Below are 144179 nucleotides of genomic sequence, written 5' to 3'. Positions count from 1 at the left end.
AACTTTTTGTGATGTGAGTTATATCACAGTATTAGTTTCATTTAAATAACAGTAACTCTGAATTTTTATGTTTTTACAGCAATTTTGTCCCCTTTATGAATTACGTGTTTTTTTCTATTTTCCTATTTGACCTTTGTTACTTTGTCTCTCATTTTTTTCTTTTGTAATATTTAACTGAACCACAAAACATAAGCTTTGTGCATATTAATGGAGTAATATAGAATGTTTAATACATGTATATAGAGTAATGTTTAAATCACTTTAAACATTCATATCTTCAAATATTCATCATTTTTGTAATGAAAACATTTAAAATACTTTCTTGCAAGCTATTTAAAATGTACATTACTGTTATCTATGGTCACAATATTGTGTAATAGTAACTCAGAGTATCTTGCCCTTAACTATAACTAAGAATCCACTGATAAACTTTTCCCTATCCCCACCCAAGTTGTTACAGTTCCCCGCCACCAAAAACCAATTGTACTCTCAACTTCTAAGAGATCAAAATTTTTGCATTCCATGAGTCAGATTACTTATTTTTCTGTGCCTGACTTAACCTAATAATCTCTAGTTCCATCCATTTTGTTGCAAATGACAAAATTTTATCCATTTTAAGATTGAATGCTATTCTATTCTATCATTACAATTAGCAGAAATAAAGACCTAGAGAGGAAGATTCTCTTGCCTGAGATCACACAACAAGTCCATAGTGGAAGTGGGGTGTGTATTTATGCCAATCTCCAAAGAATTATTTTGAGAACAGAATAAAAAGCATACTAGATAAAGCAGATTTACTCCACTGCCATCCCCAGCACTCTTGTGAATGAGGGCCAGGGGGCCAGGTGGTACCTGCATGATAATGAACAATGCCAGGGAGTAGGCCCAAATCCCAGCTTGCTGAAGGGCAGAGGTATGACTGGAGCAGGGAAGGCTGGACATAAGGATGCACTTTTTCCCCAGCACAAAAAGCTGTGAGCTTCCTCCTCCCCAAATAGGTACCTATGCTGTTGGTACTTGAAACAATTTATTCTTCTTCCTCTTTAAGAATTTGGATATTGACTAACCACTTTTGAATAGTATCATTGCTTTCCTCTGGAAATTCCTATCTTCCACAGACCTATCCATATTACACTTGATCTTAGCCAAAAGGCCGAGAAGCAATAGACCTATCCATATTAAATATTGAATTGTAGATGTTATAGTTTACAATTCTTGTATTTGCATTTATTTCCTGTATGTTTCCAAGTCTCTCTGGAAACAACTGATATTTCCACATATTATATCTGGATTAACCTTAACATCCTGGTAATAGTTGCTATAAGGTAAAATTATCTTCTACTTCCAACATGTGGAACATCAGTGCATTTGCCTAAAATTTTGACTCTAGGACATGATTCTGACTTGTAACACAAATCTTATATAATTACTTATATGACACTGCATGAACTACAGAGAAGACTGAAGCATAATTTTACATAATTTTTTCAAAGAAAGTACAAGCCATTTTCAACCTTAATTATGGAGGATGAAGGCTAATCATGCAGCCTCTTCATGGAGGGGAGTCCAGCTCAGGCTCTGCCTCTGTCTCAGATTCAATCTGTCTGTGATTCCTTCAATTCCCACTTGAGCTCTGCCTATACTTCTTTTAAAATTCACTTTCAAATTTTACTCACAATTTGCATCCTGAAACTGAGAGTTTGAAATCATGGCATACAAAACCAATACTACCCAGGAATCATGTGCTCCATATGACAACATATCTAGGGAAGAGAGAGCTTGTCATAGCCACTGGGAATTAACAGAAGGTTCCAAGACCGTCTTAGCCCAGGAAAGAGTCATTCAGTATGAAATTTTGGACTAGTTTGATCTTAGGACCAAAATGTGATGACTTGGGATTATCTACATTTGGAACTCTTGGGATTCCTTCATGCAGATGTGTCAAAGAAACTTAAGAAAAATTTTGAGTATTTCCTAGATTGCTATTACCCCACAGAGAGTAAACTAGAATTAAGACAGAAAATATTCCATAGGGGACTTCATGTTTCTGGCCTCCTAGAAGGATATTGTCACCTTTTTACAAACACTAAAACTACAGATCTGCAGAGAGATGGTTTAAGACACCCATTTCTTAAACTCGTGTAGGATCTTCTCAGGCATAATGAGCACCCTCCCACCATGTCTATCTCGTAAGTGCCTATGTATCCACAGGTGCACAATCAATGGCCAGGTTAAGGCACTTTGTAGCTTCAGAAGGAACTTCAGCTCTAACAGTCCTACTCAGCCTAGAAGATTATTCTGTCTATATTGCAATGGTAATTTTTCTTTGTAAATACAGTTGTGTAATTTTCTGAGCCATAAGATGAATCAATATTTTTGGTAAAGTTTGTTGGAACATTTTAGGTATACAATATGATGACATTTATCATTGGGAATTTGTACTTTTACATGATGTATCTTGGTTCTTAATTTTCCCCATTCCCCTGCCCTCCCTTCAAATCTTCCACTCTCCCCTATTTTACAAAGACTTTGTTTCTGGTTTTTTCCTTATCACATATTTATTTCTTTCCCTTTTTTCCTTTCCCCTACTCCTCCCACTTTCCTTTACCTTGTGGACCTTTTCTATTAAATGAATCAATATTGTGTAAGGAAATAACCAATTAATTTTAATTTTGGATTTGTTCATGTAAATTCATTGAAGTTCACAGACTAGCTGCATCAGTACTCAGGTTACATACCGAATGTTATCTAGAGATTTAAACATTTCTTATTCCTAAATATATGAGAATTGATCATTTTTATCTTTACAGTCTTTTAAAAAATTAATTTCATTTGTACATTTTAGGTATAAAATATGATGACATTCATCATTGGAAATTTGTAACTACATAATCTATCTTCGTTCTTATTTTTTTGCCCATTCCCCTGTCCTCACTTCAATCCCACCACACCTCGCTATTTATAAAGATTTTTTTTCCATTTTTTTCATTTTCTCGTATTAATTTCATTTGCTTCTTTTCTTTTCCCAATCCATCCCAATTCCCCATCCCCTTTGGACCTTTTCTTCTTATTTCATAATATCTATTATGCCTTTTGATCCTTATTTACTCTTTCAGTTTCTCATATCTGAGAAAGTATTCGGTATTTACACATGTGTGCCCTATTTATTTCACTTAAGATTAGGGCCTCAATGTGTATCCACTTAGCTATAAATATGTTTAATTTCTCATTCTTTATGGCTGAGTAGTACTCCATTTACCAAAAAAGAAACCCACATTTTCTTGATCCAGTCTCCATTTGATGGGAAATAGGGCTGTTTTCAAGTTTTAGCTACTACAAACTGCCACTATGAACATGGGTGAATATATATTGATGTAGTATGATTCTTATAATTTGTTTTTTTACCATTAAGTTTATTGGTATATTTTAGGTATAAAATACAGCTACATTCATCATTGGGAACTTGTACCCTTACATGACTTATCTTGGTTCTTATTTTTTCCCCCATTCCTCTGCCCTCCCTTCACTCTCTCCACCCTTCCCTAGTTGCAAAGACTTTGTTTCCATTTTTTTCCCTTTTCTCGTATTTTTCCTTTCCTTTCTTTCCTTTCCCCTACCCCTCCCACTTCCCCTACTCCTTTAGACCTTTTCTTCCTGTTACATGATATCAATTATAGATTTTTTAAAAATTACAATATCAATAATTGGAGGACATTACCACAGGTTTTATAGAATTTAAAAGGGATAGAGAAAGCATATTACAAAAATCTTTTATGAAACAAATTTGACAACTTCTATGAAGTGCCTTGGAAAAGAAATTAATGTAACTGACTCTGGAAGAAATATAAAATTTGAATAGCACCTATGAAAGAAAGTGTATTGCTAGCTTGAAAACTTACATATATGACAACAACAGTTTCATATACATTTTTAATGAAATTCTTTTATTGGTACACTGTAGGTATACAACACAATTACATTTCTCATTGGGAATTGTACCTTTACATAATGCATCTTGGTTCTTATTTTTTCCCCATTCGTATCCCTCCCTTCACCCCCTCCACCCTTCCCTATTTACAAAGACTTTATTTCCATTTTTTCCATTTCTTATCAATTTTCCTTTCCCTTCTTTCCTTTCCTCTGCCCCTCCCACTACCCCTACCACTTTGGACCTTTTCTTCCTATTTTGCATTATTGATTATTCATTCTAATCATTGGTACATTTTAGGTATACAATATAATGACATTCATCATTGGAAATTTGCACCTTTACATAGTCTCTCTTGGTTCTTATTTTTCACTCTTGCCCAGCCCTCCCTTCAACCCCTCCATTCCTCCCTATTTACAAAGATTTTGTTCCTATTTTACCATTTTCTCATATTAATTCCATATCCTTCTTTCCTTTCTCCTAGCCCTCCCACTTCCTTCCCCTTTGCCCCTTTGCTTCCTATTTCACATTACCTATTATACATTTTAGTTTTTATTTACACTTTCAGTTTCTCACACCAGAGAAACTATTCGGTATTTATACATGTGTGTCCTATTTATTTCACTTAAGTGTATTGCCTCAATGTGCATCCACTTAGCTATAAATGGCTCTAATTTCTCATTTTTTATGGCTGAGTAGTACTCCATTTTATAAAAAAAACAAAACCCACATTTTCTTGATCCAGTCCCCAGTTGATGGGCATTTGGGCTGTTTCCAAGTTTTAGCTATCATAAACTGTGCTGCTATGAACATGGACTCACATATATCACTGTGCTATGATTCTTTTAATTCTTCGGGGAAGATCGCCAGCAGTGAAATAGTGGGGTCAAATGAGACTTACAGTCCTAGTTCTTTGAGGTATCTCCATACTGATTTCCACAGTGGTTGCACCAGTCTACATTCCCACCAGCAATGGAGCAGGGTTCCTCTTTCCCCACAGCCCCGCCTGCATTTGTTATTGGTTGATTTCATGATAGCAGCCATTCTTTCTGGAGTTGTTCAGGCATTCTTCTAACACTAGCTATCCCTTGAAAGTCTTTGGAAGGTTATGATATGAAGTGCAGTTCCTTCTCAAAGAAAGCAGCTAGAGCTCTGTCACTGTGGCAGAGGACTCCACATCTGGAGGTACATATGATTCCACTCACATCACAATCTGGCTCTCTGAATTGCTGTTTTCTGTAGCATATCTCTATGAGGTCTATACCACAAATAGCGCTTTGGCCTCGAAATTGCATTGAGGTTCTGCTGAAAAACAGGTCCTGGAAAGTCATCAACTTCTCCTAAAGAGAACTTGATGATAGAAAACAAACATACTCTTTCAGTTGTTGTGGCAGTTTGCACTTCAGTTTTCTTTCCATCATTCTTCTAGAGCCAGCTCTATGATGCAAATAATTGAAAGCTTTTGATAAAAAGTGCTGTTCCTTATCACAGATAGCAGCTAGAGCACTGACACTGTAGCAGTGGACTCCACTCTTGGCATTACGTATGATGCCATTCACATCACAATCTGGTTCTCCGCATTGCTCTTTCCTGTAGCACATCTCCATGTGACCACTACTGTGAATTCCACTTTGGCCTAGAAAGTGCAGTGAAGTTTGGCTAAAATAGAGGTCCTGGAAAGTCCTTAACATTTTCCTTAGGAGAACATGATGTTAGAATCCATACACATTCTTCAGAATTGTGCCACAGTTTGCACTTCAGTTTTCATTCAAGCATACTTCTAGAGCCAGCTCTCCCATGCAAGTCACTGGAAGGTTATGACATAAAATGCAGTTCCTTCTCAGAGAAAGCTGCTAGAGCTCTGTCACTGTGGCAGTGCACTTCATTGTTGGAGTTACATCCAATACCATTCACAAAACAATCTGGCTGTCTGCATTGCTCATTTCTGTAGCACATCTCCATAAGGCCTTCCAAGAATAGCACTTTGGCCTAGAGAGTCCATTGACATTGTGCTGAAACACGGGTCCTGGTGAATCCTTAACATCCTCCTAAGGAGAACATGTTGGTAGAAGCCATACACACTCTTTAGAATTGTGTGGTAGTTTGCATTTCAGTTTTAATTCAAGCATTCTTCTAGCACCAGTTCTCCCTTACAAGTCGATGGAAGGTTATGATATAAAAGGCAGTTCCTTCTCAGAGAAAGCAGCTAGAGCTCTGTCACTGTGGCAGTGCACTACACTGTTGAAGTTACATCCAATAGCATTCACATCACAATCTGGCTCTCTACATTGCTGATTTCTATAGCGCATCTCTATGAGGTCTGTACCAGGAATAACACTTTGGCATAGAAAGTTGACGGAGCCCGCCATCACTTGTCAAACAGCACCTGAATGGGGGAGTGAGGATGAAGAAAAAGAAAGACACAGAGATAGAGTTGGGAGGGCTCCCAGAGAGACTGACAGCCCAAGTTTACTTTTTCTGGATCTTTTATACACTGAACAGGCTGTGGCTATTTTTAGTCCTGGCCTTGATACAGAAACATCCACTTCTCTTTTCTTTGGAATTTCCCCATTCTCTAGAATTTCCCTGTTCTTTTAGTTCTTTATATCTCTGGGTAAAAGAACATTCATCATGGCACAGGACAATCTTTAAAGATAAGCATTTGGCTTGGCAGGGACAGAGTATTCCCAGAGCTGATATCTTGTCCTTTACGGTGGAGGGCAAAGTTAAAATGGAATCTTCATAGCTAACACCGCCTTCCACAGAAAGTGCATTGATGTTCTGCTAAAAGACAGGTCCTGGAAAGTCTTCAACTTTTTCCTAAGGAGAAATTGATGTTAGAAGCCAAAATCACTCTTCAGAATGGTGTGGTAGTCTGCACTTCAATTTTCATTCAAGCATTCTTCTAGTGCCAGCTATAACATGCAAATCAATTGAAGGTTATGGTATAAACTGCAGTTCCTACTCAGAGAATGCAGGTAGAGCCCTGTCACTGTGGCAGTGCACTCCACTCTGAGAGTAATATCCAATACCACTCACATCACAATCTGGCTCTCTGCATTGCTGATTTCTGTAGCACTTCTCTATGAGGCCTGTACTGTGAATAACCCTTTGGGCTAGAAAGTGCATTGAGGTCTTGCTGAAAGACAGGTCCTGGAAAGTCCTCAAATTTGTCTTAAGGAGAACTTGATGTTAGAATCCAAACACACTCTTCACAACGGTGCAGCAGATTGCACTTCAGTTTTTATTCAAGCATTCTTCTAGTTCTAGCTCTCCCATGCAAGTCAAAGCAGATTATCATATAAAGTGCAGTTCAGTCTCACAGAAAGCAGCTAGAGCTCTATCACTCTGGCAGTGGACTCCACTCTTGGAGTTACATATGATACCACTCACATCACAATCTGGCTCTCTGCATTGCTGTTTTCTGTAGCACATCTCTATGAGGTCTGTAGCACAAATAGCACTTTGGCCTTGAAATTGCATTGAGGTTCTGCTGAAAGACAGGTCCTGGAAAGTGTTCAACTTTTTCCTAAGGAGAACTTGATTTTAGAAGCCAAACACATTCTTCAGAATGGTGGGGCAGGCAGGGGTGTGGAGAGAAAGGAACCCTTTTCCATTGTTGGTGGAAATGCAGATTGGTGAAACCACTGTCGAAATCAGTAAGGAGATACCTCAAAGAACTAGGACTACAGTTCCCATTTGATCCAGTTATTCCTCTACTGGGAATCTTCCCTAAAGAATTAAAAGAATCATACCACAGTGATATATGTGCACCTATGTTTATAGCGGCACAGTTTGTAATAACTAAAGCTTAGAAACAGCCCAAGTTCCCATCGACTGGAAACTGGATAAAGAAGATGTGTTTTTTTTATGAAATGGAGTACTACTCAGCCATAAAGAATGAGAAACTAGAGACATTTATAGCTAAATGGATGGATATTGAGGCCATGCTCTTAAGTGAAATAAATAGGACACACATATATAAATACCAAATTGTTTCTCATGTGTGAGAAATTGAAAGTGTAAATAAGGATGAAAATGATTAAAATGAATAACTGATAATTTGAATAAAAAGGTCCAAGGGTTTGGGGATGGTGGTGGGTAAGGGGAAAGGGAAGAAGGGAAAGGAAAAACTATGAGGAAAAAAAAATGGAATCAAACTTGTGTAAATGGGGAAGGATGGAGGGCGTGAAGGGTGCACAGGTAACAGGAGAAAAAATAAGAACTAAGATACATCATGTTCTGGTACAAACACCCAATGATAAATGTAAATGTATTTTATACCTAAAATGTACCAATAAATACAAATATAAATAAAAAAATAAACGGTGTTGGAAAAATTAGGTTTCAACTTGCCAAATATTAAAACTAGACCTATATCTCTCACCATGCACTAAACTAAAATTGAAATGGATTAAGTTCTAAATATTAAAATAGAAACCCTGTACCAGCTGGAACAGAGATTAGGTAGAAATCTTGAAGACATTGGTGTAGGAAAAGTTTTTATGAACAAAAAGTCAGTTGCCCATGAACTAGCACAAACAACAAGTGGGATCTCTTCTTATTAAAAAGTTTCTGCACAGCAAGAGAAACCACCAGCAGTGTGAAGAGACAGCCCACAATGTTGGAAAAAATTTTCACCTGCTGTTCCTCAGACAAAGTCTACTATCTCAAATCTATAAAGCACTTAAAAATATCAGACCTCCCAAATTTAAAGACCCAATCTGAAAATGGGCATCTGAAATGAACAGACATTTCTCAGACAAAGAAGTAGAAATAGCAATTAAATACATGAAAAAATGTTCCACATCACTGGTCATTTGAAAGATGCAAATGAAAACAATTCTGAGATTCCACCTCACATTAGAAAGAATGGCTGCTATCATGATATCAACAAATAACAAATGCTGGCAGGGCTGTGGGGAAAGAGGAACCCTGGTCCACTGCTGGTGGGAGTGTAGACTGGTGCAACCACTGTGGAAATCAGTATGAAGATACCTCAAAGAACTAGGACTGGAAGTCCCATTTGACACAGCTATTCCCCTGCTGGGTATCTTCCCCAAAGAATTAAAAAGAAGCATACTACAGTGATATATGTGCACTCATGTTCATAGCAACACAATTTTTAATAGCTAAAACTTTGAAGCAGCCCAAGTGCCTCTCAACTGGAGACTGGATAAAGAAAATATGGCTTTTTTATAAAATGGCATACTACTGAGCCATAAAAAATGAGAAATTAGAGACATTTATAAATGGATGCACATTGAGGTGATATTCTTAAGTGAAATAAATAGGACACACTTGTGTAGTTTACACTATTTACCAAATAGTTTTCTATTTTACCAAATAGTTTCTCTAGTGTGAGAAACTGAAGGTGTGAATAATGACTAAAAGGTATAACAGATAATGTGAAATAGGAAGAAAAGTGTCAAAGGGGAAGGAATTGTGAGGGGTAGGGGATAGAAAAGAAGGAAATGGAAGTAATATGGGAAAATGAAAAAAATAGAAATGAAGTCTTTGTAAATAGGGAGGGATGGAGAAGTTGAAGGGAGGGCAGGGGAAGGGGGAAAAATAAGAACCAAGAGAGATTTTGTAAAAGTGCAAAACTTCCAATGATGAATTTCATTATATTGTATATGTAAATTGTACAAATAAAATAAAAATTTTTAAAAAAGAAAGCATATAGAGTTGCCATTGTATGGCAATCAAGTCACTGGTAGCATTTTTTAAAAATCGCAATCACTGGAGTATCTATCTGCTTGGCAGATGTTGAAAGTGCATTTCTATGAGGCTTATAGAGAGAATGGCAGTTTGGACTAGAAAGTGCCATACAGCTCTACGGCAAAGAAAAGGATGTTCTAAATGTTATTCTTAGAACTTTCTTTCCAAACTGACATTTCATGTTAGTTCTATGGTTTGAACTGAAATTTTCACTCTAAGATATTCTGTGGTGTGTTCTGCTCCATGTAAATGAATTGAAGTAGATGGCATGAAGGGGAGTTGTTTCTAAGAGCAATCAGCAAGAATTGCCAATTTCTGGCCATCACTCCATGGGAGATATGAAGTCAAACAGTAATCACTGGAGTATCTGCCTATCTGCATTTCAGATTTATAGTGTGCACTTCTTTGAAGCTTCTATTGTGAATGGCAGTTTCCCCTAGAAAATGCCATACTGCTCTGCTGCAAGTAAAAGTCTTGGAGAGTTCTAAATATTTTCATAAGAATAATTTTATTTTAACAGCCAAACTGACTTTTTAGAATGGTTCTTCCCTTTGGACTGAAGTGTTTACACTAAAATCTTCTGTGGTTTATTTTGTTCCATCAAAGTCAATGGAAGTGGGTGATCAGAAGTGCAGTTGTTTTTAAGAGCAAGAAGGTAGCGTCACGTGGAAAACACCGAATCAGCCCGCTGCAGACAGGCATGTCAGTGGACTCGGTCCTGAGGTCCCCAGTCCTGGGGAAAACACTGAAACACCCCGCTGCAGACAGGCAGGTCTGCGGACACAGTCCCAAGGTCGCCAGTCACGCGGAAAACACCGAATCAACACAGTGCGTACAGGCAGGTCTGCAGATGCAGTCCCGAGGTCACCAGTCATGCTGAAAATCGCGAGTCAGCCCGCTGCAGACAGGCAGGTCTGCAGACGCTGTCCTGAGGTCCCCAGTCACAAGGAAAACACTGAATCAGGCCACTGCAGACAGGCAGGTCTGCGGACGCAGTCCCAAGGTCGCCAGTCACGCGGAAAACACTGAATCAGCCCACTGCAGACAGGCAGATCTGCAGATGCTGTCCCGAGGTTACCAGTCACGTGGAAAACAATGAATAAGCCTGCTAGAGACAAGCAGGTCTGCAGATGCAGTCCCAAGGTCGCCAGTCATGCAGAAAACACTGAAACAGCCCAGTGCAGACAGGCAGGTCTGTGGATGCGGTCCCGAGGTCGCCAGTTCCACAGAAAACACCGAATCAGCCTGCTGCAGACAGGCAGGTCTGCAGAAGCTGTCCCGAGGTGGCCAGTCACAGGGAAAACACTGAAGCAGCCCACTGCAGACAGGCAGGTCTACAGATGCTGTCCCAATGTCACGGGTCATGCTGAAAACACTGAATCAATGCCCTATAGGCAGGCAGGACTGCGGATGCAGTCCCGAGGTCGCCAGTCACGTGGAAAACAGCGAATCAGCCTGTTGCAGACAGGCAGGTCTATGGACGTAGTCCCGAGGTCGCCAGTCATGCTGAAAATACCAAATCAGCCCTCTGCAGACAGGCAGGTCTGCGAAGGCGGTCATGAGGTCGCCAGTCACGCGAAAAACACCAAATCAGCCCGCTGAAGACAGGCAGGTCTGCGGATGTGGTACCAAGGTCGCCAGTCGTGCTGAAAACAACGTATCAGCCCGATGAAGACAGGCAGGTCTGCAGAGGCAGCCAGGAGGTCACCAGTCCCACAGAACACCAAATCAGCCCACTCCAGACAGGCAGGTCTGCAGATGTGGTCCCAAAGTCACCAGTCATGCTGAAAACACCGAATCAGCCCGCTGCAGACAGGCGTGTCTGCGGACGCTGTCCCAAGGATGCCAGTCATGCAGAAAACACTGAATCAGCCCGCTGCAGAAGGCAGGTCTGCGAGTGTGGTACCGAGGTCATAAGTTGTGCGGAAAACACCAAATCAGTCCACTGCAGACAGGCTGGTCTGCAGACCCAGTCCCGAGGTCGCCAGTCATGCAGAAAACACTGAATCAGCCTGCTGTAGACAGGTAGGTCTGCGGACGCAGTCCTGAGGTCACCAGTCATGAGGAAAACACCAAATCAGCCTGCTGCAGACAGGCATGTCTGCGCACGAGGTCCTGAGGTCACCAGTCATGTGGAAAACACCAAATCAGACTGCAGAAAATGCAGGTCTGCAGATGCTGTCCCGAGGTCGCCAGTCACGTGGAAAACAACAAACAAGCCTGCTAGAGACAAGCAGGTCTGCGGACACAGTCCCAAGGTCGCCAGCCAGGCAGAAAACACCAAATCAGCCCACTGCAGAAAGGCAGATCTGCACACACTGTCCCGAGGTGGCCAGTCACAGGGAAAACACTGAAGCAGCCCGCTGCAGACAGGCATGTCTGCGGACACAGTCTGGAGCTCAGCAATTGCATTGAAAACACCAAATCGGCCTGCTGCAGACAGGCATGTCTGTGGACACTGTCCCGAGGTTGCCAGTCATGGGGAAAACACTGAATCAGCCTGCTGCAGACAGGCAGGTCTGCAGATGCTGTCCTGAGGTCCCCAGTCACAAGGAAAACACCAAATCAGGCTGCTAAAGACAGGCAGACCTGTGGATGTGGTTCTGAGGTTGCCAGTCATGTGGAAAACACTGAATCAGCCTACTGCAGAAGGCAGATCTGCAGATGCTGTCCCGAGGTCGCCAGAAACTCAGAAAACACCAAATCAGGCCTTGGCAGACAGGCACATGAGTGAACACAGTTCCAAGGTCTCCAGTCATGTGGAAAACACTGAATCATCCTGCTGCAGACAGACAGGCCTATGGATGTGGTCCCGAGGTCACCTGTCACACGGAAAACACTGAGTCAGCCCATGCCCCAGCAGCAATCCACTGGACCCCCTCCCTGCTCCTTTGGCCTCTTCTCTGTATAGCCACCTGGTTCCACATTACAAAGATGCAGAGGAAACCAGACCAACAGTCCACTGTACTGGAACTAATCCAGTGCTCAGCATATAAAAAATTCCTGCCCCGAAGTAGGTGCTTCTGAGCCACCATCCCACTTCTCCTGGTCCAGAGGAAGGGGCTGCCTGGCCACCATCCCTCCTGCTGTTCCCAGCCCAGTGGAAAGGGTTTTGGGGCTGCCATCCATCCTGCCACTCCTGGCCCAGAGGTAGGGGCTTCGGAGCCGCTGTCCCACTTCTCCTAGTGCAGAGGAAGGGGCGGGCTTCCTGGCAGCCAACTGTAACACCACTCCTGGCCCAGAGGAAGGGGCTTTTGGGCAACCATCTCCACTGCTACTCCCGACCCCTGGCCCACCTCTCCCAGCTCAGAGGATGTGAGCTACATGGATGCCAACAGCACCCCTCTGAACCCCCCCAATCAAAATGAGAAAACATGTAAATAAGTCTCAAAACCAGACTTCCAGATCACCTACAGCAACCCCAAAGGAAAATGAGATGGAACACTCTGATAACCACCTGGACCCACTGAACTGGCAACGAAAGGGGATCTGGAAAAAATGAAATCAGAAATAATTTCTCAGATAACAGGAGAAATTGTGCTCCTAGTGCAAGACATGATTAATAAATCTAGAGAGGAGCTCAGGAACATGATGGAATCCCAACATAGGAAACAAATGGAATCCATAAAACAGATGCAAATAGATTTCCAGGACATGAAAAACTCCATTGAAAGTCTACACAGCAGAATGAGCCAATGTGAGGACAGAATTTCAGATATAGAAGATAAGATTGCAATTAATGACCAGGAAAAGAAAATTTGTTTCAAAATTATAAGGGAACATGAGAAATCAATTCAGAAACTGCTAGATGATGCAAAGAAGAGTAACATAAGACTGACTGGAGTCAATGAAGAAACAGGAGAGAGTGCAGATGACATAAAAAACTCTTCACAGAAGTAATGGGAGAAAACTTCCCAAGCAGGGGAAAAGACCTTGACATACAGATAAGCGAGGCATATAGGACTCCAAATACCTTTGATCAAAAAAATCTACACATAGGCATATAATTGTTAAGATTCCAGAAACTCAACAGAAGAAAAAATTCTACAAGCAGCTAGAGAAAAGAAACAAATCACATATACAGGAAAGCCCATCAGAATCACAGCAGACTTCTCAACACAAACCATCAAGGCAAGAAGAGCTTGGAGTGACATATTCCAAGCCTTAAAAGAAAACAGCCTTCAACCCAGATTGATGTACCCTGCAAAACTATCTTTCAAAATGGATGGAGAAATAAGATACTTTCATGACAAAGAGCACCTTAGGAACTTCGTGAATACCAAACCAGCACTCCAAAGAATTTTACACAATATCCTAGGAACAGACATTGAGGATCACAACCCCAGGAAGCAAAGCAGAATGAACCCATCTGGCATGACAAGAAATTAAATGGAAAGGGGGAGAACCCAACAAAAAGAAAAACTCATGGCAATGAAAAGTCAGTTTCAGTTATAACCATCAATGTTAATGGTCTCAATTCACCAATCAAAAGAAATAGACTGGCAGAATGGGTCAAGAAGCAAAATCCAACAATATGCTGCATACAAGAAACACACTTAATTCAAAAGGAAACTCATAGAATGAAAGTTAAAGGGGGGTAAACAATACTCCATGTGACAGAAACCCAAAAAAAAGCAGGAGTAGCTATCCTCTTTGCAGATCAAGTAGATTTCAAACCAACACTGATGAAGAGAGACGAAGAAGGACACTACATCCTTGTAAAGGGAAGAATCCAAGAGGAAGAGATGACAATCATAAATATCTATGCACCAAACACTAGTGCACAAAACTATATAAAACAAATACTAACAGACATGAAAAGTCATATAAGCACTAATACAATTGTAGTGGGGGACCTCAACACCCCACTGTCACAAACAGATAGATCAACTAGAAAAAAAATAAGTAATGAAATACCAGAACTCAATCAAACTCTTGAACAAATGAACTTAACAGATGTTTACAGAGTCTTCCACCCCACAAAATCAGAATACCCATTCTTCTCAGCTGCACATGGGTCATTCTCCAAAATAGACCACATACTCACACATAGAACATGTTCAAGTAAGTGCAAAGGAACTGAAGTTATCCCTGTATATTATCAGACCATAGTGCAATGAAATTGGAGATCCATAACAAAAGAAACTCAAAAAATTTCATAAACACGTGGAACTTGCACAACATACTTCTGAATAACCAATGGGTCACAGAGGAAATTAAAGAAGAAGTCAGACAGTTCCTTCAATTAAATGACAATGACAATACAACATATTGGAATCTATGGGACACAATGAAAGCAGTCTTACGAGGGAAATTCATAGCAGTGAATACGCATATTAGGAAAACAGAATGAGCCCAATTAGACAACCTGTTGCTGCACCTCAAGCTTCTAGAAAAGAAGAACAGGACAACCCCAGAGCTCGTACAAGGGAGGAAATTATAAAGATCAGAGGAGAAATCAATGCAATGGAGACTAAGAGAATGATACAAAAAAATCAATGAAGCCAAGAGGTGGTTCTTCGAAAGAATCAACAAAATTGACAAACCCTTAGCCAACCTTATCAGAAAAAGGAAAGAAAAGGCGCAAATCCATGCAATTAGGAATGAAAAGGGTGAAATGACAACAGACCCAGCAGAAATCCAGAGGATCATCAACACCTACTTCCAGAACCTATACGCCAATAAGATGGACAACACAGAAGAAATGGACAGATTCCTAGATACAGATGAATTACCAAAGTTGAATGAAGAAGACCTAAAAATTCTGAACAACCCAATATCAACCAATGAAATTGAAAATGTAATTATTATCAACTAAGAAAAGCCCGGGCCCTGATGGCTTCACTGCTGAATTCTACAAGACATTTAGAGAGGAACTGCTGCCACTACTGTTTAAACTCTTCAATGAAATTGAAAGGGAAGCAATACTCCCAAATTCATTCTGGAAGCAAGCATCATCTTGATCCCCAAAGCAGAGAAAGACCCAACCGAAAAGGAGAACTATAGGCCAATCTCACTAATGAACACAGATGCAAAAATCCTTAATAAGATAATGGCAAACAGAATGCAGAAGACCATCAAGAAGATCATACACCCTGATCAAGTGGGATTCATCCCAGGGATGCAGGGATGGTTCAATATACGAAAATCAATCAATGTAATACACTATATCAATAGAGCCAAGGACAAAAACCATATGATTATCTCCATAGATGCAGAAAAAGCATTTGAGGAAATCCAACATGCATTTATGATAAAAACCCTACAAAAAATTGGAACAGATGGTCTCTACCTCAAACTGATAGAAGCCATCTATGAAAAACCAACAGCCAATAGCATACTAAATGGTCAAAAACTGAAATTCTTCACATTAAAATCAGGAACAAGAGAAGAATGCCCACTATCACCATTCTTGTTCAATACAGTTTTGGAAACATTAGCCACAGCAATTAGAGAAGAGAAAGAAATAAAAGGAATAAAGATAGGAAATGAAGAAGTCAAATTGTCATTATTTGAAGATGACATGATACTGTATGTAGAAGACCCAAAGAACTCCACCAAAAGTCTTCGAGTCTTAATAACCAAATTCAGTCAAGTAGCTGGATACAAGGTCAACACCCAAAAATCAAGAGCTTTCATCTACATGAATAAGAGACACACTGAGAGAGATAGAGCAAATAATTCCTTTCACAATAGCATCCCAAAAAATTGAAATACCTAGGAATCAATCTAACAAAAGAAATCAAACACCTCTTCTCTGAAAACTATAGCAATTTGAAAAGAGAGATGGAAGATGATATCAGAAAACGAACAGACATCCCCTGCTCTTGGGTAGGAAGGATTAATATAGTGAAAATGGCCATACTTCCAAACCTTTGTATAGATTCAATGCAATTCTTACTGAGATCCCAGCAGCATACTTCATGGACCTTGAGAAAACAATCCAAAAATTCATTTCGAACAAGAAGAGACCCAGAATAGCAAAAGCAATTCTAGGTAACAGAGACATGGCAGGGGGTATCACAATCCCCAACTTGCAACTATACCACAAAGCTACTGTGATAAAAACAGCATGGTACTGGCAAAGAAACAGACCTGAGGACCAATGGAACAGATTAGGGCATGCAGAAACAACCCCAGACACACTCAGCCATCTCATCTTTGATAAAGGAGCCAAACATCCTCACTGGAGGGAAGATAATCTCTTAAAGAAATGGTGCTGGAAAAATTGGATTTCAACTTGCCAAACATTAAAACTAGACCTGTATCTCTCACCATGCACTAAACTAAAATTGAAATGAATTAAACATCTAAATATTAAAATAGAAACGCTGAACCAGTTGGAACAGATGTGAGGTAGAACTCTTGAAGACATTGCTGTAGGAAAAGATTTTATGAACAAAACCTCAGTTGCCCATGAACTAGCACAAACAACAAGTGAGATCTCTTCTTATTAAAAAGCTTCTGCATAGCAAGAGAAACCACCAGCAGTGTGAAGAGACAACCCACAATGTGGGAAAAAAATCTTCACCTGCTACTAACTTGAAACTATAAGAACTCAAAAAGATCACACCTCCCAAATTTAAAGACCCAATCTGAAAATGGGCATCTGAAATGAAAAGACATTTCTCAGACAAAAAAGTAGAAATAGCAAATAAATACATGAAAAAATGTTCAACATCACTGGTCACTTGAGAGATGCAAATGAAAACAATGCTGAGATTCCACCTCACACTAGAAAGAATGGCTGCTATCATGAAATCAACCAATAACAAATGCTGGCAGGGCTGTGGGGAAAGAGGAACCCTGCTCCACTGCTGGTGGGAATGTAGACTGGTGCAAGCACTGTGGAAATCAGTATGGAGATACCTCAAAGAACTAGGACTAGAAGTCCCATTTGACCCCACTATTCCCCTACTGGGGACCTTCCCCAAAGAATTAAAAGAATCATACCACAGTGATATATGTGCACCCATGTTCATAGCAACACAGTTTGTGATAGTTAAAACTTTGAAACAGCCCAAATGCCCATCAAGTGGAGACTGGATCAAGAAAATGTGGTTTTTTTAATAAAATGGAGTACTACTCAGCCATAAAAAATGAGAAATTAGAGACATTTATAGCTAAATGGATGCACATTGAGGTGATACTCTTAAGTGAAATAAATAGGACACACATGTATAAATACCGAATAGTTTCTCTGGTGTGAGAAACAAAGTGTAAATAAAGACTAAAATGTATAATAGGTAATGTGAAATAGGAAGCAAAGGGGCAAAGGGGAAGGAAGTGGGAGGGCTAGGAGAAAGGAAAGAAGGATATGGAATTAATATGAGAAAATGGTAAAATAGGAACAAAATCTTTGTAAATAGGGAGGAATGGAGGGGTTGAAGGGAGGGCTGGGCAAGAGTGAAAAATAAGAACCAAGAGAGATTATGTAAAGGTGCAAATTTCCAATGATGAATGTCATTATATTGTATACCTAAAATGTACCAATGATTAGAATGAAAAATCGATAATGTAAAATAGGAAGAAAAGGTGTAAAGGGGTAGGGTTAGTGGGAGGGGCAGGGGAAAGGAAAGAAGGGAAAGGAAAATGCTGAGAAATGGAAAAAATGGAAATAAAGTCTTTGTAAATAGGGAAGGGTGGAGAGAGTGAAGAGAGGGCTAGGAATGGGGAAAAAATAAGAACCAAGATGCATCATGTAAAGGTACAAGTTCCCAATGAGAAATGTAAATGTGTTGTATACCTAAAATGTACCTATAAAAGAATTTAAGAAAAGAATAAGAGGCACACTACACTAGCTCCCCAAAAGCCCCTCTCTTCCCTCTCTCCGACCCTATACCTTAATCATTAATCCCAGGGCTAACACTTCACGGACTTCTAATATCAACACAGAATGAATTTTGAAACTTTTCAAAAAGGGACCCCCTTCAGATCTTAAAATGCTTCTTCCATTTGGTTTTTTATTCAATGGTGAATGAGAGTGTTAGGATGAGAATATGAAAAATTCCATAATGCACGGACCCCTCAGTTACCTGCATATTATTAGGGTGTCTCCTAGTCACTACTTCATACTCACTATAATTAGCATCTGGAAGTTTCTGAGCTCAGCACATTATGGAGCAGCACAGAGAGAGGCAGAGTGGTACTCCAGGAAAGGAGATGGAGCAGAAGAAGCTCTTTTCCCCTGGTGAAGCCCAGACTCACGATGTTGACATTTTGACAACAGTGGGAGTTGACCATGAGCTGTGGAGAGGGAGTTTAGTCAGATGCCATTTTAGGAAGGGGCTGAAGGAACCCGTGACTCAGAGTAGGGGTTAAGTTGGTTTCATCTCAAGGGCCCCACTGACTGGGTGAGGAACAACCGCGGGAGATATCCAGAGTCAGTCAGGGAGCTGAGTTGAAGCAAGAGACACCCAGAGTGTTGTAGGCTGAACAACTCAGGCCCAACCCCACAATGATAGGCCAGGATCTCCCTGAACTTTTGTGGAGTTTAAAGCAACAGAATTGCCACTCCACCCTATTCCTACTGTAGGCTTGCAGTGATTATCCAGTACTCCTCCCTAATCCTACTGCAGGCTTGCTGGAATCATCCAGAACAGATTGAGGCTCTGTCTGCCTCCTTTGCCTACCAGAGACAATGGAGACACACACTGAATTGGATACTACCACAAAACTGTACACTCTAGAAGATAACAACGTGCTTAAAATCACAGAGAAATCTTTGTTTTTCCTCTTGCTTCTTGGATTTTTCTTTTTTCTTCATTGTTTTTGTTTTTTCATGAGTGTGAACATTGTTTTTAGGTTTTTTTGTTATATATAGTTCTTATTTTTGCCTTTCCCCTTCTTTCTTTCCCTCCAGTCTTTTTCACCAGTTTCTCAAAGCTTGGGAATCTTCCTTTGTCTTTCAGGCTTGTTTCTAAATGTCTTTCTCTTCTATTGTTTCTTTATTTTTTCCTCTTAAACCTTTTAAATCTTCTCACCCGATGGTAAAACTGCTCCATTGAGGGCATATTTACTGTATATAATTTTGTAAATTGTTTTAGATTTTGTTACATAACTATAAATCTTGAACCAATGGTAAGGTGCAAATTTAACAGTTGCTATGGTATGTCATCTTCTAGACTCTACTTGATACTATTATTATTACTGTTTGTATTACTTTAGCCAAGGTGAAAATAGTTGCTGTGATCAGTTGTTTTTCCTTATATAGCAATTCTGAGATCATCTGGGCATCATAAACAATATCATTGTTGGCTGGCTATGCCCACTTGGTGACCAAGAGCTTGTAAGGACCCCCGGGCACACCCCTGAGCTGCCTGTGGAGTTGTGTAGGTTGAGGTGTGCAGGGAGCAGAGCTCTGCCTGGCTGGCTAGCCCCACTTGGTGACCAAGAGCTTGTAAGGACCCCCCAAGCATGACCCCTAGCCTCCTGTGGAGCCACTTGGGCACCTAGAACAACAGTGCCAGCTGCCCCCCCAACCCCTTCCTCTGGCCTCTTGGCTGTGAAGCTACCTCATTCCATGCTACAGAGGCACAGGGGGGCATAAAAACCATTGTCCTGAACTGCAGAAGTGAACAAGAGAGAGAGGGCCTCTCTTGGGCTCACTGATGATAACTGAAGCCCACTGGAAAAGTGAAGAGAATCTCTGCAATAAAGGCACACCACACCACTGTAATTGGTAAGTTAGAAGGATCATCACCTCCCATCAGAACCTGGACTATCTCCAGGGGAAAGGCAGCTGGAACCTGAAATAGAACCTTCTACAGTTCAACCCTGCAGGAGGACAGGTAGCTCAACTTGGTACTTGCAGCCAGAAATCTGCCTGAATCTCATGGGTCTGTGACTGGCTTGCTGAGACTCATTGACTTATAATTGCACACTTCTGCCCACATTGTCTATTTTGTCAGAAGAGACATACCCTGAAGGAGTCCCATCATTTTTATCTTTTGTTATTTTCAAACTTACCACTTTTTTTTGCTCTTATTTTTAATTTTTTCCTTCTTTATCTACTCTTTCAAAAAAATTTCTTTTTTCTTTCTTTTTTCTTCTCTCTCTCTCTCTCCCCCTTGCTCCCTTGCTGTCCCACATTGTTCTTCATCTCCCTTTGTGTTCTTATTCTGGCCCTAATTCATATTTCTTCTTTATTCTTCTTTTCTTCTCTTTCCTTCTCTCATCTGTGTCCTCTGGCCTCACTGCTAACCTTCCCCTATCCTTCTACCTAGCGATCCCTCCCTCCCCAACTCCTTCTAACTCCCCATTCTGAAGGGTAAAGTTGCCATATTGAAGAGTTCATTCACTATAAACATATGTTGTGTTGGTCCTTGATTTTGATTTAATTCACACAGTTAAAAGTGATAGATTAATAACTACCACATATTGTCATTTTCTAAGAGGTACTCGATGCTGTTGTGTTGCTAATTGTATCAGTTGGGCTAAGGTATTGTGATTGATCTAATCAGTTGTCCTTCCTGGTACAATGAAAATGAGACAGGCTCAGTGCCATTAGAGACTCAAAACCTAAAGGCTAGCTATATCTGGAAGACACCACTGAGAAGCAATCATTCCATAAGGGTTCTAAACACATCAACAAAAATACTTCCAAGTATTGACTCAGGAACTAAACCAAGAACAGTAACAAAAACAAAAATGAGAAGACATTTAAGTAAGGCCACTTACACCCCACAAAAGGCAAATTCTGTGGGAAACGAGGTGGAAAAGTCTGATAATCAACCACCTGGACACCCTGAACTGATAGCACAGGAAATAACAAAACAGATGAATGAGGCTCTAGAAAAATACAAAACAGAAATAATCTCCCAGATAACTACAGAGATGGTGAGTAGAGTGAAAGACATGGTAAGAGGCTCTAGAACAGAAAGATAAAAAAAAGATGACCTCAGAAATATGTTGGAACCCATGAATGGCCAGGATAAGAAAGAAATGGAAACCATGATTGCCAAACATAAGAAAGAAATGGACTCAATGAAACAGATTCACACACATACTCAGGAAATTAAAAATTCCATCAAAAGCATACAAAACAGATTAAGGGAATCTGAAGATAAAATATCGGATATAGAAGACAGGATTGCAGTGAAGGACCATGAAAACAGAGATTTCTTAAAAATAGTAAGGGACCACGAGAAATCAATCCAGCAGCTGGTAGATGATGCAAAGAAGAACAACATAAGACTGATAGGTATCCATGAAAAAACATGAGAAAGTACAATTGACATAAAAAACAACTGTTCACAGAATAATAGAAAACTTCCCAGACAGACGTAGAGAATTGGACATACAGATAAGTGAGGCATAAAAAACTCCAACTAGCCATGATAAAAAAACTCTACACCTAGACATACAATAGTCAAGATTCCAGTAACCCAACAAAATAGCAAATTTCTGCAGGCAGTTAGAGAAAAGAAACAAGTCACCTACAAAGAAAAGCCCATCAGAATCACAGCAGACCTCTCAACACAAACCCTCAAATCAAAGAGAGCCTGGAGTGAAGTATTTCAAGCCCTAAAAGAAAATAACTTCCAAACTAGACTGTTGTATCTGGCAAAATTATCTTTCAAAATTGATGGCGAAATTAGATACTTCCACGACAAAGAACACCTGAGAAATTTCATGAACACCAAACCAACACTCCAAAGAATTCTAAGCAATATCCTAGAAAAAGACAATGAAGATCACAACTCTATGAGACCCAACAGAGGGAAGCCACTAGGCAAGGTAAGACACTAAAGGGAAAGGGGGGAAAATATGAAGCAAAAGAGCCAACAGTAGTAAAACATCATGACAAGGATGAGTCAATATCTATCAATTATAAATGGCAATATTAATGACCTCAATTAACCAATCAAAAGAAATAGACTGACAGAGTGGATTAAGACGCAAAATCCAGAAATATACTGTATACAAGAAACACACCTAACTCAAAAGGAAATTCATAGGCTAAAAGTAAAATGATGGAAAACAGTTCTCCACATGACAGGAACCCAGAAGAAAGCAGGGGTAGCAATCTTATTTGCAGACAAAGTAGATTTCAAACCAAAACTAATTAAGAGAGACAAATATGGTCATTACATCCTTGTGAAGGGAACAATGCAAGAGGAAGAGATGACAATCCTAAATATATATGCACCAGGTACAAATGCCCCCAGCTATACAAAACAAATATTAATAGACATGGAAAACCAAATAAGCACTAATACAATTATAGTGGGGGACCTCAATACCCCACTATCACAAATAGACAGATCATCTAAAAAAATTAACAATTAAATTCTAGAACTGAACCAAGCTACTGAACAAATGGACTTAGTAGATATTTACTGAGTGATCCACCCCCACAAAATCAGAATACACATTCTTTTCAGCTGCACACGGGTCATTCTCCAAAATAGACCACATGCTAGCTCATAGACCATGGCTAAGTAAATGTAAAAGAATTGAAGTTGTCCCCTGTATATTGTCAGACCATAGTGCAATAAAACTGGAAGCCACATAAGAAATCGCAAAACTCCCACAAACACATGGAAATTGAATAACACCCTCCTAAACAACCAATGGGTCACAGAGGAAATTAAAGAAGAAATTAGACAGTTTCTACAAGTAAATGATAATGCTAGTACAACATACAGGAGTCTGTGGGACACAATGAAAGCAGTTCTACTAGGTAAATTAATAGTAGTTAATGCCCATATTAGGATAACAGAGAGAACTCAGTTAAACAACATAATGAAGAACCTCAATCTCCTTGAAAAAGAAGAGCATAACAAACCCAAAGCTTGTACAAGAAAGGAAATTATACAGATCCGAGCAGCAATCAATGCAATGGAGACTAAGAAAATGATACCAAATATTAATGAATCAAAGAGTTGGTTTTTTGAAAGAATAAATAAAATTGATAAACTTTTAGCCAAGCTTATTAAAGAAAGGAAAGAAAAGGCTCAAATCCATGCAATTAAGAAGGAAAAAAGGTGAAGTCACAATAGACCTAGCAGAAATCCAGAGGATCATCAATACCTACTTTGAGAACCTGTACTCTAATAAATTGGAAAACACAGAAAAAATGGACAGATTCCTAACTACATATGAATTACCAAAGTTAAATGAAGAAGATATAGAAATTCTAAACACCCCAATTAAAATGAATGAAATTGAAAATGTAATAAAATATTTACCAACAAAGAAAAGCCCAGGTCCTGATGGCTTTACTGCTGAATTCTACAAGACATTTAAAGAAGAACTATCACCATTACTCTTTAAACTCATCAAGGAAATTGAAAGGGAAGCAATACTTCCAAATTCATTCATGGAAGCAAGTGTTACTTTGATTCCAAAACCAGGGAAAGACCCAACCCAAAAAAAGAACTACAGACCAATCTCCCTAATGAACATAGATGCAAAAATCCTCAACAAGATACTGGCCAACAGAATACAGAGGGTCATCAAGAAGATCATACACCCTGACCAAGTTGGATTTATCCCAGGGATGCAAGGATGGGTCAACATCCATAAATCAATAAATGTAATACACTATGTTAACAGAGTCAAGGACAAAAACCATATGATTGTCTCAATAGATGCAGAAAAGGCATTTGACAAAATCCAACACCCATTCATGATAAAAATGCTACAGGAAATTGGAACAGAAGATCTTTATCTCAACTTGATTAAGGCTATTTATGTAAAACCAACAGCCAACATCATACTAAATGGTCAAAACTGAAAAGTTTCACTCTAAAATCAGGAACAAGACAACGATGCACACTATCACTACTCCTGTTCAATATTGTTCTGGAAACATTAGCCACAGCAATTAGAAAAGAGAAAGAAATAAAAGGAATAAATATAGGAAAGGAAGAAGTGAAACTGTCATTATTTGCTGATGATATGATACTTTACATAGAAGACCTAAAAAAACTCAGTCAAAAGTCTTCTAGACCTAATTGACAGATTCAGTAGAGTATCTGGATATAAGGTCAACACTCAAAAAACAATAGCCTTCTTATACACAAATAGCAGACTCATTGAGAGAGCAATTCGGGAAACAATTCCTTTTACAATAGCATCCAAAAAAAGAAATATCTAGGAATCAACCTAACAAAGGAAGCAAAAGACCTCTACACTGAAAATTACAGCACTCTGAAAAGGGAGATTGAGGAGGATATAAGAAAATGGAACAACATTCCTTGTTCCTGGGTAGGAAGACCCAATATAGTGAAAATGGCCATACTTCCTAAACTAGTATATAGATTTAATGCAATGCTGATTGAAATTCCAACAATGTACTTCACAGAACTAGAGAAAACAATCCAAAAATTCATTTGGAAGCAGAAGAGACCTAGAATAGCAAAAGCAATTCTAGGCAACAGAGACATGGCAGGGGGTATCACAATCCCCAACTTGAAACTGTACTACAAAGCTACAGTGATAAAAACAGTGTGGTACTGGCAAACAGACCCAAGGATAAGTGGAATAGATTAGAAGATGTAGAAACAACTCCAGACATACTCATCCACCTCATTTTGACAAAGAAGCCCACCACCCTCACTGGAGGAAAGATAGCCTAGTTAATAAATGGTGTTGGAAAAACTGGATTTCAAACTGCCAAGACTAAAACTAGACCCATATCTATCACCATGCACTAAACTAAGATCAAAGTTGATTGAAGATCTAATTATTAAAACAGAAACACTAAACTTGAAGACATTGGCATAGGAAAAGATTTTATGAACAAAACCTCAGTAGTATGGGAACTAGCACAAAGACTCAACAACTGGGATCTCATCTTATTAAAAAGCATCTGCACAGCAAGAGAAACCACCAACAGAGCTAAGAGACAACCAACAATGTGGGAAAAAATTTTTAGCAGCTGTAACTCAGACAAAGGTCTACTATCTAGAATATGTAAGGAATTGAAAAAAATCAGACCCCCAAATTCAGAGACCCAATTAAAAAACGGGCATCTGAAATGAACAGACATTTCTCAGACAAAGAAGGGAAAGCAGCAAATAAACATTAAAAAAATGTTCAATATCACTGGTCATTCAAGAGATGCAAATGAAAACAACACTGAGATTCCACCTCACCCCACAAAGAATGGCTGCTATCAAAAAATCAAAGAATAACAAATGCTGGCAGGGGTGTGTGGAGAAAGAAACCCTTCTCCGTTGTTGGTGAGAGTGCAGACTGATGCAACCACTGTGGAAATCAGTATGGAGATACCTCAAAGAACTAGAACTGGAAGTCCCATTTGACCCAGCTATTCCCCTGCTGGGTATCTTCCCCAAAGAATTAAAAGAATCATACCACAGCAATATATGTGCACCCATTTTATAGCAGCACAGTTTGTAATAGCTAAAACTTCAAAATAGCCCAAGTGCCCATCAACTGAAAACTGGATAAAGAAGATGTGTTATTTTTAATAAAATGGAGTACTACTCAGCCATAAAGAATGAGAACTAGAGACCTTTATAGCTTAAATGGATGCATATTGAGGCCATACTCTTCAGTGCAATAAATAGGACACATATGTGTAAATACCAAATAGTTTCTCTAGTGTGAGAAACTGAAAGTGTAAATGAGGATTAAAATGAGTAAGTCATAATTTAAAATAGGAAAATGTGCAAAGGTGTAGGGTTGTTGGGAAGGGAAGGGGAAAGGGAAGAATGGAAAAGAAAAATTATGAGAAAAGAAAAAAATGGATATGAAATTTTTGTAAACAGGGAAGGGTGGAGAGGGTGAAGGGTGCGGAGGCAATGGGGAAAAAATGAGAACAAAGATACACCATGTACAGGTACAAGCACCCAATGATAAATGTAAATGTATTGTATACCTAAAATGTACCAATAAAAGAATAAAAAAATATATCACTGTCCAACACAAAAGTACTGGGAGCTAGGCCAAATATGCAGTAATTTCTCATCCCTAATAAATTTAGGAGGCCAGATCTTGGGACAGGCTCCAAAGCCAGAAGCCAGCTACACCTAGAAGACATCTCTGTCATTTCCTAAGGTGATCTCAGTAGTAACAAAGTTACCCACCATTAGCAATTTACAAATATCAATACAGAAAACATATTTTAAAAACTAGAAAATGAGAAGACAAGGAAGCAAGTTGCAGCCCCTGACCTCCAGCTCATGCAAGGCAAATCCAGGGTGCATTGAGGTAAAGAAATCAAAAGCCACCCAACTGAACTTTCTGAAATGGTAGCTGCGGCAGTAACAAAGCAGATAAATGAGGCTTGAGAAAAACCAAATTAGAAATAATTTCACAGATAACCAAAGAGTTAATGACCATAATGAAAGACATGATTAGTGAATCTAAAGTAGATACAGATAAAAAAATTTAGAGGGGCTTAAGAAAGTGATGGAAACCATGAATGCCCAACAAATAAAAGAACTGGATTCCATGAAACAGATTCAAACAGATATACAGGAACTTAAAAATTTTATTGAAAGTATATGCAACAGAATCAACCAAGGTGAGGACAGATGTGAGACCTAGAAGACAGGGTTGCAGTTAGTGATCCTCACATGAAAGACTTCTTAAACATAGCAAAGGACCACAAAAAAATCAACTGAGAAGCTGCTAGATGATGCAAAGAAGAATAACATAATATTGATGGGAGTCAATGAAAAAGCTGGAGATAGTGCAAATGACATTTTTAAAAACCTGTTCACAAAAGTAATGGCAGAAAACTTCCCAAGCATGGAAAAAGAATTTGACATACAGATAAATGAGGCATATAGAACTCCAAATTAGACATGATGAGAAAACCTATACCAGAGCAAATAATAGTCAAGATTCTAGAAATTCAACACAAGAACAGAATATTAAAAGCTATTAGAGAAAAGAAACAAATAACTCATAAAGGAGAATCCATCAGAATCACAGCAGACAACCCAAACCCTTAAGTTAGGGAGAGTTTGGAGGAAAGTATTTTAAGCTCTAAAACAACCTCCAACTCAAATTGTTGTATCCCACAAAATTATCTTTCAAAATCAATGGAGAAATAAGATATTTCCATGAGAAAAACACCTGAAGAAATTCATGACCACCAAACCAGCACTCCAAAAAGTTCTGAAGGATATTCTCAAAAAGGACAATGAAGACAATTCCATGATACCTAATAAAATGAATCTACTAGGTAAGGAAAGAAATTAACAGAGAGGCCAGAAAGGCAACAAAATTAATGTCATAGAGACAATAAAGAAAAATATTGTGTATGAATTTATTAATTAGAATCATAAATGCACTTTGAAAATAAGACTTCTCAAGCACCTGTGGTAGACAAAATTTTCATGATTTGATAAATATTAACTACAGAAAAACTAAAAATAAATAACATCATATTCAGTGCTGACATACTAAACATTTACCTTTGAGATTAAAAGTGAGAAAAGGATTTTAATTATCAATATTTCTTTTTAGTATTCTTTTGGAAATTCTACCCAGTGTGAGAAAGTAAGCAAGGAATGAAAGAAGTAAGCTATTGTCTATTCACAATTAACATGATTGTGTTGGAAGAAAAACTGAGAATGAAAAATAAATACAATGTATCAATTAAAATTCACCAGACCCAAAGTCAGACTAAAATGATTGCATTATATAATAACATTAATTGATTAAAACATTCATAATTATTATAGGTAAATACCAAATAGTTTCTCTGGTGTGAGAAACTGAAAGTGTAAATAAGTATCCAAATGCATAATTGATAATGTGAAATAGGAAGCAAATGTCCAAAGGGGAAGCGGAAGTGGAAGGGGTAGGGGAAAGAAAGGAAGGGAAAGGAATAAAGATGAGAAAAAGTAAAAACAGAAACGAAGTCATTGTAAAGAGGGAGGGGTGGAGGGGGTGAAGGAGGGTAGGGGAATGGGGAAAAAAATAAGAACCAAGATATATTATGTAAAGGTACAAATTCCCAATGATGCATATCATCATATTGTATACCTAAAATGTACCAATAAACTAAATGGAAAAAATATGAAACATATAGTAGATAAATAAAATACTTGCAACATACCTCTAGTGATGATTATAAGATAAAGAGCTATAGTAAAGCAATGTAAATGAAAAGAATGTCATTTTCAGGGAAAAGACATTTCAATATATTCAAGGAATTTTTTTCTCCTGAAATAAAAAGAAATTTTGAGATCCTGTTGATGAAAACAGGAGAAATCCTCAGCTAACAACACTGTGCAGATCTGCAAGGAGAAGAGTTTTGTTGTTGTTATTGATTGTACTTCAAGTATGATGGCTACTGAGGTCCTCCTGATCTTTATTTATTTCCCACGGGGAAGTTGTAGCTGAGGGCATTGTGTGGTTAAACTTGATTGTACCAACTTGATTGCCTTGGAGGCCCACCAGGAGATTGCTGAGGTAGATTTCTGGATGCTTTCAGACTTCTGGGCAGCCATGACCTGAGGGTTTATATCTGTTTCCTCTCCCCTTCTTCTCTGGCACTCTCCCTCTGCTCTATTTCCTGAACACTATGAATTGAACATCAATCCTCTGCCAAGCTCTTTCACCATGACATTTCTGTCTTGGACCCTACTGATTATAGACTAAATCTATTAAAACCATAAGCAAAATTACACCTCTCTTCCCTTAAGTTGTGGGTGTTGGGTATTATGTTCCAGGGATAGGAAAGCTGACTAATACAGAAAATTTATATCAGAAGTGAGGTCAATATTATCACTGTACCTAACAAAGTGAATTAGAAGCCTTTGCAACTACTATTTGGTTGTTTGAAAAGGGCTAGAGATGCAAGCTAGAGAGGCTATAGGAAGACCATAATGGGTAATTCTGGTGAGAAATCAGAAGACCAATGTGTTAGTTACTTTTCTCTCACTGCTGAGACAAAACACCCAACATGTAAAGTTAAAGGGGTAAAGATTTATTTGGCTTACAGTTTGTACAGGTTTCAGTCCATAATTGCCTAGCTCCACGGCAGCATGGGAGAGGGGCAAAAGTTCATGGTGAAAGCAACAAGAGACCTTAACAGCATCTTTCTGTTCCTTTTATCCCATCCAGACTACTGGGATTAGGGCAGTGCCAAAGCAATCACTCATGTGTAGTGGTTTAGTAATCACATGGCCTTAATCCCAGCATCACATATTCCAGATTCAGCCACCTCTGAAAAAGAAATCCCCACCTCATTTGGATGAGACTTTGGAAGAACATCTAAACACAAGCCATAACAACCAGAATACTTATAGAAATGAGAACAGTAAAGGCCAGGTTCAGGAGATTTTAGTTGGGAGCAAGGGCTCCATTGGCCATTGTCATAACTATCCTAGATACAATCACAAAAGCAACAATTTATTCCCCAATGTCTCAACAGTTCCAGTATTTTTAAAAACTCCAAGTCAAAGTCTCTCTAAAACTTAAGGCAAACTCCTAGCTAAGAACATCTGTAGCCTTTGTTACACTCTGGCAGAAAATTTGCCTGGGTTTTGCCCATAATCTGAGACTAAGATAATACACCCTGATCAAGTGGGATGCATCCCAGAGATGTAGGGATGGTTCAACATACGCAAATCAATCAATGTAGTACACTACATCAACAGAGCCAAGGACAAAAACCATATGATTATCTCCATAGATGCAGAAAAAGCATTTGACAAAATCCAACACCCATTCATGATAAAAACTTTAGAAAAAATAGGAATAGATGGTCGGTACCTCAATCTGATTAAAGCCATCTATGAAAAACCAACAGCCAATATCATACTAAATGGTCAAAAACTGAAATCCTTCACACTAAAATCAGGAACAAGACAAGGATATCAACTATCACCACTCCTGTTCAATATAGTTTTGGAAACATTAGCCATTGCAATTAGACAAGAGAAAGAAATGAAAGGAATAAAGTTAGGAAATGAAGAAGTCAAATTGTCATTATTTGCAGATGACATGATACTCTTCATAGAAGATCCCAAGAACTCCACCAAAAGTCTTCTAGACTTAATAACCAAATTCAGTAGAGTATCTGGATACAAGGTCAACACACAAAAATCAATAGCTTTCCTCTACCCAAACAAGAGAATCACTGAGAGAGAAATAGGGCAAACAATAAAAGCCATGCTCAAGAAGTTTCAGTAGGGAAAAGGAACTCCATTTGCATTTGGACATCAGGCAACATGTGCTACACTCTAGCAGAAAGTTTGTCTACATTTTGCTTACATCCTGAGACTTTTCAGGGGACTGAGACTAAAGTCAGTGAACTAAATGATCTGGTGAAGGAAATTCAAAGGCAGTCTAATATTCAAGCTGTGGCTTTTTTTAAAGCCATATTTACAGTGAGAAATGGAGGCAAAATGCAGAGAAAAAAAATTGAAAAACTTACCAGAAGGAACCATGTATAAATTTGGGGCCAAATGAAGTTTGGTTGCTAAAGAGATTATTGCCATTAAAAAGAAACTGAGTTATTTCTACAGAAATAAGAAGAAAATGTCTGGAGGCACCTCAGAAATCAGCAATACTTCATCCATCACAGCCTTAAGGATGCAAAAATTGAGACCTTTTATTTGAGAAAACAGTCCCTGAGAACATTGGATAAGAAGAAACTCTGAGGGACTTGGTTCCCCGGGATTCATTTCACAGTGCTTAACCTCCCAGGCACTTTGAACCTGCTATAGGCATGGTACAAGACAGAACTGTTATTGTTCCCACTGACTGAAGATCTCGGCATTGTCCATTTGATGCTAGTTTTACTGGTGTGCAAAATTCAAAGTTGTGGGGTCAAGAAGGCATCCATTCAGATTCCAAGGGAATATCTGTGAGACCAGGCAAGGGACTTCTGAGGGACAGTGCATGAAGCTGTGCAAATGGAGCCCAAGGTGCAATGGTGACCCCAGGAAGCTGGAAATGCCAGGAAGTTGGAACATTCACTGATACAAGTTGCAGGCAATGGGTAAAGTCAGTACAAGAGAGAGGCCATCTGGCTACATCCAGCAAGGTAATAAGGGTGGCACTGGAACCCATATCTCATAACCAAGTGCCCTGGATGCCAGCTATGGAGCTACAGGACTTAATGCTTGCCCTGCTAAGTTACAGTGTTGTTGGTCTTATTCTTTTCTATCCCCCTATTCCTCTCATTTGAAATAAGTTTAGCCTGTGCCATTGTAGCTTGTGATTCTATAATTTCTTTTTATTGATACAGAAGTTTACAGCTACAAATTTGCCTTGCATCTCAGAAGAGACTAGGCCTTGGATTTTGGAAAAATGCTGAAATTGTTGAGACAGTGTTATGGTTTAGAACTAGAATGTTCCCCAAAAGCTTCATCCTCTCAGGGCTTAAGGAATGTGACTGGCCTTTGGCAGTTCTGGACACATCAGTGGATTTATCCCCTGGTGTGTTCAGCAGCTGAGTGTGCTGCTGGGAGGTGGCACCTACTCAAAAGAGGCGGGTTACTGGGTCCTTGATCTGGAAGGCTATATCTCTTTGGCTTCTCCCTTTTTTCTGTGCTCTGACCACCATAATGTGAGCAGATACCCTTCACTATGCCATTTCTGACATAAAGGCAGCCAACCATGGACTGAAGATGAGAGCCCAAGATGAGATAAATCTCTCCTCTTTTAATTTGTAAGTGTTGTGTATTTTGTCCCAAGAATGAGGAAAAGACAAATTTGTTATTTATATATTAATCAGTACATTTTAGGTATACAATACATTTACACTTATCATTGGGTGTTTGTACCTGAACATGATGTATCTTAGTTCTTATTTTTTTCCCCCATTGCCTATGCACCCTTCACCCCCTCCACCCTTCCCTATTTACATAGTCTTTCTTTCCATTTTTTTCTTTCTCATAATTTTTCCTTTCCCTTCTTCCCTTTCCCCTTCCCCTCCCACCACCCGTATACCATTGGACCTTTTCCTATTTTAAATTTATCAATTATTCATTTTAATCATTTTCATCCTTGTTTACACTTTCAGTTTCTCACACTAGAAAAACTATTCGGTATTTACACATGTGTGTCCTATTTATTTCACTTAAGAGTATGGCCTCAACATGCTTCCATTTAGCTATAAATGACTCTAGGTTCTCATTCTTTATGGCTGAGTAGTACCCCATTTTATTAAAAAAGCCACATCTTCTATATCCAGTTTCCAGTCTATGGGCACTTGGGCTGTTTCCAAGCTTTAGCTATTACAAACTGTGCAGCTATAAACATAGGTGCACATATATCACTGTGGTACAATTCTTTCAATTCTTTGGGGAAGATACCCAGTAGGGGAATACCTCGGTCAAATGGGACCTCTAGCCCTAGTTCTTTGAGGTATCTCCAAAAGGATTTCTACAGTGGTTGCACCAATCTACACTCCCACCAACAATGGAGAAGGGTTCCTTTCTCTCCACACCCCCACCAGCATTTGTTATTGGTTGATTTCTTGTTAGTAGCCATTCTTTGTGGGGTGAGGTAGAATCTCAGCGTTGTTTTCATCTGCAGCTCTCGAATGACCAGTGATGTTGAACATTTATTCATATATTTATTTGCTGTTTTTACTTCTTTGTCTGAGAAATGTCTGTTCATTTCAGATGCCCATTTTTGAATTGGGTCTTTGAATTTGGGGGATCTGATTTTTTTCAATTCTTTTTATATTCTCGATAGTAGACCTTCGTCTGAGGTACAGCTGCTAAAAATTTCTTCCCATATTGTAGGTTGTCTCTTAGCTCTGTTGGTAGTTTCTCTTGCAGTGCAGAAGCTTTTTGATAAGATGAGATCCCAGTTGTTGATCCTTTGTGTTAGTGCCTGTGCTACTGAAGATTTATTTGTTCGTAAAGTCTTTTCCTATGCCAATGTCATCAAGAGTTCTACCTAACTTATCTTCTAGCAAGTTTAGTGTTTCTGTCTTAATATTTAGCTCTTTAATCCACTTCGATCTTAGTTTAGTGCACAGTGATAGGTATGGGTCTACTTTTAATCTTTGGCAGGTTGAAATACAGTTTTTCCAACACCATTTATTGAACAGGCTATCTTTCCTCCAATGATGGTGGTTTTCTCCTTTGTCAAAGATGAGGTGGCTGAGTATGTCTGGAGTTGTTTCTACATCTTCTAATCTATTCCACTGATCTTCAGGTATGTTTCTTTGCCAGTACCATGCTGTTTTATCACAGTAGCATTGTAGTATAGTTTCAAGTTGGGGATTGTGATACTCCCAGCCATGTCTCTCTTGTCTAGAATTACTTTTGCTATTCTAGGTTTCTTCTGTTTCCAAATGAATTTTTGGATTGTTTTCTCTAGTTCTGTGAAGTACATTTTTGGAATTTCAATTAGCATTGCATTGAATCTGTATAGTAGTTTTGGAAGTATGGCCATTTCCACTATATTGGTTCTTCCTACCCAGGAGCAAGGGATGTCTTTCCATTTTCATATATTCTCTTCGATCTCCTTCAGAGTGCTGTAGTTATCAGTGTAGAGTTTTTTTGCTTCCTTTGTTAGGTTGATTCCTAGATATTTCATTTTTTTAGATGCTATTGTAAAAGGAATTATTTCCCTAATTTCTCTCTCACTGGGTCTGCTATTTGCATATAAGAAGGCTATTGTTTTTTGAGTGTTGACCTTGTATCCAGCTACTCTACTGAATCTGTCACTTAGGTCTAGAAGACTTTTGGCCAGAGTTTTTTGGGTCTTCTATGTAAAGTATCATATCATCAGCAAATAACGACAGTTTAACTTCTTCCTTTCCTATCTTTATTCCTTTTATTTCTTTCTCTTTTCTAATTGCTATGGCTGTTTCCAGAACAATATTGAACAGGAGTGGTGATAGTGGGCATCCTTGTCCTGTTCCTGATTTTAGTGTGAAAGTTTTCAGTTTTTGACCACTTAGTATGATGTTGGCTGTTGGTTTTTCATAGATAGCCTTAATCAGGTTGAGATAAAGACCTTCTATTCCAATTTTCTGTAGTGTTTTTATCATGAATAGGTGCTGGATTTTCTCAAATGCCTTTTCTGCATCTATTGAGATGAACATATGGTTTTTGTCCTTGACTCTGTTAATATAGTGTATTACTTTTTGTTCCCTCAGCACAAGATATATACTTTATTAAGGTGAGACCAATGTAAATGTAAAGAATTAAGCAGCTCGCTCAAGGTCACCCAGTCAGTAAGTGGTAGTGCTCAGATTGAAAGCCACTGTAACCACTTTCATAGATGGCTACCAGCCCCCTGAGGTTTACATCATCCTGTGAACAAGTAAACCATCCTCCACAATGACATGCAGCATGACTGTACATGTCCCCCAGCACAGCCCTGCCTGGCCCTGTCTGCTCATTGCCCATCCATGAACCAGTCAGCTGGCACATGTGATGGGCCACTTCTATTGCCCTGGCTGAGCCTTTCCCACATCTGTGGTAGCAGAGAGAGATTAGGAAGTGGGACCAGGCAGGAACCAGCAGTGAGGGACAGGTGTTTACTATAAGCTTTTTGCTTCTCTGAGCTCAGGGAAGCTGTCAAGCATGGCTCCACCCACTCTCATGCTCAATGGCAGTGAAATAGCCCCAACTCCTGATCACAGGGAGATCTGTGAGGACTCAGTGGTACTGATGCCAGCGCTGTGAGCCAGCACCTGCACAGAGTGAAGGGCATCCCAAGATGGGTCAGAAGTTCCTGCCCTCAGGGTACTCTTGGCTGGGGTGGGAGGCCCAGAAATGGAAAGACAGCACATAATGCGGGGCAGTATATGAAATATGATCAAAATATAGGGGGGAATGTTTAAATATTTAAAAATTATTGTAGTAAAACATACATTGTTAATCCCTCTCAAAATACTCTCCTTCACACTGAATACACTCATTCCACCATTCTTACTGCTTTCTGAAGCAGTTTTGGTATAAAATACATTTACGTACATCATTGGGATCTTGTACCATTACATGAGTATCTTGGTTCTTACTTTTTCCCCTTCCCCTGCCCTACCTTCACCCCTTCCACTCTTCCCTATTTGCAAAGACCTTGTTTCCATTTTTTTCCTTTTCTCATATTTTTCCCCTTCTTTCCTTTCCCCTACCTCTCCCACTTCCCCTGCTCCTTTAGACCTTTACATCCTATTACACAATATCAATTATACATTTTAAGGATTAAAATATCAAGACCTAGGAGACATTACCACAGATTTTACACAATTTAAAAGGATATAGAAAGCATATTACAAAAATCTGTTTTGAAATAAATTTGACAACTTCTAAGAAGTACCTTGGAAGACAAATTAATGAAACTAACTCTGGAAGAAATATAAAATTTGAATAGCACCTATTAAAGAAAGTATATTCCTAGCTGGAAAATCTACCTATATGACAAAAACAGGCTCATATACATTTTAACTGATAAATTATATCAAACAATTAAAGCAGAAAAAAGAAGGAACATTTCTCCCCTCATATTAGGAACTGAACATTGTGCTAATCCTAAAACTGGATAAAGATAATAGAAGAAAAAAGAATGAACATAGATAGAAATTTGACAAAACAAAGTATTAGAAGTCAGTTCTGGCAGTATGTAGAAAGTAGCTTTGTTATAAGGATGGCAGTGTTGGTTCAGCATTGGAAGATCCACCCCCAAAAGTCATCATTTTAACAGAGGAAAGGAAAAAGCCATATGATCCTGCCACTAGTTGGAGAAAAAGTATTGGACTAAATTCTACAGCTGTTCATGGTAAAAGTATCAGGAGCCTAGAAGTAGAACAGAACTTTCTCAACATATTAAAGACATGTACTCCATACTTCCAGTGAGAATGCCTTATATGAATGGAGAAGATACAGTGCTTTCTCCTTAAGGTGGGGAACAAGGGCAGATATGCTTACTCTTTATCTGTCCATTAAACTTTGAAACCTAGGCCTAAACCAAAATAGTCTGGCAATAAAATGACACAATTAGGATAGGATTGGCAAGGTAGAAGCAAAATCTTTATATGTAGATGAAATGGTCATCTACAGAGAAAATACTAAGAAATCTCTAGGAGCCCCTAGAACTTGTATTTGAATTTAGCAGGATTAGAAAACACAAGCTATATATAAAAATTCAGGTCTGTGTATACTTGCTATAAATGAAGAATTGGATATTGAAATTTAAAATTTATGTAGGAGTAAAAAGGACCTAGAAAAGTTAAAAAAAAACAAAACAGTGTTGGAAGATGTTTAGTACCTAATTTTAAGACTTCTTCTAAAGCTACAGTAATCAAGGCAGTGTTCGTGTAAGGAAAGACATATAGATCATTGCAACAAAACAGAGAATCTAGAAATAGAACCACACATACATGGTCCACTGAGTTTTGAAAGATTATTTAACATTAGCATTTTATAGAACATAAACTCAATTTAAGAGCCAAGGAAAAGATAGTGTTTTCAGCAAACAGCACTAGAACACCTGGTATCCGTATAAAAAAAAATTAACCTCAACCCTTTATTTCCATACATAAAAATAACTTGAAGGGATCTATGAACCTAAATATGAAAGCCTAAAAGTGTAAAACTTTAAGAAGAAATTATATCGGAAAATGTTTATGAATTTAGGGTAGACAAGAACTACCTAGGATACAAAAAAATGATGTATAAAAAAAATTGATAAATGAGATTCCAACAAAATTTAGAACTTTAAATGACATCATTAAAATGAAAAGTAGTCCTGAAACAAACCATATTTACAATGCATATAACCTATGACCAGAATATATAAAGAACTCTCACAGCTCATTAATAGACAACCCAACTAAAAAGTAGACATAACTACTATCTCGAATCTATAAAGAATTTAAAAAGATCAGACCTAGGAAGCTGGGGAAGAAGCCCAGGAAGTGACGCCCCCAGCTCGGCTGCTGAGGTCTTCTGCTCCAGCGGCTGAAGTTGGAGACCTGCAGTCTGGCCTGCGGTTTTCTCGTCCCTAGGCGATGGAGAACAGAGCGGTGTACAGCCCCACCACGGAGGAGGACCCTGGCCTCACTAGAGGCGCCCGGACTGGACTCGCCTCGCACTTCTCTCTGGGCTGGCTGCCGCTGCATCAGCGTGTCCTCAAGGGCTTGCAGCTGCTGCTGTCTCTGCTCGCCTTTATCTGTGAAGAAGTTGTATCACAGTGTACTTTGTGTGGAGGACTGTACTTTTTTGAATTTGTAAGCTGCAGTGCCTTTCTTCTGAGTCTCCTTTTCCTAATTGTGTATTGTACTTCCGTGTACGACAGAGTTGATGCCATAAAAGTAAAATCATCGGAATTTTACATTAAGCTGGGAACAGGATGTGTGTTTTTGTTGGCATCTATCATTTTTATCTTCACCCATGACAGAACCTCTGTTGAAATTACTGCAATTGTGTTTGGGTTTATAGCAAGTTTTATGTTCCTCTTTGACTTTGGTGCTATGTTCTATGAAAAGTGACAGGAGTCCCAGCTGAGAAAGCCCGAGGCCCCTCCAGTGGAAGCCCTCACGAACGACTGAATGTGTACTCTGGGAGCAGGTGTCACAGAAGAGAGCGACTGTTCTTCATGATGCCTGAGCTCTGTCAGGAGGTCTTGCAGAATGTGTGCAATCGTGTAAACCACTTCTTTTGGAGAGCCGGGGGAAGGACAGGAAGCATTTTATCAATGTTGAGCTGTGTGTCAGTCACTACAAATTAAGCCAGAGGGTATTTTTTAAAAATTGTTTTTAAAAATAACTATTGAAACTTGTCTCAAATGCAGGTTTTTAAGGTGGAGAGGAAGACAATTCTTTCTTTAAATCACATAGCTCAAATGATTATAAATCTATTACTGGGCATTCTCTTTCTAGGCATAGCTTCTAAATTATGCTTTATAGCTGTATAAACAGCTTGATTGTATTCATCCTTTTAGAAATTGTTTCTTTCCTTTTTTTTTTTCCAGTACCAGGGATCAAACTCAGGACCTTGTGCCTCCAGGCACGGTGCCACTGAGCTAAATCCTTGGCCCAGAAATTGTTTCATTTTAAAATTAATTTGCATCAATATTAGCTTGTTGGTGATTATATTATGTTAATGGAGATTTAATGTATATTTAAGAAACCAATATTTAAAATTTTGGTCCAGTTTTTTTCCTTAATATATAATATTTGACTTTACTGCATCTCACTCAGCCTTAAAATTATATGATAATATTTTTAAATAATTATTATTAACACTTTCTGAGAACTTTGTGTAGCGTAATGTAAAATGTATGGGAAATGTTGGTATTTTTTGTGTATAAAGGCAACATGAGCAACCTCATGTTTATATTGCACTTTGGTTGTTGAGATTTTAAAGAAAGATTGTTATGTAAAATCTAGAAAAATGGAAGAAACTGATGTTAAATCTAAGGACCAAAGATGAGAATGGACTTATTGCTCAATACAGTGAAAATAATTATAAAAACAGACTTCAGCCACTTAGCATGTATGTGAAGAGTGAATTCATGCTGTGAGTTAGAAATGGTCTATCCCACTTCTACTTCAGTTAATGCAGCTCTATGGGTTCTCTTTTTATGTGTTCTCTTGGAGCAAATCTTTTTATAACTCCAGGCTTTGACTTTTCATTTGCCTGTTTTCTATCTTTTTGTCAGAATGGTCCATGTGCTGCATCATCACCTGGCGAAGATGGGCCTGTGGTTCTTACTTTTTCTCATTGTTTGTTGTCTAAAGGTGGTTCAGGATCTTTAATTGCTACAAGTGTGTAGCAGGGAGCTGGGGGGTCCTTGTTCCCATATGGGTGTTGCTCTAGTTTCTCTCTGGAGGAGACATCTTAAGAAAGTGAATAATGAAGAATCCTGTCCAGATTAATACTGGAGTAGTCAAACAATTCTTAAGACACTTTGTAAGCAGTTCTGATAATTTGGATGAATTGTTTGTTGTTGGCAGGCTGTCAGCCACACACACAGGGCCCTTAGGATAGGGCTCTTCTGCCCAAGTCATATGAGCTAGGCCTTTCTTGTCCTCCTAGATTTTTTTTTTACTTTTTGGTACTGGGGATTGAACTCAGGACCTTACGCTTGCGAGACAGGTGGTGGCTCCACCGAGCTAAATCCCCAGCCCCCTCCTAGAGTTCTGACCCAGAGCTCCAGCATTAAGATGATTCCATATGTGGAATTCTTCCAGTGATATATTTTAATAACCTCATTCTTTTTAGTAGTTTCTCATCTGTCATTTATATGTTACAGATGAGTTTAAGTTGCATGAAGGTGGCTAATGTGGGTCTCAGAAATTGGTAAGTGTGGACAGACATCTGATATGTTACTGACTCACTCAGTAGCTTTTCTGTTGTATCAATTTGGATGCTAGTGGTAATGATGATGTCACCATTGCCTACTTGGGAGATAATGAAAGCAATCATGGATGCTGTTTTTACTGGGCATATCATCTAAGATGGGAGAGTCTTTGATCTAAGAATAAAGACTGATTTGAAGATAACCAATTTGTGGTAGCTAGTTGTAGAATTTCACATCAGACTGCACTGTTGTCGTTTTAAATGTGATGTGGACCCATTAGAATTCACAGCAAATCATCTGGGCTACTTCAGGGTTGCCACACAATACCTGAGATAATCAATTTGAAAAGAGAAAAGATTTATTTTGACTCATAGATTTGGAGGGTTCAGTCAATGGTTGGTTGGCCCTATTGCTTTTGGGCCTGTGGTAAAGCAGTGTATCATGGTGAGGAGTGTGTGTTGGATCACAGCTGCCTACCTCGTGGTGGCTGGGAAGCAAAATGGAAAAAGGACTAGAAGAGATTGAGGTCTCACAGTCCTCTTCAAGGATGTGCTCCTGCTGACTACAGGCCTCCCAGAAGCCCCCACCTTTAACATTTCTACCACCTCTTCATTGTGCCGCTCTGGGGAACAAGCCTTCAACCCATGGGCCTTGGGGACATTCCAGATGGAAATAGTAGCACTGCCCATGTGTTGGGCCTAGTCAGCATTGACAGACCTTGTTTTGGCTGGTTTCACACATGAAGCATGTTGGAATTGAACTTAAACACCCTTATTCTGACTCCATTTGTCTCATTGGTGAAGAAATGGGCTTGTTAACCACTTATTTTTTCCTTTTTAGAAAGATAAATTGTTCAGTTGTACTTTGATCATTTTTATAACTTTCACCTTGTTTCTTAGGGAACCCATGTCTGGTTAGCCTCTCTTTTATTATGGAAGTAGGAGTAAAAAGACCATTTTAGCAAATAATTCAGGGAGAACTTGGGACCAGAAGCTCTTGTTATGTACAGAAAAGGATAACCTCAATGAACCCAAACTAATTTTGTATTAGCAGTTATGGTAAATTTAATTTGTAATATTTTATACAAATTGTTTAGAATGCTTAAGAATTATGAGGGAAATGTACTTACAGTACAAAAATTTTATAATTACTATACTTAAATTATTTGGGAACTGAGAAATGTATTTTTACACTGTTTATAGCCAATCATTTCTGTATTTTTCAATTTAAATCTTTTGGGTCTTTTTTTATCTTTCCTAATGTCAAATTTTATAGTCTTCTTTTTAAATAAATTCATTTAATTGAAAAAAAAATCAGACCTCTCAAATTTGAAGACCCAATCTAAAAATGGTCATCTGAAATGAACAGACATTTCTCAGACAAAGAAGTAGAAATAGCAAATAGCAAATAAATACATGAAAAAATGTTCAACATCACTGGTCATTCGAGAGATGCAAATGAAAACAACGCTGAGATTCCACCTCACTCCAGAAAGAATGGCTGCTATCATGAAATCAACCAAGAACAAATGCTGGCGGGGCTATGGGGAAAGAGGAACCCTTCTCCGCTGCTGATGGGAGTGTAGACTGGTACAAGCACTGTGGAAATCAGTATGAAGATACCTCAAAGAACTAGGACTGGAAATCCCATTTGACCCCACTATTCCACTGCTGGGGATCTTCCCCAAAGAATTAAAAGAATCATACCACAGTGATATATGTGCACCCATGTTCACAGCAGCAGTTTGTGATAGCTAAAACTTGGAAACAGCCCAAATGCCCATCAACTGGAGACTGGATAAATGTGGGGTTTTTTACAAAATGGAGTACTACTCAACCATAAAAAATGAGAAATTAGAGACATTTATAGCTAAGTGGATGCACATTGAGGCGATACTCTTAAGAATCCAATAAAATTTTATAAGCCAAAATTGGACCCAATTTACCTCATAAGCCATCAACTGTTGACCCCTGCTCCAATGCTACACAAAATGCATGTCATCAAATCTCAATTCTATCTCCATCTACACATACCTCAAACATTCCAACTTTTCTGATTTGATTAATCCCTGCCTACCATTATGCAAGTCCTGAATTTATTCACTGTTTTATATGGGCTCTGCATTCATTTTTGTCCATCATAAATGCTATGTTCAATCCAGAAGCAGTGTTTTGTTTACATTACAAAAGTAGACATATCACTTCTTTCCTTAAAACTATGATGCAGTGGCTTCCTAATGACCTTAAAAAATATACTGTAAAATCTACCATAACTGTCAGGGCCCTGCCTTTCTGTCCAACCTAGTTCATCCACTCCAGTTTTTTTTTTCTCTAATTTAGCTTTCTGTCTTTTCTCTCCTGTAAGAACACACCAGGCTTTGTACTGCCTGAGGGACCTATGCACATAAAATGTTCTCTCAAATCTCCTATATAACCCTACTTTACAGCTAAACCCCTTGGTTAGCTACATAGAACTCACCCTTTAGGTTTAAACATTTGTCTTTTCAGATTTTTTCCTTGACCTCAAGTTATCCTGCTCAGTAGTCTGGTATCATCCTTGCCACTATTAATGTAAAATCCCTCTTTTAGCTAGAATAAAACCTCCACGGGGGCAAGGGCTACACTATTTCTCTATTTAAGGGCCAGTTCATTGAAGGCATCCCAATGAAAATATGCCCAAAAATCAACAGTCCTCATGAATAATTCAGTACAGCAAATCTAAGAAGACATGCCTATACACACTGAAATCTGATTTTTAATTTTCCTTCAGAGTTAACTTTTCCTCATATTTCAGTAGGAATGAGCTTTAACTTATTATTAAAAAGGATATCCCATTTATGACCAACTCAATTCCCATTTCTAGTACTAACAAAACTTCTATCACCCTTTTCCTGGAGTCTCATATTTTGAAGATTTGTGGTTCACGAGTTTTGGGTAAGAACTGGAGCCAACTTGAAAAGAACTAAGTAGTCTTACTTTTCCTTGATAATAACATTTGTGGCCTGAGAAAGTGTTTCATAAGATAAGCTCACACTATAACAAAGGAAAAAAAAGAGGCAAAAAATGATGCTCACAGCCAAAGTAAAAGTTCACTTAAATGAAAATAAGGAAAGGAAAGAGAAAAAGGAACAGAAGCAAAATGAAGCTAGCAGAGATTAAGCTTAGGGATCAAAAATTGTAGGTCATCAAAAAAAAAAAGATTATATGGATCTATATATACCTGTATCGGATCATCATCTAGTTCATTCTTTCAATTTTAAAAATAAATTTGACAACTCAAATCAACTTGTACATGTAGACTTTGCCCTAACTTTTAAGTTGCAAAGATAGATAATATTAAATACCATGTGAAATAAATTGGTAATTACTAATAGTCATCTTGCGTGAGACGCAGGGCAGGGCCTCCCGAAGCACTTTTGCTACATATCAGGGAACACAGATAAAGACTGAGCTGGGGGCCCTGGATTGGACCTTGGATGGAGCTTCCTTTCTGACAGGATAGCAGCACTGTCCACAGGACTCCGATACTTGAGAGCTAGGGACCCACAAGGGGCGCCTGGCTGCGAGGCTGAGCTGCACAGTCCCCGCCCTAGGACTGGGAAGAGCGCAGAAAATCAGCACCTCAGCTTAGGTCTGGGTTGTCCTAGGTCCCGGTCCTCCCCTGGAGCCTTCCCTTCCTCCTTCGGCCTCCCCACAGGCCAGGCTCACCTACAGACCGGTGAGACACCCCCACAGCCAAGAGTCGACCAGAACCACACAGACCGCCCGCCCATGCACTTCCGCTTCCGGTCTCGCGGCCTCTGGGAGCGGAAGTGGCTAGGACTCCGGCTCTCGGGACCGGAGATCCGGGACTCCTCCTTAGTCGGGGAAAGACTGAGCCGCCTCAGACTTTCAGTCTCTGAAGAGAAATTCTCGTTTCCTTCTCCAGGAATTGAGGTCACGGTGAGGTCCAAAACGGCCTGGATGGTGGAGCTGCAGCAGGGTCTACGTCAAATGGACGGGCCTTAGGACTGGTGACTGGGGGGGTAGGGACTGCGTTTGTGCTTGAAGGGTGAGGACGACGCTGCGCAAGATGGGCGGGGCTGCGGTGGAGGGGCGGGGCTCCCTGACTAGTCGGAGGTGCTGGATGTCTAACTTTCCCTCTCCTTCCTTTCCCGACCTTATACTTTGATCCATTTCCTTAATCCAGTGCCCTACAAAAACATACATGTACCTAAGGTGGTTGTTTTCCGTCTAATTTGTATTAAAAATGGGAATGTATTCTTTATTTTACAACTTCTCACTAGAAGTTATGCGCATCTGTTGAACATAATGTCTCTTTTTAAAATGTTATGTAAATGTATACATAACAAAAATATATATGTACAGTTTTACTGTCAGTGTAATGCTAGCCTCTGGGGAAAAGTTTGACAGTGCTCTTTGCTTTTCAATTTTATGGAACAGTTTAAGAAATATTGACATTAGACCTTTCCTGAAATTCTTGTAGAATTTTAGAGTGAATCTATCAGGTCCTGGGTTTTCCTTGGTAGGGTTCTTATTACTTTCACTATGTCATTGTTGTTATTGGTCTCTTCAGGTTTTTTATGTTTTCTTTCAATTTTAGTAGTTTATGTGTGTCTAGAAATTTCTCCATTATTTGTAGGTTCTCCAATTTATTGGAATACAAGTTTTTAAAATAGCTTCTTAGAATCCTCTGGATTTCAGCAATGTTCACTGTGAATTCATTTTTTTCATTTCTAATTGCATCCATACGGGTTTTTCTTTACTTTGTTAAGTTTTGACTAAGGGTTTGTCAATCATGTTCATCCTTTTAAAGAATCTACTCAGTCATTGACCCTATGTATAGTTTTCTTTTTTAATTTTAATTTTTATTGGTTTGTATTTGCAGTACATAAGGATTACATTCCTCATAGGAATTGGGTACAGGTACATAATATTTCCTAATTCTTTTTTCATTCATTTCTTTCCCCTCTATCCCTCACCCGCTATCTCTGTTACCCTTCCGTTTCACAAAAGATTTATCTCCCTGTTTCCTATTACCTATTTTATGTGCTCTTCAATTTTTTTTTCAGTATTTTGGTTATCTTGTATAAGTGAAATCATATATTTAAGTTTCTGTATCTGATTTATTTCACTTAATATTATGGTGTCAAGGTGCATCCACTTTCCTAAAAATAACTCAAATTTATCCTTCTTTATGGAAGAGTAGTACTCCGTTGTGTGTCCATCTGTTGATGGACATATAGGCCACTTTCAAGATTTAGTGATTATGACTTGTACTGTTATAATCATGGGTACACATGTATCACTGTAATAAGATGTATTTATTTAACTCTTTCAGGAAGATACCTATAAGAGGACTAGCTGGAGCTAGTGGAATTTCTGTTTTTGATGTTTTGATGAATCTTGAATCTGATTTCTATAGTGTTTGTACTAGTTTACATTCCCACCAAAAATAGAGAAGAGTTCCTTTTCCCCCATAGCATAACTGGCATGTTATTTGATTTCTTTATGATAATCATTATTCTGGTATAAATTGGAATCTCAGTGTTGTTTTAATTTTCATTTCTCTAATAGCCAGAGGTGTTGGAACTTTTTTTCATGTATTTATTGGCCATTTGTACTTCTGAGAATGTACTTATATTCATTTTAGCTGCCCATTTTTTGATGGAGTCTTTAATGGGGGGGTCTAATTTTTTTCAGTTCTTTATATTTTGTAGATATTTGTCCTCTGTCTGAGGAATAGCTAGCAAAAATTGTTTCCCATTCTGTAGGTTATCTCTTTAATTTCTTGATTGTTTTTGCTATGCAGAAGCTTTTTAATTCAATATGATCCCAGTTGTTGATTCTTCATGTTACTTGTGCAACTATGGTTTTTTTAAAAGGAAGTCCTTTCAAATGTTGTCTTCAAGAGTTTTGCTGATTTTATCTTCCAACATCTTAAGTGTTTTCTATTTTAATATTTAAATCTTTACTCCATTTTGATTTTAGTTTAGTACAAGGTGAGAGATACGAGTATAGCTTCAATCTTTTGGCAGTTTTGCAGGATCATTTGCCAAAGAAGCTGTATTTCCTCCAGCATATTTTTAGCCCTTTTGCCAAAGATCAAATAACTGAATGTTCTTAGTGTTGTTTCTGCATCCTCTTTTCTGTTGATTGATCCACATGTCTGTTTTTGTTCTGGTAACATGCCATTTTTTATCTCTAGCTTTGTAATGTAACTGGAAGCCAGGTGTTGTGATGCATCCTGTTTTGCTCTTGTTGCCCAGGATTACTCTTGCTACTTTGGGTCTCTTCTGGTTCCATATGAATTTTAAGGTAGTTTTTCCTAGTTCTATGAGAAATGCTATTGGTATTTTCATTGGGATTGTTTTAAATCTGTATATCAGTTTTAGAGGTATGGCAATTTTGGCCATATTTGTTCTGCCTTTCCAGGAACAGAGAATATCTTTCCATTTTCTGATGCCCTGTTTGATCTCCTTTTTTACGGTGTTGTAGTTTTCATTCTAGAGGCCTTCCACTTTCTTGGTTATGTTAACTCCCAAATATTTAATGTTTCTTAATGCTATTGTGAATGGTTATTTCCTAATTTCTAAATGAGTTCATTATTGGAGTACAGGGATACTATTGCATTTTGTGTGTTGATTTTGTGTCCTGCTACACTTCTGAATTTGGTTATTACTTATAAGAATCTTGTTGGAATTTTTGAGTCTTCTATGTAGACAGTCTTGTTATCTTCAAATAATGATAATTTTACTTCTTTTCCTATAATTATCCCTTTTACTTATTTATTTTTCCTTGTTGATTTTTCTGGCTAATGTTTGGATAACTGTATTGACCAGAAATGCTGATGGTGGACATCCTCATCTTGTTCCTAGTTTTAGAGGGAATGTTTTCAGCTTTTCCCCCCTTAAATGTTTGTAGTAGGTTTGTAATAAATGGCTTTACTCAGATTAAGATAAGGTCCTTTTACACATATTTTCATGGTTCTTATCATGAACAGATGTTGGATCTTGTTAAATGCTTTTTCTGCATCTTTTTCAGGTGATCATGTGATTTTTATCCTTTCTTCTATTTGTTTGATGTATTACATTTATTTGATTGCATATGTTGAACTATCTTTACATCCTTAGGATGAAGCCTACTTGTTCAAGATGTATCAGTTTTTTAATGATTTGTTGTATTGTTTGCCAATGTCTTGTTGAATATTTTTGCATCTATGTTTACTAACAGATTGGCATGTAGTTCTTTTTTGCAGGCCCCTGTCTGGTTTTGGAATCAGAGTAATGCTAGCTTCCAGAAGTGACTTTGGGAGTACTCCTTGTTTTTCATTAAAGAATTTGAGAAGTATTGGTATCAGATCTTCCCTGAAGTACTTGTCAAATTCAAAGGTGACTCCATCAGGTCTGGGGCTTTTCTAGTTGGTAGTTTATTAGTACTTTAATTTCATTGCCTTTTACTAGATTATTCAAAGATTTTATATCTCCCTGGTTATGTTTTGATAATTCACATCTAGGAATATACATATAGGAATCTATTTGATTTCTTTTTAATTTTCTAATTTATTAGAGTACACATTGTCAAAGTAGATACTAGTAATCTGAACTTGGCTCTATTGGTTGTAATTTCATCCTTTTCATTGTTTTGTGTCTTTGCTTTCTTTCATAAGATTGGCTGGCAATTTTGTTTATTCTTTAGAAGAATCAGCTCTTTGGTTTATTCTTTGTATTGTCTCAATTTCATTAATTTCTGCTCTGATCTCTATTATTGTTTCTTGTACTATTTTGGATTTGCATTGTTAATGTTTTTATAGGATATTGAGAGAGGGTTAGGTTATTTATTTGGTCTCATTTTTTCTTTTTTTTCCCAAGTTTATTTGTACATTTTAGGTGTATAATACAGTTACATTCATCATTGGGATATTGTACATGATGTATCTTGGTTCTTATTTTTTCCCCATTCCTCTACCCTCCCTTCACCCCCTCCACCCTTCCCTATTTACAAAGACTGTTTCCATTTTTTTCCTTTTCTCATGTTTTTCCTTTTCCCTTTCCTTTCCCCTGCCCCTCCCACTTCCCCTACTCCTTTAGACCTTTTTTCCTATTTGACAATATCAATTATATATTTTGATCCTTATTTACACTTTTAGTTTTTTACACAGAGAAACTATTCGATATTTACACGTGTGTCCTATTTATTTCACTTAAGAGTATGGCCTCAATGTGCATCCACTTAGCTATAAATGTCTCTAGTTTCTCGTTTTCTGACTGAGTAGTACTCCATTTTATTAAAAAACCACATCTTTATCCAGTCTCCAGTTGATGGGCAATTGAGCTGTTTCCAAGTTTTAGCTATTATAAACTATGCTGCTATAAACATAGGTGCACATATATCACTGTGGTATGACTTTAATTCTTTTGGGAAGATACCCAGCAGGGGTATAGCTGGGTCAAATGAGACCTCTAATCCTAGTTCTTTGAGGTATCTCCATATTGATTTCCATAGTGGTTGCACCAGACTGCAGTCCCACAAACAATGGAGAAGGGTTTCTTTCTCTCCACACCCCTGCCAGCATTTATTATTGGTTGATTTCTTGATAGCAGCCATGCTTTCTGGGGTGAGGTGGAATCTCAGCTTTGGGTATCTCTTGAATGACCAGTTATGTTGAACATTTTTTCATATGTTCATTTGCTGCTTTTACTTCTTTGTCTGCTCTCTTTTTCTGATGTGGGCATGCACAGCTGTAAACTTTTCTCTTAAAACTGCTTTCATTGTGTCCCATAAATTCTAGTTTGTTGTACTGCTATTATCATTTGATTCTAGGAACTAATTTCTTCCTTGTTTCTTCTGTGACACATTGATTATACAGGTTGATTTTCATGCATTTGCATAATTTCTGTAGTTTGTCATTGATTTCTAATTTCATTGTGCTATGATCTGATAATATGCAAGGGATAATTTTGATTCCTTTAAATTTACTTAAGCTAAGGACTAAAAGGTATAATAAATAATGTGAAGTAGGAAGAAAAGGGGCAAAGGGGAAGGGAAAGTGGGAGGGGTAGGGGAAAGGAAAGAAGGGAATGGAATTAATATAAGAAAATAAAAAAAGAAACAAAGTCTTTGTAAATAGGGAGGGATGGAGGGGTTGAAGGGAGGGTAGAAGAAGGGGGGAAAAATAAGAACCAAGAGAGTATGTAAAGGTGCAAATTTCCAATGATGAATGTCATTATATTGTATACCTAAAATGTACCAATAAAAGGATATACAGTTAAAAACATAAAAAATAAATTTACTTAAGCATGTTTTGTAAGCTAGCATGTGGTCTATTTTAAAGTCTCGTGCTGGTGAGAAGAATGTATTTTCTGTTGTCATTGGTGGGTCACTGCAGATGTTTAAGTCCATTTGTTCAAAGATTTGGTTCAGCTCTGCTGTTTCCTTGTTAATATTTTCTACTTGATCTATTTGGCTTTTGATCTATTTGGCTTAGTGGGCTTTTGAAGGCCCCTACTTTAATTGTGTTGGTGTTTATTTGATCTTTTCTGTCTAGCAGTGTTTGTTTTATGAACTTCAGTGCACCAGTGCATAAAAGGTTTTAATTATTGTCTATCATTGTTGAGTTGTTCTCAAAACCAATATGTAGTGACTTTCTTATATGTCTCTCATCAGTTTTGGCTTGAAGCCCACTTTGTCTGAAAACAAGATGGCTACTCCTGCTTAAGTGTCCTTTTGCATGGAATACTGTTTTCCATTGTTGCATTTTTAGTCTGTGACTTTCTTTTTAGATTAAATGTGTTCCTTCTATACAGCATGTCATTGTGTTTTGTTTCTTGATCCATTCTGTCAAACTGTGTCATTTGATTGGGGAATTGAGACCATTCACAATGGGTTATTACTGAAATATACTGATGTATTCTTGTCATTACATTAGCTTGCTCATGCTGACTTCCTTTTTGTTTCCCCTTTGCTTAACTGCTCACCCTCCCTGGTACCGTCATTCTATGAGACTTATATCCTTGAGTAATTTTTGTAGTACTGGTTTGTTGGTCATCAGTTTTTTTTAAGGTGCTCATTTTATTGTCCAGGAAATACCTTATTTCTCCATTATTTTTTTTAATTGCCCAGCCTGGGCTCTCTCTTTTTTTTAATAGTACATATTTGCAGTACATGATGCTTGCATTCATCTTAGGCATGCGTACATGTACATAATACAGCTTTATTGTTTGTTTGTTTGTTTTCCAGTACTGGGACTCGAACTCAGGACCTTGTACTTGTAAGGCAGGCACAGCACCACTGAGCTAAATCCCCAGCCCCAAGCCTGTTTTTTAGTCACCTTCCCCCTCCCACCTACCTTCCTCCCTTTGCCTCCAAATCTTTTTTCCCTGATTTTCATTCTTGTTGTTATTATAATTCCTAGCTTATGTGTATGACATAATATATTCATTGAGGTTATTAGGTTTCTTACATGGTATATCTTAATTCTGCTTACTTCCCTTTGCCCTTCCCCTCTTGCCTCACCCTCATTCTCCTGAACTCCTTCTCATTTATTAAGGTCTATCTTCTTGTTTCCTTTTATCTTTCATTATTGTCTTTGTACATTGCCTTACTCAAGTAAGAGATACCATATGTTATTTAAGCTTGTGTGATTGATTTATTTCACTCAATATTATGTTTTACAGATGCGTCCATTTTCCTATACATGTCTTGAATTTATCCTTCTCTATAGCCAAGTGGTATTTTATTATATATAGATACCACTTTTTTTTCTCTTCATCTATTGATAGGCATACCAGCTGCTTTCAGGATTTAGGTATTATGAATTTTGCTGCTATAAATATTGATATGCACATATCATTGTAGTGTTTTGCTCTTTGGGGATGATACCTAGGAGGGGTATAGTTGGGGTATAGTTGGGTCACATGGAATTTCTAATTTTAGTTCTTTGAGAAATCTTGATACTGATTTCTTTGGTGGTTTTGCCTGTTTGCATTCCCACCAACAATGTAGGAGGGTTTATTTTTCAGCACAGCCACACTAGCATTTGTTACTCTTTGATTTCTTGATAATTGGCATTCTTTCTGGAGTAAGATGAAATCTTAGTATTGTTTTAATTTGTATTTCTCTATTTACCACAGATGTTGAACATTTTTCCATATATTTCTTGGCTGTTTGTACTTCTTCTGAGAAGTGTTTATTTCACTTGCCTATTTCTTGATTGGCTCTTTTATTTTAAGTGGTCTCCTTTTTTTGAGTTCTTTATATATTCTAGATATTTGTTCTCTGAGGAATAGCTAGTAAAATTTTTTCTCATTGTGTAGGTTGTCTCTTCACTCTGCTAATTGATTCTTTTGCTGTACAGAATCTTTAATCTTATATAATCCCATTTGTTGATTCTTATTATTTCTTGTACAATGGGTTTTGTTTAAAAATCCTTTCCTGAACTTCAAGCGTTTTACTCATTTTGCCTTCCACTAGGTTCAATGTTTCTGTTTTATTATTTAGATCTTCAATCCATTTTTATTTTAATTTAGTACATAGTGAAAGGTATGTGTCCTGCTTCAATCTTGTGCCAACCACTAGTCCAGTTTCCCAGAACTATTTGTTGAATAAACTATCTTTCCTCCATCTTATACTTTTGGCCCCTTTGTCAAAGATCAAATAACTATGTTTCTGGGGATGTTTCTTGATTAGGTTTTTTTTTTTTTTTTTTTGCTACCAGGGATTGAACTCAGGACCTTGTGCTTGCAAGGCAGGCAACTGCACCACTGAGCTAAATCCCTGGCCCATCCGGGGGTGTTTCTTTATCCTCTATTTTGGTCCATTCTGTTGATCCACGTGTCTGTTTTTGTGCCATTACAATGCCATTTTTATCACCGTTGATTTGTAGTATAGCTTGAAGTCTGGTGATGTGATATCTCCTGCCTTACATTATTCCTGTGTATTACATTTTTAATTTTTTTAAAAAAATATTTTGCTTAGGACATACTGTCTATAACTAGAAATGTTTTACTCAGAAGTTATACTGCTGGGGCCGGGGATTTAGCTCAATGGTTTTGCTGCCTGCTGCACAAGCGCAAGGACCAGAGTTCGATCCCCAGTACCAAAAAAAAAAAAGACGTTATACTGTTAACATATATGATAAATTTCAAACAAAAATATAACTTTTACATTATTATAAAATTATGCCACCCTGCACATGGGTAACTCATGGTATTAACTCATATCAGCATCCAAAACTCTTGTCATATATAAATAAGCACTGCACATCTACAAAAGAACATGTAACAAAGTTGGGACAAGAAATCCACAAAATCTTTTGTTTTGAACCTTCCAAGGCTTTTCTAGTAAGAACTAAGTAATTTTTCAAAAAATAGTTTTAAGGGGGCTGAGGATTTAGCTCAGTGGCACCGTGCCTGCCTCACAAGTGCAAGGTCCTAAGTTCAATCCCCGATACCAAAAAAAAAAACAGTTTTAAGAACTCAACTTAAGCAAAAATGAAATAAAGTAAGATAATAGCAATTAATCTGTTACAGAGATGCAAGGAAGCCTTGCAATTGTTAGCAAATATCTCTTACAACTATTAGCAAAACAAATCCATTAATAGGTAAATCATAGCTATTACCAATTTCATAGCAAAAACTATTTAAAAAATATCTCTTAATAGAATATGAAATGAGCTGTGCTTTTATAAATTACTGTAATACTGTGTGATGTATCCAAGATTAGACTACCAGTTCTTATGTACAGCAAGCAAAGAATTCAAGTATATAACCCATGGTAGAACAAAAAGCAGCTGCATTTATTAAAGATAACAGGAAAGGTATGCTGAGGGCAAGTCCATGCCAATAGAAACAGAAAGGTGACATGAACATAAATGTGGTGTTGGGATGACACTAAGCACACAGATAAATCAGCTTTGCAGATTTTAAAAGATGTGCATCCCAGCCTGGGTGCTTCTCATTAGTTCTCTGGATAAGATTGACAGAAATGACTAACGGGGTGTAAAGGCATCTCAGAGACACCATAATAAACATGTCTGTTCCAGAATTCACTCTGATTAAATCACATACATGAGACAACAGTGCCTATGTCTGAATTTTTAACAAGGTTTGCGGGGAGGAAAGGATATGATCCAGCCACAAAATCTAATATGCATGTGCTGTGGCCTGATTTTCTGGGTCATTTTATTTTTATTTCTGCCTCTCTTATGACAGTGAAAGGAGGAATGGTCCTGGGGTGTTACCCAAATTTAAGAGTAGTCTCTTGGCCCCAGTTATGTGATATTTTTAAATGATGGACAGATACAACCCTGTTATTTTGAGATTTATTTTTTAAAGTTCATTTTTATCTGCTTAACCTATAGTTTGACAAATGTCTCCATTTTCAGATACTTACTGTCCATTTAGAATAGTTATTCTGGAACTTATTAAAAGGATCAGATATTTTTTGATTTTATATCAGTATTATACAGGTACTCCTAGAAACACTCAAAATCACTAGATGTGCCCTCTCGCCTTTTACTCTTCCCCTAACTTGCAGGGACTCATGTCTTCATCCAACCTCTCACATTTTCTTTCTGCTCCTTGCCTTCTTCAACTCTGTGCTTTTCATGGAAACCCCCACAGTTACCATCGCCTTAGGCCCCAATTTTAACCTAGCCTCTCACCTCATAAGCAAACTGCCTCTTTCTAAAAAGCTTGAACGACAGAACTTCATGTCTGTAATACATCTAGCAACTTCTCCTTTCCCTCACATTTCTGCCTTCCCCCTTCCCAACCTTGACCATTCCTGGTTCATTGATGGGAATTCATATAAGCCCACCCCTAACTCGCCTGCCAGGGCAGGATATGCTGTCATGATTCTATCATAGAAGCTGCAGGTCTCGCTCTATCCACTGCCTCAATAGGCTAAGCTGATCACCCTGACCCATGCACTTACATTGGCTAAGGGCTTACAAGTGAATATCCCTACAGACTCCAAATATGCGTTTCATATACTGCATAGCCATGCTGGGCAGGAGGGTTTCTCACCTCCCAAGGGTCTTCAGTCATTAACATTCCACTCATTAAAGCCCTTCTCCAGGCCGCCCTCTTGCTGACTTTAGTGGATGTACTTCACTGGAAGGGACACCAAAGTCTTTCAGACCCCATAGCTGCTGGGAACGTCTTTGCAGACAAGACTGCAGTAGGATGCAGAAGAGGGCATACTTAAGATCTAAGACAGTAAACCATGTAATTCCACTTGGTATTTGGGTTAAAATAGTTTATAGCTTAGAAACTATTAAATGGTTCATAGTTCACAAATCTTGGACTAGTCAATATTCCCCATTTGGTTTTAGTACTGGAAGGATAGGGGTGTTTCATGGTGACTGGCAATAGAGTGAAAGACCATGCTTGTAGAATTTAGAAATTAGAGGCTGAAGGGGCCAGCAGGCCTCGGGCTTAAAAGGATAGTGTCATTTATGGGGGTAGCTGTTTGGGTCCTTTAAGGAAATGACAATAGGCTGAACTGTCTTTCCTGAGGTTTTAGGATGCCAGACCCATGGATCTACCTCTGATAAAATTTCCTTAGGTTTAGCTCTAAATATATTGTCTAGTGGACATGATACCAATGCTCCACAAAAAGATGAATATTTTGGTGCTAGATAAAGAATTGCCCATAAATAGTTAAAAAATTCTTTGCCTAATAATGTGGTAGGGCATTCCAGGAGAAGTCGGAAAGTCTGTGGGAAAGTTAGTGTCCCAACTGTGCAGGTTAGGTACATTATAAGGTGTTTAGCCCTAGAGATATCAGGAACACCAGTCACAATATAGGTCTTATTAGAAAAAGACCCAGGGAATTCAGATAAGGCAGATTTATAAGCTCTGCATCCAGTAGAAAACTAATATTTTTACCTGTCATGTCAAATTACTTGAGGCTCCTGCAGGGGGATATTCACTTTGCTGAGAGGACTTTGTGAGATCTGGTACCTTCAGTCTTCTAGGGCAGCCATAATGGAAGCAGTTGGCTTCTCCTCACTTCAAAGGAATGGGCAATCTCACTTCCAGTGCCCTCCCACTTTACAGTGGAGGCACATCCCAGGTGAAGAAGGGACTCATTTACTGCATTGTTTTTGCAGCTGTCCAGGCTCTCCACAGTGGTAGCAGCCATGTGGTCTCTTATTCTCCACCTTCATATATGGAGTGTTTGGGATATTCTCAGGAGGACGAGTTTTGTGTTCTTGTGCCAAAGGAATAAATTGGGCCTGTTCTTGTGCCTGTAGTCATTTACCCTGGGCCTTAGCATTTGCTGCTACTTTGTCCCTGTTGCTGAAGACTGCAGAGGCCAAGTTTAAAAGTTCATTAATAGGGCCGTAAGGATGTGTTATGGCTTGTATCTGTATTTCCCCCAAAATCTCACATGCTCATAGATGAGGCTTTTTGGAGGTGGCTGGATCTAGGGTATGTAAATGTGGGTTAAGGGTGTGTGAATAAGTATGAAAGGTGTGATAACTTAATCAGTCCACTGATTGGTTTAGCATAGTTCTTGGTTTGAATAATGGAAAGACCTACCCTGGGTGTGGATAGCACCCACCAACCAAAAGACTTCCAGCCTGGATGGGATAAAAGGCAAAGAGGTGTACTGCTTCCTTTCTACCCTGCAATGGACTGTTTCCCCTCTGCTATGCTGTCCTGCTTTGGAGCCAGCTGTTGATGGACTGAAACCTCTACAGACTGTGAGCTAAAATAACCTTTCCTTCTTTAACTTTGGATGTTGGTTATTTTGGCCCAACAATGAGAAAATATTTAAGACAGAACCCATACCCTGGTTCTGAAGTTTCCTGTGAATATCTGGGGCTGACTTGATTATAAAATGTGTTCCTGATAGCTTGTCCTTCCTGTGAGTTTGGCTCAATATTAGTATAATTACAGAGGGTTTCAGTTAAGCTCCACAAAAACAAAGCAAGATTTTTTTCCTTGTCCTGAGTAATTTCTGTAATCTTTTCGTAGTTGACTGGCTTACTCAGCTCACCAATTAAATGAGTAATCATTTCATCAACTTCTACAAGGTGTGGTTCTGTTTTAGGTGGCTCTGTTGGCACACAGGCATAACAGATTGAACAAGATCCACATAGTCCTACATCTTGATATAGGGCCATAAAAACCTGGACATATGGGGTTTCTGTCCAGTTTTTCTCTTTCTTACAAAATAGATCAAGCTGGAATATTACACTAAAATTTAAGGTCCCATTCAGTGGCCATGTGTCCCTACTTTCTAACTTTTTTTTTTTGGCTTAAATTCTTTTCTTGGTACATTTTAGGTATATAATATGTTTACATTTATCACTGGGTACTTGTACCTGCACATGATGTATCTTTGTTCTTATTTTTTCCCCATTCCCTGTCGTCCCTTCACCCTCTCCACCCATCTCTATTTACAAAGACTTTGTTTCCATTTTTTCCTTTTCTCATAATTTTTCCTTTCCCTTATTTCCTTTCCCCTTCCTCTCCCATTTCCTCTACCCCTTTGAACCTTTTCTTCCTATTTCAAATTATCAATTATTCATTTTAATCATTTTAATCCTTATTTACATGTAAGGAACAGGGAAGGGGGATGTTACTAGAACCTCAGGAGTGAGTCCTAGTCTGTGAGCCATGGCAGCACAAGGCAAATTAACTTATTATGCAGGAAAGGTAGAAAAATGAGACTTGGAGAAGAAGCTGACCTTTGGGCTTGATCAGTGCTGCTCTGGGCAGCAAAGACAAAAGACCCAGAGCTTGCAGCACCTTTTATTCAGTACCATGGGAGAAACAAATGTAACAAATGAAATGTAGAGAGTTCAGTACCTCACATTGGGATAAACAGGTTGTAACAAAAGACTGGGGGGGGCAGGGCGGAAATCCAAGAACAATGAGGAACTATGCAGATGAAGATTTGGTTCCTCCCAGGATGCCTCCCACTGGTGTAATCTTGTCCTGGAGAGTCACAGCATCACTGGATCGTTGAGGTCTCAGTTGTGATTGGAGGCCAAAATGGAATTATGTCTCTGAATACTGTTGCAGAAATCTCGGAAAGAAATACACAGAGACACAGAATTTGGATAAAATAATAAAATTTCTTCATGCGAGCAGACGAGAATGCCAGAAACCAGTCTGGTCAATATCCATGCCCACTTTGTTCAGCATTTCCTTTTTTATATCTTTTTTAGCCATTATCTCATCCCTAGTGGTCTTTGATATGTAAATACACTTCCAGTTCCTATTTACAAGTCACAGACACAAGATAGGCCATATACATTGTAAATTCACCCTGGCCTGATAACTTTGTTAGGTTAATGAAGTTACGAGTTAGAGTCAGATGATCCTCACCTTAAACTAGGAGTTACAGGAAAATCAAATCTTAAAAGAACACATTACTTATTTTACTTCTACAACTACCTTAATATTCAATCTATTAAGTTATCTAAAACTTTTCCATATCAATGCCATAGCTGGAGAGCTAGGCAGGAGAACTAGGCCTAATCAAATGATTTTTTCCTAAAATTATTTAGCGTTGCTTCCTACATTTACACTTTTCATTTTCTCACATCAGAGAAACTATGCGGTATTTACACATTTGTGTCCTGTTTATTTCACTTAAGAGTATGGCCTCAATGTGCATCCACTTAGCTATAAATGTCTCTAGTTTCTCATTCTTTATGACCAAGTAATACTCCATTTTATTAAAAAAAAACACATCTTCTTTATCCAGTTTCCAGTTGATGGGCACTTGGGCTGTTTCCAAGCTTTAGCTATTACAAACTGTGCCGCTATAAACATGGGTGGACATATATCACTGTGGTATGACTCTTTTAATTCTTTAGGGAAGATACCCAGTAGGGGAATAGCTGGGTCAAATGAGACTTCCAATCTTAGTTCTTTGAGGTATCTCCATATTGATTTCCACAGTGGTTGCACCAGTCTGTACTCCCACCAACAATGGAGAAGGGTTCCTTTCTCCCCACAGCCCTGCCAGCATTTGATATTGGTTGATTTCTTGATAGCAGCCATTCTTTCTGGGGTGAGGTGGAATCTCAGCATTGTTTTCATCTGCATCTCTCCAATGACCACTGATGTTGAACGTTTGTTCATGTTTTTTTGCTGCTTTTACTTCTTTGTCTGAGAAATGCCTGTATATTTCAGATGCCCATTTTTGAATTGGATCTTTAGACTTGTGGGGTCTGATTTTTTTCAGTTCTTTATATATTCTAGATAGTGATCCTTTATCTGAGGTACAGCTGTTAAAAAAAAATTTCCACATTGTAGATTGTCTCTTAGCTCTGTTGGTGGTTTCTCTTGCAGTGCAGAATCTGTTTAATCAGATGAGATCCCAGTTGTTGATTCTTTGTGCTAGTTCCTGTGCTACTGAGGTTTTATTCATAAACTTTTCCTATGTCAATGTCTTCAAGTTTATTGTTTCTGTTTTAATATTTAGATCTTTAATCCACTTTGATCTTAGTTTAGTGCATGGTGATAAATATGGGTCTAGTTTTAATCTTTGGCAGGTTGGAATCCAGTTTTCCAACACAATTTATTATCTATCTTTCCTCCGCTGAGGGTGGTTGGCTTCTTTGTCAAAGATGAGGTGGCTGAGTATGTCTGGAGTTGTTTCTGCATCTTCTAATCTATTCCACTGATACTTGGGTCTGTTTCTTTGCCAGTACCATGCTGTTTTTATCACAGTAACTTTGTAGTATAGTTTCAAGTTGGACAGTGTGATACCCCCTGCCATGTCTCTGTTGCCTAGAATTGCTTTTGCAATGGCCCTGTGCCTCTGTAGTGTGGAACCAGGTAAGCAGCACAGCCGGGGGGGGGGGTCGCTGGAGGGTGGGGCACAGCATGGGGAATGGAGAGGGGCTCCATGCGGCCGAGGTCTTAACTGTCTGCCTGCTGGTTACCCCTGCTTTCTAACTTATACTGACTCCATACTGAATTGCAAAAAAACCCAATCTTTTCTTTAAATCCTCTTTTAAAATTATCTCAATTTTACAAAATACAGCATAAAGGTGATTTATGTTCCAGGGATAGATGTTACATAACCCATACACAAGTAAGGTGTACTGCATGTCCCCGAGATTTCCTCTATGTACTTCTGGAAAGAGATAAAAGAAAAACAAAAGAAAAAGATGGGCTATAAGATCAGGCCTCATGAGCTGCCCACATCATCCTTAGGCCATGCCACCATAGTCAGCTACATGTACAACCTGCCCCATTTCTCAGGCTACCCTGGGAGACAGCTCCTCCCTCTTATCCTATGGACAGAATTGCCTGAAGGAGCAACTCTCCTGTTTTCTGTCATGTCCAGAACAAGCATCCTTGTTCCTGGAACATAACTATTCCAGCTTTTATCAACAGATCAGGAAAGCCGGAAAAGGACTTTTACACAACAGCTGGACTTTTCTTAAAAATTTATTCCAAAGATCTTTATATCTAGGGACATGTAACATACACAGGGAGCTCACAGAGTTAAAAGTTTGAAGATGTCATTTAACAACTACAGATCACATATCAGATGAAAGAGACCATGTGCTTCCCACATGGTGGATACACTTGACTCCTACTTTCTAGTTCCCTACCTCGCCCTAGTAATTAATACCAGAAAAAAAAAGTTACAGTGTTTGAATCATTTGATAGATGAAATCCTGTGGGAGAGGAAGGACAAGGATCAAGAGCAGGATTAAGGTTTTCTTAGGGGAAAGAAGATTGGGTTTGGGCAAACCGCAAACCGTTGGCCTCCTTTTTGGTTCATGGACCAAGTTCCATGGTAAAGTCTATTAGTTGATTGACCACTTGAATCTCTATGGCTTATGACATGTTCCCAGCTAGCCAAAAGGGGAGCTGTGGCATCAAGGAGACTGAGCGTATGCCCTTTGGATTTTAGGGATAGAGTGTGAAATAGGAAAAAAAGAACAGTTTAGAGAACCTCCCTCAGGCTAAAATATTTAGGTCCCCACAGATGTGTATGCTTTTTGGAATAGCTTCCTCCAGTATGACATGAAGACCAGTTCTTTCTGCTCTGTCTCAGGATTGGTTTCCTATGTTGATTGCATGAAATGCTTTCTTCAAGACACTGTATGGGATGGGGGTGGGTCACCCTTATTTTGTGTCTTCTTGACACAATTCTTAAGAATCTCATCTAATCCAGGGATAGGGTGTGGTGCTAACCTAAAGTGTTAAGGAAAATGTAAAATGACTGCAGACACTAGCACCATCCCAAGATCAGAAAAGGCCTGCAGCATTTCTTAACTGCAACCCCCCCACACACTTGAATTGGGCCAGGTGTCCAAACTAAAATAACAATTACTATGGCTTGCTAGCAAAAGTAGCATAGACCCAAAGCTTTCTGTAAATCACATTGATAGAGAAAAGTTTTAAGTAGCTTAGTAGATTGAATATGAAATTAATTGTAGAAGCAAAATAAGTAGTGTATTCCTTTAAGATTTGCTTTTCCTATAACTCTTGATGTTTAAGGTGTTAACCAGTAATTTAATTATAAGTAACATTTTAACCTAACAAAGTTGCAAATGCCTAAGTGAATTTACAATGTATATGTGCTTCTCTTGTGTCTGTGACTTCTGGGTAGGAATAGTAATTATATTTACACATCAAAGACCACTAGGGATGAGATAATGACTAACAAAAAGTATAAAGAGAACAAACTAACAAAAAGGGGGGAGGGGAATTGACCAGACCACTTTCTGGCAGTCCCACTGGCTTGCAAGTAAACTTTTATTTTTTTACCTGAATTCTGTGTCTCCGAACATTTCTTTCTTTTTTTTTTTTTGTTAATTTTTTCTATTGGTACATTATAGATATACAACACAATTACATCTCTCATTGGGAATTGTACCTTTACATAATGCATCTTGGTTCTTATTTTTTTCCCTTTCCTAGCCCTCCCTTCACCCCCTCCACCCTTCCCTATTTACAAAGACTTTGTTTCCATTTTATCCATTTCTCATCATTTTTCCTTTCCCTTCTTTCCTTTTCCCTGCCCCTCCCACTACCCCTACCCCTTTGGACCTTTTCTTCTTATTTTGCGTTATCGATTATTCATTCTAATCATTGGTATATTTTAGGTATACAATATAATGACATTCATCATTGGAAATTTGCACCTTTACATAATCTCTCTTGGTTCTTATTTTTCACTCTTGCCCAGCCCTCCCTTCAACCCCTCCATTCCTCCCTATTTACAAAGATTTTATTCCTATTTTTCCATTTTCTCGTATTAATCCCATTCCCTTTCCCCTTTCCCCAAGCCCTCCCATTTCCTTCCCCTTTGCCCCTTTTCTTCCTATTTCACATTACCTATTATATATTTTAGTCCTTATTTACACTTTCAGTTTCTCACACCAGAGAAACTGTTTGGTATTTATACGTGTGTGTCCTATTTATTTCACTTAAGAGTGTCACCTCAATGTTCATCCACTTAGCTATAAATGTCTCTAGTTTCTCATTTTTTATGGCTGAGTAGTACTCCACTTTATTTTTAAATAACCCACATTTTCTTGATCCATTCTCCAGTTGATGGGCATTTGGGCTGTTCCCAAGTTTTAGCTATCACAAACTGTGCTGCTATGAACATGGGTGCACATATATCACTGTGGTATGATTCTTTTAATTCTTTGGGGAAGATCCCCAGCAGTGGAATAGCAGGGTCAAATGAGACTTCCAGTCCTAGTTCTTTGAGGTATCTCCATACTGATTTCCGCAGTGGTTGCACCAGCCTACACTCCCACCAGCAGTGGAGCAGGGTTCCTCTAACCCCACAGCCCCAGCAGCATTTGTTATTTGTTGATTTCATGATAACAGCCATTCTTTCTGGAGTGCGGTGGAATCTCAGCATTGTTTTCATTTGCATCTCTCGAATGACCAGTGATGTTGAACATTTTTTCATGTATTGCTATTTGCTATTTCTACTTCTTTGTCTGAGAAATGTCTTTTCATTTCAGATGCCCATTTTCGGATTGGGTCTTTAAATTTGGGAGGTCTGATCTTTTTAAGTTCTTTATAGATTCGAGATAGTAGACCTTTGTCTGAGGAAGAGCAGGTGAAGATTTTTTCCCACATTGTGGGTTGTCTCTTCACACTGCTGGTGGTTTCTCTTGCTGTGCAGAAGCTTTTTAATAAGAAGAGATCCCACTTGTTGATTGTGCTAGTTCACGGGCAACTGAGGTTTTGTTCATAAAATCTTTTCCTACACCGATGTCTTCAAGGGTTCTACCTAATCTCTGTTCCAACTGGTTCAGAGTTTCTATTTTAATATTTAGATCTTTAATCCATGTTGATTTTAGTTTAGTGCATGGTGAGAGATATAGGTCTAGTTTTAATCTTTGGCAAGTTGAAGCCCAATTTTTCCAGCATCATTTATTAAAGAGGCTATCTTTCCTCCAGTGAGGGTGTTTGGCTCCTTTATCAAAGATGAGATGGCTGAGCGTGTCTGGTGTTGTTTCTGCATCTTCTAATCTGTTCCACTGGTCTTCAGGTCTGTTTCTTTGCCAGTACCATGCTTTTTTTTTAATCACAGTAGCTTTGTAGTAGAGTTGCAGGTTGGGGATTGTGATACCCCCTGCCATGTCTCTGTTACCTAGAATTGCTTTTGCTATTCTGGGTCTCTTCTTGATCCAAATGAATCTTTGGATTGTTTTCTCAAGGTCCATGAAGTATGCTGCTGGGATCTCAATTGGAATTGCATTAAATCGATATAGCAGTTTTGGAAGTATGGCCATTTTCACTATATTAATCCTTCCTACCCAGGAGCAGGGGATGCCTGTCCATTTTCTGATATCATCTTCCATCTCTCTTTTCAGAGTGCCATAGTTTTCAGAGAAGAGGTCTTTGATTTCTTTCGTTAGGTTGATTCCTAGGTATTTCAGTTTTTTGGATGCTATTGTGAAAGGAATTATTTGCCCTGTTTCTCTCTCAGTGAGTCTGTCATTGGTGTAGAGGAAAGCTATTGATTTTTGTGTGTTGACCTTGTAACCAGCTACTTGACTGAATTTGGTTATTAAGTCTAGAAGACTTTTGGTGGAGTTCTTGGGATCTTCTATATAGAGTGTCATGTCGTCTGCAAAGAATGACAGTCTGACTTCTTCATTTCCTATCTTTATTCCTTTTATTTCTTTCTCTTGTCTAATTGCCATGGCTAATGTTTCCAGAACTATATTGAACAAGAGTGGTGATAGTGGACATCCTTGTCTTGTTCCTGATTTTAGTGTGAAGGATTTCAGTTTTTGACCATTTAGTATGATATTGGCTGTTAGTTTTTCATAGATGGCTTTTATCAGTTTGAGGTAGAGACCATGTGTTCCAATTTTTTGTAGGGTTTTTATCATAAATGCATGTTGGATTTCCTCAAATGCTTTTTCTGCATCTATGGAGATAATCATATGGTTTTTGTCCTTGGCTCTATTGATATAGTGTATTACACTGATTGATTTTCGTATATTGAACCATCCCTGCATCCCTGGGATGAATCCCACTTGATCAGGGTGTATGATGTTCTTGATGATCTTCTGCATTCTGTTTGCCATTATCTTATTAAGGATTTTTGCATCTGTGTTCATTAGTGAGATTGGCCTATAGTTGTCCTTTTCGGTTGGGTCTTTCTGTGCTTTGGGGATCAAGGTGATGCTTGCTTCCAGGAATGAATTTGGGAGTATTGCTTCCCTTTCAATTTCATTGAAGAGTTTAAACAGTAGTGGCAGAAGTTCCTCTCTACATGTCTTGTAGAATTCAGCAGTGAGGCCATCAGGGCCCGGGCTTTTCTTAGTTGATAATAATTACATTTTCAATTTCATTGGTTGATATTGGGTTGTTCAGAATTTTTAGGTCTTCTTCGTTCAACTTTGCCAATTCATATGTGTCTAGGAATCTGTCCATTTCTTCTGTGTTGTCCATCTTATTGGCGTATAGGTTCTGGAAGTAGGTGTTGATGATCCTCTGGATTTCTGCTGGGTCTGTTGTCATTTCACCCTTTTCATTCCTAATTGCATGGATTTGGGCCTTTTCTTTCCTTTTTCTGATAAGGTTGGCTAAGGGTTTGTCAATTTTGTTGATTCTTTTGAAGACCTAACTCTTGGCTTCATTGAGTTTTTTGAATCATTCTCTTAGTCTCCATTGCATTGGTTTCTCGTCTGATCTTTATAATTTCCTCCCTTGTACGAGCTCTGGGGTTGTCCTGTTCTTCTTTTTCTAGAAGCTTGAGGTTCAGCATGAGGTTGTTTAATTGGGCTCGTTCTGTTTTCCTAATATGCATATTTACTGCTATGAATTTCTCTTGTAAGACTGCTTTCATTGTGTCCCATAGATTCCGATATGTTGTATTGTCATTGTCATTTAATTGAAGGAACTGTCTGTTTTCTTCTTTAATTTCCTCTGTGACCCATTGGTTATTCAGAAGTGTGTTGTTCAATTTCCACGTGTTTATGAAATTTTTTGAGTTTCTTTTGCTATGGATCTCCAATTTCATTGCGCTATGGTCTGATAATATTCAGGGGATAACTTCAGTTCCTTTGCACTTACTTAAACATGTTCTATGTGTGAGTATGTGGTCTATTTTGGAGAATGACCCATGTGCAGCTGAGAAGAATGGGTATTCTGATTTTGTGAGGTGGAGGACTCTGTAAACATCTGTTAAGTTCATTTGTTCAAGAGTTTGATTGAGTTCTAGTATTTCATTACTTATTTTTTGCCTAGTTGATCTATCTATTTGTGACAGTGGGGTGTTGAGGTCCCCCACTACAATTGTATTGGTGCTTACTTATATAACTTTTCATGTCCGTTAGTATTTGTTTTATATAGCTGGGCGCACTAGTGTTTGGTGCATAGATATTTATGATTGTCATCTCTTCCTCTTGGATTCTTCCCTTTACAAGGATGTAGTGTCCTTCTTCATCTCTCTTAATCAGTGTTGGTTTGAAATCTACTTGGTCTGCAAAGAGAATAGCTACTCCTGCTTTTTTTGGGGTTCCTGTCGCATGGAGTATTGTTTTCCACCCTTTAACTTTCATTCTATGAGTTTCCTTTTGAATTAAGTGTGTTTCTTGTATGCAGCATATTGTTGGATTTTGCTTCTTGCCCCATTCTGCCAGTCTATTTCTTTTGATTGGTGAATTGAGTCCATTAACATTGATGGTTATAACTGAAACCTATTGACTTTTCATTGCCATGAGTTTTTCTTTTTGTTGGGTTCTTCCCCTTTCCATTTAATTTCTTGTCATGCCAGATGGGTTCATTCTGCTTTGCTTCCTGGGGTTGTGATCCTCAATGTCTGTTCCTAGGCTAATGTGTAAAATTCTTTGGGGTGGTGGTTTGGTATTCAGGAAGTTCCTAAGGTGCTCTTTGTCATGAAAGTATCTTATTTCTCCATCAATTTTGAAAGATAGTTTTGCAGGGTACATCAATCTGGGTTGAAGGCTGTTTTCTTTTAGGGCTTGGAATATGTCACTCCAAGCTCTTCTTGCCTTGATGGTTTGTGTTGAGAAGTCTGCTGTGATTCTGATGGGCTTTCCTTTGTATGTGATTTGTTTCTTTGCTCTAACTGCTTGTAGAACTTTGTTCTTCTGTTGTGTTTCTGGAATCTTAACAATTATATGCCTATGTATAGGGTCAGGGATTTAGCTCAGTGGTTCTGGCACCTGCCTCGCAAGCGCAAGGTCCCGAGTTCAATCCCCAGTACCAAAAAAAAAAAATATGCCTATGTGTAGATTTTTTTTGATCAAGGCTATTTGGAGTCCTATATGCCTCACGTATCTGTATGTCAGGTTCTTTTCCCCTGCTTGGGAAGTTGTGTCCCATTATTTCTGTGAAGAGATTTTTTTTTTTTTATGTCATCTGCACTCTCTCCTGTTTCTTCATTGACTCCAGTCAGTCTTATGTTATTCTTCTTTGCATCATCTAGCAGCTGCTGGATTGATTTCTCATGTTCCCTTATAATTTTGAAGCAATTTTTCTTTTCCTGGTCATTAATTGCAATCTTATCTTTTATATCTGAAATTCTGTCCTCACATTGGCTCCTTCTGCTGTGTAGACTTTCAATGGAGTTTTTCATCTCCTGAAAATCTATTTGCATCTGTTTTATGGATTCCATTTGTTTCCTATGTTGTGATTCCATCATTTTCCTCAGTTCCTCTCTAAATTTATTAATCATGTCTTGCACTAGGAGCACAATTTCTTCTGTTATCTGAGAAATTATTTCTGATTTCATTTTTTCCAGATCCCCTTTTGTTGGCAGTTCAGTGGGTCCAGGTGGTTGAGTTTCAGTGTTCCATCTCATGTTCCTTTGGAGTTGCTGTAGGTCATCTGGACGTCTGGTTTTGAGAGTTATTAACGTGTTCTCTCATTTTGACTGGGGGAGGGTTGCTGTTGGCACCTGCACAGATTACCTCCTCTGAGCTGGGAGAGGTAGGGCAGGGGCCAGGAGCAGTGTTAGGGATGGTGGCCCAAAAGCCCTTTCCTCTGGATTGGGAGCAGCTGCAGGGATGGTGGCTGGGAAGCCCCTTCCTCTGGACCTGGAGCAGTGGGACGGCGGCTCAGAAGTCCCTACATCTGTGCCGGGAATGGCGGAACTCAGTACAGTGGTCTGGTGGTCCGGTGTCCTCTGTGTCTTTGTAGTGTGGAACCAGGTGGCTGTACAGAGGAAGAGAGGAGCGGCAGTTGGGGGGGTGGTCCAGTGGATTGTTGCCGGGGCGATTCGACGTGTTCTGCATGACTTGTGACCTCCTTTTTTTCCTGAGATTTTCTTCTAGAAAAGAAAAACAAAAAAACTATATGTCTGCAGGGGGAGAGAAAAAAAGATAAACTATACTTCAAAAGCAAAGGGGTTAGAAAACAGCTTCAGAGAAAAAAATTGCACTTCAGAGGGCCAAAGGGTTGGGGGAAATGGGGACAAAGAAAATAAAAAACTTTTGGCTGTATTTATTAAAACCAAGTCACCACCATGCTCAGCTCAGAAATGGTGATTTCTTTATTCACTTTTAAATTAGAGTGTTTTTAATCCTTTACGTATCTAGAGACAAGTTCCTTTATACTTTTTAGTTTTAATGAAGTCTAATTTATCTAATTTTTCCTTTGTTGTTTGTGTTTTTGATGGTGTATCTAAGAATGCTTTGCCTAACTCAAGGGCACAAAGATTTGTATGTTTTTCTGTAAGACTTGCATATTTTCTCTCTTATAGTTAGGTCTGTGATCTTCTTTCCGTCCTTCCTTCTTTCTTTCCCTATGGTAATGGGGATTATGCCCAACTCTGCAGTGAGGTACATCCTCAGCCTTTGTTTTAGTTGTTCTTTCTTGAAACAGGATCTCACTAAATTGCCTCTGCTGATCTTGAACTTGCAGTCCTCCTGCCTCAGCCTCCCAGAATACCATATGCTTGGCTTTTTGTTTTGGTTTGTTTGTTTTCTGAGCCAAGGAGTGCTTGGATTATAAGCATGTGCCATTATGCCTGGTTGCTTTTTTTTTCTTGAGTTAGGGTTTGACTAGTCCATACTAGCCTAGAACTTGAGATCCTCTTGCCTTAGCCTCCCAGAGTATTAGGATAAAAGGCATGAGCTAGCACACCTGACTTGTTGTCCATTTTTGGTAGTCATGTAACAAAGGAGTTGAAAATTCTTTATGTGACTCTGCTTGTCACTGGATTTGTTGAAAGATCTACTTCTCCATTAAACATTCTTTATGCCATTGTCAAAAAGGAATTGACCAAGCCAAGTCTGGTTGCACACACCTATAATGCCTATACTTGGGAAGCTGTGGTAGGAGGATCACAAGTTTGATGCCAACATGGGCCACAGAGTGAGTTTACCTGTGACCCAGATTGTATAGCATGACTCCCTCAAAGAAAACAGACTATATGAGCTTGGAATATAGCTCAGTAATAACAGTGCTTGCCTGCCGTGTACAAGATTCCGGGTTTGATTCCTTGGCACCACCCTGTCTTCAAAAAGAAAAAGATTGACCATAAATGTGGCATTTATTTCTGGACTCTGAATTGATTCTATTAATTTATGTTTCTATCTTAATGCACACTGCCTTGATTACTTTAACTTTGTAGCAAGTTTTAACATCATGAAGTTTTAGTTCTCCATCATTTCAGGGTTGTTTTGCTTAAAATTTGGTTCCTATATTTTATGTGAATTATTAGGGACATTTTATCAATTTCTGCAAAAAAAACCTGCTAAAGTTTTGAAAAGTTGTATTGAACCTGTAGACTAATTTGGGGGAATATTGTCATATTTACAATTACAGGTTTTCCACTCCATAAACATAGGATGTCTCTCCATTTGTGTAGATCTTTTTCAGTTTCTTTCAAAACTGTGTTGTAGTTTTCAGAGTGTTAGTATTTTTAAAAGCTATCCAGGGATTCAGGTGTGCAGGTAGGGATAAGCAACCGTGAGTCATCAGCACCTGAAATGTTCTGAGTTACTACCATACACACACACACACACACACACACACACACACACATACACACACACACTTATCTTACACTGTCATAGAAATTCACATTCTTTCACCTGAATGAGTCACTCTTTGGGGGTTAGAATTTCTTCAGTGACTGTATTTATTATAGAAACTTTTCCCTGCCGATGTACCTTTTACAGTGCTTGTTGTTTTGGTACTCCTATCTTGCCGCACTCCCATCCCCCTTAATCCTCTGGCTCCTTGAAACCTATGTTCTTTGAGAAAGAATGTCACTGTAAGATAGCCAGAAGGGGAACATTAGTGAATATCCAGGGCAGAAATTTGGTACCTGCCTCAACTTCATTAACCTCCCTGGCCAGTGTACACTTAATACACTTATCAGACACTGGAAGAACCATCAAGATCCATGTTTCCTTGTCATGAGGCCCATTCATATTACAAGACTCTGAAAACAAAGAAGACTGGTAGACCAAAGAAATTATTTGTCCATTGGCTCTAATTTACAATTTGGTTTGATCCATCCCTTCATAATTTATGGTAAAACAGATTTTCTATGGATGGAAATTTATATTGAGTGTAAAAAGGTTAGCCAGCCATGTATTATGCAGTCAGATGTTCTACACCTGAGCTATGCCCCCTGCTAAGCATTTATTATGAACAGTATGCTTGGGTATTTAAAGCTAATTCTGAGATTAGTATTTTTCAACCTCTTTAGAAGTATGCCACAGGGCCGGGGATTTAGCTCAGTGGTTTCATCACCTGCTGCGCAAGCACAAGGACCCGAGTTCGATCCCTGGTACCAAAAAAAAGAAAAAAAAAATATGCCATTGATTTAACTTACTGACCATTTCATCTGCTCATAAAAATAAGGCAACACATGAACTAGCTTCAGAACTACATTTCTACAGCTCTAAAATGGAGTGATGGATAGTTCTTAGCTTTAAGCCTGTTCTAAGGATTGAATCAAATTTTGTATTTGTATACATACATGCAAATGTAGATGCTTTGCTAGCCTTAGCCCAGTTGATGTAGATGAGGTTTTATGGCATGTCTAAAATGTAACTATTTGCTTCAGTTATATATCACATAAACTACAAATATTTAATTATCCTTAGGTAGATAAGGGTTTTAATTACCAGTCCAATTCTCAAAATTCGGGATGATCAAAAATTTGCATATTTTAATGTTAATATTTATAAAATAATATAGCAGGAAATATTAAAATGACAATTTTATCAAATTTATTCAATACAAGAATTGACTGGTTGGCATGACACCTCCCTGACACTTGGGATAGTCGGTATGTAAACAAACACCCACTTAGGGTATATTGTTAAGTGGTTAACTTGTAGAGGGTAGATTGCAATTAAACAAGCAACTAAAATTAATTATGTCAATATCTTTAATCCCTTTTTAGGCTATTGCCATTGTGCTGAGGTTCCTGATTGCTGTTACTTGTGCTTTAATAATTTTTTTTGGCTGTGAAAACCTGAAGAAAGATGGACCAGTATGATAAGTCCAGTATTTTGAGGGACAAAGAGTGCATTTATGATGAGCTGCCACCCAGTATTGAAAAATGGGTAAGTATAAAAAAACCACTTCCGCTCTTATGAAATCCCTAGTTTTCTGTACCTCAGTTTTTGGTGCATTATTAAGTCTGTGCTTAGAATTATTGACTGTGTATGTTGCAAAAGTTCTTTTTAGTTTTTACTCTGAATTTTAAGAGTGTGGGATAGAGGGTAAAAATCAAGTTTCCTTTTCCTTAAGGAGTGGATCTGGGCTCTGAAAACAAAGGCTTCCAGAGAAATCATGCAGAAAGAGGTTGGCATTTGCAAAATAAAACAACTGCTTTCCCCTGCCTTCTTTGATTTTTTTTTTCCTTTGATTTTTCTGTTTATCATTTTAGAGGAAACAATTGTCCAGGGTGCTGTGTTGGATCAAGGGATGTATTTGGGAATGATAGTGGATTTCAGCCTTTTAACTTTGTTACATGGATGACACCATGGCAAACCACAGTGACTGATTCTGCGTTAACAGTTACATATGAGTACTATTTCACTGAAGTGGAAGAGAGTGATTAGAGAAGTTTTTGGTTTTGGTTTTGGTATATACTAGTAGCCTCACCAGGCTTCCTCTGTTGTGTGATTTGCTGGAAGCCCAGAGAAGTCCCTCACCTCCCAAATGAGTATTACTAAATGTTCTTTAGTGGTATTTGGAGTGAAATTTTGTTTTTGTTAGGATGCTGTTTAGAAGGAACCTTTTCTTCCATGCTTGATGTATAATGTTGGCTTTTCTACTTCTAATGGAAGCATTGTATTAGGGAGGTGGAATATGAGGGTTTGAATTATAGCTTCATTACTTTCATTGTGACTTTAGGCAAATGAATTCTAATATCTTTAAACAAAATGTAAAGGAGGTTTGGTTGGAGAGAATGTCTGATATAGGTGTAAAATCACTGATTTCAGTAGTCACAGGAAAGGAGATTAAGCTTTGGACCTTAGTTTCCTTGTCTATAAAATCAGGCAGTATTATTTTCTCTGTCTCTCAAGACTATTCACAGATATACCTGAGAAAATATATGAGGCCAGTAAAAGTATAGAATAATAATTATTCGTACAGTATTTGTAGTAATAAGCTTGAATAAGGGTGCCTGTGTGAGAGTATCTAAAATGTAAGGACCAACATATAACATTGTTTGCATATAAAACTGGCTTAGCCTTACCCTTTCTGCTGCAAGCTTACAGTAAAAACATGTTTTCTTCAGGGTTGCAGCAGGGAGGCTGTACATGTCTTCTTTTCTTGCATACAGATGTACACAAAGGGAGATAAGTGTTCCAGGCTCCTGGGAGAGGAGAATGCTAATAATCAGCATTAGACATATGATGAACTTGAATAGCTTTTTTATTTTCAACTCTACAGGCATTCTTAAGTATGGCTCTCTTGTCTGTAGACTATTGGTATACCTGGCTCTCAGTCTAGGAAAGACTATGCAGGTCCTCCACGGGACAAAATGAACCTGACATGAAAGCTCCTTGTCTGACTTTCAGATACACTTAGGTGGTCCAATAGGCCCTAACTGTGCCAGCACCACTCCAAGTGGAGAGAACTGGGAGGATAGACCAGGTTATCCTAGGAGCCAGAGCAGAGAGTCCTATTGAAGGATATTAACCTGTTGCTCCCACATGCTTGAGGCGTTTCTCCATATCATTTGCCAGGAATAAAAAACTCTTAGGAGGATGGTATTCTTGTGCTCTGACCTACACAAGACCAAGAATTATAATTTAGTAACATTTTAGAATTTTTTAGGTACACTTACAGATCTGTAAACAATTTTGAGTATAATGTGCAAAAATTAATGTCTATTTTGACAACTAAGGACATACACTTTTAAGCAAGGTTGTCTCTTATGGACCAGTGACTATTAGCAATACAGCCAGTAGTCATTTAACAAAACAATTTCTTAACTTTAGCATATTAAGACAGCAATAATGAATGAGTGAATTATACCAGAATTACATTTTTAAAATAAGGAAAATTGCATAATACTAGTTTCTGCAGCCACAGTTGCAAAACAAGACTTTAAGTAAGATTTCAACACAGCCACAACTCATCAGACTCAGTGTAAGTAATTGATATCACCAAGATTGATCCTGGCCAGTGTAAATAATTTATATAACCAAGGTTATTACTGGCACGTGGCCCTTATTGTGTATTTTGGGATAAGTGCAGACTGCCATGAGAGCTGGTAGGAGACTAAGCAGCCGAGGACTGCTGTGAGAATAGGCTGGCTTAGATATCTAAATATATACATACATATATATATATTTCCTAAGGCTTAAACTTTTTTTTTACAATCATCATTTTTTAAAAAATTAATTTTATTGGTACATTTTAGGTATACAATATAATGACATTCATCACTGGAAATTTGCACCTTTACATAAGCTCTCTTGGTTCTTATTTTTTCCCCCTTCCCCTGCCCTCCCTTCAACCCCTCCATCCCTCCCTATTTACAAAGACTTTGTTTCCATTTTTTCATTTTCTCTTATTAATTCAACTCCCTTCTTTCCTTTCCCCTACCCCTCCCAATTCCCCTTCCCCTTTGCCACTTTTCTTCCTGTTTCACATTATCTATTATACCCTTTAGTCCTTATTTACACTTTCAGTTTTTCACACCAAAGAAACTATTTGGTATTTACACATGTGTGTCCTATTTATTTCACTTAAAGAGCATGGCATCAATGTGCATCCATTTAGCTATAAATGTCTCTAATTTCTCATTTTTTGTGGCTGAGGAGTACTCCATTTTATTAAAACACATTTTCTTCAGTCTCCAGTTGATGGGCAGTTGGGCTGCTTCCAAGTTTTAGCTATTACAAATTGTGCTGTTATGAACATGGGTGCACATATATCACTGTGGTATGATTTTTTTTAATTCTTTGGGGGAGATACCCAGCAGGGGAATAGCTGGCTAAGGCTTAAATTTTTAAAACATTTATTCCTAGCAAGACAGGAGAACAAAAGAAATTATTTTGAAAGATTTGAAACTTCTTTTTAAAAGTTTTATTGTAAATTCTGTTAAGAACAAATCAATATCTTATGTCTTGTTTTAAACAAAGATACTAACATCTGTATTTATTTTTAATTTTTAAAAAACTATTTAGTATTTAATAACATAAAACTTATGTTAACTCATATTTATGTTCCAAACTCTGTCATATATAGATGTAGTATACTTGAGGTGGGAAAAGTACAAAATCCTTGCTTGTGGACTTTATACAAGGCTTTTCTATAAAACAAAATTATTTTTAAATGAAAAAAACTGCCAAACATGGCAATGTACACCTGTAATCCCAGCACTAGGGAGGCTGAGGAAAGAAGATCACCATGATTCAAGGCCAGCCTGGGCTACATAGTGAATTCAAAGCCATCCTGAACTACATAGCATTACCCTGTCTCAAAAAAACAGAAATCAACAAAATAGATAATAATAATAATAAAAATAAAAAACTCATTTTAAGTACTTTATTTAAGCAAAGACTAGACAATAAAAGAATAGTTTATTACAGAAAAGCACACAAGCCTTTTAGCATCTCTTAAACTATTAGCATTGGGCCACATAAACCCATTAACAAACCAGGTAAGTCATAGCTATTAACTTTTTATAGCATAAGTTTTTTAAAACCAACTGTTACTAGAATATTAAGTGACTTGTGCTTATATAAGTTATTAATTTTAGGATGTGAAAATTATGACCAGATACAGCCTTCAATCACTTTGAAACTGATTCTTTAAAGCAATTTTAACTTGTGAACCTATAGTTTGAAAAGTCTCCATGTTTTAGATATCTATTGTTCTACTAGAATAGTTACTCAAACTTCCTTAGGGATTAGATATCTTTTGATCTTATATCAGTGTTACAAATATATATGTACAGAAATTCTGTGAAATATACTAAATATAGTAGAACCAAATACACCATTTATGAATTCTGAGAAGGAAAAAACATGAATTGATACTTAGCAAATATTTTTAGCATTATAACTTAATTATAAATATAAATAACTCATATTTTATTTTTATATCAAATTTAATTTTAACAGCTACAACTGTATTGCCTCCAAAATATAAAACATCTAAAAAACACAAGTTATTGACTCATAACATTTTTTTGCTGAGGAGAAAAAAATTTATAAGCTGTAATCAATAGCTGGAAATTGATCTGTGTCTCTGCAATGGAATGCTATTTAAAACTTTTTAAGAGTTTTCCAAAGTACTGGGGATCAAACTTAGGACCTTGTGCTTGCGAGGCAGGTGGTGGAAACACTGAGCTAAATCCCTGGCCCTCCAGGGCTTTTCAATTTGACTATTTATATTGGCTCCAGTGATTTATTTTTTACCTAAATTTTTATGTCGCCAAAAGCAAACAATTCTAGATAATAAGGATGTCCATGAGGGAATTTAATTAGAAGACCATAAAAGGAACTTTACTAGTCATGAGCATTTTTTTTTTGCTATTTTTGTGTTAGTATTTTTTTTCACTTAATTAAATTCTTTTATTGGTACATTGTAGGTATACAACACAATTACATTCTCATTGGGAATTGTACCTTTACATAATGCATCTTGGTTCTTATTTTTTCCCCTTTCCTAGCCCTCCCTTCACCCCCTCCACCCTTCCCTATTTACAAAGACTTTGTTTCCATTTTATCCATTTCTCATCATTTTTTCCTTTCCCTTCTTTCCTTTCCCCTGCCCCTCCCACTACCCCTACCCCTTTGGACCTTTTCTTCCTATTTTACATTATTGATTATTCATTCTAATCATTGGTACATTTTAGGTATACAATATAATGACATTCATCATTGGAAATTTGCACCTTTACATAATCTCTCTTGGTTCTTATTTTTCACCCTTGCCCAGCCCTCCCTTCAACCCCTCCATTCCTCCCTATTTACAAAGATTTTGTTCCTATTTTTCAATTTTCTCATATTAATCCCATTCCCTTCTACCCTTTCCCCTAGCCCTCCCACTTCCTTCCCCTTTGCCCCTTTTCTTCCTATTTCACATTACCTATTATACATTTTAGTCCTTATTTACACTTTCAGTTTCTCACACCAGAGAAACTATTCGGTATTTACACCTGTGTGTCCTATTTATTTCACTTAAGAGTATCACCTCAATGTGCATCCACTTAGCTATAAATGTCTCTAATTTCTCATTTTTTATGGCTGAGTAGTACTCCATTTTATTTTAAAGAAACCCACATTTTCTTGATCCATTCTCCAGTTGATGGGCATTTGGGCTGTTTCCAAGTTTTAGCTATCACAAACTGTACTGCTGTGAACATGGGCACACATATATCACTGTGGTATGATTCTTTTAATTCTTTGGGGAAGATCCCCAGCAGTGGAATAGCGGGGTCAAGTGAGACTTCCAGTCCTAGTTCTTTGAGGTATCTCCATACTGATTTCCACAGTGGTTGCACCAGTCTACACTCCCACCAGCAGTGGAACAGGGTTCCTCTTTACCCACAGCCCGGGCAGCATTTGTTATTGGTTGATTTCATGATAGCAGCCATTCTTTCTGGAATGAGGTGGAATCTCAGCATTGTTTTCATTTGCATCTCTCGAATGACCAGTGATGTTGAACATTTTTTCATGTATTGCTATTTGCTATTTCTACTTCTTTGTCTGAGAAATGTCTTTTCATTTCAGATGCCCATTTTCGGATTGGGTCTTTAAATTTGGGAGGTCTGATCTTGTTAAGTTCTTTATAGATTCAAGGTAGTAGACCTTTGAAGAAGAGCAGGTGAAGATTTTTTCCCACATTGTGGGTTGTCTCTTCACACTGTTGGTGGTTTCTCTTGCTGTGCAGAAGCCTTTTAATAAGAAGAGATCCCATTTGTTGATTGATGGTGCTAGTTCACGGGCAACTGAGATTTTGTTCATAAAATCTTTTCCTACACCGATGTCTTCAAGGGTTCTACCTAACCTCTGTTCCAGCTGGTTCAGAGTTTCTATTTGAATATTTAGATCTGTAATCCATGTTGATTTTAGTTTAGTGCATGGCAAGAGATATAGGTCTAGTTTTAATCTTTGGCAAGTTGAAGCCCAAATTTTCCAGCACCATTTATTAAAGAGGCTATCTTTCCTCCAGTGAGGGTGTTTGGCTCCTTTATCAAAGATGAGATGGCTGAGTGTGTCTGGCATTGTTTCTGCATCTTCTAATCTGTTCCACTGGTACTCAGGTCTCTTTGTCAGTACCATGCTGTTTTTATCATAGTAGCTTTGTAGTAGAGTTGCAGGTTGGAGATTGTGATACCCCCTGCCATGTCTCTGTTACCTAGAATTGCTTTTGCTACTCTGGGTCTCTTCTTGTTCCAAATGAATTTTTGGATTGTTTTCTCAAGGTCCATGAAGTATGCTGCTGGGATCTCAATTGGAATTGCATTAAATCGATATAGCAGTTTTGCAAGTATGGCCATTTTCACTATATTAATCCTTCCTACCCAGGAACAGGGGATGCCTGTCCATTTTCTGATATCATCTTCCATCTCTCTTTGCAGAGTGCCATAGTTTTCAGAGAAGAGGTCTTTGATTTCTTTCGTTAGGTTGATCCCTAGGTATTGCAGTTTTTTGGATGCTATTGTGAAAGGAATTATTTGCCCTATTTCTCTCTCAGTGAGTCTGTCATTGGTGTAGAGGAAAGCTATTGATTTTTGTGTGTTGACCTTGTAAGCAGCTACTTGACTGAATTTGGTTATTAAGTCTAGAAGACTTTTGATGGAGTTCTTGGGGTCTTCTGTATAGAGTATCATGTCATCTGCAAATAATGACAATTTGACTTCTTCATTTCCTATCTTTATTCCTTTTATTTCTTTCTCTTGTCTAATTGCCATGGCTAATGTTTCCAGAACTATATTGAACAAGAGTGGTGATAGTGGACATCCTTGTCTTGTTCCTGATTTTAGTGTGAAGGATTTCAGTTTTTGACCATTTAGTATGCTATTGGCTGTTGGTTTATCATAGATGGCTTTTATCAGTTTGAGGTAGAGACCATGTGTTCCAATTTTTTGTAGGGTTTTTATCATAAATGCATGTTGGATTTCCTCAAATGCTTTTTCTGCATCTATGGAGATAATCATATGGTTTTTGTCCTTGGCTCTATTGATATAGTGTATTACATTGATTAATTTGCATATATTGAACCATCCCTGCATCCCTGGGATGAATCCCACTTGATCAGGGTGTATGATGTTCTTGATGATCTTCTGCATTCTGTTTGCCGTTATCTTATTAAGGATTTTTGCATCTGTGTTCATTAGTGAGATTGGCCTATAGTTGTCCTTTTCGGTTGGGTCTTTCTGTGCTTTGGGGATCAAGGTGATGCTTGCTTCCAGGAATGAATTTGGGAGTATTGCTTCCCTTTCAATTTCATTGAAGAGTTTAAACAGTAGTGGCAGAAGTTCCTCTCTACATGTCTTGTAGAATTCAGCAGTGAGGCCATCAGGGCCCGGGCTTTTCTTAGTTGATAATAATTACATTTTCAATTTCATTGGTTGATATTGGGTTGTTCAGAATTTTTAGGTCTTCTTCGTTCAACTTTGCCAATTCATATGTGTCTAGGAATCTGTCCATTTCTTCTGTGTTGTCCATCTTATTGGCGTATAGGTTCTGGAAGTAGGTGTTGATGATCCTCTGGATTTCTGCTGGGTCTGTTGTCATTTCACCCTTTTCATTCCTAATTGCATGGATTTGGGCCTTTTCTTTCCTTTTTCTGATAAGGTTGGCTAAGGGTTTGTCAATTTTGTTGATTCTTTTGAAGACCTAACTCTTGGCTTCATTGAGTTTTTTGAATCATTCTCTTAGTCTCCATTGCATTGGTTTCTCGTCTGATCTTTATAATTTCCTCCCTTGTACGAGCTCTGGGGTTGTCCTGTTCTTCTTTTTCTAGAAGCTTGAGGTTCAGCATGAGGTTGTTTAATTGGGCTCGTTCTGTTTTCCTAATATGCATATTTACTGCTATGAATTTCTCTCGTAAGACTGCTTTCATTGTGTCCCATAGATTCCGATATGTTGTATTGTCATTGTCATTTAATTGAAGGAACTGTCTGTTTTCTTCTTTAATTTCCTCTGTGACCCATTGGTTATTCAGAAGTGTGTTGTTCAATTTCCACGTGTTTATGAAATTTTTTGAGTTTCTTTTGCTATGGATCTCCAATTTCATTGCGCTATGGTCTGATAATATTCAGGGGATAACTTCAGTTCCTTTGCACTTACTTAAACATGTTCTATGTGTGAGTATGTGGTCTATTTTGGAGAATGACCCATGTGCAGCTGAGAAGAATGGGTATTCTGATTTTGTGAGGTGGAGGACTCTGTAAACATCTGTTAAGTTCATTTGTTCAAGAGTTTGATTGAGTTCTAGTATTTCATTACTTATTTTTTGCCTAGTTGATCTATCTATTTGTGACAGTGGGGTGTTGAGGTCCCCCACTACAATTGTATTGGTGCTTACTTATATAACTTTTCATGTCCGTTAGTATTTGTTTTATATAGTTGGGCGCACTAGTGTTTGGTGCATAGATATTTATGATTGTCATCTCTTCCTCTTGGATTCTTCCCTTTACAAGGATGTAGTGTCCTTCTTCATCTCTCTTAATCAGTGTTGGTTTGAAATCTACTTGGTCTGCAAAGAGAATAGCTACTCCTGCTTTTTTGGGGGTTCCTGTCACATGGAGTATTGTTTTCCACCCTTTAACTTTCATTCTATGAGTTTCCTTTTGAATTAAGTGTGTTTCTTGTATGCAGCATATTGTTGGATTTTGCTTCTTGCCCCATTCTGCCAGTCTATTTCTTTTGATTGGTGAATTGAGTCCATTAACATTGATGGTTATAACTGAAACCTATTGACTTTTCATTGCCATGAGTTTTTCTTTTTGTTGGGTTCTTCCCCTTTCCATTTAATTTCTTGTCATGCCAGATGGGTTCATTCTGCTTTGCTTCCTGGGGTTGTGATCCTCAATGTCTGTTCCTAGGCTAATGTGTAAAATTCTTTGGGGTGGTGGTTTGGTATTCAGGAAGTTCCTAAGGTGCTCTTTGTCATGAAAGTATCTTATTTCTCCATCAATTTTGAAAGATAGTTTTGCAGGGTACATCAATCTGGGTTGAAGGCTGTTTTCTTTTAGGGCTTGGAATATGTCACTCCAAGCTCTTCTTGCCTTGATGGTTTGTGTTGAGAAGTCTGCTGTGATTCTGATGGGCTTTCCTTTGTATGTGATTTGTTTCTTTGCTCTAACTGCTTGTAGAACTTTGTTCTTCTGTTGTGTTTCTGGAATCTTAACAATTATATGCCTATGTGTAGATTTTTTTTTGCTCAAGGCTATTTGGAGTCCTATATGCCTCACTTATCTGTATGTCAAGCTCTTTTCCCCTGCTTGGGAAGTTTTCTCCCATTATTTCTGTGAAGAGGTTTTTTATGTCATCTGCACTCTCTCCTGTTTCTTCATTGACTCCAATCAGTCTTATGTTATTCTTCTTTGCATCATCTAGCAGCTGCTGGATTGATTTTTCATGTTCCCTTATAATTTTGAAGCAATTTTTCTTTTCCTGGTCATTAATTGCAATCTTATCTTCTATATCTGAAATTCTGTCCTCACATTGGCTCATTCTTCTGTGTAGACTTTCAATGGAGTTTTTCATCTCCTGAAAATCTATTTGCATCTGTTTTATGGATTCCATTTGTTTCCTATGTTGAGATTCCATCATGTTCCTGAGCTCCTCTCTAGATTTATTAATTATGTCTTGCACTAGAAGCACAGTTTCTTCTGTTATCTGAGAAATTATTTCTGATTTCATTTTTTCCAGATCCCCTTTTGTTGGCAGTTCAGTGGGTCCAGGTGGTTGAGTATCAGAGTGTTCCATCTCATTTTCCTATGGGGTTGCTATAGGGGATCTGGAAGTCTGGGTTTGAGACTTATTAACATGTTTTTTCATTTCTGCTTGGGGGAGCTGTTGGCGCTTGAGTGGATTACCTCCTCTGAGCTGGGAGAGGTGGGACAGGGGCCGGGAACAGCAGTAGGGCTGGTGGCCCAAAAGCCCTTTCCTGTGGGCTGGGAGCAGCGGGAGGGACGGTGGCCGGGAAGTCCCTTCCTCTTGACCAGGACCAGTGGGATGGCAGCTCAGAAGCCCCTACCTGTGGGCTGGGAGTGGTGGGAGGGATGGTGGCCCAGAATCCCCTTCCTCTGGGCCAGGAGCCGCAGGACAGAAGGTGGCCCAAAAGCCATTTTCTCTGGGCTGGGAGCAGTGGGAGGGATGGTGGCTGGGAAGCTCCTTCCTCTGGACCTGGAGCATTGGGCCGGCAACTCAGAAGCCCCTACCTCTGTGCCAGGAGCAGCGGGATTCAGTACCGTGGTCTGGTGGTCCGTTGTCCTCTGCGTCTTTGTAGTGTGGAACCAGGTGGCTGTACAGAGGAGCGGGGGGGGGGGTTGTACAGTGGATTGTTGCCGGGGTGATTCGGCATGTTCCGCATGACTCACCCATGAGCATTTAAAATAACAAAACTCAGAAGACCTTAGAAAGACTCAAGAACTGCAAGGAGAAATACTTGTGCCATATAAGCATCTCCTGGCTTCATCTTTGTAGAGTTATGGAAGCTATTACCCCTGTAAACATGGCCACAGCCCATTTATGAAATTAGAAAGTATAGCACAGCCAGATATTATTTACTCATACATAAGTTAATATAGAAGACAAAACTAGTCTTTCTCAGACTTAGCAAGAAAGATCACAAATGAACTTTTATTAGATCATATCTAATAAACAGAATCTTAATTGCTCCCACTTCTCTACTATAATAAGCCACAGGGTAGGTCTACTATCTAAGTTAATTTCTGCAAAGTAAAATAAACAAATAGAAGCTGCCAGTCTTGTTGAACCACTCTTCTTTAAGAAAACAGTCTGGGGAACATTTTGGAACTGACGAGTCCTAAAACTGATTCAATCATGACATATGGACCATCATAGAGATGGGAAATAGGCAGACCTAGGCCTTCACCTGCTACTCAATGAAAGCATGATTTGTGTTTTTTCCATTGGAGATTTAAATTAGGGAGAAGTTTGGCTTATGTGTATTCTGCTAGCTAACTGGAGTTTTTTTTCCAGACCACTATTTGTTCAGCGTTGGTTTTGGGGATCTTTCTGAAACAAATCACATCCTCTGGTGTCTTGTTGGTGCTTGAGATGCTTTTTTAAGTCATATGGAAAAGTGTTTAAGTGCTTTTCAGTTTTGTTTTGGTTGAGTTCTACTGTATTTGAATATTATTGTAGCTTTTTTTCCCTTGCATTGTTCTTCTCTGAATGGTTTTAATTGTTTTGTGTGTGTGTGTTTGATAATAAAGTTATTTTAAAGATTTTGTAAAAACTGAAGTTTTTCTTTTTTTTTTTTTTTTAATGTTACCGAGGATCGAACTCGGGTCCTTCCACTTGCAAGGCAGGTAGTGTAACCACTGAGCTAAATCCCTGGCCCTGAAATTTTTCTTAATATTAAACACTTGAAATATATTTCTTATTGGGCTAACACTGGCAAGTTATGTTAACATTTTGAGGACACACTTTTAATTCTTTTAACACATTTCATTAAGTCATGTGAACAGAAAGACATTTAGATTTATGCTATTTTAGTTACTAGGTAGTCTTATTTTTAAATTAATTTGATCTCATCTAAATACTATACAAGTGCAAATACGTATGTAAATATAACAATGCATACATTTCTGCCAACACACATGAAACAGTTAAACAAATTCAGTAGAATAGCTGGATACAAGGTTAACACTCAAATATCAATAGCCTTCCTCTACACAGACAACAGACTCACTGAGAGAGAAACTGGAGAAACAACTCCATTCACAATACCACTGTAAAAAACGAAATACCTAGGAATCAATCTGACAAAAGAAGTAAAAGATCTCTACTTCAAAAACTATAGCCCTCTGAAAAAAAGAGATTGAAGAGGGTATCAGAAAATGGAAAAACATCCCTTGTTCCTGGGTAGGAAAAACCAATATAATGAAAATGGCCACACTTCCAAAACTGCTATATAGATTCAGTGCAATCCCATTTGAAATTCCAACATCATACTTTGCAGACCTTGAGAACACAATCCAAAAATTCATTTGGAACCAGAAGAGACCAGAATAGCAAAAGCAATTCTAGGCAACAAAGACAAGGCAGTGAATATCACATTCCCCAACTTGAACTATACAACAAAGCTACTGTGATAAAAACATCATGGTACTGACAAAGAAATAGACCTGAGGATCAGTGGAACAGATTAGAAAATGCAGAAACAACTCTAGTCATACTCAGCCACCTTATCTTTGACAAAGAAGCCAAACACTCTGGAGGAAAGATAGCCTCTTTAACAAATGATTCTGGAAAAGCTGGGTTTCAACTTGCCAAAGATTAAAGCTATACCCAATAAATGAAAATCAAAATGGATCAAGGATCTAAATATTAAAACAGAATCACTAAACCTACTGAAAGATAGATTGGGTAGAACTCTTGACGACATTGGCATAGGAAAAGACTTTACCAACAGAGTGAAGAGACAACCTACAACGTGGGAAAAAAAATTTACCAGCTGTTCCTCAAACAAAGGTCTACCATCTAGAATTTATAAAGAACTTAAAAAAATCAGACCTCCCAAATATAAAGACCCAATCCAAAAATAGGCATCTGAAATGAACAGACATTTCTCAGATGAAGTAGAAACAGCAAATAAACTTATGAAAAAGTGTTCAACATCACTGGTCATTTGAGAGATGCAAATTAAAACAATGCTGATATTCCACCTCACTCCAGAAAGAATAGTTGCTATCAATAAATTAACAAATGCTGGAGGGACTGTGGGGGAAAGGGAACCCTTCTCCATTGTTGGTGGGAGTGTAGAGTGGTGCAACCACAGTGGAAATGAGTGTGAAGATTCCTCAAAAAACTGGTATTAGAAGTCCCATTTGACCCAGCTACTCCCCTCCTTGGAATGCTCCCGAAAGAACCAAAAGCATTATACCACAGGGATATATGCACACCCATGTTTATAGTGGCACAACTTGTAATAGCTAAATCTTGGAAACAGCCCAACCAAATGCCCATCAACTGGTGACTGGATAAAGAAGATGTGTTGTTGTTTTTTAATGGAGCACTACTCAGCCATAAAGAATGAGAAACTAGAGACATTTATAGCTAAATGGATGCACATTGAGGCCATACACTTAAGTGAAATAAATAGGACACACATGTGTAAATACCAAATAGTTTCTTTGGTGTGAGAAACTGCAAGTGTAAATGAGGACCAAAATGTATAATAGAGGGGGCCAGGGTTGTGCCACCTGCCTCAAAAGCACAAGGTCCTAAGTTCGATCCCTGGTACCGAAAAAAAGGAAAAAAACAAAATGTCTAATAGATAATATGAAATGGGGAAAAAAAGACTCAAAGGGATGGGGGAGGGGAAGAAAAAATGGAAACAAAGTTTTCTGTAAATAGCTAGGGGTGGAGAGGTAGAAGAGAAAAATGGGGAGTGGGAAAAAAATAAGAACCAAGATATATCATGTACAGTTACAAATTCCCAATGGTGAATATGCTCATAATGTATACCTAAAATGCACCAATGAACTTAATGGGGAAAAAAACAGAGTTAAATCAATTATAATATTGTTATATTTTCCTTTTTATACTCTTAAGCAGTATTTAATCTTAGATTTGTATGTCTAAAAGTATATTTCCAGGTTGTAGCAAGGTGAGAAATATACATGTCAAAGAGGTTTACTTGCCTAGTTAATATGGGTTTGAATTTTTTAAAGGTTTTCTTTTTATTTTGGTGCCTTAACTTACTTTAGGTGTTAGTCAAATTAAAAGCTTATTTCAAATTTTAAGACGTTTTCCATTGTGCTAAAATTTAGATATAGGTCCTCATAAGTTTATACATCTTATCCTGGCTTTATTGCTTAAGGTTTCTAGTACAGAAAAAAAAAATGTTTAGGAACAATACTCCCAACCAAAGAAAACACAAAGACAAGGTATTTGTAGTCAAATTTATCCATGCTTCTGCTTAAGGAATGAAAGCAGCAGGAGACAAAAGTCAATTTTTAGCAAACAAGTTTTGACAAATGCTACTGTTCTAGAATGGACCAAGTACTATTGGCCCAAATGAGGGAAATTTTAACCCCAGTAAACATGTGATGGGGAAAAAATAATTCTAAACCTGTTAGATGTTAGATGTGCCACATTCATGTCTCCCAAATGTCAAAGAATGAATTTTGAGAACAAAAGAGGTTAACAGTGGGAAACTTTCTGAGAAAAAGCTCCTGAGAGATAGTAGGAGTCTATGAAATGAGTTGCCACTGAGGCTCTTTCTTAAAGATTATTTTCTACAGCAAAATCAGAATGTGTGTAGTATATAGGTCAAACTACAATCAATCAATAAGATTAAAGGCACAGTCATTTAGCTAAATTTTTTTTTGGTAATGAGGATCAAACTCAGGACCTTGTGCTTTTGAGGCAGGTGGTAGAACCACTGAGCTAAATCCCCAGCCCAATTTAGCTAATATTGATACAATAGGAAAGTGAGGCACACAGGTTATGTGGCTGCCATCATTAGCTTTAGCTTTTCTTTATCTTTAACATTGAAAGAACAAAAACATTCTTGGAAAAAAATGGTAAGATAGGTCCAAATGTTTTGGTCACACACCTATGAGTCTCATGCCTATCTGGGCACATTGGACCACGTGGTGCTAAATACAGTATGATCTCAACTTGTTTATCTCTACTGAGGCTTATAAGCCTGGTTATTGGGTCTCTTATCTCCAGACCTGGCGAATTTAGATTCACCTGAAGACACAGTTTTGATGCATTTTCATCTCCTGCACTGATTTCTTTGAGGGCCCAATCCGTCTAACTGCCTGTTAATTCCCTTCTAACTTAACTATCTATAATCCCTCCTCTGAGGAGGTATCCCTAACTGCTATCAGTGGTCATTAGACACCTCTGGCTACTTTCAGCTGGAAGGGGTCATAGTTATGGTTGGCAGTCGGAGATACTCCTTATTGGGACTATCTAGAGGACCTTGATGAATGTGAGGCATTCCCATCTTAGGTAGCTGTATAGCTTTAAGTCTGGAGGAGACAAAGCTAAAGAAACAGTTATGTGTGCATGGTCTAATAAGATCAAGACTATTACTAGTGTGGGCAACAGATATTTTCACCAGGAAGATCCAGAGATAGCTTCCCACAAAGAGGGTAAGGAGAAGGTCCAGGGAGCTTTGGGGTCTGACATGACATTAACCTGTTTAATATCTTGCACAACCCTTGAGATATTAGTGGAAGGATCAGAAATAATACCCACAATATTTACCATTTATAAATTGCACAGGTTCCCCCTTGTTTCACTATTAAGATGTCCAAGGCCATCTGATTTTGGAGGACAGCTTGGCTTATTAATCTGACTTCTTTATTTAGAAGAAAGATCCCAGTTAAGGTGCCAGTTAAAGCCCATTGAGTATATATATTCAGTCAAGCCCTCAATGTGATACATGACATCCACTAATCCCAAGAGAAGAACGGTAGCACCCAAATGATCATATGAATGAAATACACTCCTAGACTATGAATGTTATAGATGGGGTAAGTTTGTGGGTTGATATTTTTGACATTTCTGCCTTACAGCCACATGTATTTCAGTATTCATCTCCCTATCAACTCAAGGTGTAGCCAGGACCACAAATTGGTTTTGCAGGACCAATAAGTGCCTTTTGGGGATTCTTATCTAATCCCAGCATGATTAAACCAGTCCTGTAGAGTTTGGGTATGTATACCCTGATCAGGGAGTGTCCTCTGCAATGTTTAGTAGAGTTAGTCCAATGAGAGTAGGAGTGATTTGTTTTTTTGCTCCCAACACAAGGAGGCTTTTTATTAAGGCATCCTGCAGTAGGAGTCAACCATATATAGTTAACCCAAATCTGAAAGTACCTACCTTGATATTTGTGATTCTTGGTTCTTAGAATTGGTCCCTTGCTCTTAATAAGGGTTTTATTAGAGCCCATAGAGAGTGGCATTTCCAGAAAAAAATCTGATTATGTACAGGGCTGTGAAGGGTGCAGTTTATAGGCCACTCAGTTACCTAGCAATGGTGGAATTAACTATGAACTGCTGAACTTTTTCATTTTTCATCAGTGAATTCATATAACTTATTTTAACCTCCTTGAAATGAGGATACCTACCAAGAGAGTCCTGCACTATTCACAAGAGAAGCAGGCCAAAAATCTGTCAGATGTTTATAATAACTATTTTTGTGCCTACACTAGAAAGGAATTAGATACTCCTCCAGGTGGTATGAAAGTAACTAGTAAAAGGACCAAAGATAACTTCTTAGATTAGTTTTTTGAAGATGTCACTTTTCTTTCGAATAAGAACTTTAAGTTGTTTATTGGTTTACAGGACTACTCAAGTGGTTGTTTATATTCAGGGATAGTCTATTTCCCAGAGTTTGAGTCAAGTATGGTGTATCTACCAGGAGTCAAGGTCCACTACCTTTGACAGCTGAGTGGGTTGCAAGATCACTGTGCAGTGCTTCCCAAGTTGGTCCTAGGGAAGGAGATGGGAGAGTACCAGATCTCTGGAGTGCGATATGGGATTTAGGCTCAGCTTTTGTTAGATATTGAAGAGTTAGAATTTAGTCAGTGAGGTTATATCTTTTATTAAAGCATCCGTCTATTAAAGAGAGAATTGTTAGTGAGAAAACATCCATAAAGCATCTCAGAAGGACTGAGACCTAGATTTTGAGGCATAATTCTTATCTTAAGAGCAAAAGGTAGTAAATTGGACCACTGTAGGTAGATTTTCTGGGCCATTTGGAAGGTGTCTCTAATTTAGGTTCTCTCCCTTTTTTTTTTTCTTTCTCCCTTCCTTTCCTTCCTTTTCTTCTTTCTTTTCTTCCTTCCTTTCTTTCTTTCTTACCTTTTCTGATGACTGTAGTCTCTAGGCATAATAAAGGTGATAAAGAATGCCCAGTACCTGAGAGACACCCTGTGTGACTCTTGTTTTAACAAAGGCCCATTATCACTCTATAAACTGTTAGAGTCCAAATTTGGGGATGATTTTTTGAAACCAAAACCTTTATTACCTCTTGTGCTTTTCCTGTTTTGCAGGGAAGGCCTCAAGCCCATTAGTAAAAGTATCTACCCAGACCAGTAGGTATTGAATTCCATTATTTTTTGGATATGCATAAAATCAAGCTGCCAGTCTTTTCTATGATATTTGCCATGTCTCTGAACACCTAGATGAAATGTAGTCTGGTTAAGAGGTTTTTTGTTTTTGTTTTTGTTTTTGTTTTTTTGTAGAGCTCACATATCTTAATTGTTGTATCATCTGAATCATTGTATTGTCTGAATTGTTGTATTGTTCATAGAATTATTCATAGAATAATTTTGAGGCCATTTGGTGGGTCTTGTCTCTCCCCAAATGAGAGATTTGATATAAAGACTTAATAATGTTTCCTTGATTAGCACCAGGAAGGAACAATTTACCTTTGTCTGATTGTAGCCATGCTGGTGGAAGGAATTTAAATCTATGGGAGAGATCTCATTCAATTTTTGACTGAGAATATTTGGGTCAAGTCTGTTTGAGGAGCCCTTCAGAAATCAGGGGGAGCCTGAAGAGAGAGGCTCTGAGCAGCTTTTTTGCAGCTGCATCAGCCATCTAGTTACCTTGAAATACTTTATCACGTCCTTTTTAGCGCATGCTACAGTGAATTACTGCCACCTTGGAGGGCAAGTAGATAGATAATAGAAGTTCATATATCTCCTGATATTATATGGGACATGTATTGCCTATTAAAAATATTTCTCTTTTCATGTAGCTGCATGGGCATTCAGCAGTAGGAAAACGTTTTGAATCAGTGTAGATGTTGACTTTCTGTCCTTTACTGAGTTGTAAAGCTGTTTTCAGGGCTATGAGTTCTGACAGCTGGGCACTAGTCCCAGGAGCAAATGAGAAGCTTTTACATATCTCATGTAGAGTCACTATGTTGTGCCCAGATAGTGAAGTCCCAAAGACCACCAGGAGGCCGTTTCCGATGTAAGCACACGAGGGTCGTTTATTCAAGCTCAAGCAGGGACTCTCAATTGTCACCGACACAGCGGATTGCGATTGAGGGCCCCGAGTTCTAAATTAGCAGGGTTTTTATTGAGAATACAACAAGCTTTGGTCATTAGCAGCCATATGATTGGTTAACACTTAGCAAATATGAAGTGTAGAATTTTGATTGGCTAGGCTCATTGGGGGTTGAAGGGGATTACGTATAGGTTTTTATAAGAAGAATAGGGACAAAGGTTAGTGGTCTACTGTCACATACTGATGGTCAGCAGACATCCTGACTAATGGTCACGACCACCCTGTGTGGACAGTCAGCACGTTAACAAATTGTCCTATAGATAGTAGGCCCGGGACATTTGTTTCTAGGGCAAACAGATGGCTGAGTAATAAATTTAGGAATCCCGAGTTGTGGATTACATCTTTTGTCCCAGTTCAAGCACAAATTTGAGAGAACAAAGGAGACTGCTCCAAAATGGAGTCATCCTGGTCCCACATTCCCCCCTTCTCATGATGCTATAGAGGACCAATCATGGGCCTCTGGGGTTAATTCCACCAGGTCGGTAGGAATTGGCTGATATTGAGACCTAAGTACCATCAACTGAACAGCGTTAATTCATTCTCTAATGAATGAAACCAGTCTATTGAGTATACAAGGTCCAAAGGTTAACAGTAGTAACAGGATAAGCAAGGGGCCTAGCAGGGTAGAGATTAGGGTAGTTAGCCAAGGGGAGGAATTAAACCAGGATTCGAACCAGTTTTGAGATTGTTCTCTTTCTCTTTTGCGTTTGGCGATGCCTTCTCTAACTTTGGCCATAGATTCTTTGACCACTCCTGAATGATCTACGTAGAAGCAACATTCTTCACCTAAGGCAATGCAGAGTCCTCCCTGTTGAAGAAAAATTAAATCTAGCCCCCTTTGGTTTTGGAGGACTGCCTCTGCCAGGGAAGTTAGAGACTCTTGGAGGTGGGAGGTGGAACTCTCTAGTCTTTCAATATCTATATCTATGGCTGCCCTTAAATCATTTTAGTGTTTATTGTGTAGTACTAGTGATGAAATTCCCGTTCCTGCCCCGGCTAGTCCCAAACCTAGGAGAACGGTCAGAGTAATGGCCGTTACGGGCTCTCGTTTAACCCTGACTTGGGTCTCAGTCAGGCGACTGAGGATGTCTTTTTCTGAGTGATATAATAGTCGGGGGACCAATTGTACTAGTACACAGAAATCTCCAGTCCGCCTCAGCACTTGTCCATGTACACAGGGGGTGAGTCCAGAGGAGCAGGCCCACCATCCGTCAAAAGAGGGAATGAGATATTTTGGTCTAGGCCGAAAAAAGGTTTTATTACAAAGGTGTTGGTGGGAGGCCGGGACACTGCCAACACAAGTTCCTTGTCCAGTTACCAACTGTAGGGTCAGTCTAGCTGTCCCTTTTTGTTGCCATCTGCACTGAGTCGGACTGTCTGATTTAGTGAAATTGTCTAGATAAGCTATTGCCTCATAATAAGGGGGCTTGATATCATAGCATAACCAGCAAGACTGAGTTAGGTCTGGCCTAGACTCATTTAGGGCCTTAAAGGTGTGGACCATCAGTCCCCAAAGGGGGTCTTGGTCCTGGCTATGGTTGACTTTTTCTGCCTGGGTGGTCATCTGAACGGAGGGTAGGAATGTGGAAGTGGAGGTTAGGTTTGGTGCCTGTATGGAGGTATTTGTTTCTGGTGGCATAGCTGAGCTTTCTGGGGGAGGGGGCTTAGTAGGTCTGAGAGGAGCTATAGGGGCTAGTGCCAGATTTGGCCCTATCAGTTGGGGAGGCCCTATGGCAAGCGGCTCTATTTTTAGTTTTATAGTAAAAAGTAACCCATTATCATATCCATTTTCATATAATCGCAACCCCCAACTGCGGCCTGCCTCCCAATTTGTGAACTGTTTGCCCGGGTCCGTAAAGGTAATATGGATGGGGTTACACAGAAATTGGGTACAGTGGCCGTAGAGAGGGTTGTATGCCAACTTTTGTTGGGGAATCTTGTCAACCGAAATAAAATCAGTTGTAATGGAGGGTTTCCAAGTTATGGCCCCCGTTGACTCACAACCCCAATTTTTGCAAAAGAACTGTTCAGCACCCCCACAAGTTACAATTTGGCTTCTAGTACGCCCCCCTCCTGGACAGACGTAGAAGGAGGTATCTTGTAATATTGCCCTGCGAATTACATGGTTGCAACCCGGTTTTCGTGAATCGACCGGGGGGAGGGTACATCCCTTTTGTGTTTCCCCACATTCTGGCCTTCCCCGTGACTCTAGGCTCCAGTGTCCGATATCCCAACTGCCAGTGGCCAGTCGACAGAGATCAAACTCTAGGGCAGGCCACCAGGTCAACGGTGGGCTCACCTTGGATGAGCTGTTAATAATGTCACCTGTGGAGGTGCTAATGATCATCCAAGTTAAATTTAGGGGAGCATGTGGGTTTTGTCCTAATATGGGTGTCAAAAGTACAGTTACCACGATCATGACCGTTGACGACTCAGCTTGAGTTTGAGAGGATTGTCTTGGTCCTTGGACACCTGCCATGTCGGAACAAAGTCTTCTAGGACAGCGTGTGGGTCCGCGGGACGGATGTGGGTGTAGTGCACCCACAAGGCGATCCTGTCGACCTCAAGAGTGGTGGGCGTGGCCAGGACTGTGACGTAGGATCCTTTCCAACGGGGCTCAAGGTCCTTCTGTCGATGCCTCCGGACGAAGACCCAGTCTCCTGGTCGATAGCGATGGGGCTCAGGAGGTGGTCCGGTCTGGTACAAGGCTTCTAATTTAGGCCAGATATCTTCATGTACACATTGGAGGCTTTTTAAAGAAAGTAGCAACTTTTGATCATCAAATTCAACAAGCATATTCAACTGAAGGTTGGGAATAATGGGAGGGGGAATTCCAAACATAATTTCAAAGGGAGTTAGTCCCATCTTATAGGGTGAATTGCATACCCTATAGAGGGCAAAGGGAAGGAGAGTCACCCAGTCACCACCAGTCTCTAAGGTTAATTTAGTTAAGGTCTCTTTTAAGGTTCTATTCATCCTTTCTACCTGTCCTGAACTTTGGGGTCTATATGCACAATGTAATTTCCAATCTGTCCCCAATATCTGTGCTAAAGTTTGACTCACCTTGGAAATGAAGGCGGGTCCATTGTCTGATCCTGACATTACTGGAAAACCATATCTTGGCAGGATGTCTTCTAGCAGTTTTTTGGTCACACTTCGTGCTGTTTCATGTTTGGTAGGAAAAGCTTCTGTCCATCCTGAAAATGTGTCTACAAAAACTAACAGGTACTTATAACCATACCTTCCAGGTTTCACCTCGGTGAAGTCCAATTCCCAATATGTTCCAGGTCGGTTCCCTCTCAGCCTATTGCCTGGGTTGGCTTTATTGTGGGTGGCATTTGTCAATTGACAGGCTTTGCAGGTGGCAACAATATGTTCAATTTTAGAATTAGCATCACAAATCTTTATTTCAGCATGTCTCAGGAGGTCTTGCATTTTTCGAGTGCCCATATGGGTGGTCCGGTGCATTTTGGAGAGAACTTGTTCTCCCAGCGTTTCAGGCAGGATGACTTTACAATCAGAAGATTTCCACCACCCATTGAGGCACTGAGGCATAGGTAATTGTTTTATCCAATTTAAATCTTTCTCGGTGTACTGGGGTTTTTCTGGCAGGGCAGCACCTCCTGGATCAGGCAGCTGAGTGGCTAATGTCAGATTAATCTTTAGGGCTATTTCTTGGGCCATCTGGTCAGCTAGATTATTTCCTCTGGCAATTGGAGTGTCATCTTTTTGGTGTCCTGGGCAATGGATAATGGCCAATTTTTTAGGTAGCCAGAGGGCTGTTAAGAGGGCAAGGATCTCCTCTTTGTTTTTAATAGTCTTTCCTTCAGCTGTCAGTAGTCCCCTTTCCTTGTAGATGGCCCCATGGATGTGCACGGTGGCAAAGGCATACCGGCTATCTGTGTATACATTTAACTTTTGGCCCTGTCCTAGAGTCAACGCTTTGGTCAGAGCTACGAGCTCCGCCCGTTGTGCTGAGGTCCCGGTGGGCAATGGTTCTGCCCAAATGACCTCGGTCTCTGTTACCACAGCTGCCCCAGCATACCTGTGGCCATCGCGAACAAAGCTGCTCCCATCAGTGTACCAGGTATTATCTGCATCTGGCCACGGTTGGTCTTTCAGATCCGCTCGAATTCCATGCACCTGAGCTAGGATGTCTGTGCAGTCATGAAGCGGGCCCTCTAAGTCCGGGTCTGGCAACAATGTGGCCGGGTTTAAGGCAGCCGGGGTCTGAAAAACAACTTGGGCTGGATTCAGGAGTAAGCTCTGGTAGTGAGTCAGGCAGGCATTACTGAGCCATCTATCCGGAGGCTGTTTTAGGACTCCCTCAACAGCGTGAGGGGTGGTTACGTACAGTTCTTGGTCCAACGTTAACTTGTCAGCATCTTTGACCATCAGGGCCACTGCCGCAATCATTCTTAAACATGGGGGCCATCCTGACGCAACTGGATCGAGTCTTTTTGACAGGTACACCACTGGGCGGCGCCATGGCCCTAGATACTGGACTAGGATGCCCTTGGCGACCCCTTTGTTTTCATCAATGTAAAGGTGGAATGGCTTAGTAATATCGGGCAAGCTCAAGGCCGGTGCCACCAGCAAGGCTGTTTTAACTTGGTCAAAAGATTTTTGTAGCTTCTCTGTCCATTGAAAAGCCTGATTGTCTTTGGTTGCCTCGTAAAGGGGCCTTGCGAGCTCCGCAAACCCCAGTATCCATAGGCGGCAGAAGCCAGCCGATCCCAAGAACTCTCTAACTTTCCGAGGGGAATCTGGGGTGGGTATCTTAAGAACTGTCTCTTTTCTAGCGTCCGACAGCCATCTTTGCCCCTCTCTAAGCATGTACCCCAAGTAGCTTACCTCGGGTTTGCAGATCTGGGCCTTTTTGGCGGACGCCCGGTACCCCAGTTCCCCTATGACCATCAAGAGTTTCTTGGTTCCACTTAGGCAGTCTTCCCGCATTTCAGCTGCTATGAGGAGATCATCTACATATTGTAACAGAGTCAATTGGTGGTTTTGGAGGCGAAACTCACCCAGGTCTTCATGCAGGGCCTCATCAAAGATGGTGGGAGAATTTTTGAACCCTTGGGGTAATCGGGTCCATGTCAGCTGTCCATTGAGGCCTTGTTCCGGGTCACTCCATTCAAATGCAAAGATGTGTTGGCTTTTGGGTGCCAGCGGAAGGCTGAAAAAAGCATCTTTGAGATCCAAGACTGTGTACCATTGATGGCTTGGGGGAAGTGAACTCAAAAGGGTGTATGGATTAGGCACCGTAGGGTGGATGTCCATAACCCTCTTGTTCACTTCCTGGAGATCCTGCACTGGCTGATAGTCATTTGAATGAGGTTTCCGTACCGGCAACAAGGGGGTGTTCCAGGCTGATTGACAAGGCCTGAGAATCCCCTGAGCAAGCAACCTCCTGATGTGTGGAGTTATTCCCTTCTGGGCCTCTAGGGGCATAGGATACTGGCAGACTCGCACAGGGTCTGCTCCAGGTTTTATCTCCACAAACACTGGTGCTCTGTGCACAGCTAGTCCCATGCCTCCAGTCTCTGCCCATGCTTGTGGGAACATGGTGAGCCATTGTTCCATGTCAGGATCAGGAGGGGCCCTCTTCTGATGTAGCAGATATTCATCTTCTAAGTTTATGGTTAGCACCTGAATGGGCCTTCCCTCCTGATTAAGGACTTTTGTGCCCCTGGGTTGGAAATGAATTTGGGCCCCAATTTAGTAAGCAAGTCTCTTCCCAATAAGGGGTAGGGGCAGTCTGGTATAACCATAAATGAGTGGGTTACTCAGCCCACTCCCAAGTCCACTGTTCTTTGGGTAGTCCCTGAATACTTTTTCATGCCTATAGCTCCTTGAACCCAAGAGGTTTTATCAGAAACATGGCCACATGGTTCAAGTAGGACTGAATGTTGAGCCCCTGTATCCACTAGGAACTCGACAGATCTCCCCTCCACTTTTAGGGTTACCCTGGGCTCGGGGAGGGGTGCCAAACCCCGTCCCCCCTAATCATCTAGTTTATCCACGGCCAGGATAGGGGCCTTGGGGCGACCTTCCTGTTGTTTCTTTTTGGGACAGTCCTTGGCCCAGTGGCCGTATTCTTTGCAATGAGCACATTGATTCTTTCCTAACTGGGGATGCTCTCTGCGTCTCTCCTTGCCTTCTCCTTCCACCGCAGTCTTTCTTAGCCTACGTTCACGTTCCCTTTGTTCTCCCGCAGTGGCAGCCAGAAGGATCCGAGCTAAGTTTCGGGTCTGGCGGTCATCAGCTTTTTCTCGTTTCTCCTCTGCTGTTTCTCTATTGTTATACACTCTCTCTGCCACTGCCACTAAGTCCTGAATACTCTTTTCTCTTAACCTATCTACTTTCTGTAACTTTCTCTTAATGTCTGGTGCCGCCTGGTTGACAAAATGTATTATCACAGCTGCCTTTGTCTCAATTGCTTCTGGGTCCATAGGAGTATACCTACGGAAGGCTTCCTGAATTCTTTCTAAGAAAGCAGCAGGGCTTTCATCTAACTTCTGTTGTACATCCCCTACCTTAGCCAAATTGGTGGGCTTCCTTGCCACTGCTTTGAGACCTCCCAGCAGAGCCTGGCGATAGACCCGAAGCCTCTCCTTACCTTCTGCCATGTTGAAATCCCAGTTGGGTCGGGACAGAGGAAAAGAAGTGTTGATAGTGTCAGCATTGGTGGTGGGTTGACCATTGTCACCAGGAACCAATTTCCTGGCCTCATTTTGAATCCTCTCTCGCTCTTCAGTGGTGAACAGGACCTGCAGAAGCTGCTGACAGTCATCCCAAGTGGGCTGATGGGTAAACAAGACAGTTTCTAACAGGTTAATCAAATCTCTAGGGTTATCAGAGAAATTGGCATGCTGACGGCACCAGTTATAAAGATCACTGGTAGCAAAGGGCCAGTAATAGTGAGGCTGGTTTCCATGTTCATCAGGGGGCCCTATCACTCATAACGGACAAACAGTAGAGTCTGCCGGGCCCGCCGGCAAGGCGGCACGTCAGTGGTGAGTATTCTGGGCAGGGCCATCACGGTTGTCGGCACCCGGGGCCGGCCCTTCTTCCCTAGCCCCAGCCGGGACTGGGTCATTTCTTTCAGCCTGCTGTTGTGGGGGAAGAGCGAGAGAGTAAGGGGGAGGGAAAATAAGATCTTCAGTCCCTCCCTGGAGGACCGGGTAAAGTGGCGTGGTCGGCTTGGTTTCGGTTTGCTTTTTGTTGTCGTGCCCTTTGGGAGTCTTTTCACAGGCTGTCAGGATTAACTTTGGCTGCTGTTGCTGTGAAGGCAAAAAAAGCTTAACCCATGGGGATGGGTTATAGATTAGAAATTCCCAAATGGCAATGTAGGGAACCTGGTCAGGATGACAGATGGCTTTACGAACCCTGCGTACAACCTGTAAATCAAAAGTTCCCTCGGGGGGCCATCCTACCCCAAGCGTGGGCCACTCCGAGCTACAGAGGGTGATGAACTTAGTCTTTTTAATTTCTAAACTTAGGTTATGAGCGCTCTCCCTGACTTCTTTGAAATGGTCCTTTATGAGGGAAAGAGGGGTAGTCACAGTCTGTCCCATTGTCTCAGTCCAAGTCAGCACAATAAACAGACAAACAAACGCAACAGAAAAGCACAAGGCAAGACAAAACCGTCCTCCGCCCGATCGGAGGCAATGAAAAGGGGACGACGGCCTCGCGCCGTGCCGCGGGAGTGACCCGCACCGTCCCTCCAGGAGTCTCACAGACTCGTACTCTCAGGGCACTCCATCCCCACCAGCAGAATCCGGAACATCTTCCAGGATCCCGGGTTGGCGGCCCTTGCAGTGCGTCCGCCTAGACCATCTGCCGACCTTCCCAGAAAATGGGCCCAGACTTCACAAACACAAAAAAACACACTCACCAGCCGGCGTTGACCCTCCGGTACGGAGATCCTGAGGGTCTTGGGATCCCGGATGAGCCCCCAAATGTTGTGCCCAGATAGTGAAGTCCCAAAGACCACCAGGAGGCCATTTCCGATGTAAGCACACGAGGGTCGTTTATTCAAGCTCAAGCAGGGACTCTCAATTGTCACCGACACAGTGGATCGAGATTGAGGGCCCCGAGTTCTAAATTAGCAGGGTTTTTATTGAGAATACAACAAGCTTTGGTCATTAGCAGCCATATGATTGGTTAACACTTAGCAAATATGAAGTGTAGAATTTTGATTGGCTAGGCTCATTGGTGCTTGAAGGGGATTACGTATAGGTTTTTACAAGAAGAATGGGGACAAAAGTTAGTGGTCTACTGTCACATACTGATGGTCAGCAGACATCCTAATGGTCACGACCACCCTGTGTGGACAGTCAGCACGTTAACAAATTGTCCTATAGATAGTAGGCCCGGGACATTTGTTTCTAGGGCAAACAGATGGCTGAGTAATAAACTTAGGAATCCCGAGTTGTGGATTACGTCTTTTGTCCCAGTTCAAGCACAAATTTGAGAGAACAAAGGAGACTGCTCCAAAATGGAGTCATCCTGGTCCCACAACTACAGCCTATCCTGTATTTTTTGTCCCTTTTTTCATGAGGGATCGAGGGTCAAATTGGGGTCAGTTAGGGGTGTGTCTAACAAATCTTTTCTGGCTGTATGCATGTGGCAACTTACCTGTTTAGTCATATCTTCCAGCCTTTTTTTTTTTCTTTTTTGATAGAAAAGTGCCAGGATTTAATGAGGACCATGTCTTTATTTGGATGGATGGTTCTTCTAGAAGTAGAGTCTGATATTTAAGAAGTTGGCTGTCTGATAGGCCCACTTTGAAGGAAAGAAGTCCTGCCACATTCTGAGGTGTGTGTACAATAAGATCTTTGCCTAAGGTCAGTTAGAGTGCTTTTGCCACCTAAAAAGCCATGATGGCCACAGCCTTAAGGCAAGCAGGCATCCCTTTGCTACTACAGTAAGTCTCTGGCTTATGAACATTCAAGTTGCAAATTTTCACAGATATCAGCAGACCTCACATTACGAATATTCATATATGCAAATAAATTGTGGAAGTAGCTCACATGTTTGCTAGACATTGTCACAGTTGTGCTGCTGTGTGCTTACTGTATAGTGCAATAGTGTGCAGTAGTACAGTGTTCAGTCAGAGCCCAGGATGTCCAGAAGAAAGAGAAAAAGCAGTGGTGATGTGGAGGGGACTGCTAGGAAGTGCAAAGCAATAATTATGGGAAAAAAGTGAAAATACAACTCACTTTATTGAACTTACAAATGAATCTGACTTATGAACATTCTTCTGAAATGGAACTTGTTCATAAGTTGGAGACTTATGCATGTCTAATTCATGACTAAGATACCCTACAGGCTTTTGGGCACATCTTCAATGCTTTGTAAGCTCTCCCAAGGTGATGCCCTACCTTCATCAACATATAGATTGAAATGGTGTCCTGTTAAAAGGCTCAGTGCTGGGGAATTTAAAACACTTGTGAAAGCTTTTGGAATGTAATTAGGGAATCAGTTTCCCAGATTAAAAATATGGGTACTTACCTGTCATACTTTGCCTGTCATTTCTAGCTCTTTTAGGGTGTTGGGCTGGGAGAAGGGAAGTATAGGTTTAATTCTTTCTTCCCCTAGCCCTTAGGCTCCCTTAGATATGATAAGGTCCAAAGATTTTACCCATAGGTTGCAAAGTTGTGCCTCAGTCCTAGAGACCCTATAACTTCTATCAGCCAGATAATTCAGCAGGGCATGAGTGCCCCGGCTAGAGGGGTCTTCTGAGGGGGTACATAGCAGTATGTAATCAACATATAGCAGTACTCTGACTTGGGAATATTCAAAATAGGGCAAGTCATTGGAAAGCATTTTTTCAGATACTGTAAATGAAGACTATATCCAAACCCTTCAGGTAGCACAGCAAAAGTCAGTTGAAAGGTCTGCTAGTGAACACTTTTAAGGTTAAAAAGAAACTAGAAATCTGGATGCAAAGGATTACAAAAAAAAGTATCTTTTAAATTAGAGTCTGAGAGTGAAGTGGCATCTCTGAGCAACTGGAAAAGGAAAGTGTTTGGATTGGATACCACTGTGTGGATGGGCACTACTGCCCATCTACAAATCTAAAATCCTATACTGACCTCTACTCTCCATTGGATTTCTAAACTCCCAAGATTGGAGTGCTGCAAGGGCTGTTATAAGGTATATGTAAACCTTGTGCCCTTAAGTTGTCAATTATAAGCAGTAGTTCTTTTTAAACTTAGACCTTAGAGGATATTGTCTTCAGTGGGATCTTTGGGACGTATTTGTACCAGTACAGCTCTTAATGCTCTCCCAGTTTTATCTTCAGTTTATTTTGATCTCCATGAGAGGGAGGCAACATACCTGACCTGGGTGCATGAAAATAATAGCATTTTTAAAAGATTTCTCTTCCCAAAAGGGGAGCTGGACTATCAAGGATGATCAAAAAGGATTGGGAAAAGAGAAATTATCCCAGTTACAGCCTAAAGGTTGTAAGAAATAGTAAACCACCTCCTTCCTCCCCACTGACTTCTTTCACCCATGTATGATGGCTAAAAGAAACACCAGGGTTGAAAAGACTTAACTGAAAGACTAGTTCCATTGTCCATCAACAGGCTGGTCTATTTTTCCTCTATAGTCATGACTACCCAGCACTTTTCTATGGAGATAACAACCCAGCCAGGAAGAAGAGATGAAGAGTGCCCTATGGCCCTTTAGTCTTGCTGGACCAGATGGTAAAATGGATCTGAACCCTGGTAAAATGGGTCCGATCCTTGGGACAAAGGTCCCAGTTTGACTTCCAGTAGTCACCATTGCTTGCAGGACATAGTTTAGGGGCCTTTTGTTATGATATTTCTTATCACAATCCCTCTTAAAATGGCTTGGTTTCCCATAGTTGTATCAAGTTGTATTTAGCTGATGAGCTTTTCTTGGAGTCCCAGGAATCAGACCCAGAATTTATTCCCTTTAAGACTACAACCAATGCAGCTTCTTGGTCTCTTTGTTTTTTCCCCTTGGCCTCTTTTCAGTCTTTATTACAAAATACTGAGAAATCAACTCTTACTAGAACAGCAAGTGAGCTATCTGGGTAACTTTCTCTTGATGTCAGTACTGACTGGTTAATGAATTTATCTTTGAGAATAATCTATCCTTTTATTGAATCAGGGTACGGAGATGTTTACTTTACCAGGGCCTCTTGTAAATGATCTAGGAAAGCAGAGGGGTTTTCATCTTTTCCTTGATTAATAGTTGACAATTTAAAATATTGAAGGGCTTAGTTTTCATCCTTTTCAGGCCTTTAAGGATACAAGATTGGAAATGTATCCTATTTTAATCTCTTGTATGGTTGTTGGGCCAGTAGGGATTTTGTATAGGACTGCCTAGGCTCCAGTAGAGCTGTTCCCCTTGCTGTCTCTCTTTTGGTCTTTTAAAATGGACAATATGATATTTCTCTCCTAGATCATTTACAAGAGGCCCTGGTAAAGTAACATCTCTGTATCCTGATTCAATAAAAGGATAGATTATTCTTAAAGATAAATTCATTAACCAGTCTGCACTGAGATCAAGAGAAAGTTACCCCGATAGCTCACTTGCTGTTCTAGTAAGAGTTGACTCCTCAGTATTTTGGACTTTCTTGGTTCCATCTCTAAGAGTTGCCAAAGTCCTAACGGTTTCAGCATTGCTGAAAAGTCCAAGTCTAAAGTCTCCTCTGAAATTTAAGGTAAACTCTTAGCTGCAAGGCCCTGTGCAAATGAAAAAAAGGTTAAACACTTCCAGCATTCAGTGGCACAAGATAGACATTACCATTTCAAAAGGTACAAACAGAAGGATACAAATGAATGGAACCAAAGCAAGTCCAAAATCCAGCAGGCCAAACATTAAGTCCTGTAGTTCCATGTGTAGCATCTGAGGTGGTCTCTGACAAGTCGTGAACTCCAGAAGGCTTGGCGTGCTCCACCTCTGGCACTTCTGATGGTTGTAGCTCCCATGGCTTCTCTCTTAGGCTGGCTCTGATCACTACTTGCAGCTTTCCTCAGATGATCCATGCTCCAAAATTCTTCAAACTTCTGCGGTCTCCACTGAACCTTTGACTTCACACTCACAGCTTTACACATTGTCCTCTCAGAGGCACCCTGCCTGGCCTACCACATCTTCTTCTAATATCTGGGTGGAAGTCTTCCTGACCCCATGACTCTTGAATTCTGGATGCACCTAAATCCAGCACCATGTGGATGATGCCAAGGTCTTCTGCCAGCTGGAGCAGTAGCGAGGCTTCCTTCTCTTCTTGGCTATAGAGTGCCTGGATTGCTGAGCACTCTGAATCCAATCCTGAGGAATAACTTCCCTAAGCTGCCATTTTGGAACAACTTTCCTAGGCTGCCACCATTCTGGAGCATGGTGTCCTGGGGATTCCTTCTCAAAGCAAAGTCCTTCACTTTTGTAATTTTGAGGCTGCAAAGGGTGGAATCCTGCTTCTTGTGACACCCTCATGCCATCTTTTCTATTATCCTGTTCCTTCTCAGCAATCAAGATCTCCTCCACTTTTTCTTTGGAGTCCACAGCTTTACTGGAGCTTCCTTTCTGGCCAAATTCAAAACATTTTAAATCATTCTGTTGGGCTTTTTGCTCTCGAGTCTCAACATAGATCTGGCTAAAATCCCCCAACAGAAGCCATGCTACTGCCTCAATATTTGACTGCCTTGAAATTTCTTCTGCAAGATTAATTAGTCCACTGCCCCTAATCCTAGTTACAGGCAAAGTCTCTGGACATGAACAAAATTCACATAAACTTTCTGTCAAGCCATAACATACATCTTCTGGAGTCCAGCAGCCAATGTAGTCCTTCTTCCCAGCAGACACCTCCCTAGCATAGTCTTTACAAGCTTTCTGGTCTTCTATGCTCTGACCAGAATCTCCCATACAGAACAGCCTAAGGCCTTCCAGAGCTGCTTCTGTGGCCAATGTCTTGGATCTTTTGTAACTTTTCTCCTTCCCATAAGCCAAGTCCAAAGGCTGTTGGGCCACATGGCCAGATAATGTTATAGCAACAATACCACTTCTCTGGTACCAAATTTCTGTGTTAGCTACTTTTCTCTCATTGCTGAGACAAAATAACACCAAAAGTTAAGAGGGGAAAGGGTTTATTTGGCTTACAGTTCATAGATGTTTCAGTCCATAATCAGCTGGCTCTAAGACAGGGATGACAAACAGGCATGGCAAGAGCAGAAAAAACATTGCGTGCAGAAGCCAACAAAGGTAGCAAGAGCCATCCTCTCTTTTATAGGACAATTCTAGCTGTAAATAGTATAATCAGTATTTCCCTTGGCATTCCAGTTTGTGTCCAGGGGATACCCAGGCCATGCATGGGTGCAGAAAAAGATTCAAGGAACTCTAGAGTCTGAAGGTCAAACAATTTTCAGTGCTTAAAAATGCACACCAGAGGAATAACAGTATATGACATTGAATTGACCACTTGAAAAACGAGGAGAGATGGTGTCTCTTTTAATCCCTCTTGGTTTATATATGCCTTGATGTTTCCCATCCAGAGTAAGTGGCTGCTGACTGGAGAGTGATCAGTTGGACCGAACTATCCACTGTTACCAGTACACACACCTACTTTTTCTGAGTTGCCATATCTGTTTGAAACTCAGATCATCCAAAATGTGTTTTTAAAAGCAAATAGCTACAATTAAATTTCACTATTAACAGCCTGCTTTAAGAAGGGAAGTATTGCCATACAGAAAATTAAATCAATGAGCAAGGGACCTGAATGACTGCCTTCTAACTTTTTGGGAGGATAGATCAGCTGAATTTTGTAGAATTTCTAATTTCAGTTCTGTAAGAAATCTCCATACTTATTTTCATAATAATTTTACTAGTTTACATTCCCACCAATAGTAAAAAAGGGTTCCTTTTTCACCACATCCTTGCCAACATTTGTTATTGTTTGATTCTTAGTGCTTGCCATTCTTTCTGGATTAAGATGGAATCTTAGCATTGTTTTAGTTTACACTTCTCTAATGGCCAGAGACATTGAACATTTTTTCATATATTTGTTGACCATTTGTATTTCTTCCTCTGAAGTGTCTGTTCATTTCTCTTACCCATTTCTTGACTGGATCTTGAATTTTAGGTGGTTTAATTTTTTTAATTCTTTGTATATTCTAGCTATTAGTTCTCTGTCTGAGGAGTAGCTGGCAAAATTTTTTCCCATTCTGTAGATTATCTCTTCACTCTACTGATTGATTCTTGCTGTTATTTCCTGTGCAATTGAGTTTCTTAGAAAAAAATTATTTCCTACAGCTATGTCTTCAAGTTTTTTACCTATTTTATCTTCCAGTATGTTTAAAGGTTTCTGTTTTAATGTTTAGATCCTTGATCAATTTTTATTTTAATTTAGTAAATCATGAGCGATAAGGGTCTAGTTTCAATCTTCTGTCCACAGATAACCAGTTTTCCCAGCACCACTTGTTGAATAGGATATCTTTCCTCCAACATGTGCTTTTGGTCCCTTCGTTAAAGATCAAATAGCTGAATGTGTCTGGGGAAGTTTCTGTATCCTCAATTCTCTTCCATTGACCCAGGCACAGTGCCATCTCTGTTCACAAACTTGGTTCTTTCCAAGATCCTGGTTGCTCACTGAGTTGGTCATGAACTGAAGCATTTGTGAACACTTATATTACTATAATACCTCAATTCATGAATGCTTCTGTTCACAAACAATTCGGTTCATGACTAGAATCATGGAAAGAATTGAATTTGTGAACCAAAGTACCACTGTATCTGTTTGGGTTGCATCGCCATGCCATTTTTATCACTATTGCTTTGTAAGATAGCTTGAAGTAGCTATTGCTATGCCTCCTGCTTAGCTTTTGTTTACCAAAATTGCTTTTGCTATTCTAGGTCTCTTCTGGCTCTATATGAATTTAAGGATTGTTTTTTTTTCTAGTTTCCGTACTGTAATTGTGTTAGTGTTTATTTGATCTTTTAATTTCACCAGTTTTTATTTTATTAAGATAGCTGCCCCAGTATTCAGTCCATATATGTTTATCAATGTTAATTATTCTTGTTGGATTGTTCTCTTAAGTAGTATGTAAAGACCTTCTTTGTCTGTTCTAATCAATTTTAGCTTGAAGTTTACCTTGTCTGATATTAGAATTGCTACCCCTGCTTGTTTTTGGAGTCCTGGTGCATGAAATGTTGTTTTCCATCCTTTAACTTTTAGTCTATGAATATCTTGTTGGATGAGATGGATTTCTTTTTCCAGTACTGGGGATTGAATTTAGGACCTTGTGCTTGCAAGGCAGGGGTGGTGCCACTGAGCTAAACCCCGGCCCTATAGATGGATTTCTTGAATGCAACATATTGTTGGATTCTTTTTTTTTGCTCCAGTCTGCCAGTCTGTGTCTTTTAATTGGAGAGGTGAGGCCATTAACATTGAGAGATTAATGAGGTTTGTTGGTTATTTACTCTCATTGCCTTCTTTATCTGTTGGTGTATCCTTTTTGCTTTCCCGATATTTTTTGTTGCTGTTTATCCATTGACCTCACTAGTTGCCTCTGTGTTTTTAGCTGTGTCCGATTCGTTATTTCTGTGAAGAATATTCTTAAGGGCTGGGGATTTAGCTCAATGGTGCCACACCTGCCTTACAAGCACAAGATCCTGAGTTTGATCCGCCTTACTGGAAAAAAAAAATATTCTTCAAAATTTTCTCTAGAGCTGATTTAGCAGTCATGTATCTTCTGAGCTGGTCTTTTTCATGGAAATACTTTATTTCTCCATCTATTCTGAAGGATAATTTTGCTGGATAAGTTAATCTGGGTTGGAAGTTATTTGCTCTTAGGGTGTGAAATACTTCAGTATAAGCTCTTCTGGCCATTAGGGTTTGGGCTGAGAAGTCTACTGTGATTCTAATTGGTTTACTTTTATATGTGATTTTTTTGTCTTTCTCTGGCTGCCTTTAATATTTTTTATTTATTTATTTATTTTTGCTGAACATCTGGTAATAGAGTAAGGCTATGCCTTAGTGAGCTTTATCATAATTGTTTGGTGTTCCATAAGGATTGCTTACTTCTATCTTAAACTCTTTTCTTATGTTTGGTAAGTCTCCTGTGAGATGTTTGTTTAGAGTCTTTTTCAAAGGTACATTTTCATAGGCTTTGTTCATATGCCTGGAAGAAAATACATGGGAAATTTGAAAACTGTTACAATTATATACATATTTTTTCATTCAGGACTCATGATAAAATCTAATTCACAGTGAAATACACTAAATTTTGTCTGAGTAAATATACATAATTGAAACATTTAAAATACAATTAGAAATAGATAAGTTTTCTTCATTTTTTAGTGTGAAGTATTTTGTTTAAAAACATAAATGGACTAAAAAAAATCTTGCATTATTGCATACTGGAAGGGTGTGTTCTAACACGACTGCCATTCTTATCTATTTAATCTTTGTTTTTATTAGTACATATTTGCAGTGCACAATAATTACATTCATTGTGGCAGTTTAGTATACGCACTTTGTTCATTTTCCATCCCATTTCCTCACCCTCTCTAGCACCTCCCCCCATCTCTTGGTCCCCTTTGCTTTTGCAAAAGATATATCTCTATGTTTTTTATTTTCTCAATAATGGCTTAAATTTTCCTTACAGGCTCTCCAGCGACTGTTACTATGTGTCCTTCTGGCTATTGCCTTTTTTTTCTGAGACAAGGTCTCACTGTGTAGTTCAGGCTGTCCTTGGGCTCACTATGCAGACCATGATGCTGTCAAACTTTAAGCAATATTCCAGCCTCAGCAGCCTCCTGCTGGCTATTGTCTTATTTTTATTTTCTTTTTTGTTTTTATAGGTACAATTTAGGGATACATTATGATCACATTCATCATTGGGAATTTGTACCAGCATATAACATATCTTGGTTCTTGTTAATCCCCATTCCCCTTCCCTCCCTTCAACCCCTTTACCCCTCTTTATATGCATAAGCTTTGTTTCCACTTTTTCCTTCTTTTTTTTATTTTTTTCTTTTCCTTCTTTCCTTTCCCCTGCTCCCTCTTCCCTAGTTCCCATTCCTCTTCGAACATTATCTTCCTATTTCACACTATTATACATCTTGGTCCTCATTTATATTTTCAGTTTCTCACACAAGAGAAATAATTCAGTATTTACACATGTATGTCTTCTTTATTTCACTTAAGGATATGGCCTTACAGTGCATCCATTTAGCTATGAATGTCTCTAGTTTATCTTTCTTTATGGTTGAGTAGTACTCCATTCTATAAAAAAAAACACATCGTCTTTATCCAATCTTCAGTTGATGAGTAAGTATTTGGGCTGTTTCCAAAATGTAACTATTACAAACTGTGCTGCTATAAAATAGGTACTCATATATCCCTGTGGTATGATGCTTTTAATTCTTTTGGGAACATTTCCAGGAGGGAAGTAGCTGGGTCAAATGGGATCTCTAATCATAGTTTTTTGAGGAATCTTCACACTCATTTCCACAGTGATTGGACCACTCTACACTCTTACCAACAGTGGAGAAGGGCTTTCCCACAGCCCCGCCAACATTTGTTACTAGTTGATTTCATGATAGCAGCCATTCTTTCTGGAGTGAGGTGAGATCTCAGCGTTGTTTTCATTTGCATCTCTCGAATGACCAGTGATGTTGAACATTTTTTCATATGTTTATTTGCTGTTTCTACTTCTTCATCTGAGAAATGTCTGTTCATTTCAGGTGCGTATTTTTTGATTGGGTCTTTAAATTTGGGAGGTCTGATTTTTTAAAGTTCATCATAAATTCTAGATGGTAGACCTTTGTCTGAGGAGCAGCTGATAAAATCTTTTTCCCACGTTGTGGGTTGTCTCTTCACTCTGTTGGTTTCTCTTGCTGTACAAAAGTTTTTTAATAAGATGAGATCCCAGTTGTTGATTCTTTTTCCGGATATTGAACTTGGAACCTTGCATTTGCACAACTGAGCTAAATCCCTGGCCCCAGTTGTTGATTCTTTGTGCTCGTTCCCATGAGACTGAGGTTTTGTTCATAAAGTCTTTTCCTACGCCAGTGTCTTCAAGAGTTCTACCAAATCAATCTTTCAGCACATTTAGTGTTTCTGTTTTAATATTTAGATCTTTGATCCATTTTGATTTTCATTTAGTGCATGATGAGAGATATGGGTCTAGCTTTAATCTTTGGCAAGTTGAAACCCAATTTTTCCAGCATCATTTATTAAAGAGGTTATCTTACCTTCAGTGAGGGTGTTTGGCTCCTTTGTCAAACATGAGGTGGCTTAATATGTCTGGAGTTGTTTCTACATCTTCTAATCTGTTCCATTGATGCTTGGGTCTATTTCTTTGCCAATACCATGATGTTTTTATCACAGTATCTTTGTGGTATAGTTCAAGTTGGGAATTGTGATACCCCCTGCCTTGTCTTTGTTGCCTAGAATTGCTTTTGGTATTCTAGGTCTCTTCTGGTTCCAAATGAATTTTTGGATTATTTTCTCAAGGTCTGCAAAGTATGCCATTAGAATTTCAATTGGGATTGCACCGAATCTATATAGCAGTTTTGGAAATATGGCCATTTTCACTATATCGGTTCTTCCTACCCAGGAACAAGGGATGTCTTTCCATTTTCTGATACCCTTTTTGATCTTTTTCAGAAGGCTATAGTTTTTGAAGTAGAAGTCTTTTACTTCTTTTGTTGGATTGATTCCTAGGTATTTCATTTTTTAGGGTGGTATTGTGAAAGGAGTTGTTTCTCCAGTTTCTCTCTCAGTGAATCTGTTGTTTCTGTAGAGGAAGGCTATTGATATTTGAGTGTTAACCTTGTATCCAGCTACTTTACTGAATTTGGTGATTAAGTCTAAAAGTCTTTTGGTGGAGTTTTTGGGATCTTCTATATAGAGTATCATGTCATCTGTAAATAATGACAGTTTAACTTCTTCATTTCTTATTCTTACTCCTTTTATTTCTTTCTCTTGCCTAATTGCTGTGGCTAATGTTTCCAGAATTATATTGAACAGGAGTAGTGATAGTGGGCATCCTTGTCTTGTTCCTGATTTTAGCATGAAAGATTTCAGTTTTTGACCATTTAATATGCTATTGCCTGTTGGTTTTGCATAGATGGCTTTTGTCAGCTTGAGATAAAGACCATATATTCCAATTTTTTGTAGAGTTTTTATCATGAATGAGTTTTGGATTTTTTTCAAATGCTTTTTCTGCATCTATTGAGATGATCATATGGTTTTTGTCCTTGACTCTATTAATATACTGTATTACATTTATTGATTTACTTCTGTTGAACCATCTTTGCATCCCTGGGATGAATCCCATTTGGTCAGGGTGTATGATCTTCTTGATGGTCTTTTACATTCTATTTGCAAGTATCTTATTGAGGGTTTTTGCATCTGTATTCAGTAGGGACATTAGCCTATAGTCTGTTTTGGTTAGGTCTTTCTCTGCTTTTGGTATCAAAGTAATCCATGCTTCCAGGAATGAATTTGGAAGTATTGCTTCCCTTTCAATTTCATTAAAGAGTCTGTGAAGTAGTGGCATTATCTCTTCTTCAGATTTCTTGTAAAATTCAGCAGCGAAGCCATCAGGACCTGAGCTTTTCTTTGTTGGTAAGTTTTTTATTACATTTTCAATTTCATTGATTGATATTGAGTTGTTTATAATTTTTATATCTTCTTGGTTCAACTTTGGTAATTAATATGTATGTAGTAATCTGTCCATTTTTTCTGTGTTTTCCATCTTACTGGAGTACACGTTCTCAAGGTAGGTATTGATGATCCTCTGGATTTCTGCTGGATCTGTTGTAATTTCACTCTTTTCATTCCTAACTGCAAAAATTTGAGCCTTTTCTTTCCTTTTGTTGATAAGGTTGGCTAAGGGTTTGTCAATTTTATTTATTCTTCCAAAGCACCAACTCTTCGATTTGTTGATTTTTTTTTGTATTGTTCTGTCTCCATTGCATTGATTTCTGCTTTGATCTTTATAATTTCCTTCCTTGTGCAAGCTTTGAGTTTGTCTTGCTCTTCTTTTTCTAGAAGCTTGAGGTTCAGCATTTGGTTGCTTATTTCAGCTTGCTGTTTTCCTAATATGGACATGAATTTCCCTCATAAGACTGCCTTCATTGTGTCCCATAAATTCTGCTTTGTTGTATTGGCATTATCATTAGATTGTAGAAACTGTCTAAACTTCTTTAATTTCCTTGTGACCCTTTGGTTGTTCAAGAGGGTGTTATTCAATTTCCATGTGTTTATGGAGTTTTTGTGGTTTCTTTTGTTGTTGATATCCAATTTTATTGTGTCATGGTCTGATAATATGCAGGATATCACTTGAATTCCTTTACATTTACTTAAGCATGTTCTGTGAGCTAGCATGTGGTCTATGTTGGAGAATGACCCATGTACATTTGAGAAGAATGTGTATTCTGATTTTGTAGGGTAGAATACTCTGTAGACATTTAAGTCCTTTTGTTCAAAAGTTTGGTTCAATTCTAGTATTTCGTTATTGACTTTTTGTCTAATTGATCTGTGTATTTGTGACAGTGGGGTATTGAGGTCCACCATTACTATTATATTTGTGCTTATTTGATTTTTCATGTTTCTTAATATTTGTTTTCTATAGTTGGCCGCACTAGTATTTAAGGCATATATATTTATGATTGTCATCTCTTCCTCTTGGATTGTTTCCTTTACAAGGATATAGTGACCTTCTTTTTCTCTCTTAATTAGTTTTGGTTTGAAATCCACTTTGTCTGAAAATACTATAGCTACCCCTCCTTTCTTCCGGGTTCCTGTTGCATAGAGTATTGTTTTTCATCCTTAACTTTCACTCTATGAATTTCTTTTTGAATTAAATGTGTCTCTTGTATGCAGCATACTGTTGGACTTGCTTCTTGATCCATTCTGCCAGTCTATTTCTTTTGATTGGTAAATTGAGACCATTAACATTGACAGTTATAACTGATATGTGTTGACTTATTGTCATGATATTTTCCTGTTGTTGGCTTTTATTTTTTAATTTTTCCCCCTTTCTATTTAATTTCTTGCCTTACCTAATGGCTTCATTCTGCTAGGGTTCATGGAGTTGTAATCCTCCTTGTCATATTCTAGGATATTGTTTAGAATTTTTTGGAGTGCTGGTTTGGTATTCATGAAGTTCCTCAGTTGTTCTTTGTCCTGAACGTATCTTATTTCTCCGTGGATTTTGAAAGATAACTTATCAGGATACATTAATCTGTATTGAAAATTGTTTTCTTTTGGGGGGCTGAAAATACTTCACTCCAGTGTCTTCTTGACTTGAAGGCTTGTGTTAGATGTCTGCTGTGATTCTGATGGGCTTTCCTTTGCATGTAACTTGTTTCTTTTTTTTTTTTTTGGTACCAGAGATCGAACTCAGGACTTTGCACTTGCAAGGCAAGCTGGTGCCACAGAGCTACATCCCCATCTATGTAATTCGTTTCTTTTCTCTGATTGCTTTTAATATTTTGTTCTTCTGTTGAATTTCTGGAATCTTCACTATTATGTGCCTAGGTGTAGATTGTTTTGATCATGGCTAGTTGGTGTCCTATATGCCTCACTTATCACTATGTTATGTTCTTTTTCCCTGCTTGGGAAGTTTTCTGCAATTACCTCTATGAAGCTTTTTTTTAATGTCATTGCACCCTATCCTGCTTTTTCATTGACTCCAATCAGCTTTATGTTATTCTTCTTCATGTCATCCAGCAACTACTGGATTGATTTCTCATAGTCCCTTGCTACCTTGCTATTTTTAAGAAATCTCTTTTCATCATTGCTAACTGCAACCTTGTCTTCTATATGAGATATTCTATCTTCCTTGGTTCATTCTGCTGTGTATACTTTCAATGGAGTGTTTAATCTCTTGAATATCTGTTTGAATCAGCTTCATAGATTCCATTTTTTTCCTATTCTGGGCATTCATGTTTTCTTGAGCTCCTCAATCTTTTTTTTTAATCTATTTCTGTTCTAGAATCTCTAAGCATGTCTTTCAGTTTGGTCTCCATCTCTGTTCTTATCTAGGAAATTATTTCTCCTTTGAATTTTTCTAGAGCCTCATTCATCTGTTTTATTATTTGCCTTGTTATCAGTTCAGGGAATCCAGGTTGTTGACTTTTGGATTTTTTCCACTTCATTGCCCTCTGGATTTGCCTTTGATGAGCTGGAAGTCTGGGTTTGCGTGTTGTTGAGGTGTCTTCTCATTTTTGTTTTATTATTGTTGATGTTTTTGGTTTAATTCTTGGGTTGATCTTTGAGCTTTTAGTCTGTAATTCCCCGCAGGCAATCTTGGTTTTGGCGTAACAGTAAGGACCACTAACTAAAACAATCACATGGGCCAGGGATTTAGCTCAGTGGTTTCATTGCCTGCTGCACAAGCACAAGGACCCGAGTTAAATCCCTGGTACCAAAAAAACCACAAAAAAAAATCACATCACCTTGGCCAGAGTAATACAATCAGTATCAACAATAGCATCAAACGTAGTTTGGAAAGTGACAAATAGTGATAATTATTAATCTGTCACCTTGAACCTTGTGGTTATATATCCAAATCAAGGACCAGCCAGAATTATCTTTGCAATAAATGATCCCTTTAATATAGCATGTTTACCCTCTGGGAAGTAGACTTAGAAGGCATTGAGGGGAAGATACAAGTTGCTGTATGTTGTACTGGCATTATCATTTACTTGTAGAAACTGTCTAATTTCTTCTTTAATTTCCTCTGTCACCCATTGGTTGTTGAGGAGGGTGTGGTTCAATTTCCATGTGTTTGTGGGAGTTTTGCGGTTTCTTATGTTATTGATCTCCAATTGTATTGCACTATGGTCTGATAATATACAGGGGATAACTTTGATTCTTTTATATTTACTTAGATATGTCCTATGAGCTAGCATGTGATCTATTTTGGAGAATGACTAGTGTGCAGCTGAAAAGAATGTGTATTCTGATTTTGTGGGGTGGAACACTCTGTAAACATCTGTTAAGTCCATTTGTTCAATAGCTTGGTTCACTTCTAGATTTTCATTGTTAATTTTTTTTCCAGTTGATCTATTTGTGATAGAGGGGTGTTGAGGTCCCCCACTACAATTGTATTAGTGCTTATTTGGTTTTTCATGTCCATTAATATTTGTTTTGTATAGTTGGGGGCCCTCGTATTTGGTGCATATATATTTAGGATTGTCATCTCTTCCTCTTGGATTGTTCCTTTCACAAGGATGTAGTGACTATCTTTGTCTCTCTTAATTAGTTTTGGTTTGAAATCTACTTTGTCTGCAAAAAAGATTGCTATGCCTGCTTTTTTCTGGGTTCCTCTGGCATGGAGAACTGTTTTCCGTCCTTTTACTTTCAGTCTGTGGATTTCCTTTTGAGTTAGGTGTGTTTCTTGTACACAGCATATTGCTGGGTTTTGTTTCTTAATCCATTCTGTCAGTCTGTTTCTTTTGATTGGTGAATTGAGGCCATTAACATTGATAGTTGTAATTGACAGATGTGGACACATCCTTGTCATGATGTTTTACTCTTGCTGGCTCTTTTATTTTTTATTTTCCCCCCTTTCCCTTTAGTGTCTTACCTTGCGTGGTGCCTTCTCTCTGTTGGCCCTCTTGGAGTTGTGACCTTCATTGTCTTTTTCTAGAATATTGCTTAAAATTGTTTGGAGTGCTGGTTTGGTGTTCACGAAATTTCTCAGGTGTTCTTTGTCATGGAAGTATCTAATTTCCCCCTTGATTTTGAAAGATAATTTTGTAGGATACAACAGTCTAGGTTGGAAGTTATTTTCTTTCAGGGCTTGAAATACTTCACTCCAGGCTCTCCTTGATTTGAGGGTTTGTGTTCAGAAATCTGCTGTGATTCTGATGGGCTTTCCTTTGTAGGTGATTTGTTTCTTTTCTTTAACTGCCTGTAGAATTTTGTTCTTCTGTTGGGTTTCTGGGATCTTGACATATAATAATATGTCTAGGTATAGATTTTTTTTGGTCATGGCTGGTTGGAGTTCTATATGCCTCACTTACCTGTATGTCCAATTCTCTACCTCTGTCTGGGAAGTTTTCTTCTATTACTTCTGTGAACAGTTTTTTTATGTCAGTTGTACTTTCTCCTGTTTTTTCATGGACTTCTACGAGTCTTATGTTATTCTTCTTTGCATCATATAGCAGCTGTTGGATTGATTTCTCATGGTCCCTTACTATCTTTAAGAAATCTCTGTTTTCATGGTCCTTAACTGCCCTCCTGTCTTCTATATCTGATATTCTGTCTTCAGATTCTCTTAGTCTGCTCTGCATGCTTTCAATGGAGTTTTTAATCTCCTGGATATCTGTTTGAATGTGTTCCATGGATTCCATTTCTTTATGTTGGGCGATCATGTTTTCCATTTCTTTCTTATGCTGGGCATTCGTGGCTTCCAGCATGTTTCTGATCTCATCTATTTTCCTATCTGTTTCTGCTCTAGAGCTTCTAATCATGTCTTTCACTCTGCTCACCATCTCTGTATTTATCTGGGAGATTATTTCTCTTTTGAAATTTTCTAGAGCCTCATGCATCTGCTTTGTTACTTCTTGTGCTTTCAGTTCAAGGTGTCCAAGTGGTTGCTTATCAGACTTTTCCACCTCATTTCCCCCAGAATTTCCTTTTTGTGGCATGGAAGCCTGCATTTGTGCCTTGCTTAAGTGTATTTTCATTTTTGTTTTTGGTACTGTCCTTGGTTTAATTCCTGGGTTGATATTTAAAAATTGCTTAATGTAGGTATCTTTGTTCCTTGTGTTTGAAACCCTTGTGGAATGATTGCTTTTCAGGAATGTCTTCCAGATATAGCTTGTGTTTGGGTTTTGAGACTCTAATGACTCTGAAGCTATTTTATTTTTTTTATACCAGGAAAGAAAACTAATTAGATCAGTCACAACATGTTAGCCCAAATGACATAGTCAGCAATACCATCGCATCAAGCACAGCTTAGAAAATGACTATTTGTGGTAGCTATTAATCTATCACTTTTAACTATGTGAGTTCAATTAAAACCAAGGACCAACCCAACATAAGTTTATAATGAATAAACTCCTCAATATAGCATCTTTCCCCTTCAGGATGAGTTAAAAGGAGTTGGGGAGGGAGGGACCTGTAGAAAGATCAGGTAAGATTAGCAGTGAGGCCAGAAGACACAGAAAGATCACAAACTCTAAGAAGTTGTTAAAGGCAAGAGAAAAAGGCAGAATGAAAGAACAAAGATGTGAATAGAATCATCCAACAGCAACAGGGAGGCTAGATACGAAATTTACTTTCCTTTAAACCTAATGATAATCAAGAGAAGGAAAAAGAGAAGAAAAAAATAAGGGAGAAATCCAAATTCAGTGCAGAAAGGAACAAATGGGGAGATGAGCAATGTGGGACAGCGAGAGAATGAGTGAGAGAGAGAGAGAGAGAAAGAAAAGATGAAAGAAAGAAAAGAAAAGCAAAACTTTGAAGGGTAGGAAAAAATAAAAATTAAGAATTAAAAATAAGAAAAAAAAATTTTTTTTCTTTTTTTTTTTGTTTTTTGCAAATAGCAGTAGAAGTTATGGGCCTCCTTCAGGGTATGTCTCTGCTGTCACAGTAGGCAATGTAGGAATCCCTGTGCATATACAAGTCAATGAGTCTCAGCAAGCCAGCAGCAGACCAAGTACAGTGGTCTGATGTGCCTTTATTGTAGAGATTTTCTTTACTTTTCTTTTCTGCTGAGCTTCAGTTTTCATCGAGGAGCCTGAGAGGTCCTCTTTCTGTTACTAACTTCTGCCCTATTTTGTGGTGCTCAGGACAAGGGTCTTTATAATCTCCTGTGCCTCTGTAGTGTGGGACCAGGTAGCAGAAAAGCCAGAAGGTAGGCGGAGCACGGTGGGGGGCGGGCCCACGACTGGGCGTGGCTAAGCGGACCTCACCGTGCCGTGGGCGTGGCCCGGGACTGCCGCGGAGCTTCAAGGTGCTTGTCTCTCCTGGCTGGTTACAGTTTAGAGAGCGTCGGGTGGGGGTGGGCTGCAAGATGCCTCTGGACCTCACAGTGCCGTGGGCGTGGCCGTGGAAGGCCGCTGAGCTTCAACGTGCTTGTCTCTCCTGGCTGGTTGCAGCTTCAGTTCCAGTCTTAAGATGAAGAAACAGACACATTTCTCTACTAACTACTTAGGAAGAAAAAAGTACAAAACAAATTGTTACTAAATTTTAAATGAATGGGGATCAAAAATATAGTTTTCTGTGGATAATTTAAAGAGCTAGTGTTTTTGTGGAATGGGAAATAAATGGATGAGAATGAATCAAATTTGGGTCAGCATCAGTGTAACATACAGCATTGCAAATATTCTGTTCTTAAAATGTGAGGAGGAAATACCAGTGTGAGAGAACTGAGTAAAGCCTTAGTGAGTTTGGCCTACCTACCTTTCATGATTTTGTGAGACAAATTAAACCCTTTTCTCTGTGATTTACCAAATTTGAACACTTGTGTTTAGAAAAGGAAATGGGCTATGCATCAAATTTTTGTTGCCAGATGCACAAATATACAAAGGTGTCATTGAGGTCTGGGGATGTGGTAGATTAGTTGCAGAACCTTGCCAGCATATGGAATTATCTGAGTTTAGCCACATTATTAAGAAAACTTAAGAAGGAAAGAAAAAGAAAAATTTTGAGTTGAATTGAAATTGCACTGAAGATCTTCACAGGCAAGATGACAGAATGATGAGTGCCAGCAACACAGCTTCTCCAAGACAAGTGCCTGGAGCCTGGAAAACATCAACTCGGACAGCAAACTGAATGTGAAGGGTACAGGGAACTGTGAGGCAACAGACAAAGGAGAAGAAAATAAGATCCATTACTACAGAAGAAATTGCTCAGCAACACAGCCCGTGCAGTGATGTGTAGTCAACAGTGAGGGGTAGTCAACAAAAACAGTTTTGCTGTGCACTAGGAAATGGAGACTGGAATTAGATTGGAAGAATTTTATGTCATCAGAGACAGCAGTGAGACCACAAGACACTGCTTCTTGAATTGCCCCTCCCAGTGTCAACAATTGGTGAGTGCAGGGGAACAGTTCCCACATAGTCTCTCAAGGACTAGAGTGTGGAGGGGTTGCCATCTTATTTCAATAAGTTCAGGGCTTAGTAGATGTCTAGAGTGTTCCACCCCACAACATCAGAATATACATTTTTCTCAGCTACACTTGGAACATTCTCCAAAATAGACCACATACTACCCCATAGAACATGCTTAGGTAAATGCAAAGAAATTTAAATCATCTCATGCATATTATCTGACCATAGTGCCGTTAAATTTTTGTGCAATTAAATTGAAAATCAATAGCAAAAGAAACCAGAAAAACTCCATAAACACATGGAAATTAAATAAGATCCTACTAATTAGCCGGTCACAGGTGAAATTAAAGGAGAAATTAAACAATATCTACAATTAAATGATAGTACCAATACAACATACTACAGCTTATAGGACACAATGAAAGCAGTCCTAAGAGGGAAATTTATAGCAGTGAATTCTCACAGGAAAACAGAACAAGCGCAAATAAATAACCTAATGTTGAACCTCAAGCTTCTAGACAAAGAACAAGTCATCCCCAAAGCTCATACAAGGGAGGAAATTATAAGGATCAAATCAGAAATTACCTTATGAACAAAGGAAAGAAAAGACCCAAATTCATGCAATAAGGAATTAAAAGGGTGAAATCACAATAGTCCTGTGGAAATCCAGATCATCAGTACTTACTTTGAGAACTTGTACTCTAATAAGATGGAGAACATAGAAGAAATGGACAGATTCCTAGATAAATATGAATCACCAAAGCTGAAACAAGATATTAAAATTCCAAATAACCCAATATCAGCAACTGAAATGAAAATGTAATTAAAAATTTAATAGCTAGGCATGATGGTGCATGCCTGTAATCCCAACACTGGAGAAGCTGAGACAGGAGCATCACCACAAGTTTGAGGCCAGCCTGAGCTACATAGTAAGTTCAGGGCCAGCCTGAACTATGAAGCAAGATCCTGCCAGAGAAAGAGAGAGAGAGAGACTTAGCAATAAAGAAAAGCCTATGTCCTAATGGTTTTGCTGCTAAATTCTACAAGAAATTTAGAGATCTAATGCCAACTCTCCTCAAACTCTAATGAAATAGAAAGAGAAGCAACACTCCCAAAATCATTCCTGGAAACAAAAGGAGAAAGGCCCAGCTGAAAAGGAGAACTACAGACCAATCTCCTTAATGAACATAGAGGTAAAAATCCTTAGTCAGATACTGGCAAACATTGCAGCAAATCATCAAGAGGATTATATACCATGATCAAGTAGGATTCATCCCAGTAATGAAGGGGGATGGTTCAACATATGCAAATCAATAAATCAAATACACCATATCAACAGAGCCAAAGACAAAAATCATATGATCATCTCAATAGATGCAGAGAAAGCATTTGACAAAGTTCAACACCCATTCATGATAAAACCCCTGCAGGAAAATGGAATAACTGGTCTTTATCTCAATGTGATAAAAGTCATCCATGACAAACCAACACCCAACATCCTACTAAATAGACAAAAACTGAAAGCTTTCACTCTAAAATCAGGAACAAGACAAAGCTGCCCACTGTATGTTTATTAACCAAATTCAGTAGCATAGCTGGATATAAAGTCATCACTCAAAAATCAGTAGCCTTCCTGTACACAAACTCACTGAGAGAAAAATTAGAGAAACAACACCTTTCAGAACAGCATAAAAACGAAAGAAAAATACTTAGGAATCACGCTAATGAAGTAAAAGACCTCTATATTGAAACCTATGGTACTCTGAAAAAAAGAGATCAAAGAAGATATCAGAAAATGGAAAAACATCCCTTTTTCTTAGGTTGGAAGAACCAATATAGTGAAAATGGCCATACTTATAATAACATAAAGTTATTATACAGATTTAATGCAATGCTGACCAAAATTCCAACAGCCTATCTCATAGAATTAGAGAAAACAATCCTAAAATACATTTGGAACCTAGAATAGCAAAGGCAATTCTGGACAAGAAAGTCAAGGCATCACAATCCCTGACTTAAAATTATGCTACAAAGCTACTGTGATAAAAACCAGTGTAATGGCAGAAAAACAGACCTGAAGATCAGTGGAACAGACTAGAAGATATGGAAACAACCCCATAGACTCAGCTACCTTATCTTTGACATAGTGGCCAAACACATTCACTGGAAGAAGGATAACCTCTTTAATAATTGGTGCTGGAAAAATTGGCTTTCTACATGCCGAAGACTAAAATTAGATCCATGTCTCTTACCATGCACTAAACTAAAATCAAAATGGATCAGAGATCTAAATATTAAAACAAATATTAAATCTGCTGGAAGAAAAAAATAGGTAGTACTCCTGAGGACATAGGGATAGGCAAAGACTTCATGAACCCAGACTGCACAGGAAATAACACAAAGAATCAACAACTGGGATCTCATCCTATTAAAAAGCTTTTGAACTATAAAAGAAATAAACAAAGTGAAAAGACAGCCCACAGAGTGGGAAAGATAAAGGACTAATATCTAGAAAACACAAAGAATCGAAAAAATCAGATCTCCCACATTTAAAGACACAGTCCAAATCTGGGCATCTGAAATGAACAGACCCTTCTCAGATGAAAAAATACAATTGACAAGTAAATATATGAAAAAATGCTCAACATCACTGGTCATTCAGGAGAGGCAAATGAAAACAACACTGAGGTGGGGGGGGTAGGAGGGAAGAAAGGGGAATGGGGAAAAAAACAAGAACCAAGTTATATCATGTACAGGTACAAGTTATCAATAATAAATGTGATCATAATATGTACCTGAAATGTACCAATAAACTTAATGGGAAAAAAATAAAATATAGCTCTGATGATTGAAGACAACACTGAGATACCATCTCACTCCAGGAAGACTGGCTACTATCAAGAAATCAACCAACTACAAATGCTAGCAGGACTGGGGGAAAAAGTAACCTTTCTCCACTGTTGGTAGGAGTGCAGACTGATGCAACCACTATGGAAATCGGTGTGAAGATTGCTCAGAAAACTAGGATTAGTGGTCCCATTTGACCCAGCTATTCCTCTTCTGGGTATCTTCCCAAAAGAATTAAAAGCACCATGGCACAGCAATATATGTGCACCCATGTTTATAGAGACACAGTTTGTAATAGCCAAATCTTGGAAACAGCCCAAATCCCCATCAACTGATGAATGGATTTAAAAAAATGTGTTTTTTCTGTACAATGAGGATATTACTCAGCCATAAAGAAGGATAAATGAAACATTTATAGCTAAATGGAAGCATCTTGAAGCTATACTCTTAAGTGAAATAAATCGGGCACACATATGTAAATATCACATTGTCTCTCTGATGTAAGACACTGAAAGTGTAAATGGGGACCAAAATGTATAATGGACAATGTGAAATAAAAAATTGTTGGGACCGGGGATTTAGCTGAGTGGTACCACACCTGCCTGGCAAGCGCAAAGTCCTGAGTTCAATCCCTGGTACCAAAAAAAATTGTTCAAAAGGAAGGGGAAACTACAGAGATGGGAGCAGGAAAGGAAAGAAGGAAAAAGAAAAAATGTGAAAAGAAGGAAAAACTGGAAACAGCTTTTGTAAATAAGGAGGGGAAGAGGGATTGAATGGAGGGGAGGGGAACTGGAAAAAAAAGGAATCAAGATACATCATGTACAAGTACAGATTCCTTACGATGAATGTGATCATTTTATATACCTGAATTATACCAATAAAATTAAATTTAAAAAAATTATACTGAAATCAGAATCTGGAAAACATATTTATATTCTTTTCCTGTGTCCACTGAAGAATTAGTCACAATACTCATGGTATGAAAACAATATAAATCCACTTCAGTGGTTCTGTTAGTGACTTTTCAGTTGCTAATAAAAATAAATCTGGCACAGTTTAAAAGGAGGGAAGGATTACTTTGAGTCAATTTCAGAGGCTTCAGTCCTTGTTCAACCTATAGAAAGGCAGATACAGCATTACAGAAAGGCATGGGAAGGAAACCTGGTTACTCTCATTTCATGCAGGAAAGAGAAGTGTAGGAATGGAATATACCATTGTAGAGGATTTTCGTAGTGATCTTTCCATAAAAACATCAATAAGTTCATCTACAAATGGCAGAATCAGCATGTTGCAACTAACCTCAAAACCTTGAAACAAAGCCTACAGAACCTTGCAACAAAGCATACAGAACATGGCATTTCGAGCCTTTTTTATTTTATAAAATGTTTGAGTGCATATAAATAGTATAGTTTATTATACAATGGAATATTTAATCTCAAAAAAGGACATCTTGCCATTCATTTCAATATGTATTAACATGGAGATCATTAAATGAAATACTTCAAGCATAAAAATTACAGCGTGATCACATTTGTACTAAGCATCTACAATAGTGCACTAAACACAAGGAGAGAGTTTAGTCATCGTTGACATGTGTGAAACTATGAAAAGATTAATGAAAAGGTGCAATTTTTTTTACACAGTACAAACAGGCTCTGGAGATCTGATGATTATGTTGAATGTTACACTATCCTACGTAGGTTTGAAATTGCTAACAGTAGCTTTTAGTATTTTCATCCCATGCTCAAAAATAACTGTATTAGTTGATAGAGATGCTAACAAGACAGGTTGTGAGAGTCATTTCTCAATATAGACATATAGTGACATATTTAATTGTACAATTTCAATATATATAATTTTATTTGACCATGTTGTCTCAATGAAATGAATTTTAAATTGTCAAATGAAGGAAATTTAAAATGACTATGGCTATAAATATGTAAAAATTCAAGCATTTACTGCTTTTTTAGCAAGGCATTATAGTTTTGCCTTACTTTAATTTCTGAAAAAGAATGGGAATATTTTAATCATTTTTATACTTGATTCATTGGAAATGTGATAAAATTACTTTGGGGAGATAATGTGGGAAATAATTTACATTTTATCAGATCATTCCTCCCAAGACAGTAAGCTAAAAATATGTTCAAAAAATGTTCTGTATTTTTTGTTTTAAATACTTTTATCATTATAACTATTGCATGATTTTTGCTTTTTACTAAAGATTTTCTTACTGAGATTTTGAATGTATTAGATAAAGCTGCATGTATGTCTCTTGGACCCTGTCCCTGGGTCCCTAGGTAGTTGTTTTGAATTCCATGTAGAGATTTTTGTCATAGGTTTCGTATTGGTGCTGACTGAGTGAAGCAGCGCTCCATTCATGAACTTCCATTACCCACCCATGGCAGTAATTTCATGGTTTAGTAAGGGAAGGAAAATTGGTGACTACCTACATGTGGATAGGTAAATCATTCAGATTGGAATAGCAAATGGAAATACCACTTTTCACTATCTGGATATTACCATTATTGCTGGTATACCATTCACCAACAAAATGTTTAAAGCTTCTGTTTTTGTACATTGCAGCTGCCCTAACCAAAAATATCAAGAAGGTGTTTTCAAGAAATAATTATAGTTCGGAATTCTGAAGGATAATAAGTCCAAGATCAAAACACAAACAAATGTTTAGTAAAGTATAGATGGTGTCTTCTAGCTGTGTCCTCACATAGCCAGATGGATTTTAGTCTCTTATGTGTATGTGTATCACATTATTAAGAGTTCTGACTTCATGACTATTCATTCCCAGTGTCTCCACCATCTCATTCCATCATATTGGGGAGTAGGATTTAACACATGAAATTTGGGAAAGCTTAGCCATTCAGAGCACAAGTCAATTATATGAGGATATACTGTATATTGAGCAGTATTAGGGATTGTTTATGGCTTAATGTTTTCCCAAGCAATATACTGACTTATAATCCACACCAAGAAGTTATATGGGTTAGAAACGTAAGTATTCCATTTAGAATTTAGAAAAATAATGAAACTCTAGATGTTATGAAGAAAATGAGAGGTAAATATCCAAGAAGAAAATACAAATTTGACTACCTTGTATATTGAGATCACGTATAGCAAATATTAAAAGATCAATAACAGAAGCAAAAATTGGTCCTATTTTCATGAATGACTTTATGATGTCATCAGGCCCTTGAGCTTTTTATGTTTACCTCCCAGAACCACAGCCAAGTATCACATGGGATGGAAGAATGTTGAAGAGACAGATTAAGATGTTATCACAGGAAATGAGTAGTATCACCATGGTATGATGCCAAGAATCCACTTTATAGTCATAGACCCATGTAATACCTTTCCTAAATCAATTTCTCTCCCTTCTCCCCATTTCTTCTCCAAAATGAATATAGGTTTTAGCAGTGCCATCTCTCTTCACTTACCTCCAAAATCTGACTGCTAGTGAGACCATTCTATTGAGTTCTCTACCAATAAATTTCATATTCTCAAAAACAAATACTCCTGCCTTATTATTTCTACTTTCATCCACCTCTTCACTGTCTAGTGCAGCCCTGTCCTCATTGGTCTTTTGCTTTGGAAAACTCAAAATGTACGTGAAATTGGATGAGATACGTTTTACCTCTCTAGCTCTTCTATATAGTCAATACCTGCTTGCATTGTGTGTGTTTTTAACACTAGAAATACTCATCTTGCAACCACATCAAAATTGCAAGCTGGTATTTGATGCCCTGTTACCACACACTTAGAAACTGAGGGATTACTACATGCCCGATATTGTCTATAAATTAGATTCTTTAACTTTCTAATGATTTTATAAAGTCTGGTTTTATTTGACACATAATTTGCAGATGCACCAGAGGATAGAGATCCCAATATCACACAGCTGGACATGAGACAAAAGGCATATATGTGTCTTTAGCTAGAATACTAGATCTATGCCATTGCTGTCTAGCCTGGCTGGGAAATTTATATTTCTTAATTAATCATGCCTCCTTAATGATTGTCTCTGTCCATGACTTCTATGTCCTCAGGGAGACAAAATACTGGAGCACTCACCAAAAGTGGTGTCTAAAAAGTCCTGTCCAATTGCACTGCCTTGAGAGCTTCTGGGACATAAAGGAACACAGGTGAAAAGGAAAAAGCATATAGACAAGAAATGCCTTTGAAGAGTTACCACTATAGCAATGGAGCTTCAAATAGTTTTGAATATGTGCAATTTTAAGTTTTATATTATACTGTGCCAATATTATCAGGGATATTTGAATGTTTTACTTAAGGTTTTGTTAGGAATATCTACATATCTTTGTGGATAATCATTGTGGGCTCTTTGGAATCTACACCTATGTGTAATTAATATATAAAACAAGAGGCCGCTATAATTTGTATGAATATTGGGAAACCATTTACCCCCTCTTCAGTAATATGTTTGATTTAGCATAAGTTCATGGCCAGATGTCTGTCAGTATAGAATTTGTTCTGCCCGTTGTGAAAACAGAATCTAAAGTAAAATAAAGTTCTGGGGTAGATCCAGAAAAGATGTTCAGTGTAGGTGTAGTTATCCTGAACTGTGGTGCACTGCCAAATTTGGGACTGATGTGGGCTGTAGTATTTACAGTGTAAAATATTGCATTCAAGGATACAAGTGAACAGATTTTACCCACAGTGCTTCTTACAATCAATATGTAGTATCTTTCTATACTTACATGTTTTTTCACTGCAAGAAACATCATCTGTTGCTTAAAAATTTCACTCGATTTTGACACTATCTCAAATTAATGTCTGAATCTTCAGATATAATCTTGCTATTCTGTTAGGACTCTTTTTTGTCTTACACTAGTCAAATTTGGGTTCCAGTGTAACCCACTTTTACCCAACTTGGCTACAAATTTCACATTCTCACAATCTACCCTTCTGTTCTAATTTTTTTTTCTTCCTGATTTCTTGGAATAAATCACAGGACTCAGGAAGACACTTAACTTGCTTAACTTACTTTTTTCTCATTGCTGAGACAAAAGATCCAACACACAAAGTTAAAGAGGGAAAGGTTTATTTAGCTCACAGTTTGTAGAGGTTTCAGTCCATAATTGACTGGCTCCAAGGCAGAGTGGCATGGCAGATGGGTATCACAGAGAAGAAATACTTCATGGCAGGCAGAAGGTAGCAAAACAAGCAAGAGACCATAACAACATCTTTCTGCCCCTTTTATCTTATCCAGACTACTTAGGGCAGGTAGCACTCATACCCTTCATCATAGTGCCCTTGAGCCTAGCCCCAGTGTCATACACTCTAGATCCAGCCACCTCTGAAAAAACTCCATAGACTGCATGAGGCTTTGGGGGGACATCTAAACACATCTAAACATAACATTGCTCTTACCATTTAATGAGAAAAGAACCCAAAAGCAGCCAATGCAAAAGGTTCATGGCAATGTATGGGGCAAGGCTATCTCACTATAGTGGAACTTGCATACCTCATCTGGAGGCCTCAAACTTCTTGTGCTGCCATGTGTTGACCAGCCATAAAATTTTGGTCACCTCATCATTTGGGCATGTTCATGAAAGACTGTAGTATATTCCCATAATTTGCTCTGTGTCTTTGATGATTAATTCAATGTCAGCTCTCTTCAATTCACATAGGTCCAGTGGAAGGACATAATATTTCAGCCAACTGCATAATTACAAACAAAATTACTTTCTAAAATTTCACCTTCAAAGCATTCCTCATTTTTTCTGGATTTCAGATAATTTGCTATCTGGAATCTAACTGAGTTCCCCACCCACTAACAATATTATTAACCTACAAAGTACAGGATTTTCACTTGAAAAATTTCAAGAGTCTTAGAAGCTCATGGCCCCATTTCTCTTTCTTATGCCATCTTAGAAATTTTTGTATCTCTGAGACAAGTGACCATTTCATGTCATTGAACTATAAGATAATGTCTTCATCAATCTAATTTCATTCTTCTTAAACATTCTACAGTAAACACCATTTTCATTGACATTTTTAATTATCATTCACGAATTTCACTTAGTGTCCAATTAAGGCTTTATCTAAGAAATTAGGTTCAAGTTTCAAAATGCTGTCTGGATAGAATCAGATAAGGAATCAATTCTCTAAAAAAATAAGTGAGAAAAGGTATTTTCTATAATCTGTCAGCAATTCATTAGATATTCATTTACCCAGTTGTTTTACTTGGATGCTGATCTTGTAGGCTCCCTCTATGAACCATGCTTTAGAGACAGCATACAAATAAAACTGCGGTTAACCAGCAGAAGAACAGTGTTTTCATTCTGCTATTGCTTTAGCAATAAATTCCAAAGCAGCAAGTTTAGTAACATGTGCATATGGCTAGAGGATATGACCAAGATGTGAAGTAAGCATTTGGAGGACTCAGCCTCATTTCAGCTTTATGAGTAGAGTTGAGATGTTTCATGTTGTGAATCTCACTCTTCTGAAAATATATTTCTCATGATTTAGGAGGCAGTGACCTTTGAGGATGTGGCTGTGAACTTCACCATGGAGGAGTGGGCTTTGCTAGATCCATCCCAAAAGAAGCTCTACAGAGATGTGATGTGGGAAAACTTTAGGAATGTGGCTGCTATAGGTAAAGAGTAAATCACTTTCTCATTTATGTAATCAGAGACCACTGGTTATTGTGTATCAGTACAGTTTCCTTAATTGGAATATGGAAACATTTTGATGGATCTTCCAAGCTTGGTCACATCATACCACATATCTAATGAATCTATTAAATGTTATGTAATATAGTAACTCATCACTACATTTCTGTTTCTACACTTTAGGAAGAAACTGGGATGACCAGCAAATTGAAGATGAGTACAAAAATTGCAGGAGAAATTTAAGGTAATTTGCACTCACAAGAAAAATAATGTTTCTTAAAATAGTATGAGTAGACATACTAAAACTAATCATACTGTACAAGTGAAGCCATGTTCATATTTCTTTAATCTCAAAAAATCTCTCCAAAGATGCATGCATGTTGAGTATAACCTGACAGTTGAATATTTAATATATTCCAATATCTGAAACTTAGGGAGTACTGACAGTATGCCACAAGTGACATTATCTAATGTATCAGAAAAAAACAAGTTACTTTCCATGCTCAAGATTGTAAAAATGTTGTATGAAATTCTATTTAGGCATTGACTATCGGTGTATATAAATTTTGTGTTTAGACAAAGAGTTATGTTCAGGATATTTAATTATATATACATGAGTATTTTTTAAAGACCAGTTGCATATCAGACATATTATGTAAGGAATGCTTTATGTATTTAAATGTGCTGTGTACACTCAGTATTTCCAAAATTGCTAACCTTGTGAAACTATTCAAAATGCAAATGAATGCCACTGTTTTGATAATAACTGTTTTCAAGAAATCCCCCAAAGCACTCATCCATTCATATTCCAAAATATTATTATGTTCATCCCTATACTGTTCATGGAAATATCATGTAGTATAATTTCTATGGAAATATGTGTAGAGATTCCTCAAAAAAGAAAAAATAGAAGTTCCATTAATTCTCCTAGGTATGTAATCCCTAAAGTTAAAATAATTATATTATACTGATATATCCATACTCATGTTTATAACAGCACAACTCACAATAGCTAAGCCTTGGAAACAGCCTAGATACCCATTCACAGATGAGTAGATTAAGGAAATATGAAATAGCCCAGGTATGATAATGGATGGTTGGAATCCTAGCACCTTGGGAAGCTAGGCAGCAAAATCATACATTTATGCTCAGTCTGGGCAGTTTAATGATTGCCTCAGTGACTGTCTCAAAAAATAAATAAGACTGGGGTTGTAGCTCAGTGCTGAAATCCTGACTTCAGTCACCAGGACTGAAAAAAATATGGCATACATACATTACGGAATAGTATTCAGCCATAAAGGACAATGAAATGATGTCATTTTACCCAAAAATGAATGGATCTGGAACCCATAATATTAAATAAGTCAGACAGAGAAATTTCAGTTTCATATGATATATTTTGTATAAGAGATACAAAATAAGAATGAAGGAGTAAAATAAAGGAGAGAGAAGAGAGGCAGGCATTTTGGAGAAGGCTGAAAAGGCTCAGTGGAAGCAGGAGGTGTTAAAATCTTGGAGGAAAAGATATCAAAAATAACATATGGGATGCATATGTACCAGTTCTTCAAATGTATGACAAACATGTCTATTACAAACTCCCAAGTGAATTACTACTGTTTTGTTGAAAGCTGTTTTCACAGCATCATCCAGAGTATACTGTGAATTTAAAATCAAATAATCCAAGGGGCATCAAACCAGACCTTCTCCTAGTAAATCATTAATAACAAAACAATTTAATTAATGTGATTGGTTTTTTTGTTATCTTTTTATTCTTTTATAGAAGTGAAGGAGAGAAATGCTGTCAATATAAATTATGTCAACAACATGGAGAAACGTTTTTTTGGACTCCAGATACTAATGTGCACATGAAAGTGGTTGGTACCAAACCAGGTGAAAGCTTTGCTTATAGAAAGCCCCTGATTAATCATTCATTGTCTAATGTCCCCATCATGGCCAACACTAGACTGGAATCCTATGAGTGTCAGGGATTTAAAGAGATGCTATCTAACAAACATGGGAACACCTCCACTGCCTTCCAGTCCTTTCAGAAACAAACAAAAGCAAATCCTAGAAATAAACCCTATGAATATAAGCAAGGTGGAAAATCCTACTCTACAGACATTGAAAGAAGTAACACTGAAGAGAAACCTTTTGTATATAAACAAGATATGAAAGCCTTCAGTACAACCAACTTTGTTCAAATCTGTGAAAGAAATCACAGTGAAGTAAATACCTATGTATGTATACAATGTGGAAAAGCTTTTAATTCTCTCCATGACATTCAGATACATGAAAGAGCTCACACTGGAGAAAAACCCTATGTGTGTAAGCAGTGTGGGAAAGCTTTCAGCACACACAGTCATTGTCAAAGACATGAAAGAACTCACACTGGGGAGAAGCCCTATGTGTGTAAGCAGTGTGGGAAAGCTTTCAGAACACACAGTAATTGTCAAATACATGAAAGAACTCACACTGGGGAGAAGCCCTATGTATGTAAACAATGTGGGAAAGCCTTCAGCAGACAAGACAATTGTCAGACACATGAAAGAACTCACACTGGGGAGAGACCCTATATATGTAAGCAGTGTGGGAAAGCTTTCAGAACATACAGTCATTGTCAAAAACATGAAAGAACTCACACTGGGGAAAAGCCCTATGTATGTAAGCAGTGTGGGAAAGCCTTCAGCAGACAAGGTAATTGTCAAAAACATGAAAGACTTCACACTGGGGAGAAGCCCTATGTATGTAATCAATGTGGGAAAGCTTTTAGCACACTTGGTAATTGTCAAATACATGAAAGAACTCACACTGGGGAAAAACCCTATGTATGTAAACAATGTGGGAAAGCTTTCAGGACGCATGGTAATTGTCACATACATGAAAGAACTCACACCGGGGAGAAACCTTATGTATGTAAGCAGTGTGGTAAAGCTTTCAGTAGACGCTGTACTTACCAAAAACATGAAAGAATCCACACTAGGTCAAATCCCTATGTAAGTAAGCAATGTGGGAAAGCTTTCAACACACATGGAAATTGTCAAATACATGAAGGCCTCACACTGAGTAGAAATGTTGTATATGTAACTATATGGCAGTGCATTCAGTACGCAGGGATATTGTCAAATACATGAAAGAAATTATACCAGAGAGGAACCCTGTGTACACAAGCAATGTGGAAAAGTCTTTACTTCAGTCATCATCATGTACATTGAAAAAGTAAGAACGGAGTTGACTGTAAATATATAAAGGGATTATACTGACATGAAAAGACTCATAGTAGAGGCAAACCTTTTCTTTGTAAGCAATATAAAGTCAATATAAACAGGTATCATTACATACGTGGAAATATTCATAGTAGAATCTGAACATATGTGAGCAGTGTGGAAAATGTTTAATTTTTCTCAATGCATTCAGATACATGAAAGAATTCACATGGGAAAGGAGCCATATGTATATAATCAATATGGGACACCCTTCAATTTTTTCACTTAACTTGAAATATGTGAAGGAATTCACACTAAAGAGAAACCCTAGCTTAGTAATGTGAGAGCATTTTCTGATTCTATTCTCTCAGAAAATGTGTGCAAATTCACAAGAAGCATCAGTATAAATACAGACTAAGAAGTCTTTTTTTTTTGTCTTGGTACCAGGGATTGAACTCAGGACCTTGTGCTTGTGAGGCAGGCTCAGGCACCACAGCCAAATCCCTGGCCCGAAATCTTCATTTTTACATGACTTCCGATGCAAACATGGAACTGCATAGTGGAGAAACATATCAATGTATATTTTGTGGGGACACCTCTATACCCATTTTGGTGTTATTCATATTAGAAATGAACACAGCATTATGAGAAACCATTTATATAAGGGGTATACACAGTTGTTCAGTTATCCTACATGTAAAATTCATATCAGGTCAGAACCCTATGAACATACAAAGTTCCCAGTTGTAACTTATATTTAAAACTCCTTTGAACATTTCTCATGTAGTGCAAACCTATACAGGTAAGTTATATGAAAATAAAATATGAATTATTTTTCCAGAAAGTGCACAACTAGAGAAGATGTCCTAAAATATAAATAAACTTTTTTTTTTTGTACTGGAGATTGAACTCGGGACCTTGCACTTGCCAAGCAGGCAACAGAACCACTGAGCTAAATCCCCGGCCCAATAAACTCACTCTTTAAATATATCTGGATTACATATTTCAAAGTTCTCTTGTAAATATACTCATATAATTCTGTATGTTCTTATAAGCAATAGTATGGGAATCTAATGCTATCTTTTCATTAACTGATAAGTCATTATTTTGCACCATGTTAGATGCACAGGTGAATTGAAATGTATCTCTTATATGCCCATAGGTTACTATTTTTGTAGGTCATCTTTTGTCTCCTCTGTTTTGTTGTTTTTTTGTTTTGTTTCTAAAAATTGTGGCATACTATGACCTGAAAACTGAATTTTGGCTAATTGTAATTTTACCAGTAGCCTTTATGTATTTAAAGTTTTGATGCATATAGTCCATTTTGCCATTTTTCTAACAAAGGTATTTTTAATTGGATGCTATTTTGTAATTATAATGTATATTTTTAAAAAAATCTTTGTACATGTGTTTTACATTGTTTAACTGTTTTCAAACATCTTGTAGACTAGCAAACATTATGTTCCATATTATGAGAAGATATCTGTATGTATTCCAACATAATTATAGATTATATGCAGTATATAATTTTGCCTGTTTTTTTCTCTGATACAAGAGCCATTATAATGTGTATAAAATTTTAGATTTTTTTTTAAATCAAAAAGTTGACTTTTCATGCTTATATTGCCATGATTTATTTTGGTGGACAGCATACCAAAAACTATAAAGCTGTGAGTCTCCACCTGCCACTGAGCAGCAGGACCATATCTTTTCTCAAGCAAGACAATGAATTGTAGTAGTTAATCTCTCCACAAACTATAAATGATGGTATGATATGACAGAACATTCTCAAAAGAATTTTTGACAGTCTTGAAATTCAGGAAAAATGATTTCTATTCATCAAGATTAAACAAAATTCTTTATTCCTTGATATTAGAAATACCATTCAGTCTTTGGAAATTAATCTTTTACCTGGGAACCTCAAATTGCTCAGGAAAAGAAATAATTGACTACTTTTTGTGATTAAGATTGTGCTCTGGTTTACAACTTTAGAGATAAATTTCTACAATATCCTTTTTGTCATCAGCAATAAGGACCACTGTCTTATGATTGAAGGAAGTGATATATATACCTTCAGCCACAGAAAGACTTGTGCAATCTCTGAGTCCATCTCTGGTATCTTTGCCTTCTTTTTGCCTTTTTACTGCCTAACATTGAAGCATTTTGTATAATATTCTGGATTGTTTTCCCTATGAATGTAGCTGCTCAATTTCCCTTGGAGTTACATTCTGATGAGTCTGCCCTAAGGTGAAAGCATAAGTGACAAATGCATTAAGTATCTAATGCGAACAGTATACCTTATCCTATCCTAATTATGCTTAGACAAATTAGCAATCAGGTGGACAATATCATCAAACATTTTGTCTAATTATGAAATATAGAACATCTCATGTAATTCATAAAATGCACTACATTGCAGAGTACAGTATTTTTACATCCTTGAACATGTGGCTAATTATATTGCAGTTCATTTCTATTTCTTACCATCAACTTCAATTTACATAGTACAAATTCCAGCCAGAGATAGAATAGTCAAAGTAGAAGGCATTTTATCCTGAGCGCTTATATTTGCCACCATCTTAGAATTAAAAAAATCTTGCAACTACTGGTAGATCATAGCTGTTATGCAAGCCAATCAAGAATCCAGCTTAGGCAACTTAATGGGACCTTGTTTCAAAGTAAGTAATGAAAAACCTACTGATGTAGTTTAGTACTTTAATACTCTGTGTTAAAAGCTTTGTTTTTTTAATAAAACTAATTTATTCAGTTTTATTTTACTACTTATATGATTACATAATTATTATATTACATTTCATCACTGTTTCTATTCTTCCAAGTTTGTCCTTCCATCTGATAAAGTCAAACTTAGATAACACAGGTGTTCACCAAATGCACAAACCTCATAGTGATTGTTTTCCCATGGTGATCTACACATTTGCATGTATCACCATGTCACAAACATGAAATTCAGAAACGCTGCATATGGTTAATGTTATTATGCATCTTAGAGACAGTGAAGTCTACAATTCCAAAAATTCTGCTGGAATGAATACATCAGGCAGGGATAGCAGTTTAGGGCAGTAATTGTCCATATCCAAGAAAGAGTCATGTAAATAACTTAATTATGCACCTAAAAGTCCTTTAAAAATGAGCACAATTCAAATTTGAAGCCAATAAAAGAAGGAAATTAAGATCAGAGGAGAAATTAATAAATTGAGACTAACAAAAAAAATCACATGAGCATCTCAATAGATGCAGAAAAAGTCTTTGACAAAATCCAATATTCATGGGTTTTTTAATGAAAATATGTATGTATAAAATCACTGTCTAAATCTGGTAAAAGCCAGTTATGTTAAATCTGTCAACATTACATTAAATAGAAAAAAACCTGAAAGCTTTCCCTCAAAACATATCAAACAAAAGATGTCCATGATCACAATTCTTTAATGTACACCATGAAAGCTTGGCCAGAACAATCAAGGAAGAGGAAGAAAAGTAGATTCAAACCTTGGATTGTGTGTAACTTGGTATGTGAGTGTCCACAAGGTAAGCAAACATTTCTAAGAAGGTTTAACTTAATATATGAGTGATGTCTTGCAATGTGAGTAGTACATCATGCTGAATGTCAAATGATCATGAATTTTTTTCTCACTGCTTCGATACTGCTTTTATGAGTGGAATGAATTATTCTCGCAAACTAAGGATTTACTGTATACACATAGAAAAGAAGTCCAATTGTCATTCTCTTTAAAAAATGGTGCTGGAAAAATTGGGTTTCAACTTGCCAACTAGACCTATATCTCTCACTATATACTACACCTTAATCAAAATGGATCAAAGATCTAAATATTAAAACAAACACTAAACTTGCTAGAAGATAGGTAGAACTCAAAGACATTGCCATAGGAAAACACTTTATGAACAAAAACTCAGTCACAGGGGAACTAGTACAAAGTCAACAACTGGGATCTCATTAGAAATGTGCACAGCAAGAAAAAACAATAGGGTGAAGAAACAACCCACAATGTAGAAAAAAAAATTTTACCAGCTGTTTTTCAGACAAAGGTCTATCTAGAATATATAAATAACTTTAAAAAGTCAGACCTCCCAAATTTAAATACTCAATTCAAAAATGGGCATCTGAAATGAACAAACATTTCTCAGACAAAGTAGAAACAGCAAATAAACATGAAAAAATGTTCAACATCACTGGTCAAGAGATGCAAATGAAAACAGCACTGATATTCCACCTCTGGAAAGAATGACTGCTATCAAGAAATCAATTTAACAGGGCCCTGGATTTAGCTCAGTGGTTCTGCTGCCTGCCTCGCAAGCGCAAGGACCCGAGTTCCATCCCTGGTACCAAAAAAAAATGCTGGCGGGATTGTAGGGAAAAAGGAATCCTCCAGTGTTTGTGAGAGTGTAGAGTGGTGCAACCCCTGTGGAATTGAGTGTGGAGATTCCTCAAAGAACTAGGATTAGAGTCCCATTTGACCCAGCTATTCCCCTAATGGGTTATCCTCCCAAAAGAATTAAAAGAGGGCCGGGGATTTAGCTCAGTGGTTCTGCCACCTGTCTTGCAAGCACAAGGACCCGAGTTCAATCCCCAGTACCAAAAAAAAAAAAAAAAATCATGGGCCTGGGATTTAGCTCAGTGGCACCGTGCCTGCCTCCCAAGCACAAGGTCCTGAGTTCGATCACTGGTACCAAAAACAAGAATTAAAAGCATACCACAGTGATATATGTCCACCCATGTTTATAGCGACACAGTTGTAATAGCTAAATCTTGGAAATAGCCCAAATGCCCCTCAACTGGTGACTGGATAAAAAAGATGTGAGTTTTGTTTTTTTATACAATGGAGTACTACTCAGTGATAAACTGCAGACATTTATAGCTAAATCGATGCATATTGAGATAAACAATGATGAACTATAGATATTTATAGCTAAATCAATGCACATTGAGACCATACTCTTTTTTTTTTTCAGTTCTTTTATTGGTACATTTTAGGTATAAAATTCATTTACATTTATCATTGGGTGTTTGCACCTGTACATGATATATCTTGGTTCTTATTTTTTTTCCCCGTTACCTGTGCACCCTTCACCCCCTCCGCCCTTCCCTATTTACATAGATTTCATTTCCATTTTTTTTCTTTTCTCATAGTTTTTCCTTTCCCTCTTTTCCTTTCCCCTTCCCCTCCCTTCACTCCTTCGAGACCATATACTCTTAAATGAAATAAATAGGACATACATGTAAATACTGAATACTTTCTCTGGTGTGAGAAACTAAAGGAATAGATGAGGACCAAAATGTATAATAGATAATGTGAAATAGGAAGAAAGGGTCCAAAGGGGAAGGGGAATTGGGGGGATAGGAGAAAGGAAAGAAAAAAATGAGATAAAAAGGTAAATACAGAAACAGAGTATTTTGTAAATAGGGATGGAAGAGAAGGAAGGGGAATGGGGAAAAAAGAACCAAAATATATCATGTAGAGGTACAAATTCCCAATGATGAATGTGATCATAATGTATACCTAAAATGTACCAGTAAACATTTTTTAAGAAGAACCAATAATGTCTAAATGGCCAATCTTTCAAAAACAATATAGATTTTTTAAAATCCCAAACAAAATACCAGGAAGTGTTGCTTATAGAAGTAGAGAAACCATCCTGTTATTTATATACAAACAGAAGAGAACAGGAATACTGAAAGCAATTCTGAGTTAACAAGAGCAAAGCAAGAAATATCACAATCCCTGACATCAGTCTATATTATAAAGCTACATTGAGCAAAACAGCATGATAATGGCACACAGACATGTGGATTGATGGAACAAAATAGGGAATGGGAAACAACCCCAGACACATTCAGCTATCTCATCATTGACAAAGTTGCCAAAAATACTGGAGTAAGGATAACCTCTTTAACAAATGATGCTGCAGCTAGGTGTGGTGGCACAAGCCTGTAATCCCAACACATGGGAGGCTGAGGCAGGAGGGCCACAGGGAGTTCAAGGCCAGCCTGAACTATGTATTGAAACCCTGTCTCAAAAAAAAAAAATGTTGCTGGGAAAGCTGGCTATCCACATGCAAAAGATTGATTCTAGACCCATTACTCACCCTGTACTAAACTACAAACAAATGGCTCAAAGATCTAAATGTTAAAACAGAAACACTCTTTTGAAAGACAAATAGGTTAACCCATTGAACATATATGAATACAATTACTTAACAGAACCCCCACTGTACAAGATATAATATCCAGAATCAACAACTGGCATGTCAAAAAGCTTCTGAACAGCAAATGAAACAATGAGTGTAAAGAGACAACCTAGAAAAGCAAAAAAAAAAAAAAAAAATTGCCTGCTACACCAACAAAGGGTTAATATGTAGAATATATAAAATCTTAAAAAAAGACCTAAAATCAAAAATGGGCAATTGAAATGAGTAGATACTTCTCAGCAGAAGTAGAAATTGTCAAAAATATGTGAAAAAGTGTTCAATTAGAGAAATGCAAATTAAAGCAACACTGAAATTCCATCTTATTCCAGAATGAATGCTTATTCTCAAGTAATGAGTTAATAACAAATGCTGTGTGGCTGTGGGGAAAAAACACTTCTACATTATTTGTGGGAAAGTAAACTATAGAACCACTGTGGAAATCAGTAAGGCAATTCCTCACCAAAATAAAAATAGAATTTCCATTTTACCCAGATATTCTTCTAGATATCTTCCCAAAATTGTTAAAAACCCCATATTACAGTGATGCAAGCATAGCCATTTTTATAGCAGCACAAATTTTTTGTTAACTCTTAGAAGCAGCCTATATGTTCAACAACAGATCAATGGGTGAAGAAAAAGTATTCATACACACTGGAGTACTTCTCTACCATAAAGAAGGATAAATTTAAATCATTCATAACATGGATGCACCTCAAGACCTTAATATTAGGTAAACTAAATCAGACTTTTTTTTTTAACAAGGGATCAAACTCGGGTCCTTGTGCTTGTGAGGCAAGTGGCAGAACCACTGAGCTACATCAGACATGGGGGGGGGGGGCGGTTTGCAGAGTCATGAGCTGTGACAACTCAAACTCTCCAAGGTTTTGTTTTTGTTTTATGTTTTTGTTTGTTTTGTGTTTTGGGGTACCAGGGATCGAACTCAGGACCTTGTGCTTGCGAGGGAAGTGTATTGCCACTAAGCTAAATCCCCGGCTCCAGGGTTTGGTTTTTGACTCTAGAAAGCAACAATTTGGAGTACAACAAAAGAGAAGAGTAGATCCCTGAGAACCAGGAAGGATCTGACAGAAAAATTGGAGAAACAACACAACTTGGAAAAGGGAAGAGACAACCTACACTTTCTCTTGCTTGTGATGGCTCACAGCTTCTGGTGGCTTATGGCTCATGGTTGCTTGCAGCCTCCAGAGACAAAGTGAATACTGGGGAGCCCAGTATGCCTCAGAGAGAAATGTGGTGGAGCAAACTGGATCAGTGGTTTCTGTGATATGTAGTGAGAGTGCAGGAGTCATATCCCAGTGAGTCCTTCCACAAGCATCACCTGGTCAGACTTAAATCAAGCACCTGTCATATCCCTGGAGAGAGCACTTGGACATACACTATCCTGGGAAAGGGTTGATTGTGTGAACAGGGAACCTGGAGTAGAGATGTGGCTCCACTGCCGGGGTAACAGTGTTATGTTCCCAGAGTAACTGGGTGAGAGACAGCCACTGGACACATCTATGCTCAGAAAGGCTGGAAAGACACCCCACTGAAGTTTTTGAGCTAAAGGGCATGGGCCCCACTACCATGGCCAGAGACTAGGTGCAGCCTGAGTTGCTCTGGATTTGAAAGTTGTAGCATTGGCACCCTTGCCCTATTGACTGTTGATACCAACATGAATCTAGGTTCTGATTGCCTTCTCTATCCACAGCATGAGCAAGGACACATCTTGACTTGGACACTGTCCCAAAATTCTAGATCCAAGAAGAATATCACACTTTGAAAATCACAGGAAATTGTTGGGTTTTTGGTCTCCTTTCTTGTTCTTTCTTTTTATGAGTGTGGGGTTTTTTTCCAGTAGTTTATTGAGAGTTGGGAAAATTTAATTTCTTTTTTCCTTGCTGCTTATTTTTCTAGTATTTTGTCTGTTCTTTCTCTGTTTTAGTCTTCTTTTTAGTTTTTCTCTTTTTAATTTTTACTTTTCTTTCTGAATATAGTTTCTTTTTTTTCCTTTATTTTATCATCCAATTTTTGTCAGTTCTTCCTACCTTTTCTTAATTCTATAAACATCCCTGTACCACCCAATTGGATCCTTTGCTGTCATGGCTTCTATCTATATGTTTCCCTCGAAGCCTCAGAAGCTCATAGGTGGGGCTTTTGGGAGGTGGCTGGATCTAGGGTGTGTCAAGATAGAATAAGGGGGCCAGGATTTAGCTCAGTGACACCATGCCCGCCTCGAAACCTCAAGGTTCTGAGTTCGATCCCCAGTAAAAAAAAAAAAGAAAAGAAAAGAATAAGGGAGTGTGATAACCAAATTAGTCTTCCGATTGGTTTAGCATAGTTCTGGATGTGAATAATGGAAAGGCCCACCCTGGGCATGGATGACACAAACCAATAGGTTTGTAGCCTGGATGGAATACAAAGGGAGGCTTACTGGTAGTGTTTCTGCTGCTTTGCTGCCTCCTGCTGCCATACTATGGACTGTTTCTCCTCTACCATGTGCCTCTGCCATGCCAACCTGCCTTGAAGCCAGTCAATTATGCATAGAAATGTCTACAAACTGTGAGGTGAAATAAGCCTTTTCTCCTTTAACTTGTAGGTGTTGAGTATTTTGTTCCAGCAATGAAAAAGTAACTGAGACAGATTTGGTATCAGAGAAGTGGGGTCATCACTGTCATAATATCATAGCTTTCAAAAGGCACTAATAAGAGCTAGATGGGCTAAAACAAAAAGACACAAAATATTAGTGACCTGTTTAGCAAAGAATTAGAGTCCATGAAAAAGTTACAATCAGAAGTACAGGAGATCAAAATTATATTGAAAAAATGGGCAGCAGAAGCTATTCTTGTGAGGACAGGATTTCAGAAATAGAAGACAATGATGCTTTTAAAAACCAGCTACACAAAGACACCTTGAAATCAAGAGAACATGAAAAATGGATCAAACATCTTCTAGACAATGTAATGAAGACTAAAAGTAATTGTAATAAGTGAAAAATAAAACAACACAAATGGCATAAAATCCTTGTTCACTGAAATAATGGAAGAAAACTTTCCAAATATAGGAAAAGAAACATACAGATGAGTGAGGCATGCAGAACCCCAAATAGCCACAACAAGTAGAAAATAGTACTCTTTGCCACATTACACTCAAAGTTCCAGAGGTCCATCACAGGGATAAAATCCTAAATGCTGTTACACAAAGACAATGAATCACATATAAAGTTAAACATATTAGAATTATCACAGATTTCTCAACAAAAGTCTTTAAAGACCAGGAGGCTTATAGTGAAGTGTTTCAAACGCTAAAAGATAACAATTTTTGACTCCAATTTAGGTATTCTGAAACACTCTCCTTCAAAATTGATACAGAGAGGGCCGGGGATTAAACTCAGTGGTGTTGCTGCCTGCCTCACAAGCACAAGGTCCTGAGTTCAATCCCCGATACAAAAAAAAAAAAAAAGGTACAGAGATAAGTTATGTCCATGACAAGAAGCACGTCAAAAACTTCATGACCACCAAACCACAAAAAAATTCTCAAGTATATGATAGAGACAATTAAGCCAACAATGCAAATAAGTATAAAAGAATTAATATACCTGGCAAGATATGTTGTTAAGAAAAAAGTAAAGAAATAAGGAAATCAGCAACAGGAAAATAATGCAATGCCTGGAATAAGTCAATGCCTATCAGTAATAACTCGATGCAAATGATTTCAACTCCCCAATCTATAGACTCAGAATGAAAAAATGCCTTAAGAAAAAAAACTCAGTGATATGGGCTATACAAGAAACATTTAATTCAAAAAGAAATTCACGAATTAAAAATCAGATGATGGAAAACAGTATTACATTCAACATGAACCCAGAAAAAAGCTAGAATAGCTACCCTAATTTCTGACAAGTGGATCTCAAGCCAAAACTGATCAGAATAGACAAAGAAGGTCACTACATATTGGGCAATGGAATACTTCAACAGGAAGAGATAACAACTATAAACATACTGATGTGCTCAATTTCATAAAACCAATTCTAATGGACATGAAAAATCAGATAAACACCAATATAGTTGTACAAGGAGACCACAATATCCTACTGTCAAAAATAAATCAAAGAATAAAAAAAATGAGTTCAACAAAACTTTTGAATACATGGACTTAATATTTACAGATTCTTCCATCCAAAAACAATGGAATGGGAGTCGCGCGGAACCCGCCGAATCAGCCCGCTTCAGACAGGCAGGTGCCCTGACGCCTTAGCAACGCCTCGAGTTGCTGAACGCGCTGAATCAGCTGGCTGCAGACAGGCAGGTCTGCGGACGCTTAGCAACATCGCGAGTCCCGCGGAACACCGAATCACCCCGCTCCCAGGCAGCAATCCACTGGACAACCCTCTCCCCGCTCCTCTGTACAGCCACCTGGTTCCACACTACAAAGACGCAGAGGACACTGGACCACCAGACCACTGTACTGCGTAAGTTGGAGTCATCTTCACCTAGCATCAGGACCAGGACTATCTTCAGGGGAAGGGCAGCTGGAACCTGCAATACAACTCTGCAGAGTTCAACCCTACAGGAGGCCAGGGAACTCAACTTGGGACTTGCCGCCAAAAATCTGCCTGAATCTCATGGGTCTGCGACTAGCTTGCTGAGACTCATTGACTTATATCTGCACGCTGTAACCCACGTTGTCTATTGTGACAGCAGAGACATGCCCTAAAAGAGGCCCTTCATCTTCATTGTTATTTTTCATTCCCAAAATTAGTTTTATTATTTTGGTTTTTTTCTCTTTTCTTTTATTTTGCTCTTCTTATCTTTAATTTTTTTCCCTACTCTTTGCAAATATTTGTTTTTCTCTCCTTTTTTTCTTTTCTTTTCTTCTTTCTTTTCTATTTCCTTTCTCTCTCTCTTACACTCACCCTCTTGCTCTCCCACATTGTTCATCTTCCCTTTTTGTCCCTCTTTTAGTCCTCATTTGGGGTTCTTCTTTATTTTCCTATTATTCTCTTTTTCCTTCTCACCTGTGTCCTCTGACCACACTGCTAACCTTACCCTATCCTTCTTCCCATCTGTCCCTCCCTCCCCAAGCTCTTCTAACTCCCCATCCCAAAGGGTAAAGTTGTTATGCTGAAGAGTTTATTCACTATATGTTGGGTTGGTCCTCGATCTTGATTTAATTCACACAGCTAAAGGTGATAGATTAATAACTACCACAGAATGTCATTTTCAAAGATGTACTTGATGCAATGGTGTTGCTGATTGTATCACTTGGGCTAAGGTGTTGGTATTGATCTAGTCAATGAACCTTCCTAGTATAAGGAAAATGAGATAGCCTTAGAGTCATTAGAGACTCAAAACTTAAAGACCAGCTATATCTGGAAGACACCTCTGAGAAGCAATCATTCCATAAGGGCTCAAATTACAAGCAACAAAGATACCTACAATAAGCAATTTCAAACTATCAACCCAGGAGTTAAACCAAGGACAGTACCAAAAACAAAAATGAGAAGACATTTAAGCAAGGCACGAATTCAGACTTCCACCCCCACCAAGGGTAAATCCTAGGGGAAATGAGATGGAAAAGTCCCATAACCAAGCACCTGGATACCCTGAACTGATAGCACAGGAAGTAACAAAACTGATGAATGAGGCTCTAGAAAAACTCAAAGCAGAAACAATCTCCCAGATATCCACAGAGATGGTGAGCAGAGTGAAAGACATGATTAGAGGATCTAGAACAGAAACAGATAAAAAAAATAGATGAGCTCAGAAACATGCTGGAAGCCATGAATACCTAGCATAAGAAAGAAATGGAAACCATGATCGCCCAACATGAGAAAGAAATGGAATCCATGAAACAGACTCAAACAGATATTCAGGAGATCAAAAACTCCACTGAAAGTATCCACAGCAGAGTAAGGGAATCTGAAGATAGAATATCAGATATAGAAGACAGGATTGCGGTTAGAGACCATGAAAATAGAGATTTCTTAAAAATAGTAAGGGACCACAAGAAATCAATCCAACAACTACTAGACGATGCAAAGAAGAATAACATAAGACTGATAGGAGTCCATGAGAAAACAGGAGAAAGCACAATTGACATAAAAAAATCTGTTCACAGAAGTAATAGTGGAAAACTTCCCAGACAGAGGTAGAGAATTGGACATACAGATAAGTGAGGCATATAGAACTCCAACTAGCCATGATCAAAAAAAAAAATCTACATCTAGACATATAATAGTCAAGATCCCAGAAACCCAGCAGAAAAACAAAATCCTACAAGCAGTTAGAGAAAAGAAACAAATCACCTACAAAGGAAAGCCCATCAGAATCACAGCAGACTTCTCAACACAAACCCTCAAATCAAGGAGAGCCTGGAGTGAAGTATTTCAAGCCCTAAAAGAAAATAACTTCCAACCTAGACTGTTGTATCCTGCAAAATTATCTTTCAAAATCGATGGGGAAATTAGATACTTCCATGACAAAGAACACCTGAGAAATTTCATGAACACCAAACCAGCTCTACAAGCAATTCTAAACAATATCCTAGGAAAAAGCAATGAAGGTCACAACTCCATGAGGCCCAACAGAGGGAAGCCACCAGGCAAGGTAAGACACTAAAGGGAAAGGGGGAAAAAATAAGAAATAAAAGAGCCAACAAAAGTAAAACATCATGACAAGAATAAATCAATATCTATCAATTATAACTCTTAATGGCCTCAATTCACCAATCAAAAGAAATAGACTGGCAGAATGGATCAAAAAGGAAAATGCAACAATATGCTGTATACAAGAAACACACCTAACTCAAAAAGAAACTCATAGACTGAAAGTAAAAGGAGGGAAAACAGTTCTCCATGCCACAGGAACCTAGAAGAAAGCAGGAGTAGCAATCTTATTTTCAGAGAAAGTAGATTTCAAACCAAAACTAATTAAGAGAGACAAAGGTGGTCACTACATCCTTGTGAACGGAACAATCCAAGAGGAAGAAATGACAATCCAAAATATATGTGCACCAAATACAAATGCCCCCAACTATACAAAACAAATATTAATAGACATGAAAAACCAAATAAACACTAACACAATTGTAGTGGGGGATCTCAATACCGCACTATCACGAATAGACAGATGATCTAAACAAAAAGTTAACAAGGAAATTCTAGAACTGAACTAAGCTATTGAACAAATGGACTTAATAGATGTTTACAAAGTGTTCCACCCCACAAAATTGGAATACACATTCTTTTTGGCTGCACACGGGTCATTCTCCAGAATAGACCACATGCTAGCTCATAGGACATATCTAAGTAAATGTAAAAGAATAGAAGTTACCCCTTGTATATTATCAGACCAAAGTGCAATAAAATTGGAGATCAATAACATAAGAAACCTCAAAACCCAAACAAACACATGGAAATGGAATAACACACTCTTGAACATCCAATGGGTCAAAGAAGAAATTAAACAGTTTCTACAAGTAAATGAAAATGCCAGTACTGTAACATACAGGAATCTATGGGACACAATGAAAGCAGTTCTACATGGGAAATTCATAGCAGTGAATGCCCATATTAGGAAAACAGAGAAAACTCAGATAAATAACCTAATGCAGAACCTCAAGCTCCTAGAAAAAGAAGAGCATAACAAATCCAAAGCTCATACAAGAGAGGAAATTATAAAGATTAGGGGAGAAATTAATGCAATTGGGCTGGGGATTTACCTCAGTCGTTCCGCCGCCTGCCTCGCAAGCGCAAGGTCCCAAGTTCAATCCCTGGTACCAAAAAAACAAAGAAAAAAAAAAGAAATTAATGCAATGGAGACTAAGAGAACAATACAAAAAAATCAATGAATCTAAGAGTTGGTTTTTTTGAAAGAATAAATAAAATTGATAAACCTTTAGCCAACCTTATCAAAAAAAGCAAAGAAAAGGCACGAATCCATGCAATTAAGAATGAAAAAGGTGAAGTCACAACAGACACAACAGAAATCCAGAGGATCATCAATATCTACTTTGAGAACCTCTACTCCAATAAAATGAAAAACACAGAAGAAATGGGCAGATTCCTAGATACATACAAATTGCCAAAGTTAAATGAAGAAGATATAGAAATTCTAAACACCCCAATTACAATGAGTGAAATTGAAAATGTAATAAAATATTTACCAACAAAGAAAAGCCCAGGTTCGGATGGCTTCACTGCTGAATTTTACAAGACATTTGAAGAAGAACTAATGCCATTACTCTTTAAACTCATCAAGGAAATTGAAAGGGAAGCAATACTTCCAAATTCCTTCCTGGAAGCAACTGTTACTTTGATTCCAAAACCAGGGAAAAACCCAACCCAAAAAGAGAACTACAGACCAATCTCCCTAATGAACATACATGCAAAAATCCTCAACAAGATACTGGCAAACTGAATACAGAGGGCCATCAAGAAAATCATACACCCTGACCAAGTCGGATTTATCCCAGGGATGCAAGGATGGTTCAACATTTGTAAATCAATAAATGTAATACACCATATTAACAGAGTCAAGGACAAAATCCATACGATCATCTCAATAGATGCAGAAAAAGTATTCAACAAAATCCAGCACCCATTCATGATAAAAACCCTACAGAAAATTGGAATAGAAGGTCTTTATCTTAACCTGATTAAAGCTATCTATGAAAAACCAACAGCCAACATCATACTAAATGGTCAAAAACTGAAAACTTTCACTCTAAAATCAGGAACAAGACAAGGATGCCCACTATCACCACTCCTGTTCAATATAGTTCTGGAAACATTAGCCACACCAACTAGAAAAGAAAAAGAAATAAAAGGAATAATGATAGAAAAAGAAGAAGTTAAACTGTCATTATTTGCTGATGATATGATACTTTACATAGAAGACCCAAAAAACTCCACCAAAAGTCTATACTTAATGGACAGATTCAGTAGAGTAGCTGGATACAAGGTCAACACTCAAAAAACAATAGCCTTCTTGTACACAAATAACAGACTCACTGAGAGAGAAATTAGGGAAACAATTCCTTTTACAATAACATCCAAAAAAATGAAATATCTAGGAATCAATCTAACAAAGGAAGCAAAAGACCTCTACACTGAAAACTACAGCACTCTGAAAAAAGAGATCAAAGAGGATACAAGAAAATGGAAAGACATCCCTTGCTCCTGGGTAGGAAGAACCAATATAGTGAAAATGGCCATACTTCAAAAACTACTATATAGATACAATGCAATGGCAATTGAAATTCCAACAATATACTTCACAGAACTAGAGAAAACAATCCAAAAATTCATTTGGAACCATAAGAGACCTAGAATAGCTAAAGCAATTCTAAGCAACAGAGACATGGCTGGGGTATCACAATCCCCAACTTGAAACTATACTACAAAGCTACTGTGATAAAATTAGCATGATACTGGCAAAGGAACAGACCTGAGGCTCAGTGGAATAGATTAGAAGATGCAGAAACAACTCCAGACATGCTCAGCCAACTCATGTTTGACAGAGGAGCCAACCACCATCATTGGAGGAAAGATGGCCTATTTAATAAATGGCGTTGGAAAAACTGTATTTCAACCTGCCAAAGATTAAAACTAGACCCATACTTATCACCATGCACTAAACTAAGATCAAAGTGGATTAAAGATCTAAATATTAAGACAGAAACACTAAACTTGCTGGAAGATAAGTTAGGTAGAATTCTTGAAGACATTGGCATAGGAAAAGACTTCATGAACAAAACCTCAGCAGCATGGGAACTAGCAGAAAGAATCAACAACTGGGATCTCATCTTATTAAAAAGCTTCTGCACTGCAAAAAAAAAACCACCAACAGAGCTAACAGACAACCTACAATATGAGAAAAATTTTTAGCAGCTGTACCTCAGGCAAAGGATTACTATCTAGAACATATAAAGAATTGAAAAAAATCAGACCCTCCCAAATTCAAACACCCAATTCAAAAAGTGGTTCCAGCGCCTGCCTCAAAAACAGGCATCTGAAATGAATAGAAATTTCTCAGACAAAGAAGTAAAAGCTGCAAATAAATATATGAAAAAATGTTCAACATCGCTTGTCATTCGAGAGATGCAGATGAAAACAACACTGAGATTCCACCTCACCCCAGAAAGAATGGCTGCTATCAAGAAATCAACAAATAACAAATGCTAG

At 38.4% G+C, this 144179-nt stretch overlaps 1 protein-coding gene and 1 pseudogene across 7 annotated transcripts; both read left to right on the top strand.

Annotated features, from left to right (window-relative positions):
* The first annotated feature begins 37559 nt into the window (after positions 1 to 37559).
* Positions 37560 to 38530, top strand: LOC101726310 (CKLF-like MARVEL transmembrane domain-containing protein 6 pseudogene; annotated as a pseudogene).
* A 5114-nt stretch (positions 38531 to 43644) lies between these two features.
* On the top strand, positions 43645 to 130548 carry LOC110351136 (uncharacterized). Of its 7 annotated transcripts, none has more exons than XM_021266303.2 (6): positions 43666 to 43794; positions 69709 to 69871; positions 121980 to 122075; positions 124426 to 124552; positions 124752 to 124812; positions 126349 to 130548. In XM_021266303.2, exons 4-6 carry the CDS (start codon positions 124465 to 124467, stop codon positions 127697 to 127699), a joined length of 1500 nt encoding a protein of 499 aa, XP_021121962.1. In that variant the 5' UTR covers positions 43666 to 43794; positions 69709 to 69871; positions 121980 to 122075; positions 124426 to 124464; the 3' UTR covers positions 127700 to 130548. The 7 variants fall into 7 exon arrangements, with proteins under 7 accessions (XP_087038111.1, XP_021121962.1, XP_087038116.1 ...); XM_087181989.1 differs by having other exon boundaries at positions 43681 to 43903; XM_087181985.1 differs by lacking the exon at positions 121980 to 122075 and having other exon boundaries at positions 43645 to 43794.
* The last annotated feature ends 13631 nt before the right edge of the window (positions 130549 to 144179 follow it).

This window comes from Heterocephalus glaber, unplaced genomic scaffold (assembly GCF_053883595.1).
Source record: "Heterocephalus glaber isolate CG9 unplaced genomic scaffold, H.glaber_assembly_v1.0 deba00001472, whole genome shotgun sequence".
NCBI lineage: Eukaryota > Metazoa > Chordata > Mammalia > Rodentia > Bathyergidae > Heterocephalus > Heterocephalus glaber.
The sequence above is the reverse complement of the archived record's forward strand: the minus strand, read 5'-3'. Positions and strand labels throughout refer to the sequence as shown.

Bases quoted from the DNA above. Each gene is read 5' to 3' on its own strand.
- LOC110351136 (XM_087181985.1), top strand. From the start codon at position 69,791: ATGGACCAGTATGATAAGTCCAGTATTTTGAGGGACAAAGAGTGCATT. The intron at 69,872-124,425 runs GTAAGTATAAAA...CTCATGATTTAG, and splicing joins CACCCAGTATTGAAAAATGG to GAGGCAGTGACCTTTGAGGA. The intron at 124,813-126,348 runs GTAATTTGCACT...ATTCTTTTATAG, and splicing joins AATTGCAGGAGAAATTTAAG to AAGTGAAGGAGAGAAATGCT.